The sequence below is a fragment of the Acinonyx jubatus genome, chromosome D1 (genome assembly GCF_027475565.1).
Source record: "Acinonyx jubatus isolate Ajub_Pintada_27869175 chromosome D1, VMU_Ajub_asm_v1.0, whole genome shotgun sequence".
Lineage (NCBI taxonomy): Eukaryota > Metazoa > Chordata > Mammalia > Carnivora > Felidae > Acinonyx > Acinonyx jubatus.
This window is the reverse complement of record NC_069390.1, coordinates 40,431,064-40,566,760: the sequence shown is the minus strand read 5'-3', so window position 1 is coordinate 40,566,760 and position 135,697 is coordinate 40,431,064. Positions and strand designations below refer to the sequence as shown.

General features: G+C 42.1%; 5 protein-coding genes across 11 annotated transcripts; 3 read left to right on the top strand and 2 right to left on the bottom strand.

The window, feature by feature from the left end:
* Window positions 1-9,531: 9,531 nt before the first annotated feature.
* On the bottom strand, window positions 9,532-12,786 carry LOC106977467 (serum amyloid A protein). Its single transcript, XM_053203401.1, has 4 exons — window positions 12,642-12,786; window positions 12,180-12,271; window positions 10,243-10,381; window positions 9,532-9,836 (listed from the first exon to the last, which is right to left on the bottom strand). The coding sequence occupies exons 2-4, from the start codon at window positions 12,265-12,267 to the stop codon at window positions 9,674-9,676; spliced, it is 390 nt and encodes a 129-aa protein (XP_053059376.1). The 5' UTR covers window positions 12,268-12,271; window positions 12,642-12,786; the 3' UTR covers window positions 9,532-9,673.
* Window positions 12,787-26,637: 13,851 nt separating this feature from the next.
* Window positions 26,638-29,827, top strand: LOC106989736 (serum amyloid A protein). Its single transcript, XM_015088211.3, has 4 exons — window positions 26,638-26,717; window positions 27,088-27,179; window positions 28,978-29,116; window positions 29,523-29,827. Exons 2-4 carry the CDS (start codon window positions 27,092-27,094, stop codon window positions 29,683-29,685), a joined length of 390 nt encoding a protein of 129 aa, XP_014943697.2. The 5' UTR covers window positions 26,638-26,717; window positions 27,088-27,091; the 3' UTR covers window positions 29,686-29,827.
* Window positions 29,828-39,904: 10,077 nt separating this feature from the next.
* On the top strand, window positions 39,905-43,627 carry LOC106987474 (serum amyloid A protein-like). The gene is made up of 4 exons (XM_027073022.2): window positions 39,905-40,063; window positions 40,772-40,863; window positions 42,780-42,918; window positions 43,323-43,627. Exons 2-4 carry the CDS (start codon window positions 40,773-40,775, stop codon window positions 43,483-43,485), a joined length of 393 nt encoding a protein of 130 aa, XP_026928823.1. The 5' UTR covers window positions 39,905-40,063; window position 40,772; the 3' UTR covers window positions 43,486-43,627.
* Window positions 41,733-97,357, bottom strand: HPS5 (HPS5 biogenesis of lysosomal organelles complex 2 subunit 2). Of its 6 annotated transcripts, none has more exons than XM_027073019.2 (23): window positions 97,223-97,357; window positions 91,595-91,758; window positions 86,122-86,232; window positions 85,648-85,712; window positions 84,996-85,188; window positions 83,514-83,647; window positions 79,849-80,061; window positions 79,490-79,561; window positions 75,956-76,044; window positions 73,825-74,003; window positions 73,225-73,383; window positions 72,438-72,633; window positions 71,640-71,763; window positions 70,552-70,701; window positions 69,118-69,195; window positions 68,021-68,598; window positions 67,125-67,245; window positions 66,539-66,694; window positions 65,678-65,797; window positions 64,761-64,874; window positions 63,269-63,375; window positions 60,171-60,441; window positions 41,733-59,034 (listed from the first exon to the last, which is right to left on the bottom strand). In XM_027073019.2, exons 2-23 carry the CDS (start codon window positions 91,700-91,702, stop codon window positions 58,974-58,976), a joined length of 3,399 nt encoding a protein of 1,132 aa, XP_026928820.1. In that variant the 5' UTR covers window positions 91,703-91,758; window positions 97,223-97,357; the 3' UTR covers window positions 41,733-58,973. The 6 variants fall into 6 exon arrangements, with proteins under 6 accessions (XP_026928820.1, XP_026928821.1, XP_014941257.2 ...); XM_027073020.2 differs by having other exon boundaries at window positions 72,447-72,633; window positions 97,153-97,296; XM_015085771.3 differs by having other exon boundaries at window positions 97,153-97,295.
* Window positions 97,358-97,421: 64 nt separating this feature from the next.
* GTF2H1 (general transcription factor IIH subunit 1) lies at window positions 97,422-135,086 on the top strand. 2 transcript variants are annotated; one of them, XM_053203399.1, is made up of 15 exons: window positions 97,422-97,444; window positions 106,943-107,111; window positions 109,858-110,050; window positions 110,825-110,990; window positions 112,403-112,496; window positions 113,939-114,088; window positions 114,218-114,297; window positions 118,376-118,503; window positions 118,613-118,700; window positions 123,102-123,190; window positions 123,581-123,698; window positions 127,226-127,316; window positions 127,786-127,901; window positions 129,176-129,268; window positions 134,091-135,086. In XM_053203399.1, the coding sequence occupies exons 2-15, from the start codon at window positions 106,958-106,960 to the stop codon at window positions 134,175-134,177; spliced, it is 1,647 nt and encodes a 548-aa protein (XP_053059374.1). In that variant the 5' UTR covers window positions 97,422-97,444; window positions 106,943-106,957; the 3' UTR covers window positions 134,178-135,086. The 2 variants fall into 2 exon arrangements, with proteins under 2 accessions (XP_053059374.1, XP_014941258.1); XM_015085772.3 differs by lacking the exon at window positions 97,422-97,444 and adding an exon at window positions 97,650-97,784.
* The last annotated feature ends 611 nt before the right edge of the window (window positions 135,087-135,697 follow it).

The following is a 135,697-nucleotide window of genomic DNA, read 5'->3' as shown; positions in this document are numbered from 1 at the left end:
TCCTGGCTCATGAGTTTGTTGAGCCCTGCATTGGGCTCTGCACTGACACTATGGACCCTACTTGGGATTCCTTCTCTCCTTGTCTCTCTCTCTGCCATTCTCCCTCTCTCAAAAATAAATAATAAACATTTTTAAGGAAATGATCAGGAAATAGCCCACCAGCTGCTAAGTTATCAGACGAGAAGATTCAGGAAGGGTGCAGAGAAAGCTGGGATGCTGCCCAAGATGGGCGGTTGTGATGATACAGCTGTTTCAGCTGGAAAAGCAGGACTGGACTTCACTGTGGGAGTTGAGGAAGATTATGCTGGGAAGAAATTGCACACAGGCGCTATTAGCCTGGCGGAGGCCATGGTCCACTCACCAACCTACCCATCACTGCCCCTTCACGAGAAAGGGAAAGTTTCAGGTCATTGGATTTCCCTGGAGGTGAGAGAGTTATGGATGTGTAATGTGGCAGCAATGATGGGGGACCTAGAGGACAGACCTGCATCCAGTGTCCTTCTTACAGTGGGCTCCAGGGCTGGACACCTGAGGACGGTAGTAGGGCAAGGAAGGCCCCTGCCAGGGAGCGCCAGCTCAGGGGTTCTGCCCCGATTGTGTCTGGGAGAAGAAGTATATGAGCAGACACTGGAGATGCTAGGGCCTCCAAGCTGATGCAAGCAAATCCTGGAGGCTGGACAGCGCAGAGCTGGGAAGATGGTGAATCACAGCCAGGAAGGAGGTGGGCCCCGTGCTCCCGAAGTCACCCAGAGAAGAAGCAGGATGCGGACCTTGGATTTGTTACAGGACAGGAGGAGTTCTGAGCAGGACGCGGCAGAGGGGAGGCAGACCCAGGACGAAGCAAATCAGGCAAGGACTGCACTGGTGTGAGGATATCACTGTCTTAGATTGGAGCCTGCCCCTCTGGGAGTGATGCCTCTCTCTGGGTCTGGCGTTATGTTAATTCTTGCAGATACAATGAGATGAATGTTGTAAGGCAGACAACTGTCAAAGGATCTCTCTGTCCCTGTGGTTCTCTTATCCAAGGCAATGCTAAGTGACATTTAGATATTCTGCATACAAATCATTATCTGGGAAAGGTGGGGTCCATGAGCTCTGCCCAGGCCAGGACCCTCAGCAGCTTTGGCTCCCTGGGTCCTAGGAGTAGACATGTGGGGAGAGGGGGGCAGTTATCAACCTTCCACAGCCCTTGGTGACAGGGAACTTGGGGGGCCGCTTCACAGAGGAGGCCATGTGATGCCCACACCCCTCCTCCTACATTCCGCACGGCAGATATCCTGGGGCAGTGGTCACCCCCTCTGACAAGTCTTTCACTCCCTTTGGGGCCATTCTGTGTTGGAAAGCCACTGCCCGCTTTCCGACATCATTCAAGTCATTGCTTTCTTTGATAGAAACATTGCAGAGAGAGCAAGGACACAATGTCTACACACGGAGCAGGACCCCTCACAGGGACCTGGGGAAGCACTGCAAGTTCTCCTCCTTTGTTACTTGTGTACTGTAGCTTCTTGGAGGGACACTCCGTTCCCTGCAAGGCCATGCTTACAACAATAGACAATAGTGGCAGGTGGCTCTTTCCCCTGGTGTCTCCTGCAAAAGAAAGCCGTCCTGGCATGGTGGTATCACACTCTCCGGGCCTTAAAGAGACACCCCCACGTCTCCCATGAGTCCCTGCGTCCCAGCTTGCAGGGACTGTCTCCGTTAGGGCCCGATGTGCCGGCTTAATACATAGTGACAACCCCTTTCACTCTCAAAAGTGACCTGGTTTCCATAATACATTAGATGCTACCCCTCCTCTATTGGCCACGTGTGACCAGGCTGTCGAGAGGCCTCAGACACCTCCCTTTTCTCTGTTACAATTAATTTAAGTGGATGAGAAGAACGCCAAGGCTATGAAGAGTCAGAAAACCAAAGTTAAAAAAGAAGCCCCACAGGTACCGTGGCCAAGCATGGCATGTGAAGCGTAGGTCCCACACATGCAGGGACAGAGGAAGGAAAGAGGAACAGTTTCATGAATTTAAAATGAGAAAGACAGTGATACCTACCTGAGATACTGTCGTGTTTGAGAAATAAAAATTTGGCCATTCAGATGATAAAAATATGTGTGGTTTTTACCTGGTCTTTCACAGTGCCTGCCTCCCAAACCCTTGGAATTTCCTGAGTGTTGAGAGTGACAGTGGTGTCTTTAGTTAATGAGGTGATCTTTGGACCTCACTAAGGATGGGGGCTGATCACCAGGAGGACCAGCCATGTGATCAGAGGAATGGACCTTTCATTCCCTCCTCCTGACCTCCAGGCAGGGGTCAACGGCTGGAGGGTTCAATCAGTCACCAATGGCCAAGGATGTCATTAATCCTTATGCATTGAAGCCTCCATAAAAACCCAAAAGGGCTGGGCTTGCAGGGCTGCTGGGGTTGGTGAACATTGGGAAAATGGTGGGCCTGGAGGGGGCGTGGAAACCCGTGCTATCTTCCCAGTCTTTGCCCTATGTATCTCCTCATCTGGCTGTTGATTTTCGTCCTTTTTCGTATCCTTTAATAAACTGGTAAATGTGACTAATTGTTTTCCCCAAGTTCTGTGAGCCACTCTAGCAAATAATCGTACCCAAGAAGGAGTCACTGGAACCTCTGGTCCAGTGGGTCAGTGAGAAGCCCACATAACAGCCTGGGGTGTAGTCCTATAGGACTGAATCCTTCCTGGGGTGTAGTCCTATACGACTGAGTCTTTAACATGTAAGATCTGAGCCATCTTTGGGAAGAGAGTGTCAGCATTGAGAGGAATTCTTGTACAACCTGTTGGGGTCTGAGAACTGCTTGCTGATGCATGTGGAGAACGCCCCCAAACACGGGAACTGGGCGTGGGAGCCCTAAAAGTCTACCGCATCAGGTTGTGTCAGGGTGGAATGCTTAAGGCTGAAAAGGGCTTGGATTAATTCTGAACACTTACAAAGCACTTTATACATTGAACTCTTCTGGCTTCGCCAAGAAAATTCATAATCATTTATACTTTGCTGGAGACAGGAAGATTAATTAATATAGTGTTACCAAGTCCACACATTATTAACACATTAATAAGTAAGATTACCAATCAGAGTTGCAGTTTTAATGATCTGGGTTTAGTTTTTCAGGACACAGGAATATTCTTTCAAGTATGGGTGTCTCTCAAGATTCCTTTGTTAGAGGGGCGCCTGGGTGGCTCAGTCGGTTAAGCATCCGACTTTAGCTCAGGTCATGATCTCACGGTTCCTGAGTTCGAGCCCCACATCGGGCTCTGTGCCGACAGCTCATAGTAGCCTGGACCCTGCTTCAGTTTCTCTCTCTGACCCTCCCCTGCTTGCATTCTCTCCCTCTCTCTCTCTCTCTCAAAAATAAATACTAAAAAAAAATTTTTAGGAGAAAAAATTGAGTCAAAAATCTCTATATATTTGCATGGGACCCTGACTCATTTATCAATTTGTAACTTAAAATCTTCACTAATTTGGGTGAACTGTTGTTGTGTACGGAGGTGTTTGCACATTTAGCGCTGTTGGGGGGGGGGTGTTTACGTGATGAGAGACACAGGCACATACATGTAAATTATGTGATGCATAGACATGTGCTGCTCTTCCTGATCTCAACACTGGAATCCCAATCAGGACAGGAACCGGGCTGTTGGTTTTTTCACCATTAACACTCAGTGCTTAGGAAGATGCCTAGCATATAGTCAGGCTAACAAAACTGAGTTGAACGAACGTGTTTACTGAAGAGAACTTGAAAAGTATTAAATAAGTATAAAGAGAAAAAGAAAAGGCAGTAGTAATTTCACCAGCCTGGATTGGGGGAGGGGGCGGGAAGAACCTCGTTAGATCCTCCACCTTTGGCCTCCAACTACTTTCTAAGTGTAGGTACATATGTGAAGACATAAACTAAGACAGGGATAAAATACTCGTCATTTTTATATTCTGCTTTTACCCTGAACGACTTACTGTGACCATTGGTCCTTGTTACTATGCTTACCCACCACAAAGTCAGTGACAAAGCTGAAGTTCAAATCTGGTCGGCTAAGAGTGAGCATTTGGAATCTTAGCCATCTGCTATGCAGCTGCCACCTGAACTTGGCAGAATACAATAATTGTACCATACGATTTATTTTATTTTATTTTAATCCAATTCTAGTAAACATGCATGAGCTTAAGAATGGCTCTCCCAGGGGAGTGATCCCTGCCCGGGAACACCGAGGTCTTCTGTGCCATTGCCTGCTCTGTTCCCAGGGCCTAGCTCAGTTCCTGCCACATACTGGGAGCTCACTCAAGAAGTAGTGGATAAGGGGATGGGTGGATGAATGAGTTTTGCAAGCATCTTTGCTGACAGTGTGAACAGTTGGAGGCTTTTGAAGGCTTTGAGTTAAACTGTTTGGACTTTCCTAGGTCAAGGCCTGCATGGGAGGAAGGGAAGACTGCAGTGCTGAGCGGCTCCCTCTGAGGTTATGTCATTCAGGAGCAAGGCCCGTTGGCCAGCCTGGAGTTCTTGTCACTTTGCCCAGCTCTTTCAGCAGAGGGACAAGTGGGTCATTAACAGGAGGCTTTGTAAACATGTTTTTAACAGCATGGTTTGACAGGACTCCATAAATCATGAATTGTGTGTAAACCACACGTTTGTTTGTTTGTTTGTTTGTTTCCAGAAAAGACTTGGATTTTCCTCCCCTAGTTACAGATTTCAAAAAGCAAACCTGGGAAACTGGAGAATTGTGAAAGAACCCCCTTTGCACCTGAGTTTGAAAAGCAGGCTGTTGAGTGACACTTCTTCCCTGCCTCCCACACCTTGAGGCCCAAGAGGCTCCATGTACCCCACATCCCAGGGAGAGCATCCAGGAGGCAGGCCAGATCTAATGAGCCGCCATGACGAATAGGTAGCACTGCCGGCCTGGGCAATCGCCACCACCTTGGCCACCCCTGGACCATATAGGAAAGGCCTGGGCAGGAGGAGAAGAGGCCCTCGGTGCTCTGGGGGTCTGCCGGGAAGACCACTGAGGTTAGAGGAAACGCAGTGACGGGGCCAACTGAGGCAACACCTTTCCTAGAGAGGGGCTTGGAACATGGGCCACTGTCAGGCCCAGTGGTGGATACACCAGCACCTCTTGGGGGAGGTCCTGCATGGCTGGGGGTGCTGGTGTAGAGCTGAACTTCACCTCAGGGACACTGCCGGCACACTTTGTGATTAACAATAAGTAAAGCCTATTACTTCTTCCTAGTCACTATAATGAGAGCAAACCTGTATAGGCTTAAATGGTATTGGCATATTTCATTATTTCTAAGATACGCATTTCTTGAGTATAACTTCCTGAAATTAGGACATGTCTTACAGTCACTGATGACCAGGCAGCATTCATAAAATAGTTGTCATTGCTTTAGGAATCCGTTTTGTGTATTTTTTCCCCTTTTTTGCTTATACGCAAGAGTGAGAGAGGATATAAATGTGCGCCTAAGGAGGTCCAAAGGGTCTCTTTCAATAGGTATAAAATAAGAACGGTGAATGATAAGAAAAAATGCTACATCGTGACTTAATTAACAACACTTTTTTCTTGGTGGTTGATAAAAAATAATGCTTCTTTCAATCCATGGTGTCTTGCACTCAGAGAAATGCAGTGTGCCTTTTCATCTCCTCTGTTCTCGCAGAGTGCTCTCTGCTAACCTGACCCTCAAGTTACTCTGGCAGTTTAAAATACGTATTGCTTTCTCCCAAGGCTTCTCCTCAGAAACCGTACTAAGAATTTATGTACACTTGAGGTTTCTAATTTGCATTTCTATGAGAGAGAGAGCACAAAGCACTCGTAGAGAAAGTTACATGTTTTCTGTGATACAGTAAAATTTGGTCATTCTTTGTGTATCTTAGCAGAGATTTTGGTGTAGATTTATGTAGTCACCTCCGAGTGCCTCATTGCCACATTCTGCATATCAAACCCTGTAGCAAACCTCTGTACTTTGTACAATCCCAACCTCCCTCCTGGTTCTGGCTACTTTTGAACACTACTTTTCTACATCATTCATTCATTTCAACAGAAATGTATTAGTCCACTCCTATTTGCCAGGTGCTATGACAGGCACTGTGGATACAAGGCTGACATACAATAGGAGAGCCATGGTTTTTGCTCTTGGGATTCCTACCTGCTTGCCCTAAAGACAGACACATCCACAGACAAGCACGGTCGAGCATGATGAGTCCTGGGGTTGGGGTACAGCAGGAGCAGGTACAGCTGAGTTCCTGAGGTCCCTGTCCTCCATCTCAAGTGTGCTGCCCGCCTCTTGTCAGCTTTCTTCCTTCTCAGAGCACAAGATGTTCTTCTCCCTTCGGGGTTACCACCCCTGTGGGCTTGAGCCCACCCCCTCCTGCTTCCCCTTGACTTTGATGCATCTTTTGTCCCCTCCACTTTATCTTTAGTGTGTACAAGCGAGAAGAGAGTGGAGTGAACTATTTAACGTGTTTGGAGGGAATAAAAAAACCACCAACATACATTCTGTATGCTGTGTAGTTATCCTACAAAATGAATGAGAAATAAAGACTTTCTCAAAAAAGAGAAAGGTGAGGTACAGGGTGCTTGAGTGGCTCAGCTGGTGAAGCGTCTGACTTCGGCTCAGGTCGTGGTCTTGTGGCTTGCGGGTTTGAGATCTGCTGTCAGCATGGAGCCCTCTTTGGATCCTGGGTCCCTCTCTCCCTCTGCCCCTCCCCCATTCGTTCTCCCTTGCTCTCTCTCGCGCGCGCGCTCTCTCTCTCCCTCTCAATAATACACAAACATTTAAAAATTTAAAAAAGAAAGGTGAGGGGGGTTGTTGGCATACACCTGCCTTGAAAAAATGTTAGAAGCTCTTTAGAGAGAAGTAAAAGAAACACTGAGATCCGCAGGAAGAAAGGGCCAGCATTGAGGAAGGAGTAAATAAAGGTAAAACAGGGGTGATAACAGCCCGTACATTCTCATTAGGTCCTTTCAGGCTGGACACACTGCACACCCATCTCCCCAGCATGTGGAGACTGCTGTCACCAGCCAGTGGCCATACTGTGGCCTTCACCTCTTCCTCCTGCTCCTGCCTCATTTTGACGTAGACTCACTCGTGTCGCACTAAGCCTCAAGCCTCCCACACCTCCTCCACCTGCACTGCCCCTAGTGCTTTCTGAGGGGCACCAGAAGTCTCTTGGGACTAACCGCTTCCTAGCCACACTTTTATTTAACAATGAATGAGATTTGTCATTGACCCTCATCCATTAGGAATTCTCATCAGTTCCCTTTTCAGAGACGAGTCGCATTCCAGTTATCAATTTATGTATTCGAGCTTCATATCCGCCTTCCTTTGCCCTGCTTGTGATACTGGAGCTGGTCCCTGTTATAGTTCTCCTGTGCCAGCCAAGCACGATGCCAATCGTTGTCAGTAGAGGGCGCGGGAGGGACGAACGGGAAAGAAAGACTCTCCCAGGCCTGAGCTTTGCCTCCTTCTAGCTCCTGGGCTGCTCTTCTCAACTGCGGGGTACCCAGTGACACTCACCACAGGCAGTTTTGTTGGTATCCCACTGAAGTTTCTGGACAAGTTCAGGAATACCTCCCTGGATGTCCAGGGTGTTCTATAGCACTTTGCCTGTGTTGGGGGGCTGCCTAACCATATACCACAGACTGAGTGACTTAAACCACAGAAATGTAGTTCTCATATTTGTGGGAGCTGGGAAGTCCAAGATCAAGGTGCAAACTAATTTGGTGCTTGGTGGGCGCTCTCTTCTTGGATGGCAGATGGACAGACACCTTGTAGCTGTGTCCTCACAGGGCAGAAAAGAGGGAGCAAGATCTCTGGTATCTGATATTACAAATACATTAATCCTATCTGACCAGGTTCCACACTTCTGACTTATTTATCCTTAGTTACTTCCTTATGGCCACATTGGGAGTAAAGGCTTCAACACAGGAATTTGATGCGTGGGGGATGCAATTCAACCCACGGCACTGGCCCTTCAGGGCTGGCCTTGGGCCATCAGCAGCATTGTCCCTCCTGCCCCCATGGGGGCTGCCTCCCGTGCGTTTGCGACATCCCCCGCTGTGTCCCAGTTCAGCTGCATGCCCACGCGGTTTCCTGCCAAGTACCCTTGGCACCTCAGTGGGAGAGTCCTTGCTTGTCAGCTTTGGCTTGGGACACCCAGCAGTCTTTATCAGCCGTCCAACGGGCTGCAGGATTTCCAACAAATCTACATCTCCGCTTTGTGTGTTCTGTGCCACTTAGAGCTGAATCGGGTACCAGTTAAGAATTCCTTACATTATAATTTCCCAACTCCAGTTACTAACTGGTTTCTGTCTCCTGATTCCGCTCAACTGATAAGAGGGGTCTTCTTGTTCTGCTGGCTCTTCACTAGAATTTCCCCAATTCGACTGGTTAAGGTGCAGGAGCTGTGAGGGAAGAATCACAAGTGAGGTGGATTGATGCCTTCATTTAGGCTTGAGTGAGGCAGTGAGGTGACGCAGAGAAAAACTGCTTTGGACACGAGTCTTAGATGGCATGGACACAACTGGTTTTAATCAGATTTGAAGGCGCTGCTGAGAAACCAACACAAGGGCACCTGGGTGGCTCAGTCAGTTAAGCGTCTGACTTTTGCTCGCCTCCCGATCTCACGGTGTGTGAGTGGGAGTGCTGCTTAGGGCTCTGTGCCAACAGCTTGGAGCCTGGAGCCCGCTTTGATTTCATCCCTCTTGCTCTCTCTCCTCCTCCTCTCAGGGAGCAGGAATTGGAGTGGAAGGATGGACAACCAGGAAAATGGAGCTTCCAGCACCCAGTGGGTGGACTCGACCCTGAGCAGTTGCTACGGAAGCTCCTAATGGCAGGTTACAACCGAGGAACTGCAGTGTAGACATGTGATACAGTGTCACATGGGAAGGACGCATTATAAAATGGTCAGGAAAAGGGCATCTGGGTGGCTCAGTCTCTTAAGCATCTGACTTTGCTCACCGTCTGATTTCTTGGTTTGTCAGTGGGAGCCCTGCATAGGGCTTGCGCCAACAGCTCAGAGCCTAGAGCCTGCTTCATTTCGTCTCTCTCTCTCTCTCTCTCTCTCTCTCTGCCTCTCCTCCTGCTCGCTCTCTCTCTCAAAAATAAACAAACTTACAGAAATGTAAAAAGCAACAACAGCAGCAGCAACACAAGATCAAGGTGGCCGTGGCCAGAGAAGGATTCCATAGTCGCATCCTCCCATGGCTGTGTCTCCTGCCCCCAGGGACAGGTACCACTGAGGAACAAATCAAAGGGAACTGGAAGCTGAGGACAGAGAAGGAGACAGGACACGATTGGCAGGAGAGAGGGGTGTGGACACGGAGGGACCTGGAGAGAGCACCAGGGTAAGCAGAAGGGGCTGGACAGGGCAGCAGGTCAGATCCGGGAAGGGTGGGTGCAGGGTGTCTGCCCTGTGTGACACTGACATGATCCTCCCCACACCAACCACACGGGCACAGGCCCGGCCTGCACCTGGGTGTCCATCCATCACCCCTGAGAACGAACGAACAGTCCTTACACCGAAGAATAGCACACACTTTTCAACAATCTCTTAAGCATTTATTAGACACCTGTCAGGTGCCCTCCATCAGCCTCTGTGGACAGAGAACTCAATGACTACGTGTCCCTGCCCTCAGAGGGCTCCCAGCCTCTCTCCTGAGTGCAGAGCAAAGAGGAAGCTCAGTACTTGTCAGGCAGGCCAGCAGGTCGAAAGTGGTTGGGGTCTTTGCCGCTCCGGCCCCATTCATTGGCGGCCTGGTCAGCCTTCGAGTCCTCTGCTCCGTGGCCGCTGCTTCCGTGCCTGAAAAAGTCTGTGACTCTCTGAGAATTCTCTCTGGCATCGCTGGAATGGAGGAAGGCAGGTAGGAGATTAATTAGGGGGCTGAGGAGCAATTGCCCATAACCCCCATCTCTCTTCTTTGCAAGGGAGGGCTGCTGACAGGAGCCAAGGAAAGAGGGGCTAAAACACTGACCCCCCCGGCCCAGAAACAGAGCATCTCAGTCCAGGCTGATCCCTTACTGGGAGAACAGCACCCATAGGGGGAGGATCGGGAATCACCCACTCCTCCTGGCCTCGCTCTGACTCCATCAGCCACTCACGCCAACACTGGGCGCAGAGGGGAGGGTGGGCAAGAGAAGGAGGAGCCACAGTGTCTATAGGAGACTTCTCCAGGGCTTGGCCCCTCCTGACTGTCCAAGGCAGCCAGGCTCAGCTCACCCAGCCCTGCATCCCCGGGAGCCCGTGTTACCTGATCACTTTGGCCGCCCAAGCGCCCCCAGGTCCCCTCTGTGCGGCATCATAGTTCCCCCGGGCGTGGAAGTATTTGTCTGCACCTATGTAATTGGCTTCTCTCATGTCAGAGTACGCTCTCCACATGTCCCAAGCCCCTGAGAGAAAAGGTCACAGCAAAAGGGATATCACGTGAACAGAAAGCCTCTGGCACACCTCAGAGAAGAATCAAGGACGGCAAATCTGCCACCGACTCCAGATTTCTGCCTGGTCCCCTTGGATAGCACAGGCTGAGAAGAACAAGTCTGCATCCTAGGTGGTTTCTCCAGCTTTCTCTAGTGGGAGTCGTGTGGGTGGGGCACAGCTGTGTTGTCCCTGCGGGTCTATGTCTGCCTCTCACTTAGGGCTCTGCTTGAGCTGTTTAAACGAGAGAAAGGAGGTATCACAGAACAGGCCTTGTCAACTTGAGCGCCCCTGAAATTTGGGGCAATTCTTTGTTGCTCAGGGCCGTTCTGGTATTGTAGGATGTATAGCGGCATCCCTGACCTAGAGGTACTAGTACTCCGTACTAGAGGGGGGCAACATATTCCCTGAGGGTCACAAGCAGAAGTGTTTCCAGACATTGCCAACTGTCCCCAGGGCCCAAAAGTGCCCTCGGTCGGGCAGCACTGCCGTAAAATGAAGCCGCGTGTGACAAGGTCCAGGGGACGTGGTAAGTGAGGAGGTGACAAGAAGGCACCTTCTGGGAAAGGCCCAGGCATACAGCACTTCTGCCCTGAGGCCCAGGAGATGTATACTTGCAGAATGAGTGCGCATAACTGGGACCCAAGTCCCTCTGGGTGTTAGGGGCATAAATGGCATCCTGAAAAAACCTTCTAAACAGGCTGTACCGATGATATCGGCAGCTTGAGGAAGCAAGGGGTCGAGCCGTGGCCCATCAGCCCTACTTGGCTGCACCTTCTAATGACCTGGGAGCCTCTGAAAATCCCGGGGACCAGGTCACACCCGGCCCAAGTACCTCAGACTCTGGGGGTGGATCTCAGGCATCACTAGCTTTCATGCTCTCCGAGTGATTCTGACCTGTAGCTGAGATCGATAGCCACCCAGCTTTAGGAAGCTGCCTGGCAAGGACTCGGGCCTCATGCGCAGCTGGGTTCCAACCTCCTCTTGGCCACCTGCTGACTGGCAGTTAGTCCCTGGACAATGGACTCGGCTGCTCTAAACCCGTTTTGTCCCCTTCAAGTGGAGGACGATGTCTGCCTCCCCGAGGTGTTCTGAAGTCACAGTAAGTGACCACGAGTGACCAGCTCGACCAGAAGTGTCCCCGTTCACCTAGAACTATCCCAGTGAGCCCTGAGAGTGTCATAGAAAACTCCTCAGGCCCAAACAAACCAAGATAGTTGGTCACCCTAAATTGCCTAGTGGAAGCTTGGTAGATGTTATTAGTTCCTCATTTTTATTTATTTTTTATTTTGGTCAAGTAAAATGCTAGGAAGGGGTAGGGAACAGGGGCAGTGTCACTGAGGATAGGAAGCATCAGTGAGAGCTGAGCTGAAGGTGTCTCTGAATCGATCCAGGTAGGAAATGGAAGGAAGGACGGAAGGGAGGAAGGAAGAAAAGGAGGAAGCGATGAACGAAGGGAGAGGCAAAGAAGAAGAAAAGACGAACGGTTTTAATCATACTTTGTGCAATGTGTCTGCGGAAAATTCTCTGCCATTGCAAGACTTACTCTGTTTCTACTATCCAAACTGAAGCTTCAGCTGGGAATGATGATTGCTCCTTCTCTAGTAACTGATGGACACAAATCCTCTGGTTTTCAATCCGCTTGATCAAAAGCTCCCCAGACACGGGCACCTTCTAGCACTTAGGACAACACACCGAAGTGGCTCCACCCCTTGCATGTGCTTGGGGTGAGTCCCAGTGGCCCACGGATGCCACCCCCCCTCCAGTGCTTACCTTGAGCAGCCTCGCCAAGGAACGAATACCATTCGCTGCTGACACCCAGGACCAAGGAGCAGAAGATGAGGCCCGTGAAAAGCTTCATGGTGCTGAAAGGAAGGAGAGGTCAGGGGGCAAGGACAGGGCCCGCGCACCCCCCTTTGGGAGTTGCATGTCACAGAGCCACTGCTGCAAATTCCAGTGGTTCTCAGGAGACTCTTTGGAGCCTGTGTGGGAACCTTGCAGCAGGTCCCCACTCAGAGCCGCAGCCCTAATTCTGGCCCCGTGAGCCCTGACTGCCCGGCTGGCTGAGAGTCCCCAAGGCGGCATTGATGGAGGAAGAGGGCAGTTGGGACCAGATTGTCCCTGCCTGGAGTGGCCTGTCATCAATCGACAAGCATTTACTGTGTGTCATCCTCCCAGCTCAGACCTCATACAGGACAAATACAGAACAGAATGATTATTTTGAAAGGAATTTACAGTCAGTTCTTTTCCACAAATCAGTCCTTGGAGTCGCCCCTCACCTGAGGCCCAGTGGAGCAGAGCTGCCGGTCCCTGCCTGCTGGGAGAGGTGGCCGGGATTTATACTGTGCCCTCCCCGTTGGGCGCCCCATGGGGACGCAAGAAAAGCCAGACCTGGTGGCCAGAAAGGTCCCTCCAGGTCATGGCCCCGAGAGACCTGCAAAGGAAAACTTACCGGACACCCGTGGTTTTCTTCATCCACAGGTCAACTTCCAGTTGTGCAACTGTGAGGAAGCCAGCTTGGCCGGTCTGCCTGGAAGCTGGGGCTCAGGAGGAGGGCTCTGCTGTCCGAGTCGGAGGGGCTGTGGAGAGGAAGGATTGGAGCACCAGGCTGGGCCTGGGGGCCGGGGGCTGGGGGCTGCTGGCAGGTGTGTGGTTGGGGACGGCTCCTCCAGGCAGGGCTTGCTTTACTGATCATTTCCTCAGGATGGTCCCTGCTGGGCCAGATGGTCCATGTGCCAGATGTGACACCCTTTGAGTTCATGTGTAAGCTCTTGAGTTCCCAACTGATGGCTTTTGCCAACAAGTGTCTCGGGAAGATCCTTCCACCGGTCTGTGTGCCCATGCTAAGCTCTCAGCACCGAGGCATTGAAAAGCCCCGTTCAGCCGGTTGAGCCCATGAGGAAGTGTATTACCTCAGCCGGGTCCCAGGTTGGGTGCTTCTAGTTGGAGGGATTCTGTCTCCCCTCACTCAATCCTGGAATTACATCCGAGTGGAAATGAGTGTTTGGTGCAAGGAACTAAAATGTAAACTCTTAGAAACCTACCAGAGGCCATCTGTTATGGGAAAATGGCGGTCCAATTGGATAAGTACCAGGCTCCCAGTGAGGGGAATGTTGAGGGAAAACTGTCTGTTTGCTGTATTTTGTAGGGTGCAGGGGGGTCACTGTCTGCCCTCTTCTCACTGTTAGTCAGAAATATCAGCAGGGTCTGTCCAGCAAGATGAGGCCTGTGTATAGATGAACAGAGCCTCCTACTCTTCAAAGATGATATCCCTTGTGCCTCCTAACTGTAACGATTCTAGAAAGAGAACGCCTGAGGCTGTAGTTCAGCATAGACAATTGACATTGTTCCAAGCTCTCTAAAGACTGAACAAAAAGCTGATTCTCTGCCTGAAACATAATGAAGCTTATTATTACTCCTTCCCTCTCCTGAATTTTTTTGGACAAGCCAGTAAGAACTATTCTTTTTGACTCTCAATGCCCTGCCTCTTTAGTCAATTATTATATCTTCTTGTTATTGCTTTATAAATGAAATACATAATCTCAAATTCTTAAACTCTTGGTTTGAATAGGAAATCTAGCATATAGGAGAAGAGTGATATGCTAAGTTTTCTTTCAGCTTTACAAAGATATTTTGTATGTTCCAGAACCATTTGGGAACAAAGGATATCAATTACATCCATTATAACATTATTGACAGGGTGACAAATCATGGGTCCAGACAACCAAGCTGACTTCTTTTTGGGGCAGTCCAGAGTACAGGAAATACAATCTCTGAAGTCCATTTACATTATAAGACTATTTCAAAAAACTTCCAAGGACCATTTTTTTTAATGTTTATTTTTGAGAGACAGAGCATGAAGGGGGGAGGGGCAGAGAGAGAGGGAGGCACAGAATCCCACGTGGTCTCCAGGTTCTGAGCTGTCTGCACAGAGCCCAATGAGGGGCTCAAACTCACAAACCTCGATATCATGACCTGAGCCAGTCAGTTGCTTAACCGATTGAGCTACCCAGGTGCCCCAAAAGACCGATTTAAATTAAAGTTAACAACAGAAACTAGGGGCACCTGGGTAAACTCTTGGTTTCAGCTGAGGTCATCATCCCAGGGTTTTAGGATCGAGCCCCCCGTCAGGCTCCACGCTCAGTGTGAAGCCTGCTTAAAATTCTTTCTCTTCCTCTGCCCTTTCCCTGCACCGAGTGCATGCTCTCTCTCAAAAAAAAAAAAAAAAAAAAAAAAAATGGGGCGCCTGGATGGCTCAGTCAGTTGAGCGTCCAACTTCAGCTCTGGTCATGATGTCACAGCTCGTGGGTTTGAGCCCCATGTCGGGCTCTGTGCTGACAGCTTGGAATCTGGAGGCTGCTTTGAATTCTGTGTCTCCCTCTCTCTCTGCCCCTAACCCACTTGCATTCTGTCTCTGTCTCTCTCAAAAATAAATAAAACATTTTTTTTAAAAAACCACAAAAACAAAAAACAGAAACTATGTCTCTTTTGTCACCTTTGTATATGCAGTGTTTATCACACTCTGGTGAATAACAGGCACTCATTCTTTGTTTTATTCGTGCTTCACGAGTACTTGCTGAGCTTTCATACACTCCAGTGCTGTTCCATGTGCTGGAATGTGTCTAGCCTCATGTGTTTACATTGCAGCGATCGATCTGTAAGTATAAACACAGTGACATCCCACATTATCTAATTCTGACCCATTCCCGACAGCGTGTTGGGTAGCAATTGTTTTCTTAATTACTTTTTATCTGCAGCTGTGCTCAGTGCATTCCAACCTCAGCACCATCTTCCTGGTTGATTTTCCCTTGTTCAGGAAAATCTGCGTCATCTGCCCTCCACAGCCACGCTGCTTAGGGTCATAACACCACTCTCTGTAGCCATACAGAGGATCCTTGCCCTTCTTGTGCTGTGTCACTTTGTGTAGTTGGTGCTGCCGCTTTCTAACAGAAAGTCGAGTGGGTTTCGGGAATGTTCACCATGTTCTCAAGGGCACGCAATCAGCACTGTGTCCACAGCACTGTCTTATTGGTAATGCTAAGGTCAGCACCAGGTCGGGATGGATTAAAGCAGAAGAGGCCTGTTGTGAACTTCAGAAGCAGCCTTGATGATTTAAGATATGTGAAGCCAAACTTCTGTTTCCTTAACTCTAAAATATCCCTATAGCAATTTTTTTGGGGGGGAGAGGGTTAAAGACAGCAAATTTTTGAATGCCAATTATTTTATTTTACAAGAGAAAAAAATAAGAATCCCTTCTTAGCCAATTTTCACAAATATTATCTGAACCATTCAAATACCTACTCAATAATCTGTGAAGGATAGCTATACAATATAAAACAATTAAAACACCAATTACCTAATTATTTAATAACTAATGAGCCCATTTGTGGGTGTTTTGTCTGCAATACAATAATACTCTAGAAAGTTGGACACGAATTCTGTTTCCTTTCTATACTGCGACAAATATGTACTGTAAATTTAATAAAATAAAAAATGTCAGAGATCATGAATGCAAATAATTTTTTCTTCATAAAATATACTGGAATTTGGGTGGCAGAGTAAATGAAAAACTACACATCTAAGATTTGTCTATGTCCAAATTCGAGGGGCTGAGTGATAGTCTTTTCTGCTTGGCACTGCATATTCTATATCCAGATGGCTGGGAACACTGTTCTAAAGCTATAGATGATGCAATTATTGAAACACGCAGGTAAAATGGATGTCTGTGTTCCTTTGTTTTCTATCACCCAAGTCCTGATAGTGTGAGACTGGGTTTGCAGTTAAAGTTTTTTTTAATTTATTTTTATTTTATTTTTTTATTAGCAAATTTATTTTAATGTTTATTTATTTATTGTTGAGAGAGAAAGCACAATCAGGGGAGGGGCAGAGAGAGAGGGAGACACAGAATCGGAAACAGAGCCCGACACGGAGCTTGAACTCACGAACCGTGAGATGATGACCTGAGCCAAAGTTGGATGCTTAACCAACTGAGCCACCCAGGCGCCCCTGCAGTGAAAGTTTTGAATGGATATTAGTGTTTATGTCTTGGTCACTCAACTAGCAACATGTGTCACTGTTGTCTGCGTGATTTAAACCTAAGGGTGGCAGGTCACCACCCAATAACAGGAGAGACAGCAGACTTCCTGGGAATAAATGCGTGGTGGGAGCCCATGGAAGTTCATTTCAGATTGCTTCCATTTTTCAGTGGAATAGGAAGCAAAGTCATCAACTGAGAGGAGGATGGAGGACACATGATAGAAGTTCTAGGAGAGGAGTGAAAAGTGGTCATCTAGGAGAATGGCAAGGTGAACAGGCTTGGGAAGCGTAGTAGGATTGCAAGGAGGCTGGAGGATAAGGATCATGAACTTGAAGTGAAACTAATCACCGCGGCTCTGTATTTTTCCTCGACCACATTCAGTTGCCAAAGTGCAGACTTGAAGCAGTGGGAAACTGGATCTCACCGCTCAGTAAATACTTGTTAAATTATCAAATGAATTAACACCTGGGTGGCTTAGTCGGTTAAGCGGCTGACTTAAGCTCAGGTCATGATCTTGCCCTTTGTGAGTTCAAGGCCTGTGTCTGGCTCTGACACTTCAGAGCCTGGAGACTGTTTCAGATTCTATGTCTCCCTCTCTCTCTGCTTCTCCTCCACTTGTGCACTGTCTCTTTCTCTCTCTCAAAAAATAAATAAACATCAAAACATTTTTTAAAATGAATTAACACATGCAAAATTCAAAGGAGGATTCATTTAAAGATGAGGGAGGGATATAGGGGAGAGGGAGAGAATTAACAAAGAGAGAGTGAGTGAGGGCATAAATATACTCCAAGGTCCAAGGGCCCACAGGACCACTGAGGATGGAGTTACCTAGAATGTAGCAGGAGCAGGTCTTTCTCTGATAGAAGAAAGAAAGGAGAGAGGATGAGGAAGATGTATTTTGAGATGAAGGACAGAGAGCTGAAAGAAACCAGAACCACCCATCCTTCACCTCTCTCAGGATTCATCAGTCTCTACCTGTTTGCATTTTGGAGTTTGGCCCCACAGTGCACAAAACCCAGGGATAGGAACCCTGTCTGGTTTACTGACAGACAATCTGCTAAACCTCTCACACGTAGCAGACCACCCCACCTATAATAAGTTCTCAGTAATTTTTATTGATTGAATGAATCAGTGAGTGAATGAAGGAGAAGCAACTGCATGGATGGGTAGAGGTAGGGTGATGGTGGAGTTTGGAGGTTAAGAAGAATGGGAAAACTTTGAAACCATGATGTGTCATTTAGAGATGAACATGGACATTGTTTATAAGTAGTAAAATCCCAGCCTACTTGGAGTGATTGAATTCATTGTCAAAGAATATATCCAGAGAGCAAACACTTATCACCTCCTCTGCCACTTCCATCCTGTTATTATGCACCATCATTTGGATTATTGTAATGAATCCCTAACTGGTTTCCACATTTCCACACTTGCCCCCAACTAGTATCTTCTCAATAGAGCAACCAGACTGTTAAAACACCAGATAAACCATGTCACTCTCTGTTCAAAACCCCCCCAGAAGATCTCAGTTTTACCCATAGTGAAGCTAAAAGCCCTTACAGTAGCTTATAAGACTCTACTCTGTCTTACCCACACCTCATTTCCTACTTTTCTCCTCTCATTCATTTTGCTCCAGCCACACTAGCCCCCTCCCTGTTCTTCCAGCTCTTAAGCATATTTCACCTCAGGGGCTTGGACTAACTATCCCTTTCATCTAGAGTATTCTTTGCCAAGATATTTGTATTTTGGGGTTTTAAGAAGAGCAAGAACTTAGATTTCAGGGTGTTGGAAGGTTCAGCAATCTTATTAACATCACAAAGAGAGTTGGCAGTGAGTGTATCAGGAGGGCTGTGACACGTGAAAATTTTCCACAAAGGTGGGAGAAGAGTGGAGAGATCTATCAACAGATATAATTGAGAGATGCTTTGTCCCTAAATAGTAGTAACTAGATTGTCTATATCAAGAGCATCTGGTCGGCATTTTATGAATGTCAATTCTTGGGCCAGAATCTTGAAAATTCTGATATAGCAAGTTTGGAGTGGACTTTAGGAATGCCTGTGTTTGAAAATAAATTACATTGGTAAGGGTGGAGAGTGGGTAGTAAGGAATTTGATGGGGACTTAGGAGAAGGCATTCCAAAGAGCACTGGGGATGTTGCCAGGTGAACTTAAGGAGACCCCGGAGCCCTGAGGCCTCTTCAGCCCACCCCAGGATGTGGCCAGAGGCTTTTGGTCCTGTCACAAGAAAGAATTCAAAGAGACTAGACACAACAGTTGAGTGGTGTAAGAAGGAAAGTTTATTAAAGTGAGACCACACTCTCAAGATGTGAGAACAGGCATGCTCAAGGGAAAGCTATGCACCTGGGGTTTGGGTCTCTATCTTATATTGATAGTTGTTAATTAGGGGTGGGGAATATTTATTAGTTGGGTAGGGGATTTTGGGGGGAGCAGGATTTTGCATCTTTTCTCCCTTACTTAGTGAGAGTCTCTGGCCATCTTTGTCTTGGGCCTGTCTGGTTTGATCCGGCTTCCTGTGTTTTTTTTTTTAATTTTTTTTTTTTTTACATTTATTTATTATTGAGAGACAGAGAGAGACAGAGCATGAGCATGAGAGGTGCCAAGAGATGGGGAGACACAGAATCCAAAGCAGGCTCCAGGTTCTGAGCTGTCAGCAAAGAGCCCAAGGCGGGGCTCGAACTCACAAACCGAGAGATCATGACCTGAGCCGAAGTCGGACGCTCAACCGACTGAGCCACCCAGGCTCCCCTACTTCCTGTTTTTGTATTTGGAGTGCTGCCAGGACAGGTCTCTAACTCCCCCAACCCCACCCCCCAGCTAGTGGGCCATGACTTCCCTTTTGCTGGCTTCCAAGCATCCTGTTAAAACCTAACTGCTTACTCTAACAGGGATATAGGGATGGCAGTGAGGGGCAAAGAGGATGTAGACCCCTCTTTCCCATTTTGTTGTTCAGGAATTACAGGAGGTCTACCCCATGGGAAAGGATGACAATCAAATGGAACCAACGTGGGAAAGGCGAGTTTCAGCTTTTTGTAACAGGGGAAGGAAATAGGCAAAGATAAAGGAGAATACTCACCACAGAGCCTTCTCACCCAGGGCTCATTGGAAGGCAGTGGTGAATAAGCAGATAGAGTATAGACAGGGTTGAGACTGACCCATAAAAAATTAGTTTATGTCAAGTGAAAGCAGGGACATAAGAACAGGGGTAAAGGAAACAGTGGTTTAGCACATGGTTTAGTGACAGCAGGTTGGGGTTATTTATTGCTTTGGGCTGAGTGTGGGGTGTGTACAGTGGAAGGCTGATGCTTTTGAGCCAGTAAAACTACCCCCCAAAGCCCAAATGGACTGTAAAGAGAAACAATGGGGATGCTATTCTGATCTCCTCCCAAAGGTGATGAGTCTACTACTGACACGAGTTCTAGAGAGAATGGAGGAACAAAGGAGAAGGGTGGGGGAAAGAGTGGTTAGTAGGATAGATAAGGGGTACTCCCATTACATGTTCAATATGAAAATTTTATAAATAAAAAATTAGTTTTTTTAAGCTGACACACCGATTTCAAACTTGGAGATGATAGGCATAATAGGACAGGTCTTTCTACTTTTTGAGATCTCTAATTACTGAAAAGAGGATCCAAGTTTTCTCCCTAGGCCAGGGGTGCTTTGTTTATCTATAAATTCATCCTTTATGGAGTCATAGCCAATTTATTCTTTTAAACACACACACCACAGCTCCCAGGAGTGACTCTCTTTTGCTCATTAAGAAACAAACCACCTCCAAACCCCTTTCTGATGGAGAAGCTGTAGAGAATATAAATGGGTCACTCAAGGACCAGAACCACACAATGCCTTGGGCCAGTGCTCTCTCTACTCTAGCTCCTTGCCTCCATAACTTAGCAAATGTTGTTTTTCTGGGAAACTGTACAGCCCTTAAAAATTTTAAAGGTGGTTTATGGTAATTCTAGGTTGGATGATTTGATTTGGGAGAATGCCATCGGACACAGTAATCTCAGCTTCTGGTAGTACAAATCTGGACTTTGCCCCATTCCATTACTCCATGCTTATCTTTAACAGAATTTCCCATTACAAAACACCAGAATACTTTTCCAGTACAGATTGTGACACTGAGTTCCCATTACAAATCCTAAATCCCAGCTTCCTGGACTTGGAGGCAGCATGGCATTGAAGTCAAGAGCCAAGCCCTGGATTCAGACATATCTAGTATGCTTTCTGGTCTGCCATATACTTATATTGTGGAAGAGCACTTGATGACCTGGAGAAGCATAGATATTGTCTTAAGAGAAAAAGAATGCAGGGGTGCCTGGGTGGCTCAGTCAGCTGGGCGTCTGACTTCGCCTCAAGTCATGATCTCACAGCTTGTGGGTTCGAGCCCCGGGTTGGGCTCTGTGCTGATGGCTCAGAGACTGCAGCCTGCTTCAGATTCTGTGTCTCCCTCTTTTTCTGCTCCTCCCCCACTCACACTCTGTCTCTCTCTCTCTCAAAAAATAAACATTAAAAAAAGAAAGTGCAATACAATACAATTCCATTTTTCAAATGTTCAAGGACATTTTCCCACAGTGACACACAGCCTAAGAAGTTGCACATCAGACAGTCTCCATGTTTCCAGGTAGTAGGTTTTGTTCGTGTTATTCTAGGTTTTTGAAATTCCCTATGATAACATGTTGTTCATATATTCATTTATCAACTATTCATTGAGTGCCTTCTATGCAACAATCACTAGATTAGTTATTGGGCACACATTAGGGGTTAAGGGTGGGGGTGAGAAATAACCAGATCCAGGCTATGCCTTTGTGAAAATGAGTCATGTGACAAAGGAGAAAAATGATTGTATTATACATGCATAGAGAGAAGGTTCATACTTGTCTAATGGTAAAATCAATAAGATTCCAATAAATAAATGGTAAAGGTTACGGGTACAGAAAATATAATGAAAGAAAAGAGAGGCAAGGTGTCACTAATCCTCATAAGATTTTTGTCTCCCTCAAAGAACAATAAACCCCAGACCCTATTTCCTGAGGATTCCCATTGTGTCTTCCTCAAAATTAATAAATCATAAATGGCTCAGCTGTCAAAAGATCACCTGACCCTTTACTGGTTATTATTCACCAAGCTATTGATTGCTGCGGTTGAGAAGGCAAGAGAAATGATTTCTCTTCCATCACTTCTACTTAACAAGCTAATCATCAGGAAAGTAAAATAACTAACCCTTTTAATTAAAGACATGGACTCCTAATTCTGTTTGGTGTGTGTCCCTTCTTACAAAGCCCACGCATTCTCCTGAAGACAGAACCCTTTCCTCCTAGTTTGGAGTTCCCAATTTGCATTCTCGAGGCACCAGAAAACCCTGATTCAAAACTGTCTGTACTCAGGTCTGGGTCTTTTCCCCCAAGGACTGTTACGTGGGGCTTATTGAGCCTCTGAAGACTCCTGGCCTCTACCTGATGGAATGGATAAAGGAAAAGGACACGCAGTGGGACATGGTGGGATTCAGTCATGAGCCACTGTCAGCAACAGTGAGTCAGAGTTCAGAACTGATGTTGTTAACATACAAAAAACCCCACTACCTCGTGTTTTAAAATATTTCATTCTCAGGGCCCCTGGGTGGCTCAGTCAGTTAAGTGTCTGACTTTGGCTCATGTCATGATCTCACAGCTCATGAGTTCGAGCCCCGCGTTGGGCTCTGTGCTGACAGCTCGGAGCCTGGAGCCTGCTTCAGATTCTCTGTCTACCTCTCTCTTGCCCCTCCCCCATTCACGCTATGTCTCTCTCTCTCTCTCTCTCTCTCTCTCTCTCTCTCCTTCAAAAATAAATAAACATTAAAAAGGTTTTTTAATAAAATAAAATAAAATATTTTATTCCCTTTCTTTTTAAACATTTGCAAAAGGGAGTAGTGAATTAGAGACAACTCAAAACCCCAAATCTCTTTTGGAACCGGACAGTGTTGGTGAAACTAAGAACTCTTCTGGGAGGGGAAGTTTTTTAAGTCCTGGTAATCTTTCTTAAGTTTTGTTTAAATTTCAAGTGATGACCTTGGATTCTTTGTTTTGTTTCTTCAATTCCACGTATGATTGAAATCATATAGTATTTACCTTTCTGTGACTGATGGAGATCAAGGAGTGCACTTGTCATGAGGAGCACCAGGTGTTGTATGGAAGTGTTGAATCACTATATTTACCTGAAACTAATAATTTTACACTGCATGTTAACTATACTGGAATTAGAATTAAAACTTAAAATAAAATATAAATAAATAAATAAATAAATAAATAAATAAATAAATTTCAAGTGTTAATAAGAAGGGCACCTCACACATCATCATTAAACCTTTGGTACCCATCAGGCTATTCAACCCTCTAGATCATGAAGCATGTTTTTCAGTCTTATAAAAGAGAAAAAGTTTTCATCCTAGAGGGACAATAAAATGTTATGTCAAAAAGAGGCTCCTTTTCCTTTCTTTGGCAGGAACATCCAACTTGGGAAACTTACCGCTTATGATTGGGCAAAGTCAATTTTTTAGATTTACCGGACAGTCTGTCTCAATCTGATTAGTTAGGAAAATAAGGAGAGCATGTTTAGCTCTCTGTGTCCTAAACATTCTGGAACTCCCTGCTTTCTCTTACCTTCATAGAGATATGATTAATTCTGTTCAGAATTACAGAATATGATAATTCTGTTCAGAATAGCAGAATATGATAATTCTGTTCAATAAACAGAAAGTACTTTCAGGCCCAAGTGATTTGCCTTCCAGTTTTCCTTTAATGAAAGCTGATTCTCTGCCTACGTGGAGACTCCCATTTCTCTTGACACATTGTCTTTTTCCATAATTCCATTAGGATATAGTCTTGCCAGACATGCTTGGTGGGCATACTGCCCAGAGCAGGGCCCCCCACTTTTCGGAAGCCTTCAATCTGATTCAGGAGCTCCAGGCTCACCAGGGTTGGGGAGCTCCCAGCAAGGAGAGCCGTCCCCACCAGATCTTGGAAGGGAAACTAGGGCAAGCCACTCAGGAAGAGTGGGGATGACGATGACTTCAGCTGCTGGCATCTGCCCTTCTTGGCATACACACATGTTCACCTCCAGGCCTGGCACACACACACACACATGTTCACCCCCAGGCCTGGCATGCACACACACACACACACGTTCACCTCCAGGCCTGGCACACATACACACATGTTCACCTCCAGGCCTGGCACACTGGGGGGAAAGTCTGGAATTGCTGGTATTTGGACCAGTGAGAAGGGTTTGAGGGTCAGTGAAGAAGTGAGTCTATGGCTCCCTATAGACCAACTGCCTCTAGCACGTCCCAAATCTGCTTCCCAGCTTCCACCAGAACTGCCCATTTTTCCAACTCTGTGGGAACATTTTTCCAATCCTGTGGGATTGGACTTCCCAACAGGTGGGGAGTCATCAGGGAAGGAAATACCTTGTGTTTCCTCAGGACTTCGCCCCATCGCATCCCCGGTGAGATGTAAGAGCTCCAAATCCTGGCTTTCTTCAATGCATCAGGGTCAACACCCTGCCCTGCCTCTCAACACGTACTCCTGCCTGGCTGACTCAAGATGCTTCCCCTCCCACGGATGATGTGAGGGGGGACTTTTGTGTTTGTTGTTTTGTTTTGTTTCTATTCTCAACAGTTTGTTTGGGCTCTCTTTTCTGCATGAAACACTTGTAACAGTAATATTTCTGTTTTTAAAATAAAGATTTTAGTATTATTCAGGTATGGCAAGACCAACAGATCAGAGAATGCTGCCATTAACAAAATGGGTTTTTACTCACAGATCCCAAAGAAATGGGGCACCCCATGCCACGGGGTGGGGTTGGCAGCACCCAGTGATGTGCCTAGGTCAGGAGGCAGAGGGAGTGAGGTTCTGAAATGTGGACAAGAGCCTTTATTGTGATTTCCAAGGGAAGGAGCAGCGAAGCAGGGAGAGCAGGCTTAGGGGTGGTAGGTTTTCTTCTTTTTCTAATTTATTAAATGATATGTATACATTTGATAAAAGGCATCGGCAAAACTGAACTCCATTTTGGGAATTTGAGGGGAAAGTCTTCATGGTTTCAATTTATCTATATACATTATTCTATTTAATTTCTCTATTTCTTCTCAGATCCACTTTGGAATTCATATTTTCTTAGAAACGTTTATTTTTATTTATTTACTTTTAACATTTTCTCTTTCTTTCCTTCTTTTCTTTTTCTTTTTAGATAAAGAGAGAGAGTGTGTGAGCAGGGGAGAGGGGCAAAGGGAGAAAGAGAATCTTAACCAGGCTTCATGCTCAGTGGGGAGCTGGCTCGATCCCACAGCTGTGAGATCATGACCTGAGCCAAAATCAAGAGTAGGACACTCAAACGACTGAGCCACCCAGGCGCCCCCAGAAATGTTTATTTCATCTATGTTACCAAAGTGATTATCACATATTCTTTTCTTTCTGAGGCATGAATTTTTCTACTACTTCTACATTTCTGTTCAGTTTTTTCTCTTCTCAGGGATTCATATTGACAATTCTATTCCTATTCTACATCTTCTTAAAATTCCTAATAATCTCCATCTCTTTTTCTGTAGCTTCTTGGGAAAGTGCCTGGACTCGTTCTGCCTGGCAAATACTTTACTATTTGGTTGCACTTATCCATTGTTTATCCTTTTATGAAGGTGTTTATATTAAATATTGTATTTAGAGTCTTCCATTTGATTCTTCTTCAAAATTGTACTTCCTTAACTTCATATTGTCTTTTACCTCTTTTGATGATATTTATTAAGTGTATTATAAGTTTTCTTCGCATCTCTCCAACCCATTACTTCTGAGAGATCTAGTATTGTATTTTCAGTTGGTTTTCTTTCTTTTACAAAAGGAGCTGTGCTGATTGGATGTCTGGTAACTTACCCTTGTGAGATCATTCTCCCTGGGGCAAGTCAGTTATCCTGCCTAGAATGTATGGGACTGTGTGTGTAGCCCAAATTCTAACATATACAATGTCTAGTGGGTTTAATATGTTGGATGTGCTATCTGGGGAGGGGGACGGAAGTAGGTGGCCCCACGGACAGCAGGTCAACAACACCACCAGCAGAATGGAGCCAAACATTTGCTGCGTGCAAGCAATCTGGCCCTCATTTACCTCCTCCTTCCCAGGCCTGCCCTTCTTAGGGCTTATCTGGTAGTTGTTAATGCATAGACCTCAGGGTATGAAGATGGACTGGAAAGAAAGAAAACAGCTGGAGCTGTCATGTGCACCAGCAACTGTTTCTATCCTGGCCTAACCCCATAGGCACTGGAGTGCTTTCTCACTCCTTCACATTCCCACCAGCCTCTGCAGAGCTGGGCTGACCTTCCTAATGCTTCTGTCTCATTGTGACAGGGAGCAGACAGTGACCACCCTCCCCACCCCGGGTAGAAGACACAAAGAGGTCTCCCCCAAGTTTCCCTTCACTGGAAGCCCAGCACTTCCACAGCTGGGCTGCAAATTCGTTGAAAAATTCTCCCACTCCCAATAAGAGGTGACTCCAGGATTGAGTGAGGGGAGACAGAATCCCTCCAACTAGAAGCACCCAACCTGGGACCCGGCTGAGGTAATACACTTCCTCATGGGCTCAACCGGCTGAACGGGGCTTTTCAATGCCTCGGTGCTGAGAGCTTAGCATGGGCACACAGACCGGTGGAAGGATCTTCCCGAGACACTTGTTGGCAAAAGCCATCAGTTGGGAACTCAAGAGCTTACACATGAACTCAAAGGGTGTCACATCTGGCACATGGACCATCTGGCCCAGCAGGGACCATCCTGAGGAAATGATCAGTAAAGCAAGCCCTGCCTGGAGGAGCCGTCCCCAACCACACACCTGCCAGCAGCCCCCAGCCCCCGGCCCCCAGGCCCAGCCTGGTGCTCCAATCCTTCCTCTCCACAGCCCCTCCGACTCGGACAGCAGAGCCCTCCTCCTGAGCCCCAGCTTCCAGGCAGACCGGCCAAGCTGGCTTCCTCACAGTTGCACAACTGGAAGTTGACCTGTGGATGAAGAAAACCACGGGTGTCCGGTAAGTTTTCCTTTGCAGGTCTCTCGGGGCCATGACCTGGAGGGACCTTTCTGGCCACCAGGTCTGGCTTTTCTTGCGTCCCCATGGGGCGCCCAACGGGGAGGGCACAGTATAAATCCCGGCCACCTCTCCCAGCAGGCAGGGACCAGCAGCTCTGCTCCACTGGGCCTCAGGTGAGGGGCGACTCCAAGGACTGATTTGTGGAAAAGAACTGACTGTAAATTCCTTTCAAAATAATCATTCTGTTCTGTATTTGTCCTGTATGAGGTCTGAGCTGGGAGGATGACACACAGTAAATGCTTGTCGATTGATGACAGGCCACTCCAGGCAGGGACAATCTGGTCCCAACTGCCCTCTTCCTCCATCAATGCCGCCTTGGGGACTCTCAGCCAGCCGGGCAGTCAGGGCTCACGGGGCCAGAATTAGGGCTGCGGCTCTGAGTGGGGACCTGCTGCAAGGTTCCCACACAGGCTCCAAAGAGTCTCCTGAGAACCACTGGAATTTGCAGCAGTGGCTCTGTGACATGCAACTCCCAAAGGGGGGTGCGCGGGCCCTGTCCTTGCCCCCTGACCTCTCCTTCCTTTCAGCACCATGAAGCTTTTCACGGGCCTCATCTTCTGCTCCTTGGTCCTGGGTGTCAGCAGCGAATGGTATTCGTTCCTTGGCGAGGCTGCTCAAGGTAAGCACTGGAGGGGGGGTGGCATCCGTGGGCCACTGGGACTCACCCCAAGCACATGCAAGGGGTGGAGCCACTTCGGTGTGTTGTCCTAAGTGCTAGAAGGTGCCCGTGTCTGGGGAGCTTTTGATCAAGCGGATTGAAAACCAGAGGATTTGTGTCCATCAGTTACTAGAGAAGGAGCAATCATCATTCCCAGCTGAAGCTTCAGTTTGGATAGTAGAAACAGAGTAAGTCTTGCAATGGCAGAGAATTTTCCGCAGACACATTGCACAAAGTATGATTAAAACCGTTCGTCTTTTCTTCTTCTTTGCCTCTCCCTTCGTTCATCGCTTCCTCCTTTTCTTCCTTCCTCCCTTCCGTCCTTCCTTCCATTTCCTACCTGGATCGATTCAGAGACACCTTCAGCTCAGCTCTCACTGATGCTTCCTATCCTCAGTGACACTGCCCCTGTTCCCTACCCCTTCCTAGCATTTTACTTGACCAAAATAAAAAATAAATAAAAATGAGGAACTAATAACATCTACCAAGCTTCCACTAGGCAATTTAGGGTGACCAACTATCTTGGTTTGTTTGGGCCTGAGGAGTTTTCTATGACACTCTCAGGGCTCACTGGGATAGTTCTAGGTGAACGGGGACACTTCTGGTCGAGCTGGTCACTCGTGGTCACTTACTGTGACTTCAGAACACCTCGGGGAGGCAGACATCGTCCTCCACTTGAAGGGGACAAAACGGGTTTAGAGCAGCCGAGTCCATTGTCCAGGGACTAACTGCCAGTCAGCAGGTGGCCAAGAGGAGGTTGGAACCCAGCTGCGCATGAGGCCCGAGTCCTTGCCAGGCAGCTTCCTAAAGCTGGGTGGCTATCGATCTCAGCTACAGGTCAGAATCACTCGGAGAGCATGAAAGCTAGTGATGCCTGAGATCCACCCCCAGAGTCTGAGGTACTTGGGCCGGGTGTGACCTGGTCCCCGGGATTTTCAGAGGCTCCCAGGTCATTAGAAGGTGCAGCCAAGTAGGGCTGATGGGCCACGGCTCGACCCCTTGCTTCCTCAAGCTGCCGATATCATCGGTACAGCCTGTTTAGAAGGTTTTTTCAGGATGCCATTTATGCCCCTAACACCCAGAGGGACTTGGGTCCCAGTTATGCGCACTCATTCTGCAAGTATACATCTCCTGGGCCTCAGGGCAGAAGTGCTGTATGCCTGGGCCTTTCCCAGAAGGTGCCTTCTTGTCACCTCCTCACTTACCACGTCCCCTGGACCTTGTCACACGCGGCTTCATTTTACGGCAGTGCTGCCCGACCGAGGGCACTTTTGGGCCCTGGGGACAGTTGGCAATGTCTGGAAACACTTCTGCTTGTGACCCTCAGGGAATATGTTGCCCCCCTCTAGTACGGAGTACTAGTACCTCTAGGTCAGGGATGCCGCTATACATCCTACAATACCAGAACGGCCCTGAGCAACAAAGAATTGCCCCAAATTTCAGGGGCGCTCAAGTTGACAAGGCCTGTTCTGTGATACCTCCTTTCTCTCGTTTAAACAGCTCAAGCAGAGCCCTAAGTGAGAGGCAGACATAGACCCGCAGGGACAACACAGCTGTGCCCCACCCACACGACTCCCACTAGAGAAAGCTGGAGAAACCACCTAGGATGCAGACTTGTTCTTCTCAGCCTGTGCTATCCAAGGGGACCAGGCAGAAATCTGGAGTCGGTGGCAGATTTGCCGTCCTTGATTCTTCTCTGAGGTGTGCCAGAGGCTTTCTGTTCACGTGATATCCCTTTTGCTGTGACCTTTTCTCTCAGGGGCTTGGGACATGTGGAGAGCGTACTCTGACATGAGAGAAGCCAATTACATAGGTGCAGACAAATACTTCCACGCCCGGGGGAACTATGATGCCGCACAGAGGGGACCTGGGGGCGCTTGGGCGGCCAAAGTGATCAGGTAACACGGGCTCCCGGGGATGCAGGGCTGGGTGAGCTGAGCCTGGCTGCCTTGGACAGTCAGGAGGGGCCAAGCCCTGGAGAAGTCTCCTATAGACACTGTGGCTCCTCCTTCTCTTGCCCACCCTCCCCTCTGCGCCCAGTGTTGGCGTGAGTGGCTGATGGAGTCAGAGCGAGGCCAGGAGGAGTGGGTGATTCCCGATCCTCCCCCTATGGGTGCTGTTCTCCCAGTAAGGGATCAGCCTGGACTGAGATGCTCTGTTTCTGGGCCGGGGGGGTCAGTGTTTTAGCCCCTCTTTCCTTGGCTCCTGTCAGCAGCCCTCCCTTGCAAAGAAGAGAGATGGGGGTTATGGGCAATTGCTCCTCAGCCCCCTAATTAATCTCCTACCTGCCTTCCTCCATTCCAGCGATGCCAGAGAGAATTCTCAGAGAGTCACAGACTTTTTCAGGCACGGAAGCAGCGGCCACGGAGCAGAGGACTCGAAGGCTGACCAGGCCGCCAATGAATGGGGCCGGAGCGGCAAAGACCCCAACCACTTTCGACCTGCTGGCCTGCCTGACAAGTACTGAGCTTCCTCTTTGCTCTGCACTCAGGAGAGAGGCTGGGAGCCCTCTGAGGGCAGGGACACGTAGTCATTGAGTTCTCTGTCCACAGAGGCTGATGGAGGGCACCTGACAGGTGTCTAATAAATGCTTAAGAGATTGTTGAAAAGTGTGTGCTATTCTTCGGTGTAAGGACTGTTCGTTCGTTCTCAGGGGTGATGGATGGACACCCAGGTGCAGGCCGGGCCTGTGCCCGTGTGGTTGGTGTGGGGAGGATCATGTCAGTGTCACACAGGGCAGACACCCTGCACCCACCCTTCCCGGATCTGACCTGCTGCCCTGTCCAGCCCCTTCTGCTTACCCTGGTGCTCTCTCCAGGTCCCTCCGTGTCCACACCCCTCTCTCCTGCCAATCGTGTCCTGTCTCCTTCTCTGTCCTCAGCTTCCAGTTCCCTTTGATTTGTTCCTCAGTGGTACCTGTCCCTGGGGGCAGGAGACACAGCCATGGGAGGATGCGACTATGGAATCCTTCTCTGGCCACGGCCACCTTGATCTTGTGTTGCTGCTGCTGTTGTTGCTTTTTACATTTCTGTAAGTTTGTTTATTTTTGAGAGAGAGAGCGAGCAGGAGGAGAGGCAGAGAGAGAGAGAGAGAGAGAGAGACACGAAATGAAGCAGGCTCTAGGCTCTGAGCTGTTGGCGCAAGCCCTATGCAGGGCTCCCACTGACAAACCAAGAAATCAGACGGTGAGCAAAGTCAGATGCTTAAGAGACTGAGCCACCCAGATGCCCTTTTCCTGACCATTTTATAATGCGTCCTTCCCATGTGACACTGTATCACATGTCTACACTGCAGTTCCTCGGTTGTAACCTGCCATTAGGAGCTTCCGTAGCAACTGCTCAGGGTCGAGTCCACCCACTGGGTGCTGGAAGCTCCATTTTCCTGGTTGTCCATCCTTCCACTCCAATTCCTGCTCCCTGAGAGGAGGAGGAGAGAGAGCAAGAGGGATGAAATCAAAGCGGGCTCCAGGCTCCAAGCTGTTGGCACAGAGCCCTAAGCAGCACTCCCACTCACACACCGTGAGATCGGGAGGCGAGCAAAAGTCAGACGCTTAACTGACTGAGCCACCCAGGTGCCCTTGTGTTGGTTTCTCAGCAGCGCCTTCAAATCTGATTAAAACCAGTTGTGTCCATGCCATCTAAGACTCGTGTCCAAAGCAGTTTTTCTCTGCGTCACCTCACTGCCTCACTCAAGCCTAAATGAAGGCATCAATCCACCTCACTTGTGATTCTTCCCTCACAGCTCCTGCACCTTAACCAGTCGAATTGGGGAAATTCTAGTGAAGAGCCAGCAGAACGAGAAGACCCCTCTTATCAGTTGAGCGGAATCAGGAGACAGAAACCAGTTAGTAACTGGAGTTGGGAAATTATAATGTAAGGAATTCTTAACTGGTACCCGATTCAGCTCTAAGTGGCACAGAACACACAAAGCGGAGATGTAGATTTGTTGGAAATCCTGCAGCCCGTTGGACGGCTGATAAAGACTGCTGGGTGTCCCAAGCCAAAGCTGACAAGCAAGGACTCTCCCACTGAGGTGCCAAGGGTACTTGGCAGGAAACCGCGTGGGCATGCAGCTGAACTGGGACACAGCGGGGGATGTCGCAAACGCACGGGAGGCAGCCCCCATGGGGGCAGGAGGGACAATGCTTCTGATGGCTCAAGGCCAGCCCTGAAGGGCCAGTGCCGTGGGTTGAATTGCATCCCCCACGCATCAAATTCCTGTGTTGAAGCCTTTACTCCCAATGTGGCCATAAGGAAGTAACTAAGGATAAATAAGTCAGAAGTGTGGAACCTGGTCAGATAGGATTAATGTATTTGTAATATCAGATACCAGAGATCTTGCTCCCTCTTTTCTGCCCTGTGAGGACACAGCTACAAGGTGTCTGTCCATCTGCCATCCAAGAAGAGAGCGCCCACCAAGCACCAAATTAGTTTGCACCTTGATCTTGGACTTCCCAGCTCCCACAAATATGAGAACTACATTTCTGTGGTTTAAGTCACTCAGTCTGTGGTATATGGTTAGGCAGCCCCCCAACACAGGCAAAGTGCTATAGAACACCCTGGACATCCAGGGAGGTATTCCTGAACTTGTCCAGAAACTTCAGTGGGATACCAACAAAACTGCCTGTGGTGAGTGTCACTGGGTACCCCGCAGTTGAGAAGAGCAGCCCAGGAGCTAGAAGGAGGCAAAGCTCAGGCCTGGGAGAGTCTTTCTTTCCCGTTCATCCCTCCCGCGCCCTCTACTGACAACGATTGGCATCGTGCTTGGCTGGCACAGGAGAACTATAACAGGGACCAGCTCCAGTATCACAAGCAGGGCAAAGGAAGGCGGATATGAAGCTCGAATACATAAATTGATAACTGGAATGCGACTCGTCTCTGAAAAGGGAACTGATGAGAATTCCTAATGGATGAGGGTCAATGACAAATCTCATTCATTGTTAAATAAAAGTGTGGCTAGGAAGCGGTTAGTCCCAAGAGACTTCTGGTGCCCCTCAGAAAGCACTAGGGGCAGTGCAGGTGGAGGAGGTGTGGGAGGCTTGAGGCTTAGTGCGACACGAGTGAGTCTACGTCAAAATGAGGCAGGAGCAGGAGGAAGAGGTGAAGGCCACAGTATGGCCACTGGCTGGTGACAGCAGTCTCCACATGCTGGGGAGATGGGTGTGCAGTGTGTCCAGCCTGAAAGGACCTAATGAGAATGTACGGGCTGTTATCACCCCTGTTTTACCTTTATTTACTCCTTCCTCAATGCTGGCCCTTTCTTCCTGCGGATCTCAGTGTTTCTTTTACTTCTCTCTAAAGAGCTTCTAACATTTTTTCAAGGCAGGTGTATGCCAACAACCCCCCTCACCTTTCTTTTTTAAATTTTTAAATGTTTGTGTATTATTGAGAGGGAGAGAGAGAGCGCGCGCGCGAGAGAGAGCAAGGGAGAACGAATGGGGGAGGGGCAGAGGGAGAGAGGGACCCAGGATCCAAAGAGGGCTCCATGCTGACAGCAGATCTCAAACCCGCAAGCCACAAGACCACGACCTGAGCCGAAGTCAGACGCTTCACCAGCTGAGCCACTCAAGCACCCTGTACCTCACCTTTCTCTTTTTTGAGAAAGTCTTTATTTCTCATTCATTTTGTAGGATAACTACACAGCATACAGAATGTATGTTGGTGGTTTTTTTATTCCCTCCAAACACGTTAAATAGTTCACTCCACTCTCTTCTCGCTTGTACACACTAAAGATAAAGTGGAGGGGACAAAAGATGCATCAAAGTCAAGGGGAAGCAGGAGGGGGTGGGCTCAAGCCCACAGGGGTGGTAACCCCGAAGGGAGAAGAACATCTTGTGCTCTGAGAAGGAAGAAAGCTGACAAGAGGTGGGCAGCACACTTGAGATGGAGGACAGGGACCTCAGGAACTCAGCTGTACCTGCTCCTGCTGTACCCCAACCCCAGGACTCATCATGCTCGACCGTGCTTGTCTGTGGATGTGTCTGTCTTTAGGGCAAGCAGGTAGGAATCCCAAGAGCAAAAACCATGGCTCTCCTATTGTATGTCAGCCTTGTATCCACAGTGCCTGTCATAGCACCTGGCAAATAGGAGTGGACTAATACATTTCTGTTGAAATGAATGAATGATGTAGAAAAGTAGTGTTCAAAAGTAGCCAGAACCAGGAGGGAGGTTGGGATTGTACAAAGTACAGAGGTTTGCTACAGGGTTTGATATGCAGAATGTGGCAATGAGGCACTCGGAGGTGACTACATAAATCTACACCAAAATCTCTGCTAAGATACACAAAGAATGACCAAATTTTACTGTATCACAGAAAACATGTAACTTTCTCTACGAGTGCTTTGTGCTCTCTCTCTCATAGAAATGCAAATTAGAAACCTCAAGTGTACATAAATTCTTAGTACGGTTTCTGAGGAGAAGCCTTGGGAGAAAGCAATACGTATTTTAAACTGCCAGAGTAACTTGAGGGTCAGGTTAGCAGAGAGCACTCTGCGAGAACAGAGGAGATGAAAAGAAACACTGCATTTCTCTGAGTGCAAGACACCATGGATTGAAAGAAGCATTATTTTTTATCAACCACCAAGAAAAAAGTGTTGTTAATTAAGTCACGATGTAGCATTTTTTCTTATCATTCACCGTTCTTATTTTATACCTATTGAAAGAGACCCTTTGGACCTCCTTAGGCGCACATTTATATCCTCTCTCACTCTTGCGTATAAGCAAAAAAGGGGAAAAAATACACAAAACGGATTCCTAAAGCAATGACAACTATTTTATGAATGCTGCCTGGTCATCAGTGACTGTAAGACATGTCCTAATTTCAGGAAGTTATACTCAAGAAATGCGTATCTTAGAAATAATGAAATATGCCAATACCATTTAAGCCTATACAGGTTTGCTCTCATTATAGTGACTAGGAAGAAGTAATAGGCTTTACTTATTGTTAATCACAAAGTGTGCCGGCAGTGTCCCTGAGGTGAAGTTCAGCTCTACACCAGCACCCCCAGCCATGCAGGACCTCCCCCAAGAGGTGCTGGTGTATCCACCACTGGGCCTGACAGTGGCCCATGTTCCAAGCCCCTCTCTAGGAAAGGTGTTGCCTCAGTTGGCCCCGTCACTGCGTTTCCTCTAACCTCAGTGGTCTTCCCGGCAGACCCCCAGAGCACCGAGGGCCTCTTCTCCTCCTGCCCAGGCCTTTCCTATATGGTCCAGGGGTGGCCAAGGTGGTGGCGATTGCCCAGGCCGGCAGTGCTACCTATTCGTCATGGCGGCTCATTAGATCTGGCCTGCCTCCTGGATGCTCTCCCTGGGATGTGGGGTACATGGAGCCTCTTGGGCCTCAAGGTGTGGGAGGCAGGGAAGAAGTGTCACTCAACAGCCTGCTTTTCAAACTCAGGTGCAAAGGGGGTTCTTTCACAATTCTCCAGTTTCCCAGGTTTGCTTTTTGAAATCTGTAACTAGGGGAGGAAAATCCAAGTCTTTTCTGGAAACAAACAAACAAACAAACAAACGTGTGGTTTACACACAATTCATGATTTATGGAGTCCTGTCAAACCATGCTGTTAAAAACATGTTTACAAAGCCTCCTGTTAATGACCCACTTGTCCCTCTGCTGAAAGAGCTGGGCAAAGTGACAAGAACTCCAGGCTGGCCAACGGGCCTTGCTCCTGAATGACATAACCTCAGAGGGAGCCGCTCAGCACTGCAGTCTTCCCTTCCTCCCATGCAGGCCTTGACCTAGGAAAGTCCAAACAGTTTAACTCAAAGCCTTCAAAAGCCTCCAACTGTTCACACTGTCAGCAAAGATGCTTGCAAAACTCATTCATCCACCCATCCCCTTATCCACTACTTCTTGAGTGAGCTCCCAGTATGTGGCAGGAACTGAGCTAGGCCCTGGGAACAGAGCAGGCAATGGCACAGAAGACCTCGGTGTTCCCGGGCAGGGATCACTCCCCTGGGAGAGCCATTCTTAAGCTCATGCATGTTTACTAGAATTGGATTAAAATAAAATAAAATAAATCGTATGGTACAATTATTGTATTCTGCCAAGTTCAGGTGGCAGCTGCATAGCAGATGGCTAAGATTCCAAATGCTCACTCTTAGCCGACCAGATTTGAACTTCAGCTTTGTCACTGACTTTGTGGTGGGTAAGCATAGTAACAAGGACCAATGGTCACAGTAAGTCGTTCAGGGTAAAAGCAGAATATAAAAATGACGAGTATTTTATCCCTGTCTTAGTTTATGTCTTCACATATGTACCTACACTTAGAAAGTAGTTGGAGGCCAAAGGTGGAGGATCTAACGAGGTTCTTCCCGCCCCCTCCCCCAATCCAGGCTGGTGAAATTACTACTGCCTTTTCTTTTTCTCTTTATACTTATTTAATACTTTTCAAGTTCTCTTCAGTAAACACGTTCGTTCAACTCAGTTTTGTTAGCCTGACTATATGCTAGGCATCTTCCTAAGCACTGAGTGTTAATGGTGAAAAAACCAACAGCCCGGTTCCTGTCCTGATTGGGATTCCAGTGTTGAGATCAGGAAGAGCAGCACATGTCTATGCATCACATAATTTACATGTATGTGCCTGTGTCTCTCATCACGTAAACACCCCCCCCCCAACAGCGCTAAATGTGCAAACACCTCCGTACACAACAACAGTTCACCCAAATTAGTGAAGATTTTAAGTTACAAATTGATAAATGAGTCAGGGTCCCATGCAAATATATAGAGATTTTTGACTCAATTTTTTCTCCTAAAAATTTTTTTTTTAGTATTTATTTTTGAGAGAGAGAGAGAGAGGGAGAGAATGCAAGCAGGGGAGGGTCAGAGAGAGAAACTGAAGCAGGGTCCAGGCTACTATGAGCTGTCGGCACAGAGCCCGATGTGGGGCTCGAACTCAGGAACCGTGAGATCATGACCTGAGCTAAAGTCGGATGCTTAACCGACTGAGCCACCCAGGCGCCCCTCTAACAAAGGAATCTTGAGAGACACCCATACTTGAAAGAATATTCCTGTGTCCTGAAAAACTAAACCCAGATCATTAAAACTGCAACTCTGATTGGTAATCTTACTTATTAATGTGTTAATAATGTGTGGACTTGGTAACACTATATTAATTAATCTTCCTGTCTCCAGCAAAGTATAAATGATTATGAATTTTCTTGGCGAAGCCAGAAGAGTTCAATGTATAAAGTGCTTTGTAAGTGTTCAGAATTAATCCAAGCCCTTTTCAGCCTTAAGCATTCCACCCTGACACAACCTGATGCGGTAGACTTTTAGGGCTCCCACGCCCAGTTCCCGTGTTTGGGGGCGTTCTCCACATGCATCAGCAAGCAGTTCTCAGACCCCAACAGGTTGTACAAGAATTCCTCTCAATGCTGACACTCTCTTCCCAAAGATGGCTCAGATCTTACATGTTAAAGACTCAGTCGTATAGGACTACACCCCAGGAAGGATTCAGTCCTATAGGACTACACCCCAGGCTGTTATGTGGGCTTCTCACTGACCCACTGGACCAGAGGTTCCAGTGACTCCTTCTTGGGTACGATTATTTGCTAGAGTGGCTCACAGAACTTGGGGAAAACAATTAGTCACATTTACCAGTTTATTAAAGGATACGAAAAAGGACGAAAATCAACAGCCAGATGAGGAGATACATAGGGCAAAGACTGGGAAGATAGCACGGGTTTCCACGCCCCCTCCAGGCCCACCATTTTCCCAATGTTCACCAACCCCAGCAGCCCTGCAAGCCCAGCCCTTTTGGGTTTTTATGGAGGCTTCAATGCATAAGGATTAATGACATCCTTGGCCATTGGTGACTGATTGAACCCTCCAGCCGTTGACCCCTGCCTGGAGGTCAGGAGGAGGGAATGAAAGGTCCATTCCTCTGATCACATGGCTGGTCCTCCTGGTGATCAGCCCCCATCCTTAGTGAGGTCCAAAGATCACCTCATTAACTAAAGACACCACTGTCACTCTCAACACTCAGGAAATTCCAAGGGTTTGGGAGGCAGGCACTGTGAAAGACCAGGTAAAAACCACACATATTTTTATCATCTGAATGGCCAAATTTTTATTTCTCAAACACGACAGTATCTCAGGTAGGTATCACTGTCTTTCTCATTTTAAATTCATGAAACTGTTCCTCTTTCCTTCCTCTGTCCCTGCATGTGTGGGACCTACGCTTCACATGCCATGCTTGGCCACGGTACCTGTGGGGCTTCTTTTTTAACTTTGGTTTTCTGACTCTTCATAGCCTTGGCGTTCTTCTCATCCACTTAAATTAATTGTAACAGAGAAAAGGGAGGTGTCTGAGGCCTCTCGACAGCCTGGTCACACGTGGCCAATAGAGGAGGGGTAGCATCTAATGTATTATGGAAACCAGGTCACTTTTGAGAGTGAAAGGGGTTGTCACTATGTATTAAGCCGGCACATCGGGCCCTAACGGAGACAGTCCCTGCAAGCTGGGACGCAGGGACTCATGGGAGACGTGGGGGTGTCTCTTTAAGGCCCGGAGAGTGTGATACCACCATGCCAGGACGGCTTTCTTTTGCAGGAGACACCAGGGGAAAGAGCCACCTGCCACTATTGTCTATTGTTGTAAGCATGGCCTTGCAGGGAACGGAGTGTCCCTCCAAGAAGCTACAGTACACAAGTAACAAAGGAGGAGAACTTGCAGTGCTTCCCCAGGTCCCTGTGAGGGGTCCTGCTCCGTGTGTAGACATTGTGTCCTTGCTCTCTCTGCAATGTTTCTATCAAAGAAAGCAATGACTTGAATGATGTCGGAAAGCGGGCAGTGGCTTTCCAACACAGAATGGCCCCAAAGGGAGTGAAAGACTTGTCAGAGGGGGTGACCACTGCCCCAGGATATCTGCCGTGCGGAATGTAGGAGGAGGGGTGTGGGCATCACATGGCCTCCTCTGTGAAGCGGCCCCCCAAGTTCCCTGTCACCAAGGGCTGTGGAAGGTTGATAACTGCCCCCCTCTCCCCACATGTCTACTCCTAGGACCCAGGGAGCCAAAGCTGCTGAGGGTCCTGGCCTGGGCAGAGCTCATGGACCCCACCTTTCCCAGATAATGATTTGTATGCAGAATATCTAAATGTCACTTAGCATTGCCTTGGATAAGAGAACCACAGGGACAGAGAGATCCTTTGACAGTTGTCTGCCTTACAACATTCATCTCATTGTATCTGCAAGAATTAACATAACGCCAGACCCAGAGAGAGGCATCACTCCCAGAGGGGCAGGCTCCAATCTAAGACAGTGATATCCTCACACCAGTGCAGTCCTTGCCTGATTTGCTTCGTCCTGGGTCTGCCTCCCCTCTGCCGCGTCCTGCTCAGAACTCCTCCTGTCCTGTAACAAATCCAAGGTCCGCATCCTGCTTCTTCTCTGGGTGACTTCGGGAGCACGGGGCCCACCTCCTTCCTGGCTGTGATTCACCATCTTCCCAGCTCTGCGCTGTCCAGCCTCCAGGATTTGCTTGCATCAGCTTGGAGGCCCTAGCATCTCCAGTGTCTGCTCATATACTTCTTCTCCCAGACACAATCGGGGCAGAACCCCTGAGCTGGCGCTCCCTGGCAGGGGCCTTCCTTGCCCTACTACCGTCCTCAGGTGTCCAGCCCTGGAGCCCACTGTAAGAAGGACACTGGATGCAGGTCTGTCCTCTAGGTCCCCCATCATTGCTGCCACATTACACATCCATAACTCTCTCACCTCCAGGGAAATCCAATGACCTGAAACTTTCCCTTTCTCGTGAAGGGGCAGTGATGGGTAGGTTGGTGAGTGGACCATGGCCTCCGCCAGGCTAATAGCGCCTGTGTGCAATTTCTTCCCAGCATAATCTTCCTCAACTCCCACAGTGAAGTCCAGTCCTGCTTTTCCAGCTGAAACAGCTGTATCATCACAACCGCCCATCTTGGGCAGCATCCCAGCTTTCTCTGCACCCTTCCTGAATCTTCTCGTCTGATAACTTAGCAGCTGGTGGGCTATTTCCTGATCATTTCCTTAAAAATGTTTATTATTTATTTTTGAGAGAGGGAGAATGGCAGAGAGAGAGACAAGGAGAGAAGGAATCCCAAGTAGGGTCCATAGTGTCAGTGCAGAGCCCAATGCAGGGCTCAACAAACTCATGAGCCAGGAGATATGACCTGAGCAAAAGTCAGGAGTCAGATGCTTAACAGACACAGTCATCCAGATGCCCTTTTCCTGACCATTTTATTATGCGTCCTTCCCATGTGACACTGTATCACATTTCTACACCGCAGTTCCTCAGTTGTAACCTGCCATTAGGAGCTTCCATAGCAACTGATCAGGGTCAAGTCCACCCACTGGGTGCTGGAAGCTCCATTTTCCTGGTTGTCTGTCCTTCCTCTCCAACTCCTGCTCCCTGGGGTCCCAGCTTTATCTTGAGCCACCCCTGTAATGGAGCCCCTGCTGCTCCCCCATTTGCCTTTTGTTCTCTCATTCTTCAGGCAATGGATTCTCCTTTCTAACTTTGATTACCCTGCCCAGCATTTCTCAATACACTATTGTGTGGGAAGAAAACCTTTCTTACCAGGAGTGACACTGGAAACAGGCAGAAATTTCCAAGTTTGCTACACGCCTCAAAGCTGCCAGATTGCACAACCTTGGAAAGTAGACGGGCGTGAAGAAGGAGCCTGATGTTCTGGATGCTGTGTGCTGGCCAAAAGGAATTTCCCAAATCTCAGTGTTTTTGCTTCACACCTGCTTTCCCACCCACTCCCCTAGCAGAGTGTCAGTATATATAATGCCAGCCCCCCTCACAGGCAGGAGACACGGGCAGCTCAGCCTCCCCAGGAGCCTCGGCACGAAGGGACAGCCAAAGGTGAGGTGCTAGACTTGCCTACACTTTCCTTCTTTGCAGATTCTCTTACCCGAAGGCGTTCTTGGGCTGTGTCCTCACTCTCTGCTTCCTTCCTGAATCTACTCTCCTGGCAATTTGAATTCTCCAGATGTGAATACTTTCTGGGATTGGGATTTGGTCGTGTACTTTCTCTGTGGGAGTTCACGGATGGGTAGAGCAGGCGTTCTGCAAATATGTGTGCAATGTCCCACAATCCTCATTTTACAGATGGGTACAAGGTCACTAAATCCCCAAAGGCCTCTTTGGAAACTTTCCGGACAGCGGGTTTCAGGGCTCCTAGGGGACGACTGAAATGGCAAGTGGTTTATATTAGAAGCGCAGCGCGATCTCTCTTACTGGGATTCCTATGGGGCAAATGGCAACGGAGAACTGGACCCTCTGTTCTATGTATCGTGTGTCACCTGCGTATATATGTGTATACACATTGCCTATTTCTTTCTACCTACATTTATACACACATGTGTATACACACGGGTGTATACGTACACATATGTGTGTATTTATGCAGGTATGTGTATAGATAAATAGATATCGGTAACATCTAATACTAAGTAGATGTAGGTAATAGGTAAGATACAGGTGTGGGTCCACGTGCCTCCCCCCGAAAACCCCAAACCAAACCAAACCAAAAGTGTGTCGTCCTTGTGTGTTTCTGTGACTCCGCTGCAGGATGAAGCTTTTCGTGGGCATCCTGTTGTGCTCCCTGGTCCTGGGCGTCAGCAGCCAAAGATGGCTCACGTTCCTCAAGGAAGCTGGTCAAGGTAAGGACCAAAGGATGGCGGTCAGGGGAAGGCAGCAACTGGCCCCCCACCAGAATTGACCACAGTGGAGGCCACATCCCCACAGGGCAAAGGCCACAAGTGGGAAGAAAAGCAGCACGGTTTGCAAGATAGCAGTTTCCCAGGCTTTTTTGAACAATTGAACCACATCTGGCATTATAACTTTGTGTATATTTAAGGTGAATGCATGTTCATGACACATTTGTTTACTTAATAGGATTGGCATTGTGGCTCTAGAGAGCACCTCTATCACGTGACATAATTATCCTTTCCCTTTAGTAGTTGAGATAATTAAGTTCTAGACTGTAGCAAGTTTGCTAATTATGATACGGTATTGATTTGCCTTCATTTTACTGTGCGCTAGATGTCTAGAGCTTATTTTCTACTGGTGGTTTTTCCCCTTAAATGACATGTGTCCTATCCCTCCAGCCCTGGCCCTTCTGGCCAGCATTGCACTGTTCCACGGGGATCCCCAGGACGAAGGTCACAGAAGCTTTGGGTTTTAACTTGCAGCAGAGCAGAAGACATCTGGGGTCCAGGGCGCCTGCTCCCCACTCACAAGTGGGACTCCATTGCCACCTAGTGGGAAACCGGGGACAGCTCATTGCTGTGTCTCAGCCATGAAGTGGGTGCATCAAACTTGTGCTCTTAGTAACTACAACCAACAGTAGCTGAGCTCAGCCTGTCCCAGGCACTGTTCTAAGAGCTTTACATGTATGAATGAATCCTAAACAGTAGAAATAATAAACACATAAAATGAAGATAAGGCATTACATGGATACTACATAAACTACGATTACGCTCGACACTGGGTCTTTCTCTTTTGCCTACTACATTAATTCTTATAAATAAATGTTTATTTATTTTTGAGAGAGAGACAGAGTGTGAGCAGGGGAGGAGAACAGAAACAGAGGAGACACAGAATCCAAAGCAGGTTCCAGGCTCTGAGCTGTCAGCACAGAGCCCGATGCAGGGCTCAAACTCACGAACCGTGAGATCGTGACCTGAGCTGAAGTTGGACATTTAACTGACTGAGCCCCCCAGGCACCCCATACATTACTTTTTCAGGGTCTGCATTTTATGTAGCCTGCTCAGATTCCTTCAGTCTGTAACTGTCTGATCTTCCTCTTAGCTTAATCGCTTTACTGTTTTTGTCCCAGCCTTCCGAAGGCCCAGAGAAGTGATAGCATATTGAACACCTATAATCTTCTAGAAGTTATACGTGCATTTTTCTCAGTACATCTGCATAACCACCCTGTGGATGGCAATATACTCCTGCATTTACTGGGAGGACACTGACTTTAGAGCTGGGGGACCAGTTGTACTTTTTCTGCATCTGATGACCTGTTTTTGTAAATCTCTCTAGGGGAACTCCCCTTTACCACCTGCTGGTTGACTTCTGACAGTTGCCTGGGTGCCAAACATGCCCCAGACTTTCAGAAATACTCAGGACCAAGTCGTCTTCAAGCTGCTCACAGGGATGAATTTCTCCCCTTGACCTGGTTGGGAGCCCTCTGGGTCAGCAGCCTCCCTCTGACTTGCCTTTGTTCTCACGCCCCAGTCAGAGGGTTCCCTGCGTCTGTCCAGGTAGAGGTCATCGCAGGACAAAGCATCCCTTAAAGACCATCCCACCTCTTGTTCACACACATCCCACAGCCAAACATAAAGTAGCAACAGTACTCAGAATGGAATCAAGCAGAATAAAACTTGCACCAAGGGTGCTTCTCATAACATTCACCCAGGGAAGTGAAATGTAAAGGAATACTCATCCCAGCCAACATCCTCTCCAAGGATTTTGTCAAAGACTGAGATCTTAGAATCGGTGGGAGGAAAATGTCTTTTCCTCTATTTTGCCAAGACACGATCACCTTCATCTCATCATTTGCTTTCCTTTCCAGGGACTAAAGACATGTGGAGAGCCTACTCTGACATGAGAGAAGCCAATTACAAAGGTGCAGACAAATACTTCCACGCCCGGGGGAACTATGATGCCGCACAGAGGGGACCTGGGGGTGCTTGGGCGGCCAAAGTGATCAGGTAATATGGGCTCCTGGGGATGCAGGGCTGGGTGAGCTGAGCCTGGCTGCCTTGGACAGTCAGGAGGGGCCAAGCCCTGGAGAAGTCTCCTGTAGACACTGTGGCTCCTCCTTCTCTTGCCCACCCTCCCCTCTGCGCCCAGTGTTGGCGTGAGTGGCTGATGGAGTCAGAGCAAGGCCAGTGGCAATGGGTGATTCCCGACCCTCCCCCTATGGGTGCTGTTCACCCAGTAAGGGATGAGCCTAGGCTGAGATGCTCTGTTTCTGGGCCGGGGGGTCAGTGTTTTATTCCCTCTTTCCTTGGCTCCTGTCAGCAGCTCTCCCTTGCAAAGAAGAGAGATGGGGGAAGGGGCTATTCCTCATCAGCTCCCTAACTGATCTCCTACCTGCCTTCCTCCATTCCAGCAATGCCAGAGAGAATTCTCAGAGACTCACAGACTTTTTCAGACACGGAAGCAGCGGCCACGGAGCAGAGGACTCGAAGGCTGACCAGGCCGCCAATGAATGGGGCCGGAGCGGCAAAGACCCCAACCACTTTCGACCTGCTGGCCTGCCTAGCAAGTACTGAGCTTCCTCTTTGCTCAGCACTCAGGAGAGGGGCTGGGAGCCCTCTGAGGGCAGGGACGGGGAATCATTGAGTTCTCTGTCCACAGAGGCTGATGGAGGGCACCTGACAGGTGTCTAATAAATGCTTAAGAGATTGTTGAAAAGTGTGTTATTTATTCTTAGATGTAAGGACTGTTCGTTTGTTCGTTCCCAGGGGTGATGGACGGACACCCAGGTGCAGGCCGTGCCTGTGCCCGTGTGGTTGGTGTGGGGGAGACCATGTCAGTGTCACACAGAGGAGACGCCCTGCACCCACCCTTCCCAGATCAGATCTGCTGCCCTGTCCACTCCCCTCTGGTTGCCCTGGTGCTCTCTCTCCAGGTTCTTCCGTGTCCAGACCCTTCTCTCCTGCCAGTTGTGTCCTGTCTCCCTCTCTGTCCTCAGCTTCCAGTCCCCCTTGGTTTTTTTCCTCATGGTCTCTATCCCTGAGGACAGGGGACACAGGCATGGGAGGATGGGTTTGTGGAATCCTGCTCCAGCTACTGCCATCTTGATCTTGTGTTGGTTTCCCAGCAGAACCTTCAAATCCAGTTAAAACCAGTTCCTGTCCATGCCATCTGAGACCTGCATCCAAAGCAGTTTTTCTCCGCCATATCTCACGCCTTCCACAAAAGCTCCCAGGAACAAAATAGGTCAGCAAATTGGTGGCACAGTGACAACATCAACCTCTAGCAGGTTTTGTTGTCACCTCAGCGGAGGCTCTCTTGTCAACTTTGACAAGATTATAGACCTGGACTATCGCCACACACTTCCTAACAGACCTTAATCCCAGCCTTGTGAAGGCCCTTTCCTTAATTTATTCCTTCCTTCATTTTTACCGCTTTATAGCTCAACTCCTGTAACTATTTAATAATTCTTAATGTTAACCCTCCTTCTGGGCACCTGGCTGGCTCAGTTGGAAAAGCGTAATTCTTGATTTTGAAGTGTGAGTTTGAGCCATATTGGCTGTGGAGGTTACTTAATAATAAATAAAACTGTAATAAAAGTTTAATGTTTATTTTTGAGAAAGAGCGAGACAGAGAGTGTGAACAGAGGAAGGGCATAGAGAGAGGGAGACAGAGAACCCAAAGCAGGCTCCGTGTAGTCAGCGCAAAGCCTGACATGGGGTTTGAGCCCACAAACCATGAGATCGTGACCTGAAGTCGCATGCTCAACTGACCAAGCCACCCAGATGCCCCTTAAATAAATATTAAAACAAAACAAAACAAAACAAAACCCATAAACCTTCCTCTTGAAAATACTGCCTGGTTTCTGTTTGCTGACTGGCCCCTGACTGATAAGGGGTCTCCAATATACTGGAAGTTCTACATTGGAATCTCTCCTTTGATATCTCCTCTCATACCTCTCTCCACTTCCTATCCTTATCATGCTGAGGCCTCTCTGTGTCCCCACCTGTTCACTGCCCAGTCACTGTGTCCTCTTCTGCCTCTGCACCTTGTCCCTCAGTGGCCTCTTTCCATTAGGCTTTGGGACGTCTAATCCCAGGGGTTCCGGCAACTGATGTCTTGCCTTCCCAAACACCAACCCCTGTGCCCAGTGACAGTTTTAACCAGTCCCTTTGGTCCTACGTGAGGAATGGTTCTCATAGTAGTTTCTCTCATCTTTATTCCTACTGTCCTTGAACTCAGATCCAGATAAAACTTCTACTTTCTTGAAGAACCATTCCAGTAGCCCACTCACTCCATTCTGGGGCAGAGTTTGGGGCTCTCACAGAGCTTCATTCACACCTCCTGGCCTCTTTATCGCATTCCCTCTGCTTCTTCAATATGTCAGTTCCCCTAATAGATTTCAAGTCTCTCTAACATAAGTCATATCTGAACAGTAGTTTACAGTTCATAAAACATTTTCATTCTACTTTCTTTTTTTTAGTAAGATAATTACTTTTAAAAGTTTATTTTGGGAGAGCGTGCGTACAAGCAGGGGAGGGGCAAAGAGAGAGGGAGAGAGAGAAAATCCCAAGCAGGCTCTGCACTGTCAGCACAGAGCCCGATGTGGGCTTCAAACTCACGAACCGTGAAATCATGACCTGAGCCGAAATGAAGAGTCAGACGCTTGGCTGACTGAGCCACAGGCACCCCCTTTCTACTTTCTACATAACTTTTCTTTTGATGATGTCTAATGTTCTAGAAAGTCAGATTGTAGATAAACACTTACAACTTAATAAAAGCCTTCACTGAAGCGCACGCTGGTGACAATCCAAACTCTGCTGGGGTGTGGGAGGCTGGTGAATACTAATTAATAAGGTAGCTGCCATTTTCTTCGTTTGCAAATGCCAAACTGTGCTCTATTCTGTCCCTGCCTTATTTGACTTAAGCCACAGAAAGTCTTTGCAGTTCTCAGCTGGAGAACCAGGTTTAGAGGCACACAATTAGGACCTTGTGCAGTGTTGCCTACGTAAGAGTGCAGAGCCAGGATTGCAGGCTGGTGTGTCTGCCTCCAGAACCTGGGATGTGCTGTACAAGGCCAAGGGCTTCAGCGGGGCGAGGGGGGAGGCCTCTCTCTCCTTCCTGGATCTCAGCACCAGGTTTAAATGGGCAGGAGAGCACTTATAATCGGGAGATGCCTGACTCGTTTGAGGACAGGCACCACAGCTTGCTCATCATCGAATGTGCTACACCTCGCACGGTCCAGGCACTCACCAACCGTTTCCCCAATAAATTACCACATTGAAAACCCGGACTCAGCCCACCTCACTTTTCACTCTTGCACCTTCTCCTCTTCCTCCTCCTGGTCTGACTTGTTGAAAAAGCCACCCACCTACACTGTCTAATTCCTGCCTTCAGACTCACACTTGAACCTGCTCCAGCCTGGCCTCTGTACCCATTGCAAGTAGCTCTTGTCCACCACGGACTTTGGGGCGTGGCCCCGAACAAGTGACATATTCGTCCTCGTATCAAGAGGCCTCTGAGCAAAGTCCAGCACACCTGCCTTCTCCCACCTTCCTGAGAGATGTCAACTGTCTTCATTATATCACCCTCTTTGTCACACCCTCTTTGCCCACTGCTCTCCAGCATTGGTCTTCCCTCAGTTTCACCAAAAAGTCAAGCTCTAATTTGCCATAGGATGTTTGTATGTGATGTTCCCTCTGCCTAGAACACTCAATTCACCTGCTCTTCACGCGGCTGCTTCTTTCTCATCCTGTGTCTCTCGCGTGAAATCGCTCTTCACAGAGAGGCCTTCTCTGACTGCTCTGAGTCACCTACCATGCTATTCTCCCCTTCCTACCAGGCATCAATATCTAGGATGATTTTTCTTATTTTTTGCTTTACATTTTTCTGTCATTCTGTTTTGGTTTTGTTTGGTTTTCTTGGTCTGTCTTCCATCCTAGTTAACAATTTCTGTCTTATTTAACTTTAAATATCTAGCACTGAGCAAAGTATCTGGTAACATACTAGAACCTCAACACTTACTGAATAAATGAATGATTGAAATAATTTATTTTTTAACTAATTAGTAAAAAGGAGGGGATGGGGTAGGCTCATAGATGATGGGTTAACCTGAAAAGGAGTAAGGAGTGACTCATGGGAAAGGAAGGAAGGTAAAGAGAATGTAGTCAGGAGATACCTAACATTTCAGAGGGAGGAGAAGGAACCTGAGGGAGTCCAGTTGTACCTGCTATGGTTGTACATTATTGTCCCCAGGACTCATCACAAAGGGCAAAAAGCATGTCTATCTTGCTGTATGTCATCCTTGTATCCAGAGTACCCGCCACAGCTCCTGGCTCATAGTAGAGGCTCAGTAAACATTCACTGAGTGAATGAATGAAGCAGAAAGAAAAGTATTCTGCACAGGATGACAGATCTGGGAGTGGTGTCTGGGACTTGTAGAGGGTGGGGAGATTTGATACAGGTTTTGGTCTGCAGAATGTGGAAATGTTTCACTTAAAGATGAATACCCAAATCTATACCAAAATCTATACTAAAGTACCATCTAAGGTGGACATAATTTCACTTTGTCTTAGAAAAAATTAGTTTCCTGGCAATGTTTTGCAAGCTTTCTCATTAGACATGAAAATTACGATCCCCCCATCCACCTGCCTCCCCCCAACCCCGCCCTGGCCCAGTGATGGCTTTTCGATGTGTCAACTTGGCTAGGCTGAACTACAGTCCTCACAGTTCCCTTTGACTGTGAGTCCAGGTGGATGGGCTGTAAGAGCTATTCTGTCCAGAGTGAAAGGATGAAGGGAAATGGAGTCACTTTGTTGTATACACACATCTTCCCTCAGTTATTCAAACACTGATTTAGATGCTGCTGCGAGGTTTTTTTGCAGACATGATTAAAGTCCTTAATAAATTCTCTTTAATCAAATGAGGGGTTATCCTACGTGCAACTGGCTTCATCAGTTGGAAGGCCTTTAGAAAAAAGCTTAGGTAAGAAAGCCCAAAAGATTCCACCAAAAAAACTGCTAGAACTGATTCATGAATCCAGCAACATTGCAGGATATAAAATCAATGCACAGAAATCGGTTGCATTCTTATATACCAACAATGAAGCAACAGAAAGAGAAATCAAGGAATCGATCCCATTTACAATTGCACCAAAACCCATAAAATACCTAGGAATACATCTAACCAAACAGGTGAAAAATCTATACACTGAAAACTATAGAAAGCTTATGAAAGAAATTGAAGACACACACACACACAAAAGAAAAAGATTCCACGCTCTGGATAGGAAGAACAAATATCGTTAAAATGTCAATACTGCCCAAAGCAATCTACATTTTCAATGCAATCCCTATCAAAATAACACCAGCATTCTTCACAGAGCTAGAACAAACAATCCTAAAATTTGTATGGAACTAGAAAAGACCCCAAATAGCCAAAGTAATCTTGAAAAGGAAAACCAAAGCTGGAGGCATCACAATCCCAGACTTTAAGCTGTATTACAAAGCTGTAATCATCAAGACAGTATGGTACTGGCACAAGAACAGACAGTCAGATCAATGGAACAGAATAGAGAACCCAGAAATGGACCCATAAACATATGGCCAACTAATCTTTGACAAAGCAGGAAAGAATATCCAATGGAATAAAGACAGTCTCTTCAGCAAGTGGTGCTGGGAAAAGTGGACAGCGACATGCAGAAGAATGAACCTGGACCACTTTCTTACACCATACACAAAAATAAGCTCAAAATGGATGAAAGACCTCAATGTAAGACAGGAAACCATCAAAATCCTCAAGGAGAAAGCAGGCAAAAACCTCTTTGATCTTGGTCACAGCAACTTCTTACTCAACACGTCTCTGGAGACAAGGGAAACAAAAGCAAAAATGAACTACTGGGACCTCATCAAAATAAAAAGCTTCTGCACAGTGAAGGAAACAATCAGCAAAACTAAAAGGCAACTGAAGGAATGGGAGAAGATATTTGCAAATGACATATCAGAGAAAGGCTTAGTATCCAAAATCTATAAAGAATTTATCAAACTCAACACTCAAAAAAACAATCCAGTGAAGAAATGGGGAAAAGATATGCATAGACACTTCTCCAAAGAAGACATCCAGATGGCCAAGTGACACATGAAAAATGCTCTACATCACTCATCCTCAGGGAAATATAAATCAAAACCACAATGAGATACCACCTCACACCTATCAGAATGGCTAACATTATTAACAACTCAGGCAACAACAGATGTTGGCGAGGATGTGGAGAAAGAGGATCTCTTTTGCATTGTTGGTGGCAATGCAAGCTGGTGCAGCCACTCCGGAAAACAGTATGGAGGTTCCTCAAAAAATTAAAAATAGAACTACCCTACGACACAGCAATTGCACTACTAGATATTTATCCAAGGGATACAGGCGTGCTGTTTCGAAGGGACACATGCATCCCCATGTTTATAGCAGCACTGTCAACAATAGCCAAAGTATGGAAAGAGCCCAAATGTCCATCGATGGATGAATGGATAAAGAAGATGTGGTATATATACACAATGGAGTATTACTCGGCAATCAAAAAGAATGAAATCTTGCCATTTGCAACTACGTGGATGGAACTAGAGAGTATTATGCTAAGCGAAATTAGACAGTCAGAGAAAGACAAATATCATATGACTTCAGTCATATGAGGGCTCTAAGACACAGAACAGATGAACACAAGGGAAGGGAAGCAAAAATAATATAAAAACAGGGAGGGGAATAAAAACATAAGGGACTCTTAAATATGGAGAACAAACAGAGGGTTACTGGAGGGGTTGTGGGAGGGGGGATGGGCTAAATGGGTAAGGGGCATTAAGGAATATACCCCTGAAATCACTGTTGCACTATATGTTAACTAACTTGGATGAGAAGGAGAAGGAGGAGAAGGAGAAGGAGAAGGAGAAGGAGAAGGAGAAGGAGAAGGAGAAGGAGAAGGAGAAGGAGAAGGAGAAGAAGAAGAAGAAGAAGAAGAAGAAGAAGAAGAAGAAGAAGAAGAAGAAAAAGAAAAAGGCTTAGGTCTTCCCCAAACTGGTCTCCCAAGTAGTCGCCTACAATTGCTCTCCTTCCTTCTATATGGCACCATCCTGACTGCCTATCCTGACTGCTTAGCCTGCCCCTACAGCCGTGTAAGCCAGTTCTTGTAATAAGTCCACTAATATATACATATATATATCCTATTGGTTCCGGTCCTCTGGTTGAACTCTGACTCAGAATTTGGTACTATAAGTTGTTTACAGGAACAGGATCATAAAGACAGATTTAGATTTCTCACAAGGAATTTGCTTATGCAATGGTGAGGGCTGACTAAGTAGGTTCAAAGTCTATAAAGAAGACCTGTTTTCCATTCAACCAAGCAGGGAGGATCACAAATGGGCAGGAATTCCACAGGCATGGGCGCAAGCTGTCGTCCATAGGTGGACTCTTCCCACCCTTGGGTGGTTTCTCTCTTTGGATCTAAGTCTTTTAGACCACCAGAACCTCAAGTCACAAGGATGGAAAACAAAAATTTTGCTAGTAGGTCAGTAGGGGTATTAGTGAGAGAAATCACTATCCCTTCCTTGCCTTAATTCTTGGGCCCACAAATTGTGGCTATGGGAGAAACAGTAGCATATTGGACACTGATCTAAAGCACATACCACATCCTTGGTGAGGGTGGGGAGGGCATTGCCCTATCCCTGCAAGGTGTTGCTATCTACCTAGCACTGTAACTGTTTTCAAAAGGTTATTCCACTATTCTACCCAGCCGGCTACTTCAAGATCATGGGGAACATGGTTAAACCAGTGAGCTCCATAAGTATAGGCCCATTGTCATGTTTTATCTGTTGTAAAATGAGTTCCTTAATCAGAAGTAATACTGTGTAGGGGTGCATGGTTGGCTCTGTCGGTTGAGCATCTGACTCTTGACTTTGGCTCAGTTCATGATCTCGCAGCTCATGAGATCAAGTCCCAAGTCTGGCTCTGTGCTGACAGTGCAGAATGAACCTTGAAAACAAGGATGAACCTTGAAAACATTAGGCTAAATAAAATCCAGACACAAAAGGCTATTTATAATATGAATATATGTGTATGAAATGTCCAGAATTGACAAGTCCAGAGACAGAGAGATTAGTGGCTGCCATGGCCTGGAAGGAGTGGGGGAGAGGGAGTGACTGCTAAAGGGTATGAAGTTTCTTGCTGGGATGATGAAAATATCCTGGAATTGCACAGAAGTGATGGCTACACAACCTGGTGAATATACTAAGAAACCCCTCAATAGGATAAAGAGGGTGAATTTTATGGTATGTGAATTATATCTCAGTTAAAAACTATATGAGGAAAAAAATGTAAATAATAGATTAGGGCCCAGCGGGGAAAAGGAAAAGAACAGTCATCAAGTAATGTGTATCACACACATAAGATGGAATACTATGCAGTCTTCTCAGATAATATCCATGTTACAGAGGAGAGTTTTTTTTTTTTTAATTCTGTTTAATATTATCTTGGTAAGACAACAAAAGAATCTGTTGTTTATCTTATGCATAGGGAAATTTTCTAGAAAATACTATTATCATCTCATGAAAAAAGAAAGTAAGGGTGCCTGGGTGGCTCAGTCAGTTAAATGTTCAACTTCGGCTCAGGTCAGGATCTTGTGGTTTCTTGGTTTGAGCCCCACATTAGGCTCTCCACTGTCAGCGCAGAGCCCACTTGGGATCCTGTCTCCCTTTCTCTCTGCCCCTCCCCTGCTCGCGCATGCTGGCGCTTTTTTAATAAACAAAAAAAAAAAAAAAAAAAAGGAAAACTCTTGCTATGTTTAGTGTGAAATGTTAACTATATTTCAGTTAAAAAATAAAAACCAGGATTACTGGGATTGGCCAGAAGATTATTGAATAATAACACTAGTCATAATGGCTCATTTACTGAGCTTATTCTATTCCCACACTGTGCCACAACTCTACAGGTGTAGATTATTTCTCAGATGTGGACACTGGGGGACAGAGAGACTGAGTACCTTGCTCAAGATCACAGATCTAGTGAGTGGTAAAGCCAGGATTTGAATGCAGGCAGTCTGGCTTAAGGCTTTTCCCTTCACCCACACTACTTCCTTGAGCAGTACTAATAAGTAATAATAGTCCCTAGTTCTCTGATGGGGATTTACAGTTAATAGGTCAGTGAGATAAAAGCCTCCACTGCTGAGATAATTGTCTGGGGGAGAAATGGAAACATTTTTGGTCTAGGCAAGATCCAGCTAGGGTCTGTGGGCAGGTGAGCAGTGAGGGTACATATAGAGCCCCAGCTGTGTCACAACTTGGACTCTGTTTGGCATCTGGGGCACCATCTGATGGGCCCTGGGCCCGTGCGGTCTCTCACTCTTAAGTGAGTACGGATGTGCCATTCTCCCCGGTACCCCAGGCTGTAGTTGGAGGGCTGCCTGGAGGTGAGATTGAGGATCCTTCAGTGCTTTCTACACCAAGCCATGAGCTGAGCTGTACCTGCAGGTAGGGAAGTCAGGGGGCTTAGCTGTGGGAATCTGAGGACATCAGAGTAGGGGGAAGGTTAAGGAAGCAGGTCATGTCAGGGGAGAGACAATCCAACCAGCAATGATGGCTGGATGCCTGCTATTTCTTACCTAATGGATCCTTCACTTGAATAACAGACTAAGTCTACGTGATAAAGCCTCAAAGAATAGAAGAATCCCCTCACCTCCTGCCGTCCTCACCCCCACCACCTCCCCTAGGTTCTCTGGTACTTTACTTGGAAACAACTCCAGTGACCAGGAGTGAGAGACTGGGGTGTAGACCAAGGAGGGAGCATGGCCAACATAAGGATGCATAACGGAGCAGGCCATAATTAAGAGCCTTATACCCGGAGCTCAATCCCACTGCGACTTCTGAGGAATGTCATAAAAGATACCTGAGCACTATCCACCACGATTCAAAAAGAAAAGCACCTATCAACTGGCTTCCATCTCCAGTGGTTAAGTGTGACCCCTTGAATATTAACCTTTCTACATTCCATGGTTGTGCACATGCTCAGTGCCCTGTGGATTTCCCTAGTGTATGGAACAGAAGGCTGTGGAACAGACCCAAAGCAGGTTGCACCTGCATGAAATGGATCAATGCTCATAAACGATGGAATCATCATTGTAGAAGTGGCTGCAGGAAAAGGAGGGGGCCAGAGGATCTGAAGTAGTACGAAAGCCATATCTGATATACCAAAACCTTGTGCTTTTCTAAAGCTCATGGAAAAAACATACGCAGCAGGGTGCCTGGGTGAATGAGTCAGTAGAGTATCCAACTCTCTTTGATTTTGGCTCAGGTCATGATCCCAGGGTCATGGGATTGAACCCCACATCAAGACCTGTGCTGAGCATGGAGTCTGCTTAAGATTGCCTCTCTCTCTCTCTCTCTCTCTTTCTCTCTCTCTCTCTCCCTCTACCCCCCTCTCGCTTGTACTAATAAAAATTGAAAAAAAGGAAAGAAAAAAGAAAAGCACAGGCATCTCCAACATATGGACAGTAAATTCACTCATGAATGAAGGGATTGATTGGATCTTAGGTTGAGGATAAAAGAGAGAAGAGGGAAAGAAGCTGGTTAGCCAAGACAGGGAGACAGGCAGGGACACTAGGAAGGACAAAGAAATGTAAGCTACCACGGACTTGTGGAATGAACCAGCCGTGAGCCTGGTACTGCCACAAACCAGATGCCACCCCAGGGGGATGTGATCTGGAGCACAGTGCTCTTTGAGGGACTGAGTGCTACGGGGCTTGGTAGGGATATGGAGACATTCTTAGCAACGGGGTTGGATCTGCTACATTCCACCTCATATTTTGGTTAAGATAACTTACTTTTGTTTTCCTACAACAAAAGTAGTTTGTTAGAGGTTGGAGTAAAATTAAGGTGATACAATGACCATTATGGTTAGGGGATCCAAGGAATATACGAGCCACAAGGTCCCCACGGGAGACAGGTTTGAAGGACAAGGAGAAGCAAGTTTTTGTTGGTTAGGATTTGCCTCCAAACATCAAAACCGAATTCTGGTAAACCTGGGCCACACTGCCTCATCTTCTTCTCCTCTAACTTCAAACTCCAACTCCAGTCTCCAAGATTAAAAAGGCCATTCCAATCGGCACCCACCAACACTGGTGGAGGAACCAGAGAGCCTGAGCTTGTGTTTGACACATTTGGAGGCAAGTTTCCAGGCATACTTCAGAGAAGGCTCTTTCTCCAAAATTATTTAAGCCTAAACAAACTGAGAACGCAACAAGTTGTGAGACTGGCTCTACCTCACTTCCTCTAATTAGGGTAAGGCTAACTGACTATAACAAAAACACAGAAGCTTAAGGAATACAAAAATTCACGTTTCCCTTAATGTGGCAAGTAATCCAGCTGCCAGGGGCCTTGGATCCATACTGTCCTTCAGATTCCTTCTAGGCTGCTACCAGACTTCAGACTGAGCCTTGCTACTCAAAGGGTGATTCAAGGAAGCATCACCTGGGATCCCCTTAGAAATGCAAAATCTCAGGGGTGCCTGGGTGGCTCAGTCGGTTGAGCATCTGACTTCAGGTCAGGTCACGATCTGTGAGATCAGGTCTCACGGCCTGTGAATTCGAGCCCCACGTCGGACTCTGTGCTGACAGCTCGGAGCCTGGAGCCTGCTTCGGATTCTGTGTCTCCCTCTCTCTGCCCCTCCCCAACTCATGCTCTGTCTCTGTAAAAAATAAATAAACATTAAAAAAATTTTTTAAAAAATGCAAAATCTCAGGCCCCACCTCAGATCTACTGTGGCAGCCAGGGCCAGTTACTTAACGTAATGGGTCCCAATGCAAAATAAAAATGTGTTCAGAAATTATTAAAAATTCCAAGATGATGAAAGCAGGGCATTCAAGCAGGCCCAGGGCCCTGGCTAAGTATGGGGCTCTGCAGAACTACACAGGCTTCATGCTAAAAAGACAGGCGGTTTATTAGGAAAAGCTACAGGGGGATCAAGACCACTGACACGATGTCACTAAACCCAGGCTCTGACTACCGGTAACAGTGCCACATCACCAGCGGGAACCATCACCTTGAATATTCACACTGACTCAGAGTCGCCCAGCTGGAATAATGTATTACTTGGGCAAGATGGGAAAACATTCTCTGTTGAGGACACAGTGGTGCCAGGTAGTACTTCTCTGAGCCCTCTGGAAAGAATTATCAAGTGGAAATTTTCCCAGCCTTCTTCTGTGGTTTGTATCTGATCCATTAGACCAGGGCTGACTGGAAACTCCAGACTCCCCATCTCACACAGCAGCGTGTGTTGTAATTCTGTAGTGTTATTCAGGAAGTTTAGTGGTATGCAGGTTTCTTCTAAATGAAAGGGTAGGGAAAGCTCTGAACCCACTCTGAAGTTACTGTTTCCTGGCAGGAGGAGAGATTTCAGCCCCTTGTTCTGCCACAAAAATGGTTAAGATGGTAAGGTTTAAGTTACCTGTATGTTATCACATTTTAAAACAACCAAACTTGACATATAGAACTTGGAAGGCACAGAACCCTGGTGGGTTTCAGCAGGTGGGGACTGGAGCAAAGGACATGTCAAGGTTAAGCAGAGGCACAACCAGAGGTCCAAGTGCAGAGCGTATCCAAGAAACAGAGAACCCAGGATGAAGGACAAACTCTGGAGCCGAGAAACGGAGTTTGGAAACAAGTCACGGAGGGCCTTCAATGACAGGCTCAAGGATTTGGGTTTTATTTTGAAAGCAGAGGGGAGTCTGAAAGTTTCTGATTGGGAAGAGGCATGATTAAGGCTGTCTCGAGAGGACAAGGATTCTGACAGTGGATGTCTAATTAACTTCCCATGGGACCAAGACAGGGGTTCATCTATAAGCCAGGATAAATAACTCTGTATCTAAATCTAGGAATGATATGGGGGTGGGAGGTCAATTGAGGATTAAATTAGACCCTAGATGTACAGACTCCAGGTCTGGGCCAGGATCCCTGAAATCAGTTATCTTTCACGCACTTCTGTGGTGACTCTGACATATAGCAAGTTTGTCAATCACCTCACTTGGGTGATACCTAGGTGCTTACACTTTGAGGAGCTGAGACTGAGTGGCGGCAGTGGGGAAGGCAAGACTTTAGACGTGAAGAAAGAAAGGTCACTAAGACTGCTCCAAGCGTTCAGGCAAGCAAGGAGTAACGAGAATGTGGATGGGCAGCAACGGAGACTGGAGAAAAAAACGACCTCTGGAGAACACCACCAACACAGTATTGAGAGGATTTATCTGGTGACTGGAAGTGAGGGTTGAGGAGCGGGAGAGGCAAGGATGACTACAAGGTTTTGAGCCTTGGGCAGAACGGGGACAGATTTAACACATACAAGGAAATTACTAACTTCAATTTTGGTCTTCTCACTCTCTCAGATTCATACAAACCAGTTTACATGGGTCTGATCACTACAGGGTAAAAGCAGTAAAAGGATATTCCATACCTTTCAAATGACAGCTAATATTTATTACCCGTGCACTGGTCACAAGCACTACTGCCCTGCACTCCAGTCTCATGTGTCACTAACAGCTGGCTCTAACCTATGCGCCAGGCACTGTGTTCTGTGCTTCACATTTATGACCTCAGTTAATTCTCAAACTATCCTGAGTGACTGCTACTACTGTCCCCATAATATAGATGAGAAAACTGAAACTCAGAAAAACAAAGTAACTCTCCCAAGGTCACTTACAAAGACACACAGCAACATTCAAAGCTAGACAGTGTGCCTCAGAACCCAAGCTCCCAGCCACTATGCGAATCTGTGGCCCTGTTAAAACTGAGGCAACCATGAATCACTGTCCAGCCATCTTCAGGGAAGTCAAAGATACAAGCTGTATTTGAAAACACTGCCTAATAGCCAACTAGACTGATGAAATTTAAATGTTTAACTGAAGGGGACTTTTGTTGTTGTTGCTTGGTTTACTTTGGAAGATAAATTCAGATGATGCGATTATGTTTTTTAGTGCTATAAATTTCTCTGTACCCTTCTGGCAAATGAGGATTGCTGTAATATGCCCTAGAATAATCTGTTAGGAAATGACTGCACAACTGTGCCAGTTCAGGCTGTCTCCTGAGATTTCTTCTGTTCTCTTGTGGACAGTATGTCATTATGTAATGACAAAAGCTGAGAGACAGTGAAGGGAGGGTTCTTGCTCTTTACCTTAGTATAGACTCACATTCAACATAATCCAATACAGCCAAAATCCAGCTAACGCTAGTGGGAAGGTATGATATTGTGACTTATAGTAAGAAATATATATTTGGTCTTCCTCCCTTTTCTGGCACAGAGCTCCTAAAGCCCTTAGAATTTCCCAAGTGATGAGTGCCATAGAGGTGTCTTGTACTTTCAGTCTCATCCCCCAAGCCCCACCCCTGACCTCAGGAAGGGAAAGGGACTGGACATTGAGTTCAATAGCTAACAACAAATGATTTAATTAATCACGCCCCTGTAATGAAGGTATAAAAAAACGGCAGAGAACTTGATTCAGAGAGCTTCTAGATTGGGAACACATAAAGATTTGGAGAAGGTGGCGCTCAGAGCAGACATGGAAGCTCCTTATGCTTTTCCCCGTACCCTGCCCTACATGTGTCTTCTATCTGGCTGTTCCTAAATTACATCCTTTTATAAGAAGTTGGCAATCTAGTTAATAAAATGTTTCTTCTTGGTCAGAAGTATAGTTAACAACCTGGACTTGGAATTAGTGTCTAAGTGGAGGAGAGTTTTTTGGGACTGAGCCCTTTACCTGTGGGATCTGATGCTGCCTTTGGGTCAATAGTGTCAGAATTGGGTTGCATTGTAGGACACCCAACTGGTGTCAGGAAATTGTTTGGTAAGGGGAAACACCACACACACACACACACACACACACACACACACACACACACTCCACCCCCACCCCCACTGTAGACCACAATTGTTAGGTTTTCCAAGCTTCCCAAAACTCTAAGAAACTTTGTGAAGCCTCCTTTCTCTGATAATGTCTTCAACCCATCTGGTTACATGATATCTGAATATCATATGGAAGCATGACAGCAATTTCTGTCTATAGTTCTTTGGCTGTGTTCTGAATGAAAAAAAGGAGCGAATCATTCAAAGTATCCAACACTTTTCTTACTCCACGTTGAGCTTACTCCAACACCTTCCTGCAAATTGCTCACAATAAACCTCATGTCCGTATTCTATTCAAATAAAAACTTAACCAGATTTTACATGTATCATTAATGTAACATGCTATGCAAACATACAGGAGCTTGATGGAGGCATTCTAGTGCATGGCTTCAATGACACAAGTGCTCGCTGCAGTCTTTGTTAGTACTTAAGCTTTCCTTTATTATGGCTTTAAAAAAAATAATTTTTAAAGGTGCATGATTCCTTTGGACCACTGTTTAGGAAAGATTAGAGATAAAACATTTCTGGTAATAAATTAGTCATTTGTATATATGTTCAGATTAGAAAATGTCAAATATTGGAGAAAAATATATTTTAAATTAGCTCAATTTAAATATGGGGCCATTTCATGTAAATATCTAATCTGAATCTTCAGTGTTTCATGTATTTTATGTGTTAATTCCGTTATGCCCAGTCTTATGTCAATAAATTTCTCAACTATCCCAGGTAAGATATAAAAAAAATTCAACTCCTGCCAATGACTTTATCTGTCTTCATTATAAGCAGGATGAGAAACTTCTGTTCCTACATGAAGAGTCACAATAGGAAAATAATTCCGATTCACTAGCAAGGGGAAAATACTACTGTAATTCAGCTGTGAACTTTCACATTCTGACTCCAGGACACTTCGATTCAGCAAACAAGGACTGATTCCTTTCACAATTCAACCCTGGTTGACAAACACTGAGTTCACAGAGCCACAGATACAGAAGTTATGGACACTGACAAAAGTATTCCCAGGAAGGTGGCAGGGTTTTGAGGCGGTACCTTTCCTTCCACAGCAAATGTGTTCAGGAGGCTCAGGAGCATGACTCAGTTTTTCTCAAAATATTATGACATTGTGATGAATCTTCTTCCACTAGGCCTGCTGAGACCAGAGAAACCGATCACATTTTTCAAGCATGCTTTGTATCAAGGCTCTGAAATCCCAAAGAAAAGAAACAAGCACATTTAGTTTTCATTGTTCTATTTACAAAAAAAATTTTTTTGAACCCACAAAGAATTAAAGGATTCAAAAAGTTGACGGATTCTGTGCATCAAAAGACACAATCAACACAGTGAAAAGGCATCCTATCCAATAGGGGAAAATATCACAAATCATATATCTGATAAAGGGTTAATATCCAGAATATATAAAAAATTCATACAATAACAAAAAAAAAACGTGATTTAAAAACAGGCAAAAAGACTTGAATAGAAATGTCTCCAAAGACGATATACAACAGCCAACAAGCATATGAAAAGATGTTCAACATCATTAATCACTAAGAAAATGCAAATAAAAACCAAAATACTTCTCACCTCATGCCCATTAGGATGGTTACTATCAAAAAATAATAGTAATAACGTAACTACTGTTGGTGAAAATATGGAGAAAATGGAGCCCTTGTGCATCATTGGTGGGAATGTTAAATGGTGTAGCCCCTATGGAGAACAGTATGGCAGTGCCTAAAAAAAATTAAAACTAGAATCCCATATGATCTAGCAATTCCACTTCTGGGTATACACCCAAAAGAATTGAAAGCAGGGTCTCAAAGAGACTACTGTAGTCAAAATTATAGAGACAGAAAATAGATTGGTGGTTACAAGAAGCTGCATGGAGGGGGTCACGAGGAGTTGTTGTTTAATGGGTAAAGTTTAAGGTTTTCAAGATGATATGAACATAATTAACACTACTGAACCAAACTTAAAAATGGTTAAGATGGTGAATTTTATTTTATCTGTATTTTACCAAAATTAAAACAAAAGCAAAAAAAGCCCTGAGACAACTTGATATTTGGTACTAATAACTGTCTTCAAGAACTGAGTACACACCAGATTTGGGTATTCACATGAACTTACAGTGTCTTGGTCACAAGTATGAGACACAATAATTACTTTTAGCCTCTTCCCTCAATCACCTTAATCAGCAGAGGCGTCTCAGTCCCCTCATCTGTTAGTGAGGGGCTGGGACTGAATGATCTCTATAGCCCCACCCCCTTCTGAAAATCTCTGAGCTTCCACATTCCCCAAGCGCCTGTGGAGACGGCATGACAAGGGCATGACAGGTTATTACCTCTGTCTTTTCTCCGCAATCCTTAGGATATCGCAGGTTCTAGTAAACCTCTGTGACAGCTCAAGGGTCAAACCACATTCCTGTAGCAATGACCAGGCCTGATCTGGGCCCATGGCCTTAGCTAACATAAGTGCCACATTTTCCACATTGATGGGGGAAGGCCCATCACTGAAGTTCCCATTCTGTGACTTCTGGGGGGCTGGCTTTGTACTCTCGTTCTGTACGAGATGTAGGAGAAGCTTCCATTCCTCCACAGTCTCTGGGATCCAACCTACACAAACACACAGAAACACACAATTTTGGCTCTAATGGCTCTTAATGCTCTGCCTGCATATAGGAGACAGTCAGAACCATTGTGAAAACATTTAAAACCAAAACATAAGAACATAGTATCATCCTAACACAAAATTGTTTTCTGAACATTTGTTGAATAAGTAATTCATGATAAGGAGAGGTCACAACATTAGCTTCAAAATTCTTCATTTCGCTCACTTAGGACTCCTTGGGTACAGTCTAGGCTAGGCACATGATGTGCAGTGTGAGACCAACCAGACATGATGACCCCTACACTCTTCTGGAGCTCAGTCTAGTAAAGGAGGTAAACACAGACCTAAATCTATACTTATAAACTGGGCTAAGTGCATTAAAGGAAAAGGTCAGGGAACCATCAGAGAGAATGGCATGTTTAGGGGGAATCTGAGAAGGGCTCTGTGAGGACGGGATAGATGGGCAAATAGCTGAAAGACCGGGCAAGCTCAGAGATGCACATGCCTGTGCCTCACATATGGACAAGCGTGAGGTCGCAGGGTGTCGGGAATGGAGGGTGAAGGAGCCTGCATCTCTGACAAAGGAAACATGGAAGGCAACTTGACACAGAACAGAACTGGAATTCAAGGAATTCAAAGAATGGCCTACAGTGCACAAAGGCCTGGATTTTATTCTGATTTCCATGTAGCATGTTTCAAGGGAGCCACGTCATCCAACTTTTGTTTTTAAGAACACTTCCAGCTGCTCCAGGGAAAATGGATTAAAGGTGGGAGAGAATGGAAACCAGATGACTATTCTGAGGTGACATCTAGGCGAGTAGCTAGGACCAGGGAGCTGGTGGTGGAGCAAAAATACGTAGACAGATATGAGATACACATCCGGCAATAAAACTAACAAAGCCTTGAAGAGCAATTAATATGAGTTATGGGGAAAAGAGAAGTGTCAAGAAAAGACCCCCATTTAACACACCAAGGGTAAGAACAGCTATTATTTTATTAACAAAATGGGCAGAAAGGATTTTAAGTGGGATTTATTTTGTTTATGCTTATTGAATTTTCAGTTTTTATCAATAACCAACATTGTATCATGACTTTAAAAATGTAAACCACGTATATCTTAACTATTCTGTTAAGATATTAACTATTATGTTAAGATATCATCTTAACTATTATCTGTTAACTATATCATCTTAACTATTCTGTTATTTTTCAGAAGGATATGTATGTTTATAGTTTTAGTCCTGCAGAATCACCTGGCCCTCCTCTTTGTTTCTTTTTAAAAAAAATTTTTTTTAAGCTTTATTTATTTTTGAAAGAGAGAGAGAGAGAGCAAGTGAGCGTGAGTGGGGAGGAGCAGAGAGAGGGAGACACAGAATCTGAAGCAGGCTCCAGGCTCTGAGCTGTCAGCACAGAGCCCAATGCGGGGCTTGAACTCACGAACCGCGAGATCATGACCTCAGCCGAAGTCGGACGCCCAACCAACTGAGCCACCCAGCTGCCCCCCTCCTCTTCATTTCTGAAACAAAGATGATAATTATTTTTGCAATAGTTGGGACATCTGAAGCTAACTAACACTTGCCAGCGAACTGGCTTTTTTGCTCTGTTCTAACTTTCCCTCTCCCACACCAATAGAGCTGCAAAAGGCTATAGGTCACACTGCTGAATGAAGGACCCTGATGTCATGAAGTTGGCATCTTTGCACTGAGAGGAATAAAGCAACGTGAGAAAACAGACCAAGATGGACTCTCAGACCTCAGATATCAGTGTGTCAAAGCCCTGGCCTTCTGTCATTTTATCTGTGTTGGATTGATAAAAATTTAAAAACAATTTTTAAGCATTTAAATACTTGGGAAAGCTGGCTGCCACTCCACTTTAAGTTCATTTTAATGATACTGAACTGTTGGCTGTGTAAAAGGCAACATGGTGCAGAGAAAAGATTCTGAGCACAAACTTTAAAGACAGTCAGTGAGGGGCGCCTGGGTGGCTCAGTCAGTTAAGCATCCGACTTCGGCTCAGGTCGTGATCCCACAGTCCGTGAGTTCGAGCCCAGCATCGGGCTCTGTGCTGACAGCTCAGAGCCTGGAGCCTGCTTCCGATTCTGTGTCTCCCTGTCTCTCTGCCCCTCCCCCGTTCATGCTCTGTCTCTGTCTCAAAAATAAATAAACATTAAAAAAAAAAAAATTAAAGACAGTCAGTGAGACCTGGGTCTGAACACCTGCTCCACCAGTTGTATGGCTTTGGGGAAACTAACTGTCCTTCCCCCAGACCTCAATTATAACTTCTGTAAAATAGAAATAACAGTAAATATCCCAAAGGTTTGTTATTTAAACAGCAGATGGAAAAGTGTCTAGTGTAGTGACTAACACATAGTAGGCACTTGTTAATAGAAAAATTGCCTATAGTTTATTCTAATTATGATTTTATAATATACTAAGTGGTACTGATAAAAACCAAAACAAAACAATGGGCACCTGGGTGGCTCAGTTGCTTAGGCGTCCAACTCTTTATTTTGGCTCAGGTCACAGTCTCATGGGTCATGAGATCAAGCCCTGAGATGCGCTCTGCACTGAGAGTGCAGAGCCTGCTTGGGATTCTCTCTCTTTCTCTGCCCTCCCCAGCTCATGCTCTCTCTCTTAATAAATTAAATAAATAAAAAATAAGTAAATAAATAAATAAATAACAAAGCAAAACAAAACAAACCTCCACAAATTTGACAGCTAACCAGGATTACATACAGGATCACTGAAATGTTCAACCAAGTATCCTTATTGAAAATTCTGCAGTGGCTTCTAATATACTACAACCAAAAGTAACCAACTGGGACTTACATACCATTGTCCCCTTCCATCAGGCTCATATCGTTAAGACACACAATGTTGGTGAAGGCCTCTCTTCTTCTCTCCAGCTCCAAACAAAGAGTAAGATACCCAGGCCAGAAACTTTAAAGAAACAAAAATTGAAGAAAGGAATAAAAACAGTGAATTTATCTGGAGCTGTGCTGTCCAATAAAGTAGACATTAGCCTTAAATTTAAATTAAATAAAAAGTCAGTTCTTCAGTGGACTAATCCATATTTCAAGTTTTCAAGTGGCTAATGGCTACCATATTGGACAATGTGGTAGCATTATTCTATTATCTAATAGATAATAGAAATAATTAGAAATAACTAGATAATATTCCTATTATCTAATAGACAGTTCTATTAGACAGCCTCGATCTAGAGTGTGTACGAAAAAAAGAATAAAAGCTAGAGATAAATACTGATATTTGAGGCCAAGCACTAGTTATGAGATGTGTAAGCTTATATATACTTTATAAACTTTCAGATTTCTTCCCCAAATATGCAAACTATGTAAGTTCTCCTTGACTCTTCCCTCTCTTTTATTTGCTATACCCATGGTTTATAAGTCCCACTGTATTTTCCCTCAGAATGTCCCTTGGATGTGCTCCTTCTGCTGCCATACTCATCACCAATTCAGTCATGCCTGAATTACTGTGACAGCTTCCTAGCTGGCCCTCCTATCTCCAACACCAGAGATGATTTTCAGAAAGCTCCATTTTTATCATGTCATTTCTGTACCAATAAATTCTTTTGAGGAGCTTTCAAGGTCCTACATGATGTCATCACCTACCACACCTGGCTAGTTTCATCCCTTATTATCAATAAACAAATATGTATCAAGTACCTATCACTGTATGAATTAGGAATTACAAAGAAAAAGAAAGATATTGGTCCCTATCTCCAAAAGATTATAATCCAGGTAGAGCCATAAGATAACACTGCCAGGCAATAAATAACTAATATGCGGTATGGATAAAAAGCAATGGTCAGTTTCTCATGCCCTTGTTCTTGCTGTTTCTCTCATCTGACCCACCCTCCTCTTGGGCTCCTTTATCAATACAAATCCTGTCCAGCCTTCAGGGCTTTACCTCCAAAGTCTCCTCCCTCCTCCCTAAGTCCTTCACCAACAATTCTATTAAGCACATTCTAATCTCTCCCTTCTCAGGAACCCTGTATCAACTGTTAACTCTTAGCACATAGTCTGGTGCTTAATTAAATACCATCCAAGTGCCTGAGAACTGGAGTTAGCTACCAAGGACCAGGGGGAGAGAGGAATTAGCAAAGGCCAATGTCTTCTACACAAAAGAAAAATATGTATAAAATTTTAAAAGAAAAAGACGTCTACTTTACTATCACTTAAAATAAGTCACTTCTCTGTAGTAAAGAGAATTCCCAAATGATAAAGCATATCAATTCAGGTCCTTCACTATAAAGTTATGAACTAAGAAGCTAATCTTTAGCTTCTAATACAATTCTCACTTACCCATGAGACCTACAGATGTCAGCCATTTTCTCTTTGGTTATAAAATCTGCAGGTAGTTTAATGAGATGGAGCAGCAGCTGATTGTAACCCCAGGAAAGCAAGTGTGAATGGGGCCTGTGAAATGAACAACTCTCAGTGAATTAGACAAGAAACACTTTTACAAAATGCTTATGCACCATCTAATAGAGAAGTATAGAGTTTAATTATATTTGTCACATAATTAACATATTGTCACTTATTTTTCCCATTGTTATATTTTTATATTATAATATCCATTATTATCATTATATCAATTATTATTATATTTTTCAAACATTTTTACTTGGCTTTTGAGAAATTAAAAATAGCTATTTTTCCTGTAACAAATACCTGTTTATTTTTAAAAATTAGACATTTTAGGTAATAAAAAGCAAAAGAAAGAAGCCTATAATTCTCACTCATAGACAGCCACTGTATCTCCTTCTAGACCTTTTGTCTAGGCATATATGATAGGCATATGGCGGGGCGGGGGTCTTTTAATAAGCTTCTCTTAGAGGTAAACACAAGAGACATTTCTAATACATTACATGTATCAGTATGTATTTCTTATGGATTATTCCAGGAAGAAAACATAGAATTTCCTCCCTCTAATACAGGTTTAACCTCAAGGACTCTTAATGTGGATACATGAAAGAGCTTAATTATCTGAAATCATGTACAAAATTGTGCAGGGATGTACATTTTTCTGAGAGGAATAATCGGAAATCTGTAACTCAAAAAATGTTCAGAACCACTAAGAAGTACACTCAGTTTCCTTACTACTATGACTTGGGTCAGTCTCTTCCATAGCTATTCTTGAAGTAAGCCCAGAATGCTATGAATGAATAAAGCAGTTCCATTCTAGGAGAACATCGGAGCTGGAAGGAGAACTTTTATACCTGGGGTTTCCTTCATCATCCATAGTGCTTGTGCTTGGGGGAGCATCGTGGGTCACTGCTGAAAGCAGCCAATCCAATCTTAAAGATTCTGGTTGTAGAAGGGACTCAAGGAAAGATGGCCTAAAAGAAAGTTGGGGAGAAAAATCACCAATCTTCATACTGAGAAAGGAAACATAAAATGTAGGAATGTGAAGAAAATGTTATTAGGGTACCAAAATAGTAGATGAAATGACTTGGAAACCCTCCACTACAAAATGTCTAGAAATGCTAGTGAAAATCTAATAGCCTATTAAATGAACAGTTGAGCTCAAGATAATAAGGAAAATACCAAAAGGCCTAAAACAAAAAGAGAAATGAAAGCCAGTAGGGCAAATGTAAATCAATGAGATGAAGAAAGGGCGGGGGGCGGGGGAGGGGCAGGTGTTGAAACCAAGGGCCATGTGGAAATAGGAAATGAGACCTCAGTCTAAAACAGAGATGAGATCTGGGACTGAGATCCACAAAAAGCTGGGATATTATCAACAAAGAGGTGGCAATAAATCCACTCACCAGCAGAGACAACAAGGAAGCTTATTTGCCTTAGTGTAGGACGTGAAGCAGGGGTTTAATTTTACATTGATCATCACTGATTCACTGAGAATCCCTGAGACAGAGTGAAGAGAAGTACACTAGCTATGTGCACATTTATGGTATGTGTTGTGGACTGTGAAAGAACGGTACATGACTGCCAAAATCATCCTTTCCATAACAGGTGTATCAATTGTGTGGCAGGTGGCAGTAAGAACATAACAACAGCTTATACAAGGGAAACAATGCCTTATCAAAAGAAAAGAGAGTCTGCAAATATTCTCGCCTTCTCACCGTTGATCTTCAGGCCTTGATTTCACCAGACTGTCTAAATAGGCCAAAAACTGAGCAGGATGATGATGACAAAGTTGCATGACATCCGAAGGCAAAATAGATGGGTAAAACCTGATTAAGGACCGAAGAGCAGATTCTCCAAACGTTTCATACAATCTGCATTTAAAAACAAAACCAGTTAGTCTCCAACTTCAATGAGATGATGTAACTTGGTTACATTATCTAAGCATTTATTAGAAATAAAAATGACAATCGGGGTGCCTGGGTGGCTCAGGTGGTTAAGCTTCCAACTTTGGATCAGGTCATGATCTCATGGTGAGTTCCAGACCCGAGTCAGGTTCTGTGCTGACAACTGAGAGCCTGGACCCTGCTTCAGATTCTGTGTCTCCCTCACTCTCTGCCCCTCCCCTGCTTGCGTGCTCTCTCTCTCTGTCTCTCAAAAAGAAAAAACAATTTTTTCAAAAAGAAAAAAAAAAATGACAAGAAGCTGCCCACCATACAACTGAGTAAAACTTTAGAGATTAAGACCAAAACCAAAACAAAACACCATGACTTTAGTTCATATAAATGGCAGAGGACAACTTACCTGGCGGCATAAGCAATCAACAAAGGACTGTCAAAGGGGACTGAGTCATTCACTAACTTTAATCTTGTTGGTAGGTCTCCTTCCTTTATCTCCATATACGCAGGACTGGAACTTGCCATTTCTGAAAGATAAAGCACACCCTTTTCCTTTCATCTTGTAGCTGTAAATACTCAGTTCATGAACACATTCATTCAACAGTCATTAGTTATGGACCTACTGGGTGCATGGCACAATGGTTAAGCACTGGAGGACAAACAAAAAAAGGACAGGACACAATCTCTACCTTAAAATCAACCTAGATTACCACATGGGAGCGAGTTTCCCAATGAGTTGGAACGTGTCCTGGATATTATATGAGCAAGAAATAAACTTCTACATCTGAGTTATTGTGACACATTTATTCCAACAGTTTAGACTACTCAATTATTAAAATCTCTCTGTGCCTCACTCTTTTCACCCGTTAAATGGAGTAACACCCTCCACTCTGAAAATAATTCTAAGATAGGAAATGAAACCTCCTTAAAGTGTTTAGCACAATATGTGACACACAGTAAGTACTCAAAATATGGCATATATTATCTCTACATTAGTAAGTTACATAAATGATTTTCTTGTTTTTATATGACTGCATTTGTAACACATTTCATTTGAATCCCAACTTCTCCAATTTTGCTATATATATGTTTTCTGAGTATGACTTTAAGAGAAATAAAATGAATTTCTTATAATACAGTTGCAAATTAAACCATAAAAATTAAATTGAGTGGGAAACAGAATGGAGGTTGACCAAAATGGAAATAATCTTGTACTTAAATCTTTTTTTTTAAATGCAAAAATGCTAAGATGCTATTGTCCTGTATACTGATTTCTATTTGATAAGGCAATCTGATTATTACCTTTCAATCCTTCAATAAAAGTATCCCAAACACAAGGACTTTTAGCGTAACTAAGCTTGATACTCTCCTTTGCTCTTTTCAAGTCCAGGATAAAAAAGTACTTCTTTATGAACTGACAAGCCAGAATATCAGGAGAGTACTGTTGCAAAGTGTGGTCCACATGTCCACTTGTGCTTTTGGTCTCAGAATTCAATACATTCAATTCCAAACACAACGTTGCCAATTCAGCCAGATCCTTCTGAAGACTGTTAGCTATGCTGCATGGAGAACACACTTGGAAAAGGTCATCCAAGGGCTCCCTCAGACTACTTGTAGATTCACATGTTCTTTGATCAACAGTTTCTTCATTGCCTAAAGAGTCTCTTTTTTCTTTTTCATTATCTTCATCTAATACTCCCTTTTTTGACTCATCAAACAATAGCACATCCTGGTTTGATGCCATGGATGAGTTACCAGTATCTGAAATGCCTGAAAAGTCCTTCATGGCAAATGTTTTTTCTAACTGCGAAAGCCACTCCTGTAAAACCATTCTCAGAGACTTGGGTTCAAACAAAACCAGTGGGTCCTGTAGCTTGGTCCTACACAAGACAGACAAGTATGAAATTTATGTTTCATGTGTTTTTTTAAAACAAATTATTTCATGCTAAGCAAACCTACTGGATATAACATACTTATCTGGAATAAATGTTACTTTTCAACTCTTTTAACAATTATCTCAGCAAGATGACAATACGAGAATAACTTTAATACTAATTGTTGAATTTCAATTACAAATGAGACTACCTTTGCCCACATGGTCTCAAGACCACTCCTGATGACCCTGAAGTCATTCCCATTCACTATAAAACTCTCCCATTCAGGGCGCCTGGGTGGCTCAGTCGGTTAAACATCCAACTTCGGCTCAGATCATGATCTCATGGTTTGTGGGTTCAAGCACCATGCCAGGCTCTGTGCTGACAGTTCGGATTCTGTAGCCTGCTTCGGATACTGTCTCCCTCTCTTTCTGCCCCTCCCCACTCACGCTCGCTGGCTTTCTCTCTCTCTCTCTAAAATAAACATAAAAAAAAAAAAAACCTCTCTTGTTCATATATACTCACATTGCTTCTGCTGTTGCTACTTTGAGGTCTTGGAACTTGTCCTCTTCTGGAGGTTGACTAATTACTTCTTTTTTCTCCCTAGAGAAGTGTGAAAAGAGTTAGAGGGGATCAGAGCTTCCTTAAACAAATATTTCTAAGTGCTTACTAAGTGACATGTACTGTACTGAACGTTACATGACACAAACAGATGAATATAAAAAATGATCCACGGCTTCAAGATGAGTAAACTCAAGAGAGAAAGAAAGGCATGCAAACAACTAACCATAACATAAATGAGAATAAAATGAATGCTAAAGAGCGGCACAAACATTGTGTTCGTAAAGCACAGAAAAAGGAGTAATTTTTCTGATAAGGCAATCAAGGGAAGTGTTCCCAAGGAGGTGGTATGTGTATTAGGAAGAAAGGGGGGATGGGCACCTGGGTGGTTAAGTGGGTTAAGTAAACGACTCTGGATTTCAGCTCAGGTCATGGCCTCATGGTTCATGAGTTCAAGCCCAAAGCATGCTTGGGATTCTCTCTCTCCCTCTCTCCCCCACCCCTCCCCCCTCACATGTGCACCCTCTCTCTCTCTCAAAATAAAAAGAATGGGGGGGGGGGAATAGCACAGGTGAAAGAAACAGCATGAACAAAGGTAGTGAAGTGTACCCACCCAATGCTCTGACAGGACCAGAATAGAGAACACTTAGAAGCATGCAGTTGGAAATGAGGCTGCAAAGGTGGGCTAAGGTCAGACTGAGGACTGCCTTAAATGCCACAACAATACCTGTACTTTTTGTCCTGTAAATGTAAGCATTCGGGAAATTATCCTATATTATCTGACTGTCTACCTACAACTGGGCCTGTGGGTCTCTCAATTCCTGGGTGAGTACTGAGCTGGTGTGCTTCTAATGCTCAGATCCTACGAACTGTGAGTTAAGGCAGAGACCAGATGGACAAGACATTTCACACTGTGCCAGACCAAGGGCTCTGCTACAACCCCACTACATAAGGACTATGCCACCAGCATATCATGCTGACATGACATCAATGCCAATGCTCTCATCCTACAGGCCAGAGAGCATTAGTGACTTACCCAAGGCCACACGCTAGTCAGAAGCACAGCAAGGACAAGGCCTAGATCTTTGGTAATCCTACTTTTAATCTAATAGTCTTCTCTAACATCCCAGAAGTTTGAAGGGATTTGGAGGGGAGGGATGTTGTGCAGAGGACAGATGAAAGAGGTGCTAAATTAAAACTCTCTCTCAATAGACTTGCTACGGGTAGGTGTCATTTTCCAAAACTTACTTTATGGTGTTCACATTTTTTAGGAGCTACACAATCTACAATGAACAGGGTCAGATGTGTGCCTTCTCTAATAGCACACAGTCTATGGCTTTCTTCAAAATGACAGTTCGGTCCTCTAGAATTTACCCAGATTTATATGTAAGAGCTTACTCAGTGTCTTCTTCTTTTGGGCAAGTGACTGGACTCATATCCTCTTCACACAACTGCTCATCACCCCTGGGTTCTGGTCTTATTTTCAAATCAGGGCCTGTATGAAGGGTGCCGATCTTCTCAGTAGTTTTACGTACAAAACTAGAGACACTGGAAGTCAAATACCAAAAGACTAATATGAAAAACACCTCATTACTCCCAAGAACAAAAAATTCAGTACCTGAGTTCTCTCTGTTCCCATTAGTCCTAGAAAAGCAACTTGGACTTAATAAAAAGAAAGACTATATTTATAGCAACTTCCTTAATCACCTACATATTTCATATAAGGCCCACATAAAACATACAATAAAAATTCACTTCACTTACTAAACTGCCTTGATTCAGTGCTAAAGAAAAAGTCTTTAACTCCAGCTATGTCTGCAATGTTTCTGTAACTTAGGCAAAGGAGGCCATGTAACCACCTGCCCCATACTGCCCAGCAAATTAACAGAATTTCTTCATGAAATTCAGTGGCTAACTAGTCACAATATAACCTCCTTTACAAGCAAAACCATATCTGGTAAGTGAATCATTATACTGTACACCTGAAAGTAATACAACACTGTACGTTAACTCTACTGGAATTAAAAAAAAACAAAAAACAAAAAACAGTATCCAGTAAGACTCAGATAAGTGGTTAAGTAGCTATACAAGTTTTTGCTCTCAAACTGGAATGCCAATTCTAGGCCCATGGAGTAGTTGGAAAGACTTCCAAAGAGTCTCCAATTCTGAGTGCGAACTGAAAGGATAAAAAAAAAATGACTAATGATATATGAAAACTGTTACTATCAGGGATGAGGAAAAAACAGATTTTTCAAAATTTTCCTCTGTTTGGGATGGAAGACACATTTGTAACAACCCAAATACCCAACTACCCAAAGAGGGAAGCTAAACTGTTGAAGATGGAAATAACAGGCTATATGAGAAATAACCTAGAGACTTGTTTTTTCTTATTCAAAATGTCTTTCCATCCTCAGCACAAAAGTACCTAATGTGACAACTGAAATGAAACTAGAAACAGGATTAAGGGACAGGACTAATTAGTTTACCTTTCCTTGACTGCCTGAAGAGACACAAGAGGAGAAGGAGAACGAAATGGTAATGGAATGCTGAAGGGAAGGAATGTTTCATTCTTATCTGTCTCAAACGTCACGGGAACATGAGAAACACTGTCTGATGAATGTAATCAGGGGAAAAAGAAACAAAATTTAATCACACTGGAGTTTTTTTTAATCTTTAAAAAAATTCTGAAATGAATAAACCAAAGGAAATGAAGGATTCAATACTGAAATAACAACTGAGCCAGATACAAATGAGCAGAACACAGGTTTACAAGATGCACGGGATGGTCCACATATAAAACACTGAGGCAGGTACCTTCATTTGCCTACTAACCCTGAATCCCCGTAAGTCAAAAAGGAAGTTTAGAGTCTTTATTAAGCTCTTCTCAACAGTTGAGTCACAGGAATACTCGAACATCGAAAAGTGAAGGCAATGGCCTCCACAACTGTAGTAATTTTTCATTCCTGATGGAAAATAATTTGGTCAGTCAAGATAAAATTGTTCTGCTCCTTTGATTAATGACTTCCTTTCTTAACTCTTGCAGCATTTTGATGTGTGATTAAAATTACAGACTGTATCAATATTCACCTAAACAGGAGAGGGAAAAACACAACTAAACCTAAACCCATTCTTCTATGACAAACAGATCGACATGTTTGAGTGGAAAGTCTGTCAACATAATAAAAATTATTAACACCATGGAGAAAACTCAATGCACAAGTTAATCCTGGCAAAGAGAAGTCACAGAATATAACTGCTTCATGTCAGCAACCAACAAAACGCACCGTTATCACCTTCATTCCCATGTGAGCTCCAACTCTGATACGGTTGGTCCTCTTCTTGATGTGAGGTGAATTCTTTGAGTCTCTCATCTTCTGAGAGAGTTTGGCTGTGAAGAGAACAAGAGTCTTCATCTGATTGACTGCTTCTTCTACTACTAATGATACGATAAATACCGGAGTCCAAGATGCTGAAACTTTCCTAAAAATAAAAAGAATCCCAAAAAAATCAAAATAAAACTTTCCTTCATAACACAAAAATGGTTTTTAAAGAGAAAAACCAACACGAGTAAGTAGCAAGTCAATAACAACAATTATGGCTTGATAGAACAAACTGGTGAGCAAGGTTTAGGCTTCCGGCAGCTGGACCACCCTCACATGCTGATGACGTCACACTAACATCTTTCTCTAGCTTGCCTCCATGAATCCTGGCTGTGAGAATGGGGAGTCACGAAGACAACCCTGAGCTGCACTATGACTCACATTAGCATGAAGCATCTGAAATCACAGATTAGGAGCAACTTAACTTGTGCTGGAAGCTATATGAGGTACTAAAACAGAATATAATAAACAATGACGAAACAAAATATGGCTCCAAGACATACCTAAGTGGAGGCTTCATAGGGCTGCCCAATGGCTGAAAGAAAGCCCCCTCTTGACAACTCTCCCCTCTCTCTAAATCTATCACATGGAAAGAAGATAAGCTTTGGGATCTCAGGAGATATAGGAGTACAACCTGAGGAAGAAAAGCCTTACTGTACAGATAAACCCTTTGAAAAGTGAAAATACCTACATGTGATGAAATGGAACTTCTTCTACTGCTGCAAGCTGAATCCAAAGGTTCGAATTTTAAGATCAATTCTTCCAGTTGAGAAATCAGATCACTATAGGTTGTGAGGTCCAGCTGAGATTTCAAATGTTCCAACTTATCCACAGTCAAAGATTTTCTTCCCTAATGAAAGGGTAAGTAGAAACCAAGTAGAATAGCTTACTATTTATAATGAAATCTAAATTCAGTGGCCAATATACTGAAAGAGATCTAACAGAGAACATAAAACCTCAAAGTTGCTTTAAAAAGGTTTAACAAGGTAGTAAAAGAGTTAATGAGAATTATCTTAGAAATTAAGAATTAAATGCTATTGTACACACAATCATTCCCCCTTAAAACAAGGTCTGAAATTCAAGTAAGTTTATGAGAAAATTTAATTTTCTTTTAAGTGAGAAGTATTCCCTTTTTCTTACCCTCCACCCACCCCTAGATTTATATGCCATGCCTCCTGTAGGGATTTATGGGGGCTTCATTTGCTAATAAAGACAAACAACTTTGTAACACAATCCTGCAGGCTAGGGTGGTTTTAACAACTGAGATGAGTATGTAAGCTCTCGGACTCACTCTGCTGGCAATGATAGAGTTTTGGAAAAGACAGCAGGTGCAAGCCGCCAGGTTCCACAGGCCTCTCCTCAGCAGGCGCTCCACACAGCGTTCCACAGATAACAGAGAAAGATGTGAGACTTTCCCATTCAGGTGCAAACAGAACAGCTCATTCTTGTAGACGGCCACATCCTGAATATCTACAAAAACCATAGGGGTGAACACACAGAAGTTTAAGCAAATATTCCTTTTCCATTTTGGCAAGGGCTGCAATTATTCTAAGAAATTCATTTTTTACAATGAGTTTGACTTGACTGAATTTCGTCTCACTTATATTTGCATTTCAATGAAGAAATCATATTTTAGACACTTCTAAAAAAATAAGAGACAAACGCATCTGTTTAATCTAAAATTCTATGTTTAAAATCTGTTCTAAACAAAACAAATGAGCAAAGGAAAGAGAGAGACAAAGAAACAGACTCTCAACTATAGAGAACACACTGATGGGTACCAGAGGGGAAGTGGGTGGGGGATGGGTGAAATAGGTGATGGGGATTAAAGAGTGTACTTGTCCTGATGAGCACTGGGGTGATGTATGGAATTGCTGAATCACTATACTGTACACCTGAAACTAATATTAAACTGCATGTTAACTACACTGGAATTTTGAAAAGTAATAATATAATAAATAAAAAAATAAAATGCTACTTTCTATGAAAAGGAATTGGGACTTTAAAAGAGCACTCTACATTAGAGGCCAGACTACAACAGTTCTGAGAGTTACAATCTAGTGTCAATGAATGGATTTTTAACACAGCATGTAAATTGACAAACAATTCATGAGAAAAATACCTGTCTTGGCAGAACATCATGAAAGGACTTAAAAAACTAGTTTTAGATATCACTTATAGGTAGAATCTAAAAAAAGCCAAACCAGTAGAAGCAGAGTAGAATGGTGGTAACCAGGGGCTGGAGGGGTAGTGGATGTTGGTCAAGGGGTACAAAGTTAGAAGACAAATAAGTTCTAGAGATCTAACGCACACACAGCATTGTGATTATAGTTAGCATTAATGTATCATATACTGCAAAGCTGCTAAGAGACTAAATATTAAATGTACTCATCATAAAAGATAGTAATCATCACAATATATAGTTGACCCTTTAACAACATGAGTTTGAACTGCACAGGTCCAATGATATGTGAATTTTTTTCAATAAATATACTACGGTAAATCTATTTTCTTTCTTATGATTTTCTTAACATTTTTTCTTCTCTAGCTTTATTGTAAGAATACAGCAAATAATACATGTAACATACAAAGTATGTAAACTATGTTATCAGTAAGGCTTCAGATGAACAGCAGGCTATTAGTAGTTAAGTTTGTGGGGAGTCAAAAGCTACATGCAGATTTTCGACTTGTCTGTGCCCCTCACTGCCACGTTGTTCAGGGGTTAACTGTGTAACTGTATCAAATCAATACTTTGTATGCCTTAAACTTATACGGTTTATATGTCAATTTTTAAAAAAACAAACTCGTTTTAAAGGGACAAGCTTAGTGAACTTAATCCACAAGAAATCAATATTGATCAGATTGGTAAATAATGGTTCCTCTTTTTTATATTTCTACAAGGTAGAAAATGACCCAAAAAGATAAGATACACTCTCTGAGTAGCAATGCCAACACAGCTAGATGTCTTCTATTTCTGGTTTAAACTAAAAAAATATAGAGATTGACTTTCTCTGCCTCAGCCACCTAAAATGCTGTTGCTCTCACAAGGACTTCTTGAACCTCAAACTATTAAGACACAAAATGGAAGTTCAAGCAAGACTTCCAACAGGCATCAAAATTCAGGGTAAACAGAAGGAAAAGATTAACTCATTCAATCCTTAGCAGCGGTTACTAATATTAAAGAATAAATGGAAACTGTATTTAAAACTACCCATGAAAAACTAAATAACTGACCACAAATTCCCAAGTGGATGCTTGGATTATACCTTATGGTGGGAAACGTCTATGATGCTAACCTTTATAAGAAATGTCACCTCATTCTATTTCTCTACTTTTCACACTGCAAATGAATTCTCCTACAATAACTAAATCCTTCACAAGCATGAGATTAAAAATCACATAAGGAAGAAAAATACAATTACCTTTGATTTCACTCCAAAGAAGAACTTGAACATTCTGAGGAATGAAAATATAAATTCCTCTTTCTGTCCATGTCACCACACAGTGCTCACTGCAAAAGAAAAGAGAAGTTAAGAGAATTCTAGTTTGCTTGGATACAGAAGTTTGTGATACAATTCCCTGAACTCAGACCCTCACATCAGCTATAAAAGTAAATTGAGACTGTACAAAAAAAAGGAAAAAAAATCACAACAGTGATCCAGTTAATCAAGTCCTGATGCCCCTTTTATGTCTGTAGCAAAAGCCCCCTAAAAAATATGATGCCAAACTGGGAAAAATTTAGATACATACACTAAAAATCTTCTAGAAAAAGAAAAGGCTGGTATCTTACCTAATGTTTGTTAAAGCAACCAAATTCCCCATAACTAGTATAAAATGGGCACATTTAAAACAGATGACATACCTCACCACAAATCACTGCTCTAGTGAAACAATTTTAGGGATGGTAATATTTTGATGTCCGTAGTTGTGAGCAGGCAATAAAAGGTTGAAAACTCCTGGTCCACTATCTGCCAGGAGCTTTATCAAAGGCCCTACCTATTATCTAACCTTGTGGCAGCCCATCAAGATAGAAGTGTTTTTTCCTTTTTTCTTAAAAATAAACACTTAAAACTTAAATAATATGCCCAAGGACAGTCTGTCTCCAAAACCTGGACTTTTCTCTCTCTACCTCACAGAACGTACTTTTTCTCTCATTTATCCTCACTGACCCATCTACCAACTATTATTATCTAGAATCCTGATTATTCCACGAAACTGCATTTTCAAAAAGTCATATATTTCCTAAATGCCAAATGAAATAACCCTTCCTTATCCTTTCTTCTTGATCCTCATGCAGGGGCCAAACCCCACGGACTGTTCCTTCCTGAATCTCACCTCCCTGGACTCCGGGACACTGCACTTTGTTGGTCCACCTCCTTCCCCAGTCCTCTGCTACTCTCCATGTCTCTCATTTCTTTCATACTCCTTTGCTTATATATCTCATTCACCCTCTCAAGGCTGGTACTGTTTCTCATATACCACTGGTAAACTCTGTTTCTTCCCCTTGGTCAGGGCAGCCGAGCTTGTAATACTCTCACTCTAGCCATTTCCCAAGGATCACAGAAGCACCACGCCCCTCTGGAATCCTCTGAGAGCCGAGGGCAACTACTCTTCCTCCTGCACTCATCCTACTTCTTGTCAACCCTGTTCATATGGCACTTAGTCATGTACTGCACTGTTGGAACCCTTTTTCTTTATTATTGTTCAGATTTTTGTAGAAATACCACATCTCTCCAACAAATTATAATCTTAAAAACAGGAACCTTTTTTTCCTTTATACCCCCAAGAGTACTAAACATGGTACTATGTGGCTATGAAACTAGGAGTGGTATTTAACAGGAACTGGATCCTCACACAAATATTAAACATCTTGCCAATATAAGACCAGATCACTGTCCCTATGGGAAAATAATCTTTGACACAAAGATGGAAGAAATGGTCAGAATGCTAATCCAAAGGAAGAAAAATTGGAAGGCTACCTTCAGGAGCCAGAGGAGAAAAAAGCAAGAGGCCACAGGACCCCTGAGTAAAGTTATAAGATCATGATTTTGACACTGAAAGTGATACTCAGCTTGAAAAGATTCCTTAGGAAATCTTAGGAGAGAGGTTCAGGTAAAAGCTGATACTTTGTAATTTACACATCCCTCATCCCCTTGTCCTTTCTTTGATAATAAAGGGACTAGAATGCAGCCTAAGAGCATTGGTTAAAAACTCAAGGAGGGAAAAGGGATACTATTTACCCAAAAGAAAACTAAGCATATAAATTTGCCTCCCTGTGGGATTTGTGGGTGTAACAGTAAAGGTTACCATAGGACACAAGTGTATAGGTGAGGGGAGAAAAGGAAACAAACAGGAACAAAAAGCCCTCCTACTCATGATTAAAAAAAAAAAAAAAATGTTCATTGAATTCTTTAATTGAGCTATTACTTGAGAGCTTACTATGTGACTAACACTGTGCCCACAGCAAAGGAGTTGGCAATCTGGTGCTGGGATGGATATTCAAAGTACAGTGAAATAGGGGTGGTGACAGAGGAATGAAAAAGGGTGACAATAGTGCCCAGGAGTAAGTGTCTAATCTAAGCCTGCTGGAAGAGTCTGCAAAGGCTTCAAACTGGCATTAATTATTGCTTAAGCTGAAGAGTAGGCACAGCCAGATCATCATGGGCTTTGTTCGCTATGGCAGAAACTGTAACAGGGGCTTTAAATAGCTTAACTCAAAAGAGTAACTCTACCAGAAGAGCCAAGCAGACCATGGTCTTGCCATTAGAAAACACACCCTTGAGTAAAGGACTTCCTCACATATCACATCACAGTCAGAAGGGTCTATGTGCCAGATGCTATGCCAAGCACTAAGAATAATATAATGAACCAAACAGAAATAAAGCCCTTATAGAACTTACCCTCTAAGAGTAAGACAAACGTAAATGCTGTATGAATATGTAATTAGAAATCGTAAAAAGTACCATAAAGGAAGAGTTTTTAATATGCTTTACCTAATTTTCAGGGAGAATCATGAATTTACTAACGTGATTTATGAATTTATAATTTAATGTGAAATACATCAGTGTAGGCAGTGTGACATATACCTACATTAGTTAGGGGCAATTAGTTCACGTTTCAAAAGTTTTTTTAAAAAATCACATTCTAAGAGCGGTTAGTTAGCCTTTGAAAGAACCCAATCAGCAGTCCCTATAACAGACCACCGTAAAACAATCTCTAAATAACATTCTCTGAATCTGCATTAGAGATCTTAACATGTTAGCTTAAGGGATACTGGAAATAATATCCATTGATGAAATGAGCTCAAGATATACAGACTGGCTAGAAATCATACATTGGCACCCCCATGCTTGAAGAACAAGGTGTAAGAATTGGCAAACCCAGCCTTTAGTGACACTGTGTGCTGCCCCTTAATAAAGGACTTTAGCACCTAATCCAACTGGAAGGCTAGCTGAACCCTGATGTTAGAATACAGCTGAATGTGCAGATCTTTCATGCAAGGTACTTGTCGGAGCACCTAAAGGACAGAAGCTGAAAGTTCACCAAGCTTACAAGAACAAGTTCTACGATTATTTTTGTGCCTACTTGCTAAGAAGCATACATCTGTGTGGTTGACTTCAGTCTGAGACTTGCTTTCATTTTAACCTCCCACCAGGCAGGGGAGGTTATGAAAAGAAAAGAGTACTGACAGTTCTTAGCTCTACTTGTCAGAAGTTCCCTGACAATTATAGACTGTCCAATTGGTTTAGGTCAATTTGAAACAACAAAAAAAGAAGCATACTTCTATGATCTTTTTATTCCTCTTAGAACACGTCATGTAACATAGTCATTTCCTAATTTTCCAAAAATATCTTAGTACAAAAACAACGTTTAAAAACCCACCCGTGAACAAGAAACAAAGAGACAAAGTTAAGTGCTCGTTTTTTTTTTTTGAACGATCAAAAGGAGAAACTTACCTAAGGTGCAAGAGTTTGGGGAAAGACAAAGACTGGGAAGATCCAACTGTATGATCATACTGAGGTTCAGATCTAGGAAGTAAACAGTCTGTTAATGAATTAACCACAACAAAAAAGTATGCTGTTCCCTACATAGGAAAAGTTTTGCAGCATCTGACTCATCTGCCTTTATTCAATCTACTTTAATCGTATCAAAGATAGCTGGTTAAAGGCTTTTTGGTTTCTCTAAATCTTGAGTAAAAATTCGACTTCACTTTTAGAAAGCATAATCTTTAATGCGTCTAGAATATCAGAGATTTCAACCAAACTCCTGCATGTAAATTCCTCAGATAGTCCCTATCAGCAATACAAATCATTACCTTAGAGTAATCACAGGGAGAGGTGGTGACGAGAGGAGTTTCTTAAACTGATGTGTGCTTATAACTTCCCCATCAAAGTTCACTTCCCACATCCTAGAGCCAGGGCGAGCACAATATATTAGGGGTTGCTGGCCTGCAGAACATCTTCCAGGGAAGAAACAAGCTCCATATTCTCCATCTCTTTCCTTGCTTCCGATTTTCCAAAATTTTTCTCTAGTCCCCCCAAAAGAAAAAGCACGTTTACTTATAAAAAAGTCAAAAACAAATGGCACTACTAATGGACATAATAACCCTATGGCCATAATAACCACACCCACAATATCCTCTCTGTATTCATATCAGCAATATATTGGAAAGAACAGCAGCATGGAAAGGTCAAAATAGGGTTTTGGTTCTGATTTGCCATTAACGATTTCTGTAACAGGAAGCAAACCACTTCACGTTAGCGCTCAGTGTATTATCCACAGAATGAGGGGCTCAGAATTCATGTGAAGGCCCCTTTCAAATCTACAAAATGAGTGCTAGCAAACCATTGCATACATCCTTAAATCCTATTATAAAGTGGCTTAAAATCTAACCCAAATCACCTTGCAAAAGGTTCTTTGGACACTCCATGGAAGTTACTAAGCTACCTCTCCAACCCTGTCTTCCAGCCATTCTCCCGCCACAAACACCCAGTAAACTCTTTGCTCTTTCCTCAAAATGCCAAGTCCTTCTGAAACTCTAACTTTGAACATTCTGTTTCCTTATGATTACACGAACTGAATACACAAAAGTGCTTAGTACACTGCCTGGGAACAATGGAAGGTGATAATCTCTTCCTAAAACCTGCTTTACTTAAGTATTCTTCAAGACTTCACCATTCTTCCACAAGAGACTTCCTTGATGCCCGTAAGCTGAATTACATGCTTCCCATGGCACTTACCACCTTATATATGGCAACTGTGTCTCTGAACAATAGATTATGACTTTCCTTAAGACAAAGGCCATTTGTTTCTTTTCTTTAAATTCCCAATGTATAGCACAGTGTCTGACCCACAGAGAGCATTAACTACATTATAGTGCTCCATGCACTCAAACTCTTCTATTAGAGAATGACCTAATATGGCCTCTAGTGTGAATTTACTAGGTGACCTTAGATAATTCAATATCCCTGTACTTATCTGTTTTCATGGGTAAAAAGTCACATCAGCTTTAGTACTATGAAAAACTGTGAGAGCTATGTGTACCACGAGAACATGGATATGAAAGTGCTTTGAAATGTATACAGAGCAATCTAAGAAGTTATGGATTTATTACTTATATTCCTTATTTGGGAAATAAAATATATTTCTTGCTTACTTTATATCTTCTATGGTGCTTAATACAATACTAAGGGTCCAGAAGAGTGCAGTAAATGTTTGTTGATTGAACAAATACAGGCAATTCATTCTTATTTCTATGCTCATTAACCTTGCTTTCTACATTTTCAAATAATATGTAACAGGCACAAGATGAAGTATGTCATATATGTTATCTTAGTTACTACTATCTCTACTATTCTGGATGGGGAAACCAACATTTAGCAAGGTTTAAAAAGTGGCAGAACCAGAATTTGAAACCATATTTCCAGTTTCCATTAGTCAGTGTTCTCTCCACTATACCATAGTTCTTTGTTTCTATTTCTTCTATTTCTTCCCAGGATCCACCTTGCTCATCAATGATATTGACAAAGTAGCCAGTGGCTGGCAAGAGAAGCAAATTCCTATCTATCACTTCCGTTAGTTACTAGGAGCCCCCGTTGTTTTTTTTAATGCTATTTGTTGGGAGGGAATATAAATTGAAACAAACAAAAAAAAATTAAACATAAATGAATTTTTAAAATTATTGTACTATTCATGTCCCCCCAAACTGAATTCTAGCTAAGAGGAAGTGGGCATTTCTAGAATGTGTTATTTTAGCAGCAGAATCTATGTTATTCTCATAACCAACTCTAGCTACATCCCTGTGAAATGGGAAAATGAAGATCAGCAATTCCACTGCACAGAAGGAAAAATAAACCTCTACTTACTTAGGTCTTTTTTTATAAAGTCTATCATATAGCTTTCTACACAGGGCCACTTTGTAAACTTGGAAACCTACAGATGAAGAATAGTTACCAATTTGGTGAAGCTAACAAATACTTCCCCAAAATCTCAAGCGTGGAGTTAATGACCAAAGGTCCAACGTTCAAAGGATGTATGAGGTAACTGTGAGGTTAAGAGCAAGGGCACTGAATCAAGACAGAAAGGTTGTAGTCTCGCCTGTCTCTTCTCAGCTGTGTGATATCAGACAAGCTCCAAGAATGAAAGGGTGGCACTAGGTGATCTCCAGTTCTCCAAATCTAACTTCATCACTGATGTATATAGTCTGAAACAAGTCAGAACCAGATACATCCTCCTTCCCATGAATTTCATGTAAACTGACCACTGCCTCTCTGCTATCCAGCTAGGTTCTCTGATATCACACACCTACCACCTGCTATAACTGGCCTCCTTCCCACGTGCCTTTCCCCATCCAAAAAAATAAATACAAAGTACACCTTCTTCCCAACCTTCCCTCTACCATCCCTGACAGTCAGCAAACACTCCTTCAGACCTTTTGTAATAAACAACTCCTGCTTTCTAAAATAGCAGCCTTCTAACAGATACATGAAGTCCTGGAAATACATAAAGACTTTCCAAGCCTGCATAGTTCTAATGAAATCAATTTCCAAACCCTGATATTCTTTAAGCGCACTTCTTAAAATGATCTAAAACCCCACCTCATTAATGTGACATTTAAGGCTGTCACTCTCACTGTGGAACCAATTTACCAACTCGATCTTCCACAACTCCCCTACTTACACCAGACTGGAAGGTTTTAAAATATGCCCAATTCTTTCTCACTTTTCCACAAGAGACTGTTCCTTCCTGCTAAAATGTCCCTTCCTTCCTGTTTTACTCCAAATTTAGCCTACCAAAATCATCATCAAAATTATTGAAGCTGGCTGGTGGGTTCATGGGGGTTCAACATACAATTCTTTTAGGTATGCTCAAAATTCTCCTTAATAAATAGTTTAAAGAGTGGCTGGTCCTAAAGAATGTGGTAGTGGGGAAAAAAGAACCACCAGTGAAAATTTCCCTTCAGTGAGAATGGCTGAGGAACTTCAGCACAGTCACACATAATATTGATTTCAAGATGTTTCTGTTCTGGTGTTTCACAGCTACCTCCAATACACCTCTTTGCCATTCACTGAACCTTAACTCCACCCTTGAGATTTCAATAAAATAGATATTCACAAAGTTCTTATTCTTCACCCAGTTTTACCCATTAGTAACATTCTACTAAACACACAACAAATCTAAACAACAACAAATTTAATCAAGGAAGACTTCCTGATTCCCCATATCAAAACAGGCCTTTGTTTGGCCTTCCCTCATGACTCTTTGACCACACTTCATGGAGAGTTAAGTGAACATCTGTCTTCGTCGCCCACTGGCTCAGTCTCCTCTATGTCTTTCCTACTCCCTAACATCAGCTTGCACACAGCTGGTTCCTCATTAACATCTGTATTACTGAACTGAGGGGTTTGGACTAAATGACTTCTAAGTCTCCGAAAGTTCTAGAATTCTGCATAACCTATGACCCACAGTTGGTCAATATACCTCTCAGTGTCACACAAGAAGGATCGAGTAAGTGAGGATATAAGTAGTCTTCCATCCAAATAATCTAACTGGACAACACAGGAGTCAACTGTTGTTATTGTCTGAACAGGAAACATCACAAAAGCAGCAGCTGCCTAAAAAAGACATGATAAGGAAAGAAGATTTATCTTTACATATACATGTGATTTACCTTTTAAGTGAAAATAACTTTGGACAGCAAAAGAAAAATTTTTAATGGGTCAAAATTTAATTTGCCTGTTAGGATATCAAAGCTTCACTCATTTAAAGGTTCTGTGAAATAATTTGTTACGTAACTGTAGAAGACAACTCTTAAGACTGTTTCTGGTTATCTAATCTTAGAAATTGGAATAATAAGGTGAAACAAGTTTTGGAACATGTGAGAGAATTTTGTCACACAGAAGACAGTACTTCTTCCTTCGGAAAAAAGACAAATTAGGACTATACTACCTATAACGTTCCAACTATATTTGGGATCAAAAATATGTTAGGAATCAAGTGGCAACTTTGAAGGGTCACCATGACCAAACCAGAAGAATATTCTGATATGTTAATTAAAATAAAATAATTTAGCCAATGGTAGTTAGATTTCTTCTTTTTTGCCAAGATCCTACATGGAAATAAGACAAGTTCCCCACTTTAACAGTCCTGGAGGAGAGGGACTGTAAGAAGTTGGTCTGCTCTGCCTTTTTTTTTTTTAAGTTAGAAAGAGAGAGAGAACACAAGTGAGGAGCGGGCAGAGAGAGAGAGGGAGAAAGAGAAATCCAACCAGGCTCTGTGTTATCAGCACAAGGCCTGATGCGGAGCTCTTATGAACCATGAGATCAAGACCTGAGCGGAAATTAAGTCGGACACTTAACCAGCTGAGCCACCTAGGCACCCCTGGTCTGCTCTGCCTTAATGAGAGACTGGAGCATTCTGTCAGGGTAACCTGATACTCAACCCTTCTACTGCAACAACTTTGGCAGGAAGCCTGGGACCCGTGCAGCTGAGCACAATCCAGGAGGTGCCTTTAAGATTCAGTTCACAGTAAGTTACATCCATTGTAAAAAAAAATATACCTAGACTCATGAGTTTCTTTTAATCAGGGACCAAGAGAATAGGAGCCTGGGCAAGTAGTACCATTTCTATGTTTGTCATTTTATTCACACAACTAATAAAGTGGCATCTTATCTTTATTAACAGTTTAGTAGTAATGCTTTATTTAAGTGCACCATATAGGTAAATTACAGAGTACTGTAATAGACAATGTGCAAATTATTGAAGTTAGCTCACAGAAGCCATCCTGCAACAGTATTAAGCTAAACCAGGCTACACATAAACAGTTCTCCACAAAATTAATAGTGTGGGCTCTAGAGCAGTCCCCCAAGAAAGAGTAGATAAAATTGTGTCCCTCAACTGAAATTCTGTTAAGACAATATCTTCTATCTCACCACATACACAAAGAATTGGACTGGCTCTCACCTTTACTTGTTTAGAAGTGTTGAGTTTGATGGCAGAAACTTTCCCCAAATGATCACCTACAAAAACTCTAAGAATAGCTGTATCCCAACAGAGAGCTGTAACTTTTCGGCCTTTGTGTTCTGAAGACACATAAATTCGTTCTGGTTTCCCACGACGCTCCTGATTTAATTCCCAAATAACTACGAGACCTTGACTGTAAGAATTGAATCACAGAAGCAAATTTTTGGCAAGGGTCAAAAAGGTACAATATATTTGTATCACAATATCAGTTATATCAAATATATATGCAAACTCCTGTTTGTCAAAAAAAGGAAGTAGGAAGTCAAGGTACTAATTTCCTTTCTTTAGTCCACAAATCCAGTACAAGAGAACTTAAGATGTTCTAAATTATCTCTGTTACCTTTCGCTTTTAAGGCCACTGAAATGTTGTTGTGTCATACTGACATTTTCCATAAACCATAGGGTGACCAAATGTCTGTCCTGGTTTGCTGGGAACTGAGAGATTTCCTTAGGACTCAGGACTTTCAGTGCTAAAATTGGGACAGTCATAGATAAACCAGGATGGTTAGCCACCCTAAAAAACACATAACTAGGGCTTGTCAATTTAAAATGTACTTAGAAAAGATCAGATAATTTTAAAGCAGTTTCTTACCTGGTAGCTACAGCAACATAATCATCATCATGTAAACAACAGGCAACCTGAGAAACTGCACCTTCCTAGAACACAAAAGGAAAAATATTAGGCTTCTCAAAAATGGTAATTTTTTTACTTTTTTTTTTTTTACTTTTTTTTTTTCAACGTTTATTTATTTTTGGGACAGAGAGAGACAGAGCATGAACGGGGGAGGGGCAGAGAGAGAGGGAGACACAGAATCGGAAACAGGCTCCAGGCTCTGAGCCATCAGCCCAGAGCCCGACACGGGGCTCGAACTCACGGACTGCGAGATCGTGACCTGGCTGAAGTTGGACGCTTAACCGACTGCGCCACCCAGGCGCCCCATTTTTATTTTTAAATCTCAAGATTTACATTCCTCTTTTACTCCAAATGATTATTCATAATGGAAAAATTGGGATTTATGAAAGATACTCCGAATGGTATGACAGAACTATGATTAATTAAGCTTACCCTGTGTGAAAGAAAAAGCCTGTGCTTCCAGCCTTCCTTCTGAATGAGATTGAGTCCTCCTCCCGAACTGCCCAAAGCCAGCCATTTCCGAGACACAGCTATGCTCATGCACTGAAAACATGTAAACAGACAAGGGTGAGATGATCGTAGTCACATAACTAAATAAAAGAAACTAATAGACATAAATACTAAGATCTGTGTAGCAGGTTCCTCCCCCACCCCACTTCCTGCCCAGCTGGACACCATGTTACGGCACTCAGCTTCTCATTCGAGCACAAGACACAGACAGAACATTGTGGTTTTAAATTTTTAATTAAATCTCAAAATGACTGAATAGGCTCAATTATACAAATGAATAATTTTCCCTTGGCAAAATCCAGTTATCAGATCATTCATCTTTTGTGTAATTTGGCTAAATCATTCCACTGCTGACCACAAAGATGAAAGACCAAGTAAGTCCCCAGGGGATAAAGCAACTGCTTTAACCATTTACTCACTTGAATCACTTCTAGTCCACATAATTAGCACACAAATCACCCACAGCTTTTAGAATGGGTGAGACTATAGAGGACACAGATGCAGGTCACTATGCTGTTAGACCCTCAGCCTGCTAATTCCTTTCCTTATCTACCACAGAAAACAGTGGCCATGCTGTGCCCAACACCCTGTGGCAAAATTTGTTGCTTTGCTGATGAACAGACACTCCCAACCCTCTTTAACCTTGCTTTCCACCACAGAAGCTGGAAAATCTAAATATTCATTTACTCAGTTTTTCCTGAAGCTAGTGAGAGCTATCTGACTAAACTCCAGCTAATAAGACTAAGCCTGCCGGGGTTTCTTAGAAAGGTTTACCTTACCAGGTAAAAGGAAGAGTCAGAAAAAAAGAAAGCCTTTGGGAAACAATCAATATATATATTAATAGTGTGTGCGTGTCTGTGTGTGTGTGTGTGTGTGTGTGTGTGTGTGTATACAAATACATATACACTATATATACATACAGTGACATAATAATAGCAGGGGACTGGAACCCCTGACTTAGATCAATGGACATATCATCCAAATAGAAAATCAACAAGGAAACAGGGGCTTTGACACACTGGAATAGATGAATTTAACAGACATCTTCAGGAAATTCCACCCTAAAACAGCAGAATGCAACATTCTTTTCAAGTGCACACGGAACATTCTCCAGAACAGATTACACATTAGGCCACAAAACAAGTCTCAACAAATTCAAAAAATTGAAGTCATACCATGCATCTTTTCTGACCACAATACTATGAAACTAGAAATCAATCACAAGAAAAAATTTGGAAAGAGCACAATACAGGGAGGTTAAATAACATGCTACTAAACAATGAATGGATCAAACAAGAAATTAAAGAAGAAATTAAAAATTACATGGAAACAAATGAAAATGAAAACACAACAGTCCAAAATCTTTGGGATGCAGCAAAAGAAGTTCCAAGAAGGCAGTTTATAGCAATACAGGCCTACCTCAAGAAGCAGGAAAAATAACCTCACACCTAAAAGAGCTAGAAAAAGAAGAATAAAATTCAAACCCAGGAAAAGGAAGGAAATAATAAAGATCAGAGCAGAAATAAATGATATAGAAACTAAAAAAAAAAATACAGCAGATCAATGAATCCAGGAGCTGGTTCTTTGAGTGTGTGTGTGTGTGTGTGTGTGTGTGTTTAAGAGAGAGAGAGAGAGTGCATGCATGCAAGTGGGGGAGAGAAGAAGGGGGAGAGAGAGAGAGAGACAGAGAGAGAGAGAAGGAGAATCTTAAGCAGGCTCCATGCTCAGCACAGAGCCCAAGGTGGGTCTTGATCCCACAACCCTGGGATCATGACCTGAGCCAAAATCAAGAGTCAGACACTCAAACCAGGGGCTCTCAGGAGCTGGTTCTTTGAAAAGATCAACAAAATTGACAAACCTGTAGCCAGACTCATTAAAAAAAAGAGAGAGAACCCAAGTAAACAAAGCCACTAATGAAAGAGGAAAAATCACAACTAACACCATAGAAATACAAGCAATTATATCAGAATATTATAAAAACCTGTATGTCAACAAATTGGACAACTTGAAAGAAATGGATAAGTTCTTAGAAATGTATAACCTCTCCAAATTAAAGTAGGAGGAAATAGAAAATCTAAAGAGACCAATTACCAGCAAAATAATTAAATCAGTAATAAGAAACTCACAACAAACAAAAAGTCCAGGACCAGATGGCTTCACAGGCAAATTCTGTCAAACATTAAAAAAAAAGAGTTAATACCTATTCTTCTCAAATTGTTCCAAAAAATACAAGAGGAAGAAAAATTTCCAAATTCATTCTATGAAGCCAGTATCACCCTGATACCAAAACCAAATAAAAACACCACAAAAAAAACAAAAACAAAAACAAAAACCTACAGTTCAAAATCTCTCATGAATATCGATGCAAATATCCTCAACAAAATATTAGTAAGCTGAATCCAAGAACACATCAAAAAAATATTATATCTTTATCAAGTGGGACTTAGTCTCAGGATACAAGAATGGTTCAATATTCACAAACAATGTGACACATCACATCAATAAGAGGATAAAACCATATAATCATTTCAACAGATGGAGAAAAAGCATTTGCCAAAGTACAACATCCATTCATCATAAAAACCCTCTGCAAAGTAGGTCTAGAGGGAACATACCTCAACACAATAAGGACCTTATATGAAAAACCCACAGCCAACATCATACTTAATGGTGAAAAACAGAGCTTTCCCCTTAAGGTCAGGAACAAGACAAGGATATCCACTCTCACCACTTTTATTCAACATAATACGGGAAGTCCTAGACACGGCTATTAGACAACATAAAAAAATAGAAGGCATCCAAATTGGTATGAAAAAAGTAAAACTCCCACTATTTGCAGATAACATGTTACTATATAGAGAAAACACTAAAGACACCACCAAAAAACCACTAAAACTGATAAATGAAAACCAGGAGAAATGATAAATGAATGAATAGTAAACTAACAGGATACAAAATCAATGTACAGAAATCTTTTGCATTCCTATACACTAACAATGAAGCAGCAGAAAGTGAAATTAAGAAAACAATCCCATTCACAACTACCCCTAAAACAATAAAATATCTAGGAATAAATTTAACCAAACAGGTGAAAATCCTGTACTCTGAAAACTATATAAAACACTGATGAAAAAAATTCAAGACGATGCAAAGAAATGGAAAGATATTCCATGCTCATGGATTGGCAGAAAATTGTTAAAATGTTTCTACTATTCAAAGCAATCTATAGTTTAAATGCAATCCCTATCAAAACACCAACAGCATTTTTCACAGAACTAGAACAATCCATCCTAAATTTTGCATGGAACCACACAAGGTCTTGAATAGCCAAAGCAATTTTGGAAACACTGGAGGTATGACAAGTTCAGATTTCAAGTTATATTACAAAATGGTAGTAATTAAAACAGTATAGTACTAGCATAAAAATAGACACACAGATCAAGGGAATAGAACAGAAAACCCAGAAATAAAAGCACAATTATATGGTCAATTAATCTTCAACAAAGGAGAAATAAATGGGAAAAAGACACTCTTCAACAAATGGTATTGAGGACTCTAGACAGCAACAGGCAAAGAATGAAACTGGACCACTTTCTTTTACCTACAGAAAAATAAAGTCAAAATGGATTAAAGACGGGCGCCTGGGTGGCTCAGTCGGTTAAGCATCCAACTATTGATTTCAGCTCAGGTCATGATCTCACAGTTCGTGAGTTCAAGCCCTGTGTCAGGCTCTGCTCTAACAGCACAGAGCCTGCTTGGGATTCTTTCACTCTGCCCCTCCCGTGCTCATTCTCTCTCTCAAAAATAAACTTAAAAAAAAAAAAAAAAAAGTCTAACTGAAATCAACCCCTCATGAGTGTTGCTCATATCACTTTGCCTATTACATCCTATTCTTCTGCCTAAAGGCTAGAAAATTACTGGGGTGGGGGAGCAAAAGTATAAGAATGAAATTATTTTGGAATTGGTCATAAGATTTGTTCTTCACTATGTCATTCCTGAGTTTATCAAAAGAACTCAGGGTTTGAGGGAAGCACATACTTTATCCCACACAGCTAATGGCTTTTGCTCTGTTCCCTAAAATGGAGGGTACATCAAACTCCTTGTTCTGTAATGAGCTTAGTATAACTGCAGTGGTCCATGTTGCTTAAAATGCAACATGGTATACTCACTTATACTATTTATATTTAACAAAATACATTACTTCCTTAGGAAAAACAGCAAGATTATTGTGAAGGAAAAAAAAATCTGAACAATCAATATCATGGTTTTCGAGAATGGGAAAGAATTCAAATGATAGCTCAGAAAGTAAATCAAGAAAGAGTTGGGAAGGGAATGCATGTTGGTGCAGCCACTCTGGAAAACAGTATGGAGGTTCCTCAAAAAACTAAAAATAGAACTACCCTACGACCCAGCAATTGCACTACTAGGCATTTATCCACGGGATACAGGTGTGCTGTTTCGAAGGGACACGTGCACCCCCATGTTTATAGCAGCACTATCAACAATAGCCAAAGTATGGGAAGAGCCCAAATGTCCACCAATGGATGAATGGATAAAAAAGATATGGTATAGATATACAATGGAGTATTACTCAGCAATCAAAAAGAATGAAATCTTGCCATTTGCAACTATGTGGATAGAACTGGAGGGTATTATGCTAAGTGAAATTAGTCAGTCAGAGAAAGACAAAAATCATATCACTTCACTCATCTGAGGACTTTAAGAGACAAAACAGATGAACATAAGGGAAGGGAAACAAAAATAATATAAAAACAGTGAGGGGAACAAAACAGAAGAGACTAATAAATATGGAGAACAAACTGAGGGTTACGGGAGGGGTTTTGGGAGGGTGGATGGGCTAAATAGATAAGGGGCACTAAGGAATCTACTCCTGAAATCATTGTTGCACTATATGCTAACTAATTTGGAAGTAAATTTAAAAAAATAAAAAATAAAACAAGTTAAAAAAAAAAAAAGAAAAAGAAAGAGTTGGGGCGCCTGAGTGGCTCAGTCGGTTAAGCATCCAACTTTGGCTCAAGAAACGTTCTCACGGTTTGTGGGCTCGAGCCTCATATCAGGCTCTGTGCCGACAGCTCAGAGCCTGGAGCCTGCTTCAGATTCTGTGTCTCCCTCTTGTTCTCTGCCCCTCCCCCGCTCACGCTCTGTCTCCCTCTCGCTCTCTCAAATATAAAAAAAAAATGTTTTTAATACAAAAAAAAAAGAAAAAAGAAAGACCTATGAACATGCTACTTGTATGTAAGGTATTACTAGCACAGGGAAGAATACCCATGATTCCATTAAACATAACGAACCAGACGGCAGGGAGCATATATAACAGTGTGCACAAAATATACAAATATGAACATGAAACAGATACACGGATCAAGAAATTCACCTTTAGACGACTGGAGTCCAGCCTCAGGGCTGAAAGTAATGGATCCAGAGACTCAAATTCTGCCAGTACATGGCTGTAGGACTCCGGTATCACTGGCACAAAAGTCATTTAGCTGGAATCGTGAAACTACGTTGAGTGACAGGCACAGTATTCCTGAATAAAACCTGCAAAAAAATATAATTTTTAGAAGATCCTTGCTTAGTTAGCAAGCATTTAATGGATATATGGAGACCATGGAGAAACAGGAGAAAGGAACAAGGATCCCTACTTTGGAGGTACTTAGCATCTACGAGGAAAGAAAACACACATACATAACATTATGTGCAACCGTCAGCATGTACTGTATCATTCCCTGACTCTGAAGCTCCCAGAGAATCAAGCCCAGATTCTCAAGGTCCCTCCATAATCCTGTCCCACTCTATTTATCTAACAGTGTGAGTAGGTAGAACGGAGGATGTAAGAGAAAAATTGGTCAAGTTCCTCTTTGGTAAAATAGCAACTTCAGTTGTACTTTTTGAGTTGTAAATCTTCCTCTACCTTTCAGAGTCTCTCATTAAAAGGCAACATTCTGTAAAGGCTTCAAACTATAAACCCTTATGAGCAAATTCAACAGTTATCAGCCAATAATTTAACTGTGCTCAATAGAAACACACCTCTGGATCTCTTTCTCCACACTATCAAGGGCTCAGTAAGTATCTGTTAAATGAATGAATGCACCTACTAAGTGGGAAGTAAGGTACAGAGAATTAAAGCTCAAAGTAAGAGCTTCAATAAGAAAACTGATAGGAATGAATAGGAATAGGAATACAAAGCAGCAAATGCTAAATAACCAATGAGACTTTGTACACTAACACAAGAGTTATCTGTTCAGCAACTCTCAAGTGTATATTTTTGTCAAATTGCACCAGCTTCCAGAAAAGAAACAAAATTCAAGAAAATTCTTACCCGTTAATTTAACTTTTCTCCATTTTTTGTAACATGCTGAATTAAGAATAAAAGCAAACACTACAGGGGCACCTGGGTGGCTCAGTAGGTTGAGTGCCCAACTCTTGGTTTTGGCTCAGGTCATGATCTCAGCGTTCATGAGATCGAGCCCTGTGTCAGGCTCTTCTGCACTGATGACACGGAACCTACTTGGGATTTTCTCTCCCTCCCTGTCTCTCTGCCTCTCCCCCCCCCCCCCACACTCTCTCTCAAAATAAACGTTAAAAAAAAAAGCAAACACTACTGAAAAATTCAGAAACAACTGCTTGTACTTGTTTTTAATTTACAGGTTTTTTTCAGAACATGTATTCACTTATTTATTTATTCAACAAATATGTACATAGTATTACCAGCAAGACCCCAAACCTCAACCTTTACTGCTCACCTGCTTGTTCCTACCAACCTCTGTCCCACATTTTTCCTTAAGCTCTTCTTTCCAGCTTACCTCTTAACTCAGGCAAAAGACCAGAGGGGCATAGCATCATGTGATGGAAACTGAAACAACCCCTCAAGCAACAAGTGCCTGGATAGGAGTTCTGGTGGCCCAAACCACCCTGACCAGTTTGAGCTCACCTCCCGACTCATGCCAGTGCAGATGGACTACGGAGTAATCCAGGGAGTGACCGACAGTTACTTTTACCTCATTTGAATATGAGAATCTCCACCTAAACAGAAGCACAAGCCTCCTTTACATGATATACTATGTACATATAAGCATATTTCCTAAAGGAGCATGCGTGGGCCTCTACACAGAGGTGACAAGTCTCCCTTATCTAAATACTCATTCTAACTCTAAAACAAACAAACATTCACTCTTTCTCAGGGAGTCATGGCTTTGAAAGTTATTCCCTGTGATCTCCTTGTTTGCTGCAAATAAAGTTTCCTTTGTGCAACAACTCTACCCATTGTAGTTTCTACCTTGACTCACAGGAGGGAACTCATGTTTGTTCAGTTACAATAGCACCAACTTGTGCACTCTTCTAGGTTGGAGAGATAAAACAGAGGACAAAACAAAGTCCTAACATTCATGGAGTGTACCTTCCAGTGGCAAAACACACATAAGCTTACGATGTTTTTTATTGCATACAGATAATATAGTCTTATCTCCTCTTCGTTATACTATTCTTAGTATAATAGTCCAAAAAGAAAACCAAATTTTTAGTAGTCCTATACTCAAAATATTTAAGAATTCCAGGGAAGCTGGCTGGTCAGTGAAGCATGCAACTCCTGAACTTGGAATTTTGAGTTCAAGCCCATGTCAGCTGTAGAGATTACTTAAAATCTTTAGGGATGCCTGGGTGGCTCAGTCAGTTGAGCATCCCGACCCTTGATTTCCACTCAGGTCATAATCTCATGGTCCGTGGGTTTGAGCTACACTGCACTGACATTGCAGAGCCTGCTTGGGATTCTCTTGTGTCCTCTCTCTGCCTCTTTCACTCTCTCTCTCTCCAACATAAACATAAAATAAAATAAAATAAAATAAAATAAAATAAAATAAAATAAAATAAAATAAAATAAAATAAAATAAAATAAAATAAAATAAAATAAAATAAAATCTTTGAAAAAGACTTCTTTTGAGAATTCTTGACCTAAGAAAAAAACTATCATTCTTTTCACTCATTCATTTTATTGAGTTCCTTGTGAAATATGAGACACAGTGGTAGAAATGACAAAATAATTCTGGAAATCAGGCACTTTATAAACAGGGAAGAACATGCGCGTACGCACACACACACCTAATAAGGAAAACATAAGCAGAATGTTATGTTGGAACTTAAAGGACAGAAGAATCACATTTCACACTGAGTTAAAGGGAACTGTAGAAAACTTCCTAAGGGAAGCAGCACTGGAGCCGAATAGGCTTTTATCAGAAGGAAAAGGGTAAGGGCAGCAATAAGCAAAAATACAGAGGATACATTTGGAGAATACAAGTTTAGTTTTTGGTTGAGACACAGGATACAAGGAACAGAATAACGAAAAATAAAAGTGGAATAGTAATTCAACACAAAGCATGAAACACTTCTCATTTCAAACCAAAGAACCTGAAGAAATTTTAATTTGGTAGGCAACAGAAAGACATCAAAGGATTTGGTGTTAGGCAATCACATAATTTCTGTGAAGCGCTGTGGGCACACCCTAGAAAACAAAGACTTAAGAAAAGTGGTGGGTAGTAAGGTAGTAAAGACAAGGCCTTTCAATTACTCAAGAAATCTGGTGGAAAAGGAGAAAATCTCTCTGGACTTTCTGACCAGGAGAGACTCAAACAGATTTGTAAATAGTAGCTAAGAGTCTTTAGAATGAAAAAGACTGAAGACACAAGAAAAAGATAAAACCATGGTATAAGATCCTAAAGAAGTTGGAAAGGAATGACATCAAGTCCACATTGTCTATCTCTTCCACTTGTGATCTTAAACTCTGAAGTGGATAGGCCATCGGGCCTTGATCTCAGTGTCCTGCAAGTTATAATTTAATGAGGTAAAAAAAACTAAACTAACAGGTTCCTAATTTTCAAAAAATATATATTTAATGGGAAGTGAGAACGGAAAAGAAACAGCGTCAGCAATGTCAGTTCTCAAGAGAAGTTGCGGGGTGATGGTTAAGAATTAAGATGGTATATGGGGCGCCTGGGTGACTCAGTCGGTTAAGCGGCCCACTTCGGCTCAGGTCATGATCTCGCGGTCCCTGAGTTCGAGCCCCGCGTCGGGCTCTGTGCTGACAGCTCGGGGCCTGGGGCCTGTTTCGGATTCTGTGTCTCCCTCTCTCTGACCCTTCCCTGTTCATGCTCTGTCTCTCCCTGTCTCAAAAATAAATAAAACGTTAAAAAAAAAAAAAAAATTAAGATGGTATAGAGTTAAGCCAACTCTATATTTATACTTTCCTTTGTTCTTTTTCTCTCTCTCTTTAATATTGAAATCTGCTCCCTTAGAGCTTTTACTGATTATTTCTAATTGTGTCTTCTGCAGTTTAAAGGAATGTTTACTTCTCCCAAAACAACCCTTCAGTATTTGAAAGGTGCTTTCAGGTCTTCTAAAAATCTAGCATTCCCAATTCTTCGATAATTTCTGACACGACAATTACTAACTTCCTCTATTCTTGTCAACCTTCTACAAAGGCCATTTAGTTTGCCCAAAAATATGGTGCCTAGAACTGAACATAATACACCTTAAGTGGCTGAATAACAAAGACTAGAATAGAAACAGTAATTTCCTTGATCTGGACATTAAATTTCTATGTTATAACCTAAAACAGCACCGTTTTTAAAGTAGCCATGTCACACTTTTGATTCAACTAAAACCCAAAGGAATTTTCACACAAATATAATCATCCTAGCTGGTACTTAAATACCATAGAATTGAGCTCAAATAAAAATCTACTATTAATCAAATGTGACAATGCATATAAAAAGTACCAACACATTTAAATTCTCTGTAATAAAAACAGTAGAATGTTGACAACTGTTAAAAATGGGTTATGAGTACATGGGGTTCATTTTACTATCCTGTCTACTTGTGTCTATGTTTGCAATTTTCCATAATCACAAGATTTTTTTCAGTACCTACTTTTAAAAAGAAATCAGTGTACAAACCTTCGAAAGCTCCCCCTCTTAATCTATGATCTCATCCTTATTTATTTTTCCAGCCCCATCTTCCACTCTACCCCTATTGTCCAACTATACCTTGCTATTTTTTGTTTCTCTTTCATTGTATAAACTTCCTGTGCCTCTGCGGTTCGATAGATACTGTTTTCTGAATCTTCATCCATCTAATAAAATCCCACCTTTCTGCAAAGCTGGGTTTAAATACTACTTCTGTCAAGGCTGCACACCTCTAGCCAAAAACAAACAAACAACTAAACAATTAGAAGGCTATAAATGCTTACCAAAGTCAGTAAAACAACTTCTTGGGGGGTTGGCTTACCCAAGGTTACAGAGCTCCTGAGAGGTAGAGCTGTGACTAGAATCCACTTCTCCTGAGTCCTAATCTAATCACCTTTCCACTTCCATGCAATCCTTTATGGTAACATAAACGAGTAGTAGGATTAAGAAAAGGCTTTTTATCATCGCCCTAGTACTCATTTCACCAACGGACCACAGTGTTTGCTGCTCACACATTAAAAGCAAATCACAGCATTCTTTCTCCCCCCACTAGCTACGTGGACGGAAAAGATGGAATCAAGCAAAAAGTAAAGATACTATGCGAAGGGTAAATACGAGATTCCACCATTCCATAGTGGGATCTTTCCACCCGAGAAGTAATAATCAGAGAACGCTTCGCCACAGAGAAATGGCGATTCATACATGCATCATGCAATCAACATTCTTTGTACCCATCGCCGGACACAGTCCCTGGCCACAAGAAGCTCCCTAGCGGAACTAGTAACTTTTCTGCAGCGATATCTTCAACACTGTATTCAGATCTCTTGAGGAGAGAAGCTTCGGTAACCATGTTTTCCAAGCCAGGCTCACAGACCCGCAGCCCAGAGGTCTCAGCTCCGCTCCACCACTTCCAAGGCCGGAAACCCCCAATTCTCAATAGATCAGACCCTCTCTCACGGATGGCCGCTGGGACACTCACCGAGCAACTAAAAGCCGTACACTCAACGAGCAACTAAGAACGATACTGGAGTCTTTCCCTCCTTCCGTACCTCCCCTCCCGCGTTTACGTCATCCAGAAGCGACGGGGATGCAGGGACACCGCTATTAACGGCACTTCCTTGTCACGTGACGGGTTACGCCCCCTGCTTGCGCGTGGTCCCTCCCCCTCCGGCCGCGGTCGCAATTACGCTCTCTGCGGCCTGCAGTCAGCGGGCTGCTGCTGGCCGAAGACACAGCGCCGTCGGAGACCGGAGGAGCGTTAGGCCAAAGGGGTGAGCCAGCCAGGATCCTGGGACCCTTCACAGCTTGAGGCCGACGAAAGGAAATGAAACAGGCGGGAACCGGCGGGGGAGGGAGGGAACTAGCGGAAGGTGTCATGGCGGCCGCGCTCTGGGTCACGTGCCCGGCAGGCCCGCCTTGGTACTTCCGGTCACGTGCCCTCAGAGTCCTCGCAGCCAGCGATGGAGGCGAGACCCCCCAGTAACAGAGGCGGTGGCGACGGTGGTGGCTACTGGGTTTCAGCCTCTTCCCGGCAGCGTCTCTAAGAAGCGCAGCGGAACTCGACCCGACCCAGGCCAGTTACTCCCTGCCCAGGGCCGTAGCTCTCACTTGGTAAGTTTAGACCGAAAAATGGGGGCGGGTGGGAGGGTGGGTAAGGAGCTGACAGGCCTGGGGGCCGCTGGACGGCGCGGATTCTGCCCCTTTTCCCAGTGTCCCTGTTGCCGTCGCCACAGCTCCTACGCCTGCCATCTCGGTAGTCTTTTATTGTCCTGAAGCGAGGAATAGGCGACCCCTAATCTGCTGGCCTATAGGAAGTCTGCCCCTTTACTAAGAGCAGGGACTCGAAGATTTCCCCAAAGCAAGGGTTAGACTTAGCTTTTGAGAATGAAGGACGTGGAGGCCTCTGAGTGACAGAGGAGCCCTTCCCGTTAGGAAATGTGCTCTTAAGTCTTTCGGTTTCTGTAGGAGAACACCTTTCACTGTAGTGTCCACACATCTTTTGCTTGACCTGTCAATTCTACGGCTTTGTAAAAGCTTCTTAACACATGTGCCAATCCACACCCCCGGCTTTGGTCCTTGCCCAATTTGATTGTCTTGTAATGATGAAAAATAGACCACTAACCTATGGAAATATGTAATTATTTTATAAAGCCCCCAGTGTTCTAAGACTAAGTCGACTAAGGCAGTGTGTTCCATTGATTCTTAAACACTCATTTTGGGGTCTGTATGGTTGCGGAGAGGGAAAAGATCCAGAAACTTAATCGTTAGTCCATTAGAAGACAATGTGAAAAACATACAAAAACTAAGTGGTTTGAAATACACACTGTAGTAAGTATTAACTCCATAAAGGAGTGGAACAATTTCTCCCCACTAATTCTTACTGGGAGCTCCGTTATACAAAACAGCATGCTCTGATGGAATTGAATTTGGGAGTGCCGAGCCCCACCCAGTCGGCCTCTCCTGTTGGAACACAGTTTGAACACCACTGAACTGGGCTTTGGTAAATAAGCCAAAATTGCCAATCCTAACATAGCTTTTTAAAGTCAAAAGTAGAACAAAGGAGATGGAGAAGTCACGACAGAAAAGAGGATAACCTCTAGTATCAGGCCTATGGCTTGCAGAAGGAATGGACTCTGGAGAGAACTTTGTACCTTTTAGCAGACCTAAATCCCTCATTTGGGAAGGAGGGAAAGATAATTTGGGGCTATTAAACCTGTCCTTTACCCTCACTCAGCTGACATTTAGCAGCAGATTGAAAGTTTGAGTTTCTCCTAGGTGATATTAAATATATATGATAGTGCAACTGTAAAAAAATTATTCATGCAAATGCAGAGAGGGCTCTTTAAAAATACTAGGAAGATTGGTGCAGAGAGGAATCGGTTTAATAAACCAAATGATCAGCTTCCTGCACATACTGCCCTCGAGGCATATATCTTCTCCCTGCTGGTTAATCTTTCCACCTTTTAGCCTTACTTTTCTGTGCTGCTAGGTTTTTCCCCTACCATTGAGCTTTCCTAGCATTTTGACCAGTGTGTCTACCTCGTGGATACTGCTGGAGGAGGTCCCTAGTGTCCTTCCTCTTTTCTCTCTTAGCTTGCCTTTAGTGTGGCAGTATCTGGCGTCCAGCTAATAACTAGTAAGTCCCTCCCTTCCCCACTTTGATTACAGACTGATTGCTCGTCTCTTGATTTGGATATTATACTCTTGTCAGCATGCAGTATTTATTAGTGAATATGAGCATACATTTCGTTCTGTCTTGTGTCTGTCGCATTTTCCTCCTTCTGCCTCTCCCTGCACTGCTGTAAAAATGAAAAAGTGCTTGGTCTTAAAATTGCTACATCAGTTACTCCCCTTAATAGCTTCATTGTGTGTGTAACTTTCATTGAAATGGTAAATTTTGGTCACTTTTTACATACTTCCAAGGTCCTGTTCTCTGTAATGCTGGATTGTTAAAATTTTTTTGGATTGCCTCACAGCAAGCAGCATTCCAGATCTCCATTTTGTATCCTGGCAGATACAGCAGCTCTCTCTAATAATCCTCTTTTAGAGGGTGATGTGGAGTTTATAGTTCACTTGTTGTCCTTATTTCTGCCCCATTTATCTGTGCATATTAGAAGAGAAATGCAATTTAAAGATTTCTGTTGAATAGTTTGAAATTTTTCCTATCCCTGTTTCCTTAAAACCCAGTTATTGGAATCCCTGAGGAATGATACTGTGATCTTTGAGTAGAGAGCTATAATGCTTCCTGGAGTTTAGCCAAGGATATATGTACGAAGGTGTCTTATGTATCTTACCAGGATGGTGTTCTTTTAACACCAAATATCTTAAATAGATAATCACAGATGTTTATTAGACTCTTCCTATGGGCTAAATATGCTGCTGGGTGCTGTATTGCAGTGAATACAATACATGCATCCTCTTCCCTTTATGAAGCTTGCAGTCTGTCAGGGGAGACAGACATTCAAAGAACTACTTTAAAAATTAATTATAGTTGTGGTAAGTGCTATCAAGAAAAGAATGGAAGGTCTTGCCTAGTAACTTTGAAACTTAGAGTAGACAAAAAAATGAGTAAAAGCCAGGTGATAGGAAAGGAGGAGGAGAATGTGCAAAGGCTCAGAGCAAAGCATGTACATTTACCTTCAGGCAAATATTTAACTGCAAATGAATTAATGTCTTTACTGGAGGATCTTGGTATTTAAAGAAGTGGCAGATGATTTCATAATGTAAATCTTTTAAGTAAAGCTAGATCTTCATCGGGTCAATTTGTTTAAATGGAACTAACTGATATTTTTCATGAACAAATATTCTGTGGCTCTTCTAGAATTCTACTGGGAAGAAGAATTTTTTTGCCACCCAAGGAGCCATCTTCAAGAAACATCTGAAAACCATGTAGTGCTTTGTAGGATAGCCCCACTGATTCTGTTAAACTTTCTACAACTGGTCCTCGTACAATTAACAGAGGTGCTATGGATGAACAAGGAAGTTTGCCAAGCAAGTTAGCTATGAGACCACTGAGTAGTCATTCCAATGTTCAGTTACTTACCCCTGACTTATTTTCAGTGTTCTCCCAAGTGGCTTTTTCTCTCCATCTAACTTCCTCTCCGTTTTACAGTTTCTCTGTCTTCACTCATCTTTTCTTTCTTACTTTCCTATCTTAGAAGTTTTTCTGTTCTTTTCCGAAGCTTATACTTTACTTGTGCTTATAAGCCCAGTTAATTGGAAACTCCTTCAGTGCTTTTCCTCCGTATATGGACATACTTAAAATTGTTTTGTAATTATCTGCTTTCTCTGTGTCGACAAAACCTCCCCGCCTATCTTTCAGATTTTAATTCACGTTTCCTAAAATGTGGTTCATATAATATGCAGTATAATTTCAAGTAATACAGATGGTTTTTTTAAGTTACTATAATGTTTATTATAATGAATATCAAAAATAATATTAAGGTATTAATTAGTTCCATACATATATGAAATTTCTTTTGTACATTAAATTTTTAAAGTGAATAAAAATAAATTCATATACACTTATTACAGAAATTGAAAATAACAATTGTTTTCTTACCCACACTAATACCTGCAACACTTTCCTGTGTTACCTTATAAGCCTGTGGTTTGATAGGGAACAAACTCTTGGAAAGACTTTTTAAATAACTACTTTTTGGGGCAACTGGGTGGCTCAGTCAGTTAAGCATCTGACTCTTGATTTCGACTCAGGTCATGATCTCACCGTTCAAGAGTCCAAGCCCCAGTTGGAGAGTTTAAGCCCCATGTCAGGCTCTGTGCCACCAGCACAAAGCCTGCTTGGGATTCTCTCTGTCTCTCTTTCTCTCTCTCTCTGCCCCTCCCCCACATGCACATAGGCATGCTCTCTCTCTCTCTCTCTCTCTCTCAAAATAAATTAATATTTTTTAAAATGCTACTCTTCTCATTACAAAATATAGATAATCCAGAAAACAAAAAGAACATTTAAGTCATCTGTAATCCTATCACCCATCAGTAACCACTGTGAAGTTGGGTGTATATTCCTCCAAGTCATATGTATTTGCAAAATAGCATGGTGGAAGTCCAAGGTCAGACTGACCCACATTGAAACCTAGCTACTTCCTTGATGCTTTGGGAAAGCATCTTGATTTTTTTTTTTTTTTTTTTTTTTTAAGACCCAGTTTCCTTTATCTGCAGAATGGGACTAATAACCTACCTCAGGATTGTTAACTGGGGCTGAATGAGTTAATACCTATAAAGAAATTAGCCCAGTGCCTGCCACATACTAGGCATTGAGTATTTTTTTTTTTATGTTTATTTATTTTTGAGACAGAGACAGAGCATGAACGGGGAAAGGTCAGTGAGAGAAGGAGACACAGAATCCGAAGCAGGCTCCAGGCTCTGAGCTGTCAGCACAGAGCCCGATGCAGGGCTCGCACTCACGGACCGTGAGATCGTGACCTGAGCCGAAGTCGGAGGCTCAACCAACTGAGCCAGCCAGGCGCCCTTTTTTTTTTTTTTTTAAACGTAAGCTCTACACCCAGCGTGGGGCTTGAGCTCACAACTCTGAGATCGAGAGTTGCATGCTTTACCAACTGAGCCAGTCAGGCTCGCCACGTTGAGTACATTTTATTTATGTTTTAAAAATTTTTAATGATTTATTTATTTTTGAGAGACAGCGTGAACGGGGGAGAGACAGAGAGAGAGGGAGACAGAATCCAAAGCAGGCTCCAGGCTCTGAGCTGTCAGCACAGAGCCTGACACAGGGCTAAATCCCACAAACCATGAGATCATGACCTGAGCCGAAGTCAGACGCTGAACCGACCAAGCCACCCCAGGCGCCTCTTGAGTACATTTTAGATATTTTTTTTTAATTTAAGAATATAGAATCAAACTACAAGCTTTTTTTTCTTTGATCACCTGACAGTGTATCTTTTCATATCATTAAATAGTGTTTTGAAACAGTGGTTTTTAAACTTTTTAAGCAGCAGTAACCCTCTAATGAAAATCTTAGGAGGATATTAAATAAGTGTATCATTTAAAAGATGGCATTATGTGTATGTTAAGAATTTTAACCTTTATCATATATGTTTTATAGATATCCAAACTGGAGATTATAAAACAACATAAGGAAGTGTTTTCAGTGGCAAGTGAAAAACAAGTTAATTAATCTCCACCTGCATGACTCAACAGCACCTCACACTCTTCATGTCCAGAACTGAATTCCTTGTCTTCACTTTCAAACCTGTTCCACTGTGCTCATGTCAGTAGGGCTTAGGAGTGGGGTGTGAGCAAGCAGCTGTGACACCTCCTTCAGCACTCGCCTATTTATCCTGCTTCCTCAGTATTCCTCCTCGTTCCCTCCTCTCCATTCTTGCTGCCACCAGCCTGGTTCAGACCCTACTAGTCCTTTTCTTAAGTCTCTCTCATACTGTCCACAGATTCATTTCCTAAAATAGAAATTGTTGCCCTATTCAAAAGTCCTTAGAGGTTTTTTCTTGTCTACCACATAGGGTGGCAGTCTGCACTGTCTCCGTCTTAACCACCGAACTCCACAGCCCACTGATCTTTATCTTGAACTTTATACTACATCCAGCGCAAACTACTTACCATTCCCAGAGTCTCAAGCCTTTGCCCCAAAGCATTCCCTTTGCCTGTGATGCCTATTTCCCTTTCTCTGTCAAAATCCTCATTCAAGACCCAATTCATAACTAACGTATTAAGTGTAAAAAAAACCAAATTACTGATATATGTAATAATATGGTGAATTTCGAGAAACAGATTAGGCGGAAAGCCAGAGACAGAATACATAGTACGTGATTCCATTTCTGTGAAAACCCAGAAGACACAGAAGCTCATCTGTGGTGATAGAAATCAGAAAATAGTTGCTGGAGGGGGAGAGGAAGAGAGTTGAATGGAAAGGAACATGAGGGAATTTTGGGGAGTGGTGGAAATGTTCTCTTATTTCAAGTAACGGTGCATGGGTGTATTCAATTGTCAAAATACATCAAACAGACCACCTAAGATGTATGTATTTTGGTGATTTGTTAATTATACCCCAATTTTTTTTATTTGCACTAAAAAATCTATTATAAAAGAAGTATCCTCTGTGAAGAAATGGCCTCTGAGTCCTAATTCAGAACATTTTTTTATCTCCCTTTTGGAGCATCACGTGTTCTTATTTGTATACACTGACACACAAATAATCTTGCTAACTGGAACCTCTTTGAAAGCAGAAATCATTATTGTCAGACATTCATCTTTGATAACCCTAGACTTGTTGGCTCAGCACATATTTATTGAATAAATGTGTTCACGTTGACCATTTTTCTTTCCATTCCTGGGGTAGAGTAGCCTGTAAGGGTACCTATGAAAGGGAATATTTGACTACTCAAAATTGAGGAAATCAACTTCAGAGAAATTAAGATTTTGCTTTTTTTTTAATTTGTATTTTTTATTTCTTTTTTTTTTAATTTTTTTTTCAACGTTTATTTATTTTTGGGACAGAGAGAGACAGAGCATGAACGGGGGAGGGGCAGAGAGAGAGGGAGACACAGAATCGGAAACAGGCTCCAGGCTGTGAGCCATCAGCCCAGAGCCCGACGCGGGGCTTGAACTCACGGACCGCGAGATCGTGACCTGGCTGAAGTCGGACGCTTAACCGACTGCGCCACCCAGGCGCCCCTGTATTTTTTATTTCTAAATTCCTGCTTGAATGACTTTTTGATTGTAGCTACACTTGTGGTGAGCATAAAATAACATATAGACTCATCAAATTACTGTTATACACATGAAACTAATGTAACATGTCAACGCTGGTTAACACGGGGTTCAATATCACAAATAGCAAGATCATGACCTGAGTTGAAATCAAGAGCCAGATGCTTAACTGACTAAGCCACCCAGGCACCCCTGGTTTCCATTATTTTTAATGCCTGCCATTCTTCTGATGCTTACTTTCCCACTTAATCCAAATAGAAGTGTTACTCAATTCCACTCCTGAAATCATTATTGCACTATATGCTAATTAACTCGGATGTAAATTTAAAACAATTAAAAAAAAACATTCCTCAATTATTTTGAATAACTAATGGCAGATCCAGTATTTCATTGTTCCCATTTGTTTTAACCTCCAGGAAAAATGTTTCAATAAGACTTCACTTGGGGCGCCTGGGTGGCTCAGTCGGTTAAGCCACCGACTTCGGCTCAGGTCATGATCTCGCAGTCCGTGAGTTCAAGCCCCGCGTCGGGCTCTGTGCTGACAGCTCAGAGCCTGGAGCCTGTTTCAGATTCTGTGTCTCCCTCTGTCTGACCCTCCCCCGTTCATGCTCTGTCTCTCTCTGTCTCAAAAATAAATAAACGTTAAAAAAAAAAAAAGACTTGTTTTCTCAGGGCAAATTTAATTCTTAAAATATCTAGATATGCAAATTTCTCTAAAATTATATTTTAAACTATATCTGAAGAAGTTAATGTTTTAAAATTATACTTTGAATCATTTCTTTGGGAATAAAATCTTAGTCATAACTTCACCGGAAATGACCTATATGGGGTATTTGTGCTATCACTTTTTCCCATCTCATCCCATGGCAGACATCACCATCAATCATGGCCTCTTTCCTGTTAAGCCCTTATAGCTTCAAGTTCCCTTTTAGCCTCATATTCCAGGCAGCCACACTTAAGCCTCTAGGATTTCAGTTGAATATTTAAGATTCCCCAGAACTGGGGAGGAAGGAGGTGGAGGTAACTAAAGGCTGTTTCCTAGGTAATGAATTAGCCATGTACAAGTGAATCTTTGGCCAAGACCTGGAGAACAGTTGAAGACAATTTGATTTTTAAAAGGTGGGGGAAGTAGCATCTGAAGTGTTAATTTTTTTTAAGTAGAATTATTTTTTTAATGTTTATTTATTTATTTTGTTTTTAATGTTTTAAATTTTATTTTAATCCAAGTTAGTTAACATATAATACAATAACGATTTCAGGAATAGAATTTAGTGATTCATTACTTACTTATAACTCCCGTGCTCATCCCAAGAAGTGCCCTCCATAATGCCCATCACCTGTTTAGCCTGTCCACCCACCCAACACCCCTACAGCATCCCTGTTTGTTCTCTGTATTCAAGAGTCTCTTATGGTTTGCCTCCCTCTCTATTTTTCCTTTCCTTTCTCTATGTTCATCTGTTTCTTAAATTCCACATATGATTCCATCATACATTTATTTTTCTCTGATTTCACTTGGCATAATTATACTCCAGTTCCATCCACATTGTTGCATGAGGTGTTAAGTATTAATGGTTTTCTTTTAAAGTACACAGGAAGAAACTTAGACCAGGAATCAGGAAATGTGGGTGTGGTTTCAGCTCTGAGAGTGGTTCTGGTAAGGTCACACAAACCCTGTGGCTCTTAGTTGTTTCAGTTGAAACAAAATTGAACTAAATATTCAGTAGAGTCGTAATTCTAAAGTTCTACAATTTTAATGATTTTTTTTAACGTTTATTTATTTTTGGGACAAATAGAGACAGAGCATGAACAGGGAAGGGTCAGAAAGAGAGAGGGAGACACAGAATCTGAAACAGGCTCCAGGCTCTGAGCTGTCAGCACAGAGCCCGACGCAGGGCTCAAACTCACGGACCGCGAGCTCATGACCTGAGCCAAAGTCGGCCACTTAACCGACTGAGCCACCCAGGCGCCCCTAAAGTTCTACAATTTTAAATGTAGGTTAAAGACAACATATCTATAGTCAAATCATACATTTAAGATTTAAGAATATTACTAAGGAACTAAAGTAAATTGAAAATACTCTGATTAGAATATGTAGAAATGGCTTAAAAACTGCCAAGTGTCATAAACTGTTGTGTAAATTCAAACCTGTGATAATGAGCAAATTAAATTTTATTTTAAAGGATAATGCTATACAACTTTATCTTCAACTTTGAATCAGGGACTTTTTTCTTCCTTAGTATCAATTTAGGTTTAAATTTGAAAAGGACTCAAGGGCGCCTGGGTGGCTCAGTCAGTTAAGCGTCCGACTTCGGCTCAGGGCATGATCTCGCGGTTTGTGAATTCAAGCCCCACGTTGGGCTTTGTGCTGACAGCTCAGAGCCTGGAGCCTGCTTCAGATTCGGTGTCTCCCTCTCTCTCTGCCCTCCCCTGCTCACGGTCTGTCTCTCTCTGTCTCACAATAATAAATAAATGTTAAAACCTTTTTTTTTTTTTTTTAATTTGGAAAGGACTCCAAAAGTCAACAAATTTGATCCTAATTGAGATGTGAAATCTTTTGTCTCTCTTAGCACTTTCTAGGCATCATGGCAACTTCATCTGAAGAAGTTTTGCTAATTGTAAAGAAGGTGCGTCAAAAGAAGCAAGATGGAGCTTTATACCTCATGGCAGAAAGGATTGCTTGGGCACCTGAAGGCAAAGATAGATTTACAATCAGCCATATGTATGCAGATATTAAATGTAAGTCAGCTATACTAAGGCCTGATGTAACATTTGCTAATAATTTTATAAGAAGATTGCTTATACATCTTTGTGGATTTTTTTATTATAGTGTCTAAAAAACCAGCTGTATGGAAATAATGTTAAAGTGGGATCGCTGAACGTATGTTATTCTGTAACCCGCCTTTCCCACTTTATAATAATAAAAGTTTATATAGTTTTACACATGTGAATCTACATCATGTAAAAGTCTCCACACATCGCCACTTTTAAGAGTTGCATAATACTCCACTGAATGGATATAGAATCATAATTTAATCAGTTTCCTTGAAGGACAGCTAGGAAGCTTTCAGAATTCTTTTTATTGCAAACAGTATTGCAGTATAGGTCTGTGTACTAATATCTTTGTGAGGTTGTATATGTGGGATACATCCCTGCAGTGGATTTACTGATTCAGATGGTTCATGCATTTAAAATGTTGGTTGATGCCAGATTGCCCTTTAACGAAATTGTATTGTTTAAGCAAGTTGTGTAGTTAATCTTTGGTTATGTGGCCATTGTCTGTTGAGAAGATAGACTCAATTTTTTATTGGATATAGATAGGAGAAATACAGAGCACAGTATCCTTAACAAATTGTGGTATCTGAACTGTGACCTTAACATGGATTCATTTATTTTCTTGGATATAAAATTCTTCTCCAAGATAAAATCTTATGTAGATTTCAAGGAATGTGATACTTCAAAAACAAGACACTCTTCACCTTGCAGGTGCTAGATTTGTAAATGTCCTTTGTGTGTGAACAGTTGCCCTAAGGACTTACCTCAACTTTGCTACTGGAAATGACCAAGATCTTCATCCATTTTCACTGAAATAATTTAGAATTTTTACTTTCAAAAGGAAATACTGTTTGAAATTCATCATAATTAAGTACTGCCTAAGCTGTCTGGTCTTTTGTCCGCTATTCTGGTAATATTACCTCCTTTTAAAACTTTGTTTCTGTGGAAAAGTGACTCACCAAGTTCCTCATAGTACTCTCACAAACTAACATTTGTACCAGAAGAGACTCATAAATTAGGAACTTCCTCTGTTAGCATTTCTCTTCAACAGGAAGTTGGTCCTGTAGCTCTGTAAAACATGCACTCATTGTGATACCCACAACGTACAATAAAGAATATACCCTTCTCCTATTTCTTGACAATTCTGTTATTGGGAAGGAGAGCACATACTCAAATCTAGATCTGCACCAGATCAGTATTCATTTTAAGTTGAGTATTTGAAATAAAGCCCATTTCTGAAAGAAGCCATTGAAAATTATCAGTAATAAATTACTAACGTGAAAATCAGCAGTTAGGTTAGCTAATTACAAAACTTCAGAAATAGACCTCTTAGAGGCAAGAGCCAAGCTAGAGCAAGGCTCCAGCAGTCACTGAGAAAAGATGCATGAAAAGGAGTGATGGTTTGTTTTGGAGAAATGGGAAGCCACAATAGGCTGCCTGACAGCCTACATTGCTCCGTATTGCTGCTTTTGGTAGTTAGATATTTTATCTAGACTGTTGGTCTGGAAGCAGTATCTTGACTGAAAAAGTTTGTTTAGGGATTAGTAGGTGGTTTGGACCATGAGCTTTAGGCAGCATGTTCACACTGTCATGAGTCTCCCATTTCATGAGACAGAACCCCTCCATCCCTCTCCCTCTGTGGAAGACAAGGACTACTGTTGCCATGAGGCCCACTCTTTAAGAGTACAAGTTGTCTATAATGTGGGTGTATTTTGAGGTTCCCAACATCTATTTATTATGAAAATTTTCAAAGTTACAGAAAAATTTTAAGAATGGTACAATGCATACTATACAATATATCTGACTTACGTGTGCATACACTCTGCTTTGTAATATTTCGCACTGAGAAAATTTTAATAGTAAACATCCAGGACATTGTTACATCCCCAATTGTCCCAGTAATATTCTTTTGTAGTAATGATTTTTTTTTAAACCCGATCCAGTCTCGGTTCACGTATGTAGTTGTAGTACCTTCAGTCTTTATAGACTTGTCAAATATCATACATTCTGATTATGTCTGCTTATCCTCTCAAGGTTTTTTGAAAATTATTTTCATGCATACTTGTGTTTCTTATAAACTGAAAAGTTTACAGGCTTGATTATACTCAAGTTAAACATTTGCAGCAAGAACAACACATAGGTGGTGGCCTTTACTTACTATTCTATTCCCTGAGGAAGCCTGTAGTGTCAGGTTGTCCGACTCTGGATGAGATAAAGTTTGATCACTTGGTTGAAGTGATGACACCACATCTCTCAAATGGAAAATTATGTATTCTTCTTTGCAGTTAGTAAGACATGGGCTGTGATTTGGAGCTTTTTGAATTAGGACAAATCATTTTTATTTATGATAATGATGATTGGAGGTAGCTGTTCACGCTCAGGACTCCTAGTTGGCTATTTGGAGATTTTCCCCAGTTGAGTGGAAACAAAAGCCCTTTAATATCTGGTGATGGAAGCAGTGGGTGAGAAGTGCCACACAAAGAGGGTGCTGAAGAAGGAAGCAAAGTGTTAGCGGTGAATTTGTTAAACTATGCTCTGATTATATGGGATTATTTGAGAAGAGTTCATTTCTGCAAAAGCATTAAGATTGGAACAGGGCAGCTAAAGCCCAAAGGAATTCTGAATCTTCTTGGGAGGAGAAGTGGCGTATTGTAGGACGATTTCCACAGTGTGGGTGTCCTCATCTAATTTGTCTCATGTTTCTTTTTAGGCCAGAAAATTAGTCCAGAAGGAAAAGCTAAAATTCAACTTCAGCTGGTGTTGCATGCAGGGGACACAACTAACTTCCATTTTTCCAATGAAAGCACAGCTGTGAAAGAGCGAGATGCAGTGAAAGACCTTCTTCAGCAGCTGCTGCCCAAATTCAAGAGGAAAGCAAATAAAGAACTGGAAGAGAAAAACAGGTGAAGGAGGAAAAGAATAGCCTTTTGAAGGGACACTAGATTCTCTCCAGTCTCTTAGTAGAGTAACAGCTGTTATGTCTTAACCCTTGTGCTACATTAAATTAACTGCCTCAACTCTAATAATCGGGTGAGGAACAGAACTGAGATTCAGAGGTACCAAGGTCCTTTAATTCCTTCTTCCAGTTCTCCGTCACAGAGAAGACACTGAACTATTAGGGATGTGTTTGTGAATGAGAAACCTGAAAAATCACACTGTAAAAAAAGTTGAGAAAGCGTGTAAAGTAATGAGAATTTCTGATGAGGTGAATTACTCCATTGCCAGTATTTTCCAGGCCATCCATGCTTAAGTCTCCAAGTGCTTATCACCATGAAAAATTAGTGTCCAGAAAATCTCAAGCATACCTTTTCTCTTCCCCTTTCATCTTTATTTATAAAAGAGAATACAGTACAATACAAATACAGACATAGTGATCTTTGTATCACTGGGATATTGAGATGAATAACACCAATAACCCTCAGAGATTTTAGGCTTTGCTTCTAAAGACTTACTTCCATTTATCTTCATTTGTTCCTCCAAAAGTTTTTTTTTTTAGTTTGAATTATTAAGAGATGAACTAAATGACCTCTGCTGCTCCATCATCATAAAATTAAAGTTGTGGGTCTCACTGTTTTGTGTTGTTAAAGTCTTTTTTTTTTTTTAAGTCTTTTTAAAGTGTTAACATAAATGGTGTTTTATTCTAGAAGTTCAATATATTCAATATATTCTATCACCAGAATGCTGCAAGAAGATCCTGTTTTGTTTCAGCTTTATAAAGACCTTGTTGTGAGTCAAGTGATCAGTGCTGAGGAATTCTGGGCCAATCGTTTAAATATAAATGCGACAGAGAGTTCTTCTACATCCAATCATAAGCAGGATGTTGGCATTTCTGCAGCATTTCTGGTATGTGACCCTTCTAGATTTCTGAAGGAAAAAAGAAAACTCTGATATATGTGTTAACAATGTCATTTCTTTTGTAAAACTTAGCATTTCCTTAAAGCAAATCAATAGTTACTTTGGTATCCATGGTATTCTAAAGTATTTTAAAAATAGATGCAGTATTTTTTAAATGGATGCTTCTTGTGGCCCCTGGGTGGCTCAGTCGGTTAAGCGTCCGACTTTGGCTCAGCTCATGATCTCGCGGTTCAAGAGTTCCAGTCCTGTGTCAAGCTCTATGCTGACAGTTCAGAGCCTGGAGCCTGCTTTGCGTTCTGCATCTCCCTCCCTCTCTCTCTCTGCCCCTCTCCCACTCACACTCTGTCTCTCTCAAAAATGAATAAATGTTAAAAAAAAATTTTTTTTAAATAGATGCTTCTTCTTGCCAGTTAACTTTTTTTGGTTTTTGGACTTGACCCTAATATGCTGGAAATTAAGTGGAGTTTAATAAAAGAGAATCTTTTAGCAACTGGACTAATACTTGTCTCCCCAAATTCTTTTAAAGTTAGGGCTTTCTGATACTTTATTTTATGATTGCTATATATATAAATGCAGAGTTAAATGTGAAATGACCATGGTATGACAGAAAAAGTAAGACTTGTAATATGTATTTTAGTGAAAGATTGAGAATACCCTTCCTGTGGAATTAGAAAATGGGATTCATTTAGTCTATACTTTGGTGGACCCAAAGCAGTGTTTATGCATTTAACAAGAATTTGAGTACCAGTTATATGTTTAGCATCTTTCTGGGCACTTAGTAGTAAATTGAATGAACGAGGCCTCTCCTAAAGAAACCAGTCGGACCATAAGAGACTCTTAAAAAAACTGAGAATACACTGAGCGTTGATGGGGGGTGGGAAGGAGGGGAAAGTGAGTGATGGACGTTAAGGAGGGCACCTGTTGGGATGAGCACTGGGTGTTGTGTGGAAACCAATTTGACAATAAATTTCGTATTAAAAAAAATAAAAAATAAAATAGTAAAAAAAAGAAAGAAACCAGTCAGATAATATTTGTTTATTTAGTAACCAAGGTTTATAGTTGTTTTGGTAACTGTACAAGTGTTATGTTAAAGCTCCACTAGCTATCTTCCTTTGGCCACACGTACACATACCTATTTGACCATGTTGAATTTTCAAGGAACCCTATTTGACCATGTTGAATTTTCAAGGAAACCGATTTCACATCAGTAAGACTATGTGAAACCAAGCCAGGCTTCTTTGAGCCCTATCTCTATGCCAAAAATAAAGGTGAGGGACGTATTTCTGTCTCTCTAGTTTATTTAGAAAGTCTATTTTTCCACCTTTGTCCAGTGTCTATTATATGTTTACACGTCTTCCCCCAGTATTCTAGTAAATATATACGTGTGGTCTTTATTTTAGGCTGATGTCCGGCCCCAAACAGATGGATGTAATGGTCTGAGATACAATTTAACCTCTGATATCATTGAGTCCATATTTAGGACCTATCCAGCAGGTAAGAAGAATCAGTCTTTCCACATAGTAGAAATATTTGGATGAATTCAGTAATAATACTTAAGTGAAAAACAAGTATTGCAAGGGAGCATTTTAAATAGCCAAAGTAAAAAAGTTACAGTACTTACGATTTTATTGAGTTTATTGTTTTAGGGGAGATTTTTCTTCCCTACAGTTGATTCTGGAATGGCAAATTGTTTCCATTATTAAAAGTCAAAGTTGTTAGTTTAAAAAAAAGAAAGCTTTACCTTTATTCCTGATGAAGTGCAATAAAATAAGCGTGAAGTACTTACCCAACGTCTGATATATAGTAGTTATTAAGGGCTTAGTATATAATGTGCTGTCATCAGTTCATTGGTATGATGATTTTTCCATTCTTCCATCAGTGGTTCTTAAACTCTATTTACCCTTCAGCAAACCTGCACAAGATGGCCTGCTCCAGAGGTATCAGTACATAGTTTCTACAACGCTAACTCAGATCCAACATCATGCTGCCTCCAAAGTGACCTTTCTAACCCACAAATCATTACCCTTGCAGAAACCATCTTAAAAGTATAAATGACTTGATCCCAGCTTTATTAATTGAAGGTGTGCAGCTGAGGTTGCGAGCCCCACCACTTCAGTCATTCTGAGCAAACAGTTCTGTCTCAAAGCATATGCTGTTCTCTCTTCTCACTTCCTCACTGTGCCTCGTTAGTCCTTCAGAAACATAACTCCCCCATGGGATTCAACACAAGTATTGCCTCACTACCACCTCTATAAAATCCTGACTTCTTTGGGCAGGTATACATCTCCCCTTTGCTTCTGTAGGGGCTTGTGTCTGCCTCAACAAGTTATCACGTTGTAATTTTTATATCTTTCTGATAAGAACGTAATTCTATAGTGCATATTACATACCAGACACCATTCCAAGGCCTTGATATATATTAAGTCATTTAGTCATCACAAGTAACCCTATGAAGTAGGCAGTGTTAATACCCTCATAGGACAGATGAGGAAACCGAGATGGAGAAAGATTAAGTAATTTACACAAGGTCACATAGATAGTAAGTGGCAGACCTAGAATTTCAAACCCAGGCTCTCTGGCTCAAGAGACCATGCTCTTAACCTCTTTGCTCATTGGATTGTGAGTTTCTGGGGTGTGCTGAACTGATAGTCCTAGTGGGTATTGATTCTTGGTATTTCTACTAAAACTTTGAAACTCGTTAATTCTTTTAGTGCAAAATAAGGTTTTGTTTGTAATTGGTTAAGATTTATACAGGTAGTGAGTGCCTCACCTAGTCTCTCAAGTTATATTTCAAATTTACAATTAGATTATTATATATGGTATGTAAAGTTGAGCAGTTTAGTAATCTAGTTTTTGCTATTCTGTATTTCAACTAATTTAAGAAGTTTTAAGAAATGGAAACTCTCTATGTAACTATTACGGTTTTTTTTCCACAGTAAAAATGAAATATGCAGAAAATGTTCCCCACAACATGACAGAAAAGGAATTTTGGACACGTTTTTTTCAGTCCCATTATTTTCACAGGGACCGGCTGAATACAGGGTCAAAAGACCTCTTTGCAGAATGTGCCAAAATAGATGAAAAAGGTAACTGCTTATCCCTCACATGCTAAAATTTAATTTGCTGTTCTCTAGTCCTCTATAGTGCTGTTAATGACTTTTTTTATTTTTGAGAAAGGTAAGACTTGACCAACTTTTATTTCATTGATTTTGTAGGGTTAAAAACCATGGTTTCACTAGGAGTAAAAAACCCACTGCTTGACTTGACAGCTTTGGAAGATAAACCATTAGATGAGGTAAGCAGTACCAAAAGAATTTATGAGAGGGGTGCCTGGCTGGCTCAGTTGGTAGAGCATGCAACTCTTGATCTAGGGGTTGTGAATTTGAGCCCCACATTGGGCATAGAGCCTACTAAAAAACAAAACAAACAAATTTTAATTTTTTTTTTAAAACTTTTGTTTATTTTTGAGAGATAGAGTCAGAGCATGAATGAGGTAGGAGCAGAGAGAGAGGGAGACACAGAATCCAAGGCAGGCTCCGGGCTCTGAACTGTCAGCACAGAGCCCGATGTAGGGCTTGAACCCACGAACTGTGAGATCATGACCTGAGCCAAAGTCAGACGCTTAACTGGCTGAGCCGCCCAGGTGCCCCATAAATTTTAGTTAAAAAAAGAATTTATGAGAAAAAACAGTCTTCCTAGTTTCAACTAGTTTAAAAATTGCCTTCAGTGTAGATATTCCACTTCTGAGAATAAAATACACAAAGTACTGTTATTTGGAGTGATTTATCAGAAGTGCTTCTTAGTAGCACTGTTTGCTATTAAAATTGTCTTGGAGAATTGAACTTACAGGCGTTGCTAAAACTTTTGTAACAAGATTTTAGTCGGTTGCGTGTTGAACTTCAGCTCAGGTCATGATCTCATGGTTTGTGGGTTCAAGCCCGCATCAGGCTGTGTTCTGGCAGCTCAGAGCCTAGAGCCTGCTTCAGATTCTGTGTCTCCCTCTCTCTCTGCCTCTCCCCCATTTGTACTCTCTCTCTCTCAAAATTAAGTAAACTTAAAAAAAATTAAAAAATAAAAAATAAAAGAATTTTCTAGTTTTCCACATAGCAATTCTCTAGGTAATAATGTGAAGGCTTAACATGTATTTGTGAGTCCAGCTTTATGCTCTAGCTGACATTAATCTAAAGAAATGTGGATAAATATTAGTAGATGAGGAAAAGATAACAAGCATTTTTCCATAGTCCACTATTTGGCAGACCTTGAACACACTCATGACCCTTACCCTATGCTAGCTCCAATATGTTTCAACAACTAGACCATCAAGTGTGAGCTACCTACCCCTGCATCGTGTCTCCAGACTTACAGATTTATCCAGTCATGGAGAGAGATATGATCCCTTCTGATTAGGGCAAATTCCATTCCTGTTTGTATCTTCTAGGGTAGGAACCTGCCTTCCTCAGGTATTCTCTTCACACTTATATTTTCATTTTCTTACCTTTCTTTTGGTTTCTCTTCTGCTGGCCGTATACACATGCTTATACCTTCCTATCTTATTTTTCTTAACTTTTTCCTTTATTTTCATGTATGTATGTACTCTCCAAGTGAGGAAACTAATGTTAAAATTTTGACCTACAGTCTAGATTATAAATTAACAGAAAATAACCCTTGGTGCCCAGATAAGTCATTTCCTTAATGAAATTTAGTTTTCTTGGTAATTCTCCACATTCAGGCACTTCCTTGCTGAATTTCAACACATTAAAATATGACCCTCTGAAGTCATCCTGAAAAAAATGAAGCTTAATATGGGGGAAAGATTTTAGTGCTTCCCCCTGCCCTCAAGCCCAGTTTTCTTATAAAATGAGGTTAATAGTACTGATTTAGTAGGGAGTAGGAAAGTTGAGATGTTGTTTAAGGGTATCAGCTTGCCACTAGTAGATAAATAAGTTTTAGATATCTAATGCACAGCGGAGTCAACAGTGCTGTGTTATAAACTTCAGAGTTGCTGCATCTTAATTGCCCTTACCTCGAAACAAAAAATGATAAGTATGTGACATGATAGAGATGTTAGTTAGCTGTAGGGTATCATGTTGGAGCACGTAAGTATCAAATCAACACATTTATACCTTTAACTTCTAAAATGGTACATGTCAATTATATCTCTGGAAAAAAATGCAAAACAAAAAAAGTGCGGACTTTATGGGATTGCTACAAGAGTTAAAAGAGTGTGGTACACAGTGAGTACTCAACAAATAATAGGTGTTACTATAATTTCTGTTTTTAGTGCTATACAATATTTGATTGTATGGATATGTAAACATATATATAACCAAACCCCTTAAGAGAGATCTTGGTTGATTCACTTTTTCCTTTGGTGCCTTTTTCTTTCATCCTCTAGGTGTTATAACTGTCCTAGGTATGGCCTTGGGCCACCTTCTGAATACATTCTCTTCATTCCATTGCTTTGAATACTAATATTGATGATGATGATGATGAAATGATGAATCCCAGGTAGCTGTGGTCTCTCTAACCCCAGAACTCCCAAAATCATACATCTGCCTGTTTACTTGATATCTTCACGTAGATATTTCAGACATCTCGGCATAGCATGTCCAAACTAGAACCTTTTATTCCTCGTATATCTGTTTCTTTCTGAGTCTTTCCCATCTCAGTAAAAAAACAAAACAAAACATTGCCGTAGACACAGTTGCTCAAGCCAAAGCCTGGGAGTCTCCTTGATTCCTTCCCTTCCTTCACCTCCAAAACTCAGTTCATCAGTAAGTCCTCTACAAAACATCTCTGATTTGTCTACATCTGTCCATCTGTACCCTTACACCCTCACTATTAGGCTGCCACCAGTTTTGTCTTGATTGCTTGCGTTAGCCTCCTAATTGGTATTCCTGTTTCCACTGTTTTTCCCTATAATTTATTCTCCCCTAGCAGTAAGAGTTATAAATCAGATCATAATAGTTTCCTATGTAAAACTCTTTGATGGATTCTCATTGAAATTAAAATAAAAATCAAAACTCCTACAAGGCTCTTCTTGACTTGGACTCTGTCTGCTTCTACCTCACTTTGGGCCACACCTTCTTTCAGGTCTGTTCCAAGCTTTTTCTACCTCAGGGTCTTTGCACTTACTGTTTCTCCTCCCTCCTCTTCCACCTAACTAGCTTCTACTCATCTTTTAGACATCTGTTCAAATGCTACTTCTTCAAGAGAGACCTTCCCTAACCTGTCTATCTAAAGTAGCTCCTCCTCTCCATCTAGTCACTATATCATGCCACCCCTCTTTATTTTTTTCATACCATCAGTCATTTTCAAAAGTGATCTTTTTGTCATAGGGTGACTCTTCTTGTTGTATTGGCTTGTCACCCATACATGGTATGTATTAGGCACTCAGTAATTATTTGATAAATGAATGAATGGTATATGAGTCTTTTTGTAATTTTTCTTTTATATCTTTAGTCTTATGTCTTACCAATCCCTGGCCCACCCTTCATTCCAAGTGTACTGCAATACAGAAAAAAACTCATAATATGTATTCTGTTGTTTCTGTACCTTTGTTTAAGCAGATTTTTCTCCCTAAAATATCATTGTCTCTTTGTCTGGCTTGCAAGCACTTATTCAACTTATGGTGCTTCTTGAAGCTTTTTTGAATCTACCTCTGCTCTCCTCCAGTGGGATTGGCTACTTCTTCTATTACAGCACATCATATAAGTTTTAACTACATGTACACTTACAGCCCAGCATCCCACTAACTACTATACTGGCTCCTTTGGCACAAGATCTTATTAAGTTTCTGTCTATAGGGCCTAGCACATAGCATAAACTCAATACATGTTTGAAAATATCTATTTCTCCAGTATCTCATTTTACATAGCTTAGACTTGCTTACGCTAATACTAGCAAAGTTATAAAGCCAGAATTTGAAAACATATCTGACTCCAAAGTCCATGCTTTTTTTTCCCCTACCATATTCTATTACTTCATTTAATATTTTGCTAGCTATATCTAAAACTGGTCTTTAAAAAATGCATGCTTCGAGGCACCTGGCTGACTCGGTAGAGCATGCAACTGTTGATCTAAAGGATGTGAACAACTTTGAGCCCCACATTGGGTGTAGAGATTACTTTTAAAAATAAAATCTTAATAACAAATGCATGGTTTAAGGTTAAGATTATTTTTGTGAAGCCAGAAGGAATATGTTGTATTTTTAATCTGTAACTTATTTTTAAATGTTTACCTGTAAAAATTAAGTAATTCTCAGAATTAATGAAGTCCCATCATCCAATTTTTTCAGCTAGCGTATCTCTCATAATGGGTAAGAAAACTAGAATTTTATTTTGAATTTTAATCCTCTAAATTATTTCTCCTAGGGCTATGGCATTTCTTCTGTGCCATCTGCTTCTAATTCCAAATCCATAAAGGAGAATAGTAATGCTGCCATCATCAAGAGGTTTAACCATCACAGTGCCATGGTCCTGGCAGCAGGTCTCAGGAAACAGTTAAGTATACATGCAAAGGTTCAATAACTGGACTTTTCAATATAGCCAGATGGAGTTGTATTGTTGCTCTGCTTGTGATTTTTAACATTTTTCCCACTTTGTTTTAAGAGAAGCACAAAATGAACAAAATGGTGAGCCCAGCAGCATTGATGGAAATTCTGGAGATGCAGATTGCTTCCAACCAGCAGTCAAAAGGGTATGAGTAAGAAGTGTGGAATGTTTAGAACTCAGGTTTCTCCAGAAACCTTGTATAACTTACTAGTACTTTATGTTGATCCTTGATTATTTAAAATGACTCAGTTCTTCTGGTCGAGACATTAGGTGTTTGGCATAAGTTATAGAACACTTAAAGGAACACTTTCTTGGCTTTAACTTGCCAGCCACCTTTCCATGAACTCCTGTCTATTCACTGTTTTTATTGGCTTTCTTCTCTTTTTTTCCTTCACATCTACACGTACAGTTTGTGTTGTGGGCAAGAGTATCAACAAAGGCAATATGACAAGAATAAAAACTAAAGGTCTGTGTATATGATTTTAGAAGGTAGGGTTTGGGCCTTATATTAAGAGCTAGAGCTCTTATATATAAGCTCTTATATATTAAGAGCTTATATATTTCAGAACTAGAAACGTGTTCTCGTTAGATATTGAAGAAATCATTTAGGGCTATGAGAGAATAAGGACACAATTGTCTACTTCCATATTTCTTCTTTCTTTGCAACTTTGCCAAACTACTCTTTCAGTTTTTTAAAGTTCCTTCCCAATTACAAAAAATGAATATGATAAAGTTTTCTTAGAGGGCAATTAGGCAATATATATTAAAATTTTAAAGGTTTATTGCCCTGTCCATTTTGGGACAGCATTTCATTTTGGACACTTATTTAAAAAGGTAAAGATGGGGGCGCCTGGGTGGCGCAGTCGGTTAAGCGTCCTACTTCAGCCAGGTCACGATCTCGCGGTCCGTGAGTTCGAGCCCCGCATCAGACTCTGGGCTGATGGCTCAGAGCCTGGAGCCTGTTTCCAATTCTGTGTCTCCCTCTCTCTCTGCCCCTCCCCCATTCATGCTCTGACTCTCTCTGTCCCAAAAATAAATAAACGTTGAAAAAAAAAATTTTTTTTTAAATAAATAAATAAATAAAATAAAAAAATAAAAAGGTAAAGATGTGCAAAGATTTAGATATCAATATTCATTACAGTACTATAATAGAGAAAATAGCAAATATCCTAATAATATCTGTGGTGTGTCTAAACAATGTAGATTGATGCAGCCATGAATAAGTTGAAAAGGATTCATGACCTACTGAATTGAAAGGAGTTCACATTTACCATAACAGTAGTGTAGTTCATAAAAAATTAAAGACACCAATTTTTTTAATTGTTTGTTTTGAGAGAGAGAGTACGTACATGCATGAGAGAGGGACAGAGAGAGAGAGAGAATCCCAAGCAGGCTCCATGCTTTCAGTGCAGAGCCAAACGTAGGGCTTGATCTCACGAACCATGAGATCATGACCTGATCCAGAATCAAGAGTCAGAGGCTCAACTGACTGAGCCACCCAGGCACCCAAGAAACCATTTTTGAGTTGCCTAAAATACTAAGGGGTGGGAAACAAAAATGAATTTAACAGTTCTTATTCTCAGCGTTCAGTGTCTATAGGGAAGATGAAATCAAAAGAACAATTTCAAAATAAGGTATAGTAATTGTGGGGTGCCTGGGTGGCACAGTTGGTCGAGCATCTGACTCTTGACTTTGATTCAGGTCATGATCGCCCGTTGTGTGAATTCAAGCCCTGCATCGGGCTCTGTGCTGACACTGTGGAGTATGCTTAGGATTTGTCTCCCTTTCTCTCTGCCCGTCCCCCACTTGCTCTGTATGTCTCTCAAAATAAATAAAAGTAAATGTGAAAAAAAAAGTATAGTAGTGTTATTTACAATAGGAACCAGAATAAAAATTAATGAATTAAATAAAAAGTTCACAGATCAGACTGTGTGACACAACTTCATATGTAAAAAAAACTTTAAGAACTTTTTAAAAAGGACCTCAGAAATATACGCTAAGGGGTTATCTTTCCATAAAGGGATTATGGGTGATTTTTAACTTGAGTTCATGTTTCAGTAACTTAATATGTTTTTACAGGCATATACACTTTTAAAATTAACAAACCCAAGAAAATATTTTTTTTTCTTAAGTTTTTAACTATTTTTTTAAATGTTTGTTTATTTTTGAGAGAGAGAGAGACAGCGCATGAGCGGGGCAGGAGTGAGAGAGAAGGAGACACAGAATCTGCAGCAGGCTCCAGGCTCTGAGCTGTCAACAGAGCCCTACATAGATAGGGCTTGAACCCATGAACTGCAAGATCATGACCTGAACTGAAGTTGAATGCTTAACCGACTGAGCCACCTTGGCGCCCCAAGTTTTTATTTAAATTCCTGTTAGTTAACATACAATGTAATACTAGTTTTAGATGTACAATTTAGTGATTCAGTACTTACATACAATGCTTGGTGATCATCACTTGGTGTACTCCTTTAAAAAATACTTATTTAAGCCATAAATAAATGACTAAGAAAAGTGAAATGAAAATTAAAGTTACAGGGGCGCTTGGGTGGCTCAGTCAGTTGACTGAACTCAGTTGAGTGACCATTAATTTCGGCTCGGGTCACATAGTCTCACGATTAGTGAGATCAAGCCCTCATTAGGCTCCACACTAACTGGAAGTCTGCTTAGGATTCTCTTGCTCTCACTCTCCCCCTCACATGCATGCATGCGCTCTCTCTCCAAATAAGTAAATAAACGTTAATAAAATAAAAAATGAAAGTTGTAGAGAGGAGTTTAAGGAGAAATAACAGGAAGTGACACTCTTTGCAATACTGTGCACTAAGTACATTTGATTCTTGGTAATTAAAGAGTTGTCAAAAGTCATGGTTTGTTGCATTTCCACAATATTCAATATTACTGACTCTGTTCTTTCAAATCAATAGTTTGAAATAGTCTGCTCTATGTTCTGCAAAAGGGTCTTAAAGAATGAGAGATTCAGAAGTAGTAATAGACAAAGTCCTTACTTTATAGATTTTTCATTTAGGTATGTGAGTCAGGATGCCTAACGAGGCCTTAGCAGAGGTTTTAGGATTTGGGTTGTTATGGGAGGTTAGGGAGGGACATGACTTAGGCAACAGCAGGGGTAGAAATGAGCTTGACATACATGGAAAGTAATGAAGATATTAGTATGCCTTGAATTTAGCTGAAGGGTATAGAGTTGAGAAAGTAGTAAAAAATTAGGCTGAGTCCAGGTAAAGTGGGGCTGATGAATGTGTTACTTTGAATATTCTACCATCAGGTCTGTTCCTAAACTACAAGAGGACTATTCAGACTGTCAAAATAGGGACACTTTAAAATACTAAGTTTTCAAATCCTTTTTGAGAGTTACTTAATAACCTAAATGTTTTGATCCTAGTCCTGGTAGCTACAGGTGAGCGTTGACCAGAAGGTTTCATTGTTAAAGGGGCACCTGGGTGGCTCAGTCAGTTTCATGTCCGACTTCAGCTCAGGTCACAATCTCACAGTTTGTGAGTTCAAGCCCCATGTTGGGCTCTGTGCTGACAGCTCAGAGCCTGGAGCCTGCTTTGGTCTCTGTGTCTCCCTCTCTCTCTCTGCCCCTACTCCACTCACAGTCTGTCCCTCTCTGTCTCTCAAAAATGAATAAACGTTAAGAAAATAAAACTAAAAAAGAAAGGTTTCATTGCTGTGTAAAGGCTGAAATGTTGTAGAATTATTTTCACAAATGTCCATGTAGATTGCTTTCTTGTGTCTTATAAAGTAGGCTGTAGAAATTTAGCAGTTTGTTACTAGTACAGGAGAAAGATGAGGAAAACAAAGTAAAGAGTACAGAAGTAAACCCAAATACATGGAAGAATTAAATATATATATGATAAACATGATATTTCAGAATTAATGGGACAAGACAGATTATTCTACAAATGAGTGTTAAGAGGACTGATTAATAATTTAGTAAAAAGAAGCTCAGATTCCCTGCCTTAACTTCTTATTCCAAAATAAATTCTAAGTGGATCAAAGATTTAAGCAGAAAATTAATCCACAGAAGAATAAGCAAAAAAGGGATAGTTAAAACCAAAAAACACCCAATTGGAAGAAAGCGTATTTACAACACTTAACAATAAATTAGTCTTTTGGCCGCCTGGGTGGCTCAATCAGTTAAGTGTCCAACTCTTGACCTCCACTCAGGTCTTGATCTCAGGGTCGTGAATTCAAGCACTGAATTGGGCTCTGTGCTGGGTGTGAAGTCTACTTAGGAAAAAAAAATAGTCTTATGTGGTGGAAAAATAGTAAAAGATACCATTTTCATCTGCCAGACTATTAAAAAAGGTTCAGTAATAATATGGTCAGAGTGTAGGAAAACAGGTATTCTGTAAATGGTTGGTGAGAAAATGAGTTCAACCAATTGTAGAGCAGTTATCTCTAGGAACTGAAGCTCATGGTGGGAAGACTTCATATTTTACTCTCTGTCGAGTTGTACTTTTTCAATCATGTTCATTACTCCAGTAAGGAAAAGTTTCCATATAAAGTGCTGTGTTAATAATTATAGGCGAAGTTACAAGAGTCCATTGAATATGAAGACTTGGGAAAAAATAATTCCATAAAAACAATTGCACTAAACCTCAAGAAGTCAGATAGGTAAGTTTGGTCAATATTAAATTAACCTGAGACACAATAGTTTTATAACACAAGTCACTGCAGAGTATATTCTGCAAGTATAGCACTCCAGTTTTAAATCACTTTACCGTAAAAATATATTATCTTTTTCTCTGAGAGTTTACTTTGTGCATTTCAGAAAAGGATGCTAAATGATCAAAGCCAAGATAAAAATGTGTTCTCTGTACTGTTTGCTTACTGCCCATATAGGAATTAAGTTACTTTATTGAAATCTATTTAGCTTATATTATTTTTTGCTTTGGGGATAATGTTATATTGAGACTGCTAAAATATTTGAAGGACAAATGTTACATGCCTTTATTCTGTGTTATGAGTCATTCCTTTCTTCCTTGCCTCTTTCTACCTCTTCAGGTATTATCATGGTCCAACTCCAATCCAGTCACTACAGTATGCAACAAGTCAGGACATTATTAATTCTTTTCAAAGTATTAGGCAAGAAATGGAAGCTTATACACCCAAATTAACTCAGGTAGGTGACTTGTACTGTTTGAAAACCAAAATTCCCTTAGTTATTTCCTCAGTTTATGAGGACAAACACATTGAATTATATAAACTGTTTTAATTGCGTTTAAAGACATATTGCCACTAAATAAATTGAAAAAAAGAGGTAGGAAGAAAAAGGTATTTGGCATATTCAAGAAGCATCTGAAGTTAAGGTGGTAATGAAAAATAAGATAATGAGTTTTGTGCCAATTTTTTCCCTTCCGTATACATAGTGTTGCTAGGGAAATTTCCCAGATTTCCAGAAAACTTGTGGACATCACTGTCTAAATATTTTGCATCACCTTAAACTAGAATACATAAAATAGATCTCATTATCTAGTCTTTATTTTTCCCTGCTCTTATTCATACTTAAATGGATCAGCAAGTTCTGTCCATTCTTCATTATTTCTTGACTCCTATCCCCTTGGTTTAAGCAAACCTGAGTAGTTTTCCACAATGCCACTACAAGTTCTCTTTCTAAAAACAAATTTATCACCCTGTAGCTTAAATCCTTTACTGCCCCCTTTTGTTGCTATAGTTACTGTCTGAATGCCTCATCTGGTGTGCCAGAATCTTTACGTCTGGCCCGAACCCACATCTCCAGCTGCATTTCCACCATTCCTTTCCACACACAACCAAGAGTCCTCTCTCCAGCCTAACACACAAAACTGCCTAGAAAACAAAGTCATGCTTTCTCTCTTAGCCTGTTTCCTGACCCTGAGGACCTAATAATAATTATTCAAAACTGAACTCAAATTACATTGTCTCTGTAAAGCAATCCTCAGCATGCCCAGTAACAAGTTTTGGAGGTGGGGAGGAGGTGGGGCACATCTTTTGTCTATTTTTGTAAACTCTGAATCAGAGTTCACATCTGTCTTGTAGTGCTTACCACATATTGGAACTTATTTTTTTTTACTTACAGAAAGTTGCAAAAAAATGTTTTCTGGCTGTTTTGAGATAGAAACTCAAATATTTCAGTGTGTATTTCCTAAAACAAGACATTCTCATAAAATAACACAGTACAATTCTCATACATAACATAGTACAGTTACAGAAACGATAAGTTAACATTGATAAAGAATTTTTTTTTTTAATGTTTGTTTATTTTTGAGAGAGTGCAAGCAGGTTAGGGGCATAGAGAGAGGGAGACAGAGGATCCAAAGCAGGCTCCATGCTGAGAGCAGAGAGCCTGACATGGGGTTCAGACTCCCAAGTCACGAGATGATGCCCTGAGCTGAAGTCAGACGCTTAACCGACTCAGCCACCCAGGTGCCCCTAACATTGATAAAGTATTATTATCCAGCCTATAAGTCTTAACAAAAATTTCACCAGTTGTACCACCAGTGTCCCTTGGAGCAAAAGAAAACTTTTTTTCCCTTGGTCCAGCATCCAAGTCAAGTTCATTGAGTTGCATTTAGTTCTCATGTTTTTTAGTCTCTTTTAAAATGGTATCATTTTAAAAATAAATAAATAAATAAATAAGGTAAAATGGTATCGTTTTTCAATCTCTCTTTGTTTTTCATGATCTTGATATTTGAATAAAAGCCAGTTTTTGTAAAATACCCTCACTTTGAGTTTCTCTAATGTTTCCTCATGACTAGATTCACATTAAGCATTTTGGGCAAGAATACCACAGAAATGATGTGTCATCCTCAGTGTATCGTATCAGGAGGCACATACTTATTTTGTCCTAACTTTTGATCACTTGGGTAGGGTAGTATCTATCTGGTTTTTCCACCAAAAAGTTAATATTTTTCCCTCTGTAATGAGTATCTTGAGAGATATTTTAAGACCATATAAATATTCTATTTCCTATCAAACTTTTACCCACTAGTTTTTTAGAATCTGTTGATGATTCTTACCAAAACACTTACTTCTGTGGTGGTGGTGGTGAAGTGGTGATTTTCTAATTCCATCATCCCTTCTACATTTGTCAGTTGACACTTTGCTAAGACAAAGAGCTTCCCTTTCCTTCTGTGTTTATTTATAACAGAATGGACTCATTGGTTTTTACATTATTTTGTGGGTTATGAACTGTTGCTGTCTTTTTGTTAAACTAAAGTATAATTTACATAGTTAAATGTACCTTTTTTAGTCTCTTCTGCAACTTTTAATAAACACAGTTGTGTAACCACTGACACAATTAAAAAAATTTGTCACCTCCAAAAATGTACCCGTGCCTCTTTGCAATCAGACCCTTCCCACGCCCTTCACACTGGCTCCTATATCTTTCTGACAATGTCCTCATCAATTTTTGAGCACCTCCTTTTGAGTACCTTACTTTATGGAACGATGAGATAGATGTTCCAGGTTCATCTTATGCTTGCCCTGCCCCAGCCACAGAATCTTTTTTAATGTTGGGTACACTTAGAAACCAAGATCTGGGTGTGGTGTACTGGTTGCTGTTGGGGTGTCATTTGCTACTGGTTTATCGTCCCCTCCACGAACAGAGCTAGGAAATACATATATGTTCATATATGTACACATAACAATTGTGGGATAATTTGACTCCTTTTTTTCATCTGTAGTGTAACCCAGCATCTGGCCCTTGGGCCTAAGTAGATCCTCTTAAGTTTTTCAAGCTGTGGTCAATCCTAGATACTTAAATTCTTCCCCATACTCACCCTGCATGCCAAAAATGATTTTATATCTGAGACACATGAATTGAGTCAGGAAGGCCCAAGAAATCAATTGTCTGGGTGTATATACCTGAGTACGGCCCGTGGCTAGTCAGCCAGCTCAGCAATCACAGAAGCTTCTAGTTCCAAAGCATTATAAAATTTCTGACAAAAGTGAATAGGAATAACATGAACTCCCATGTCCCCTTAACTTGTGGTGGTCATATCCTGTACTCTTACACCAAGTTGAAATTTTGTTTTCACCCAGTCCATATACCATGGATATCTACTTAATAAAAACTCCATTGAAAAGCCTTAGAGAGGGTAACCCTGCACTTGAGCTATTCAACAAATGACTTGTTCCTCTATAACCACAGTGCCTGGCACTTGTTAGGCACTCACTGAATGTATATGTGAATTATTTTCCTAACTGTTGATACTGATACAGTGGGGAGTGTGTTTTTTCCCCTTTTGGTTAAGTATTCACTTCCTTGGAAAGCTACAAATGATATATTTGTAGCTCTGTTGAGTTTTCTCTTTTTTCCCCCTAGCTGCCAGTAAGTATACATGTTAACATGTTGTTTTAGTTTTTTTTCTTAAGCTCAGTTTTAGCTTCAGTTGTAGAGTTCACAAGTTGAGTTGGTACTTAAGAAGGGCCAAAGTGTGACTTTTGGGGTCTAAAGATGTGCCAGGTATTACTGGAAGACTGGTAGGTATTCTGTTTCTATGCACACTGTGTTTCTGGCCTCACACAAAGTAGTTCACTCTAGTTGCTGTAGATTATGTGTTTATGCAGGAGTAAAGATGCACTGACCATTTTGCTGTAAAACTGAAATGTTAGGTAAGAAAGATGACAGGAAGAGGAAATCACTTTCTGTGTCTTCGCTTCTTGCAGGTTCTCTCAAGTAGTGCTGCCAGCAGTACTATCACAACACTGTCACCTGGAGGAGCACTTATGCAGGGAGGGACACAGCAAGCCATAAACCGTATGTGCTGGGCTTTCTGTTGCTGCCCCTTTACTTAAATGAGCTCTAAAGAGCAGCTTGAGAGGAATGCTAAAGTTACATTGGTTTTTGTTTGGAGCTTTCTGAAATTTTTGTTTTTGTGCATATAGATCCTGAGATCTATTTAGACAAGAGCTTAGGTTTTGTAATTGTCTTAATAGTACAAAGAGTGGTGCATTGCTAGTCTCCCTATAGCATACCAAAAGCCTTCTTTCTTACTTTACGCCTCTTAGAATAAAGGGAAATCTGAAAATTGCTCCAAAATCCAAGGGAATTTAAAATCTGGGATCTGTTAGCCACAAAATCGATAACTTATCTCAGAATAGCACATCCTGGTTTGGCATTGGCCGAGAACACACGTTCAGATTTATTCTATGACTGGTCGTTCTTTCAGAAGCTATACATATGTAAAAATAACCTTTATCCTATAGACCTCTTGTTTCTTCTACAGAGATGGTGCCAAATGATATTCAGTCTGAGTTGAAACACCTGTATGTGGCTGTTGGGGAACTTCTACGGCACTTCTGGTCCTGCTTTCCCGTTAATACACCATTCCTAGAAGAAAAGGTCAGAATTAATTCCAAACACAGCCAGCTCAGTGGTGGTGTGACTTAGCGAGATACTGTTTTGAAATTTGAAAATTGTATTGTTTACCATGTGCTAGACACTGGGATAAGCACTTGCATACATTAATTTAAGCCTTCAGCATCCTGATGGAGGTAGGTATTAAAACCCATTTTATAGATGAAGAAATTTGAGATACAGGCCAGTTCTATAACTTATGATTGTACGTCTTAAAACTTGGTCTACCTCTAAGCCACTGGGAGTAATTGAAGAACACAGATCCAAAACAAATCACATCAGTAAAATTATTTATTTGGTATATTTTTTAGAGGTAATTAAATTCAAACTTATATTGACAACAAATATAGCACTAGCTGTTTAACACTGAAACCCTTTTAAATCAATTAAAGGACAGTTGATACATGGGAAAATATTTACAGCTTTAATAGTAATAGCTTAACTATATAGATTACTCTCATAAACATTTCTTAAGAGAACGGTAAATACCCCATTAAAAATAATAGGCAAGAGACTTTTAACAGGCCCCTCACTAAAGAATGCGGGTGGTTCAGGAAACCTAAGAGGAAATTTTCATACCCACTAGTATTCACATAAGTTCATCTTTAACGCTACAGCAAAAGAGCATTTTTTTATCAATTATTTATTTTTTTTATTTTTTTTTTATCAATGATTTTTAAAAGAAAAAATTTTAAGTGATCAGTGATGGCTGAGTTGCCAAGAGTTCTTTCTTTTATTATTCATACTACCTTTTAAAAAAAAAGTTTGACCCAGAAATTCAACACTCAGAAATTTAACCTAAGGAAGTAATTAAGAATATTTATAAATATTTAGCAGTAGAGATGTTCCTCTGCCACTGTCTCCGAAAGATGTGGAACTGGCCTAACTCTTGACCAGAAGGGGCTTGGTTAAAGAAGCATTTGGTATGCCCGTACACTGAATACAATGCATCCATTTTAAACAGTGACTTAGATGAGTATTTAATGATTGAAAGATGTTCACGTTAAACCAAGTGAAATTTTAAAACAGTATAATAAATGCATTTATACACATATACAAAAAAATATCGAGAGGGATATGAATTATGAACCAAAGTGTTAATTATCTCTGAGGGGTGGTAGATACTGCTTCTCTGCCTGAAGCCAATTAATGTATTAAAAAAAAAAAAAAGTAAACTTCCTATGTATCTTTTTCTCTTGCTTCTTAAAGGTTCTTTGAGATTTCTCTGTATTTTATTAATTTCTCTCATCTTTTTTTAGGTAGTGAAAATGAAAAGTAATTTGGAACGATTTCAAGTTACAAAGCTCTGCCCATTCCAAGAAAAAATTCGGAGACAGTATTTAAGCACAAACGTAAGGCAACAATCTGATTGGCCTGATTCTCATTCTCTGTGTAGCAAAATGATGAAATTAACTTTGTTTTCATGTAAATGAGTAGATACATTGGCTCTTATTTTTTTTCTGTTACTCAGTATTATTGTTTTTAAGTTTATTTTATTTTTTTTAGCAATCTCTACACCCAACATAGGGCTCAAACTCATGACCCCAAGATCAAGAGGGGCGTGCTCTTCCAACTGAGCCAGCCAAGCACCTCTCACAGGACTGTTTTTTAATTGTAAAATGCATCATATATTCAGAAGAGTGTATAAAATACTTACACTTTTTAAAACAATGAAACGAGTATCTACCAACAAATCATAAGAAATGGAACAAAACCGGTACCCATAGGTATTCCCTGTCCAGTTGCCTACCCCTCCTTCGCACTCTTTCAGGACCACAACTAATCAGGAATTTATCATAATCATCTCCATGGTTTTTGTTTGTTTTTCTCTTTTTTAAGTAAACTGCCCCCAGCATGGGGCTCAAACTCAACAACCCCAAGATCGAGTTGCCTGTTCTACCCACTGAGCCAGCCAAGTGCTCCAATCATCTCCGTGTTTTGCTTTATAGATTTACAACCTGTGTGTATGTTCCTAAAAAAATAATTATTTAGAAAACCTGACTAGCAAACACAAACCCAACCCTGCAAAGAAAGGCAGACTTGCTACTCTGTAACAGTAAACTGTACAGTTGCTGCCTTATGGTCTGCCTTCGCCTTCCCTGATGGCTTACAGCAGGGCAGGGCTGTGGGTGAGGTAGTAAGTGCAGAGTGTCACTTGGTGCCCAGGTTTTTTAACATTTTTTTGAATGCAAGGCTACAGCAACCACACGAGATGGTTTTTCATTTGTTATGCAGTCCTCTCTGAGATGACTGGGCAAGAAGAGTATATACAAATTCAGGATTTAGTATTTGAGTAAGTAGCACAATCAAAAGAGGGAGTTTTATCATTGAAAGCTGAAAAATTCTTCATCAGTAAGGTTTTTAGTAAGTATTTATTCCCTAATGTCCTCAGTGATTTTTCTCAAAATGTAACAGTAGTACTTACAATCAGAAAAGAAACTTGGAGTATCTTCCCAACAGCAGAGCAAGAGTGACACATAGGTTTCAGTTCATGTGTTTTCTTGATTGTAACTGCCTGGAGCACTATGGTAAAAAGGATTCTGAGGCCACGTGCAGGCATTAACTTGGAGAATACTGCAGGTTTGTTTCCACACCACTGAAGTAAAGTGAGTCAAATGAATTTTTCTGTTTCCTAGTGCATGTACAAGTTAGGTTACACTGTACTGCAGTCTGTTAAATGTGCAACAGCATTGCATGTAAAAAAAAAAAAAAACACTGTGCATACCTTAATAAGAAAATACTTTATTGCTAAAATTGCTATCCACCTTACCTCTCTGTTGGTGGCTGCTGACTGATCAGATGGTGGTTGCTGAAGGTTGGGGTGGCCGTGGAAATTTCTTGAAATAAGACAACCTTAGGGGTGCCTGGGTGGTTCAGTTGGTTGAGTGTCTGACTTCGGCTCAGGACATGATCTTATGGTTCGTGAGTTCGAGTCCCACTTCAGGCTCTGTGCTGACAGCTCAGAGCCTGGAGCCTGCTTCAGATTCTGTGTCTCCCTCTCTCTGTGCCCCTCCCCTGCTTGTACTCTGTCTCTCTCTTTCAAAATAAACATTTAAAAAAAATAATAAGACAACAGTGAAGTTTGCCACAGCGATTGACACTTCTTTTGCAAATGATTTCTGGGTAACATGCAATGCTATTTGACAGCATTTCACCTACAGTAGAACTTCTTTCAAAATTCAGAGTCAGCCCTCCCAAACCCTGCTTGCTGATTTATCAACTAAGTTTACGTAATATTGTAAATCCTCTGTTGTCGCTTCTACAGTCTTCACTGCATCCTCAACCAGGAGTAGATTCCATCTCAAAAGACTACTTTCTTTGTTCAGCCCTAAGAAGCAACTCCTGGGGTTCCTGGGTGGCTCAGTCGGTTAAGCATCCGACTTCAACTCGGGTCATGATCTCACAGTTCGTGAGTTTGAGCCCTGCGTCGGGCCCTGTGCTGACAGCTCAGAGCCTGGAGCCTGCTTCGGATTCTGTGTCTCCCTCTCTCTTTGCTCCTCCCCCGCTTGCTCTCTCTCTCTCTGTCTCTCAAAAATAAACATTAAAAAAAAAAAAGAAGAAGCCACTCCTCATCTGTTCAGGTTTTGTCATGAGATGGCAGCAATTCAGTCATGTCCTCAGACTCTACTTTTATTTCTAGTTCTCTTGCTTTTTCCACCAGCTTGCAGTTACTTCCTCCACTGAAGTCTTGAACCATTCACAGTTATCCATAAGGGTTGGAATCAGCTTCTTCCAAATTGCTGTTAATATTGATACTTTGACCTCTTTCCATGAGTCACAAATATTCTTAATTTTTTTTTAATGTTTGTTTATTTTTGAGAGGGGGGGGAGGAGGAGTAGAGAAAGAGGGAGACACAGAATACGAAGCAGGCTCCAGGCTCTGAGCTGTCAGTACAGAGCCCAAAGTGGGGCTCAAAATCACAAACCGCAAGATTATGACCTGAGCTGAAGTCGGACACTTAACTGAGCCACCTGGGCGTCCTGGGTCACAAATATTCTTTTTTTTTTTTTTTTTTAATTTTTTAAAAATTATTATTTTTGAGAGAGACAGAATGCCAATGGGTTAAGGGCAGAGAGAGAGGGAGACACAGAAGCAGAAGCAGGCTCCAGGCTCTGAGCTGTCAGCACAGAGCCTGACGTGGGGCTCAAACTCATAAGCTGTGAGATCATGACCTGAGCCAAAGTCGGACACTCAACCGACTGAGCCACCCAGGCGCCCCCTGAGTCACAAATATTCTTAATGGTATCTAGAATGGTGAATCCTTTCCAGAAGGTGTTTAGTTTACTTTGCCCAGATCCATCAGAGGAATCACTGTCTATGGCAGTTATAGCCTTAGGAATTGTATTTCTTAAATAATAAGACTTAAAAGTCAAAATTACTCCTTGACTCATGGGTTACAGAATGAATGTTGGGTTAGCAGGCATAAAAACAATGTTCATCATGTCTCCATCAGAGCTCTTGGGTAGCCAGGTGCATTGTCAATGACCAGTAATATTTTAAAAGGAATCTTTTTCTGAGATCTCAACAGTGACCGTAAATATTCACTAAACCGTGTTATAAATAGATGTGCTGTCATCTAGGCTTTGTTGTTCCATTCATAGAGCACAGGCAGAGGGGATACAGCATAATTTTTAAGGGCCCAAGGATAATCAGAATGTTAAATGAGCATTGGCTAAAACTTAAAGTCACCAACTGCATCAGCTCCTGGTAAGAGAATCAGCCTGTTCTTTGGAGTTTTGAAACCAAGTATTGACTTCTCCTCTCTAACTATGAAAGTCCTAGATGGCCTCTTCCAATAGAAGGCTGTTTTGTCTGTGTTGAAAATCTGTTGTTTAATGTAGCTACCTTTATTAATTATCTTAGCCAGGTCTTCTGGATAACGCACTACAGTTTCTACATCAGCACTTGCTGCTTCACCTTGTACTTTTTTGTCTGTTACAGAATTGTCTTCTTTCCTTCAACCTCAGGAACCAGCTTCTGCTGCTTCAGACTTGTCTTCTGCAGCTTCCTCACCTCTCTCAGCCTTGAACAGAGTTAGGGCATTGCTCTGGATTAGGCTTTGGCTAAAGGGCATGTTGTGGCTGGTTGGAGTTTTTATCCAGACCACTAAAACTTTCTCCATATCAGCTATAAGACTGTATTGCTTTCTTTTCATTTCATGTGTTCACTGGAATAACACTTAATGTTTTTCAAGAACTTTTCTTTTGCATTCACAGCTTGGCTAACTGGCACAGGAGTCTTTGCCTACAGCCCGTCTCAGCTTTCAACACACCTTCCTCACTAAGCTTAATCATTTCTAGCTTCTGATTTAAAGTGAGAAACATGTGACTCTTCCTTTCAGTTGAATATGTAGAGGCTACTGTAGGATTATTCATTGGCCTGATTTCAATATTGTTGTGTCCCAGGGAATAAGGAGTCTTGAGGAAAGGGAGAGAGGGGAATGGCTGGTCAGTGGAGCAGTCAGAATACACACAACATTTATTAAGTTCACCATCTTACAGGCATGGTTCGTGGTGCCCAAAAACAATTGCAAAAACCTCAAAGTCACACTAGTCACAGATTAGGGTAACAACATAATAATAATGAAAAAGTTTGAAATATTGCAAGAATTACCAAAATGTGACCTGGCACAGAGACACAAAGTGAGCAAATGCTGTTGGTAAAACGGTGCTGAGAGACTTGCTTGATGCAGTGTTGCCACAAACTTTCAATTTGTTGGAGAGAGAGAAAAAAAAAAAAAAACATTCCTGAGAAGCATAATAAAACTTCGCACAGTAAAACAAGATATACCTGTACAGTCTTCCAGGAGGGCTTGCCATTCATCTCTTCTAATTGGCACTATGGAACCAGTATGCCCATCCAGTAAAGTAAATTATTTTTATATACTTTCCAGGCAGGTTCAACTTTCATGTTGTCCTTTAGCTGCTTAATGGCAGGGCAGACACTACAACCCAGATAGAGCAGGTGAATTTCCAGCCTCTCCCACGATCTCTTCCCTTTTATACAAAACGGCTCTGGTAATAACCTTCACAGAGGGCTTGCCCTTTGCCTCATTGGGATAATACAAATGAGCATAGAAACTACACTGAAGTATGTGCCAGATCTGGATCAGAAGCATTAACTTCCCCAGTCTTTGCCCAGTTATTGCTGAAGTTTCTTGCTGTGTTTTTCAGTTGGTAAGTCACATAGAGGAGATGCTCCAGACAGCCTACAACAAGCTCCACAAGTGGCAGTCACGGCGTCTGATGAAGAAAACGTGAAGTGTCTGTGACTCTCACAGGTTTTGTGAGAGTAAGAGAACTGTGACCTGCAGTGACTCTGGAAACCTGGCCTGAGACATGCCGATGATCACACAGCAGTGACAAACATCTGCACCATGCCAACTCTCGGAGCTGATGCTGTTGTACTTGCACATTGTGAACTGAAAGGAAAGGAACTGTGACTAAACTCGAAGCTGGGGAGGTAAATTAAGGCAGAACCAAAATGAGCTAAGTTGCAAATATATATATATACATATATATATATTTTAAAGAGACACTGTTTACTGCAGTTACTCAGGAACTGCTTTTGATTCACATTAAGCTGCTTTCAGAAATTTAAAAAAAAAAAAAACTTTTTAAAAGGGTGCATTGATAAAATCTGAGGTTTTTTTTTTTTTCTTTGTAAATTTTTTTCCTAAGTTTATGGCACAGGGTACACCTTAAGTATTTCTCCTCCATCCTCCACTTGGATCCTCAAGTTGTACTGAATTCTAGTCGTACCTTACATCAGCAAGTTAAAGAGAGTACTTTAAAGCAGGAGACTGTTGCTCAACCATCAGGAAACAGTTGTAGTCAGAAGACATCATTGGTCCTGTGTTTCCTACGGAAATAAGAAACAATAAATGTTGCACTGAATGTTTGTGGTTTGGAGTCCCTAAATGATTAAGAGGGAACATATTTGCAGAAAGTTGCGTGGGATTTTTTATGCAGATTTTTGTCAGAAGACAATGGCGCTGCATGTTTTTCTTTGAGTGCAAATGTACATTGCTAAGATTTTTTTTTTAAGATGGCATGTGCTTTGAAAAGAGGAAATTGCATTTTTAAGAGTTTAAAAATCTTATGAGTGAGAAATATAAGAAATCTTACTTATTTTCACCTCTTTAGAAAAAATAAAAGATGTTTCTCATATCTCCTTTTCTCGAGTATCTGACTGTTACTGTCCTTGGCGAATCGATAATCATTGCATAGTGACTGAAAAGCCTAAATGGCAAAAGAAAAAAAAAAGTTTCATTCTTGTTTCTGGAATCATGCCATATTTTGTTCCTAATAGGATCAACTCACTGTTTATCTAGATTTTAGATGTCTTGTATTAAAAATTACAGAAAAAAGTAAAACTTTTTTATAGATACTCCTTTAACTATTAAGACATCTTACGGTTTCTCACATGTTATATTTACGTGGGTGGGCTACTCTTAAAGCCATTGTAAGCTCGTTTTATTTTTTTTCTTCTGTTATTTAAAAAAAAACTTTTTTCTTTTTAATTTTTTTTTTAACATTTATTTATTTTTGAGACAGAGACAGAGCATGAGCAGGGGAGGGTCAGAGAGAGAGGGAGACACAGAATTTGAAACAGGCTCCAGGCTCTGAGCTGTCAGCCCAGAGCCCGATGCGGGGCTCGAACTCACAGACCGCGAGATCATGACCTGAGCCGAAGTCGGACGCCCAACTGACTGAGCCACCCAGGCGCCCCCAAAAAAACTTTTATTGAAGTGTAGTTGACCTACAATGTTATATTAGTT

Bases quoted from the DNA above. Each gene is read 5' to 3' on its own strand.
- LOC106977467 (XM_053203401.1), bottom strand. From the start codon at position 12,267: ATGAAGCTTTTCACGGGCCTCATCTTCTGCTCCTTGGTCCTGGGTGTC. The intron at 10,382-12,179 runs GTAAGCACTGGA...CTTTTCTCTCAG, and splicing joins CCTTGGCGAGGCTGCTCAAG to GGGCTTGGGACATGTGGAGA. The intron at 9,837-10,242 runs GTAACACGGGCT...CCTCCATTCCAG, and splicing joins TGGGCGGCCAAAGTGATCAG to CGATGCCAGAGAGAATTCTC.
- LOC106989736 (XM_015088211.3), top strand. From the start codon at position 27,092: ATGAAGCTTTTCACGGGCCTCATCTTCTGCTCCTTGGTCCTGGGTGTC. The intron at 27,180-28,977 runs GTAAGCACTGGA...CTTTTCTCTCAG, and splicing joins CCTTGGCGAGGCTGCTCAAG to GGGCTTGGGACATGTGGAGA. The intron at 29,117-29,522 runs GTAACACGGGCT...CCTCCATTCCAG, and splicing joins TGGGCGGCCAAAGTGATCAG to CGATGCCAGAGAGAATTCTC.
- LOC106987474 (XM_027073022.2), top strand. From the start codon at position 40,773: ATGAAGCTTTTCGTGGGCATCCTGTTGTGCTCCCTGGTCCTGGGCGTC. The intron at 40,864-42,779 runs GTAAGGACCAAA...TTTCCTTTCCAG, and splicing joins CCTCAAGGAAGCTGGTCAAG to GGACTAAAGACATGTGGAGA. The intron at 42,919-43,322 runs GTAATATGGGCT...CCTCCATTCCAG, and splicing joins TGGGCGGCCAAAGTGATCAG to CAATGCCAGAGAGAATTCTC.
- HPS5 (XM_027073019.2), bottom strand. From the start codon at position 91,702: ATGACTTTTGTGCCAGTGATACCGGAGTCCTACAGCCATGTACTGGCA. The intron at 73,384-73,824 runs GTGAGTCCGAGA...CCCTTTCATTAG, and splicing joins ACTCTATCATTGCCAGCAGA to GGAAGAAAATCTTTGACTGT. The intron at 71,764-72,437 runs GTGCGTTTTGTT...TACATTCATCAG, and splicing joins TGGGAATGAAGGTGATAACG to ACAGTGTTTCTCATGTTCCC.
- GTF2H1 (XM_053203399.1), top strand. From the start codon at position 106,958: ATGGCAACTTCATCTGAAGAAGTTTTGCTAATTGTAAAGAAGGTGCGT. The intron at 110,991-112,402 runs GTATGTGACCCT...TCTTTATTTTAG, and splicing joins GCATTTCTGCAGCATTTCTG to GCTGATGTCCGGCCCCAAAC. The intron at 123,191-123,580 runs GTAAGTTTGGTC...CTACCTCTTCAG, and splicing joins AACCTCAAGAAGTCAGATAG to GTATTATCATGGTCCAACTC.